The 102,299-nt window shown below is 43.3% G+C and overlaps 4 protein-coding genes and 2 long non-coding RNA genes across 8 annotated transcripts; 2 read left to right on the forward strand and 4 right to left on the reverse strand.

The window, feature by feature from the left end:
• Positions 1 to 10,616: 10,616 nt before the first annotated feature.
• On the reverse strand, positions 10,617 to 15,808 carry LOC124262322 (transmembrane protein 170A-like). The gene is made up of 3 exons (XM_046696812.1): positions 15,393 to 15,808; positions 11,907 to 12,077; positions 10,617 to 11,309 (listed from the first exon to the last, which is right to left on the reverse strand). Exons 1-3 carry the CDS (start codon positions 15,481 to 15,483, stop codon positions 11,179 to 11,181), a joined length of 393 nt encoding a protein of 130 aa, XP_046552768.1. The 5' UTR covers positions 15,484 to 15,808; the 3' UTR covers positions 10,617 to 11,178.
• A 220-nt stretch (positions 15,809 to 16,028) lies between these two features.
• LOC124262297 (craniofacial development protein 1-like) lies at positions 16,029 to 51,915 on the forward strand. 3 transcript variants are annotated; one of them, XM_046696787.1, is made up of 8 exons: positions 16,029 to 16,185; positions 22,087 to 22,222; positions 22,673 to 22,910; positions 23,809 to 23,924; positions 24,225 to 24,353; positions 31,779 to 31,863; positions 42,505 to 42,590; positions 50,945 to 51,915. In XM_046696787.1, exons 1-8 carry the CDS (start codon positions 16,131 to 16,133, stop codon positions 51,033 to 51,035), a joined length of 936 nt encoding a protein of 311 aa, XP_046552743.1. In that variant the 5' UTR covers positions 16,029 to 16,130; the 3' UTR covers positions 51,036 to 51,915. The 3 variants fall into 3 exon arrangements, with proteins under 3 accessions (XP_046552743.1, XP_046552750.1, XP_046552756.1); XM_046696794.1 differs by lacking the exons at positions 42,505 to 42,590; positions 50,945 to 51,915 and adding an exon at positions 33,338 to 33,451; XM_046696800.1 differs by lacking the exons at positions 16,029 to 16,185; positions 22,087 to 22,222; positions 22,673 to 22,910; positions 23,809 to 23,924; positions 24,225 to 24,353 and adding exons at positions 33,338 to 33,494; positions 34,027 to 34,365; positions 41,277 to 41,417 and having other exon boundaries at positions 31,786 to 31,863.
• Positions 51,916 to 53,503: 1,588 nt separating this feature from the next.
• LOC124263034 lies at positions 53,504 to 54,334 on the forward strand. The gene is made up of 3 exons (XR_006894754.1): positions 53,504 to 53,896; positions 53,956 to 54,014; positions 54,283 to 54,334. It is a non-coding gene; the product is annotated as an uncharacterized LOC124263034 (long non-coding RNA).
• Positions 54,335 to 56,030: 1,696 nt separating this feature from the next.
• LOC124261979 lies at positions 56,031 to 69,360 on the reverse strand. Its single transcript, XM_046696341.1, has 5 exons — positions 68,193 to 69,360; positions 67,606 to 67,765; positions 67,242 to 67,383; positions 66,852 to 67,066; positions 56,031 to 56,103 (listed from the first exon to the last, which is right to left on the reverse strand). The coding sequence occupies exons 1-5, from the start codon at positions 69,358 to 69,360 to the stop codon at positions 56,031 to 56,033; spliced, it is 1,758 nt and encodes a 585-aa protein (XP_046552297.1).
• A 10-nt stretch (positions 69,361 to 69,370) lies between these two features.
• On the reverse strand, positions 69,371 to 72,985 carry LOC124261983. Its single transcript, XM_046696358.1, has 3 exons — positions 72,953 to 72,985; positions 71,121 to 71,198; positions 69,371 to 69,952 (listed from the first exon to the last, which is right to left on the reverse strand). The coding sequence occupies exons 1-3, from the start codon at positions 72,983 to 72,985 to the stop codon at positions 69,371 to 69,373; spliced, it is 693 nt and encodes a 230-aa protein (XP_046552314.1).
• A 6,895-nt stretch (positions 72,986 to 79,880) lies between these two features.
• LOC124263042 lies at positions 79,881 to 82,456 on the reverse strand. The gene is made up of 3 exons (XR_006894759.1): positions 82,396 to 82,456; positions 81,982 to 82,071; positions 79,881 to 80,175 (listed from the first exon to the last, which is right to left on the reverse strand). It is a non-coding gene; the product is annotated as an uncharacterized LOC124263042 (long non-coding RNA).
• Between the last annotated feature and the right edge of the window lie 19,843 nt (positions 82,457 to 102,299).

Consider the following 102,299-nt stretch of genomic DNA (forward strand, 5'->3'; position numbering starts at 1 on the left):
TATTTTTTAGCAATGAATGGCAATGACACTAGTTATGTTCAAACAGACAAGTTTTGTCAAGCTGTGACTGAAAATGGACCATGCTCAAATGTTTATTTTAGACACACAGGTATCTTGTTGATCATACTGACAAACAGAAAAAATGTCAAACTAAATTTGATAATTGCTTTTGTGTAAATAAGACATTGATTCACTTGAGAGTATTGTACTTTACATGATTGTTACTATGGTTACAACTATTGGTGCTGACTATGCTGTATATATGTGACATGGTACACTGTTGTATACTGTAAAGAAAAGAAAATCCTTGAATGTTATGTATGAACTTGATGAATAGGTTACAGTATCTGTGAATCTTCCATTCTAAGGCTGGGAAGATGGAATTTCACTTAGGACCTCCAGATATCATAATGAGGACATATGATGGAAATTATAGTCTGAGTTTTCAACTTTCATTTGAATTTGAGTGTATAATGTCAGCTGTACCTGGAGACACAGTTTAAAGGTTTAAACATGAAGAGACTGCATGGTGCTCCAGTCGGAGCCCGACCTCACATGTTGGTATGTGATCATTTTCCCAGCAAGGGTTGGAATACGGGGGACAAAGGATACCTGTTCATTCATTTACAAGCATTCCTATTTTGTTCTTATGAACAGCACTTGGCACTTTACAAAACTAGTTGTTCAACTAAGAATGTCAGCATTTACTCATTTCTTCCTTTGACCATATACTAAGACCAGGGCCAGGGTGTATTGCCTGCTATATTTCACTCCTCTGAATATCATCTGACAATAAAAACAGGAAATACTGAGGAATGTGAGGAGGTCATGTGTGAAGTTCCCTTGCCCAGGATCTGTAAGCTGAGGAATGTGAGGGGGTCGTGTGTGAAGTTCCCTTGCCCAGGATCTGTAAGCTGAGGAATGTGAGGGGGTCCTGTGTGAAGTTCCTTTGTCCAGGATCTGTAAGCTGAGGAATGTGAGGAGGTCGTGTGTGAAGTTCCCTTGCCCAGGATCTGTAAGCTCAGGGCAAACGTAATGTCAACTGTGCCACAGGGAGACATTATCTGTGAATGATGTTGTAAATATTGTGGTAGTCTGTCTCACGTACAGTCCCTGAACCATATTATTTTCCCCAATGCTTAGCCCTCCCTGCCATGCTAAAGCCCTAAATGAATCAAGTCTAGATTTCCTCAGGTTCAGGGTCTGTTAACATCTGCAAGAAAACTAACTCACTTTGGGGGCCAGGCTACAAAGTAAACATATCTAACTGCCATGGTTGGCCGGATCAACATCCTCACCAGTGGTCTGGAATCTTGCCTCACATGTTAATCTGTCAACTCTTAATTAACAAGCACATGGGGTGACACAAGCTATAGTGGAAGCCTTGTGTACAGTTTTTGGTATTTAAAAGACAAATCAAGCAAAATCTTAAGGAAACTTTCCTCCTGAATGATAAAAAGTATTATTTCCATGACTGACTTGAGTGCACATATGGCAGGTCAACTGTGAACTCAACTGGTTGACTATTTCGCATACTTTTGTCACTACACCGATGCAGTTTTTACAATGTTTGTATACCACTCTTGAATAAAAATACCCAGAACATCCTCAAGCAGACAGATGCTGGTCTTTTCACCTCCATTGAACAGTTTTCTTATATAAAGGGGTTTGTCAATCTATATCCTCTCCTCATATTTTACAAAAGGAAACTTTTGAATTTGGAGACAAGTTCCAACTCCTAGATAATTTTGTTGGTGATCCAGATAGATCTTGCACCTTGACATCTAGCCTTCAAGTAACATTGTGGGTTGAAGTTGCCAAACATTTAGGCAGTAGGGGCTAAAATGGGCCACATGAGGTGATGACAGCACTCTGGTCAGACTCCATGGAGATGGGACAGGGCTTAACACAAGGGCCAATAAATGTGCCTGTCACATAAAACGTTATCTGATGGATGCCTGATGGGACTTCTCATTGATAATGACCCCAGCACGTGTAGCCCCAATGCAGATGTTATTAGTCCCTGAATCTCTGGTCTCAATGGGGTTTCTTTTCAATTTAAAGGGGTTTATTTGCTACTATCAAACTTCTATAGGTATTCAGGGACTAAACGTTAGTCTAATATTGTGGGTGTTGTATGCTAAGGAAACTCACTGGGTGATGTGTCATGAACGTAGTTTATTTTGTTTGCCTTTTGTGCTTACCGCTGGACAGTGCAATAACCAGGAGTTTGGGGGAACACCTAAAGACATACATGTAGCAGTAGTCAAGTATTTGATTTCATAGACAGAATCATAGGTTTACCAATTTATCTACCTGGGTTTACTCATTGACATGGCTAAAGGTTGCTAGAACTGAACACGCTGAAAGCAAAACCAAATTGTCTGTAATATTGTACTTAGCATGCACTGAAAGAATGCATGTTCCTGCACATATATTCATAATTCACCAACAATAATGTACCGGTAAACTATCACTTTCTACTCCAGCGCAGTATGGAGAAAGTCAGTTTCCAAACTGTTGAAAGGCATCAACATGTTTCTGCTAAAATTTCATAAGTACAAAGGATTTAATCATTAATGTAACTGTCAATTCTTCTTGCTATGATGTGTGTCTCTCTGTCACCTTTGCTGAACATAACAAGCAAGCATAATGATATATTAGTTAACAGCAAATCCAAGATGTAAAACTGCTTGTTAATATTTGGTCTCTTTCAGGTATCCTCAACAAAAAGACTTGTTGGGGACTTAATACATACTAAGATTGTCATTCCAGATATATTATTAATATTAAAGATGACTTACCAAAGATATTTCCTTTTTGTAAATAGTAACGTTTTCAGCAATGTTTTGACACAGGTAGTAGTCCTAGGAAGAGATTTCCATCATATCATGGACAGTATCTGAAGGGACAGTGTGCTCTTAATAGCTGATTTTACACACTTATTGGGGTGCCACTTTGTGCCAGACATACTGTGTAGCTGTTCCCTCACATAAGATTTGTATCATGTACAGTATTACAAACATGTACTTTTTATGATAAAATTAATATTTTATACTTATCCTGATTCATGCTTATTTGCTTTCTCATCCTCTCTTCTAAACGGTCAAGTGGAAACTTGAATCCCTTCAATTCCCTTGAAGCAGAACGTACAATCACTCACCCGGAATTACCTCCCTTCTCCCACCAAAACTGGCACGTGACCTCACCATGCCTTGCTTCTCACTCTCTCCGATATAAGCCCCACGCAGGTTTACAGGGAAACCCGTGTGTGAGAGGGGACGGTTGGGAGGGCTTCATCTCATGAGTCAGGATAAGTATAAAATATTAATTTTATCATGAAAATTACATATTTTTCCTTATCCTGACTCATGCTTATTTGCTTACTGAATCCGACGGAATCGGCGGGGGGATCAACCACCTAACGGGATTCCCTCAATTTCCCTGCATGATTGTATTCACGTCAGCGTTCGCTTGATATATATACCCCCTGGGAATTTTCTTCTTCTGTGGCTAACTTCAATATTTCTTGATGCTTGTCGGGGGACCACCTTATTATACATTTGTATTAGAAGTAAACTTCTTAAGTTTTGTGGATTTAGTATACTAGACGCCTGGTTGTCTAGATATCTGCAACGACCCAATATGTTACGGTAGAACTTCTCGAAACTGGAATCTCGACCATCGACCATAACTGAGTCTATGTATCACTCATGCACTGACTTATCTCGTAGTCAGGGGAACATGGACTCTCAGCCGGTGGCAATGAACAGTTGCCTGGCATCAACGAATCTGCGTGACAAGGGTGAGTTTCTTCAACGTCTGGCCGGTACAGTGAGTTGTTGCGCTACGACTAGAGGGCCGACACTGGTGTATCCCTGATACGTCTTCTGTGGAGATGTCTCTCAGGTAGTGATTAGCGAAGATAGTGTCTGACTTCCAAAAGCAGCCTTCCATTATAGATGATATAGAGCAGTTTCCATGTAGGGCAAGTGTCTAGGCCAATGCTCTAACTTCATGTGGGTTTGATGCTCTTGGAGGCTCTAACCCTGCTGCTTTATTGGCTCTTAGGATTACCGCTCTGATCCAGAAGGAGATCGTTGTACGGGATACTTCTACATTCGTAGCGGTTGATAGCGGGATGAATAGACGCTTGAACTTCCTTCTTCTAGTAGACGATTTCTGCAAGTAGATTCTCAGCGCTCTGACCAGGCATAAAGATAAATCTTGAGTGTCTTCTGGACCCAGGATGGTTGATAATGCCGGAACATAGAACTGACGATCCGGTTGGCCCGGTAGCTGGTTCTTGGCTATAAGTCCCATCTAAGGCCTAGACGGACTGCTTCCCTTCTTCCCGTGTCGAATCTCGTATGGCTGAAATCAAGGGTGTGTATTTCTGACATCCGAGCAGCAGTAGTCAAGGCGAGGAAGAATATCGTCTTTTGAGTTAATAACTCAAATGTCATCTGCGTCAGCGGTTCATATACATCACTGATGAGGTGCTGCAACACTATATTGTGGTCCCTTGCTGGTGCTCTGAACTTCTGTTGTTGATCTTCTAACTTGAAAGATCTCAGCAGGGCCACTAGTTCAGGCACCTCGGTCAACTTCACCCCTGTGTTCATGGTGATGACCGAGCTAATTGCCGCAAGTTATGTAGACAGTGTAGAGCCCTTCAGATGTCTAGTGGACCTCAGATGACACAAGTAGTCTACTTGTGGGTGTGTCGTCTTCCTGGCCGTGAACCCCTGTCGAACAGCATACTGGTCAAAACTTCTCCACTTGTCATCATACAGGTTACGTGTAGATCTTTGTAGAGCCAAGGTCAATGCCTTGGCTGCCCTAGTGGAGTATCCTCGATTCTTCAAGCAGTACGTGATATGCTCCATACGTGTAACTGGAACGCTTTTGGGTTGCCGTTACACTGCTTGGTGTGAGGATGGACGAGTAGGTTCGACCAATCTGGTAATCGTAGAACTTGTTCGCCGTGATGATCTATGAGGTCTGGGAACCATAGTCTTGCTGGCCAATAAGGCGCTACCAAAATCAGTTGTAGCACCCTCGTTTGGTTGATCTTGTGTAATACTTGTGGTAACAGGATCGGTGGAGGGAAGGCGTAAGCTTTCATTCCCTCCCAGGATATGGCTAAGGCGTTGACGGCCCATGCCAGCGGGACTGGCACTGGCGAGACGAACGTTGTCACCTGATGGTTGAAACACGTTGCAAACAGGTCGATGAGGGAACGGCCTAGTTGTGTTGTTTCCCACTGGAACGCTTCTGGATGTAACTTCCACTCTGTGGGAGACCGCCGTACTGGTCTGGATAGGGCGTCGGCTAGGACTTTCTTCGCCCCTGGGATGTGGCAAGCCCTCATCTTCAGGTTGATTTTGTCTGCGATGTCGAACAGCTGGAACGTCAGTTGAAGCAGTGGCGCTGATCTTGTGGACCCTTGCAGATTGATTTAAAAGGCCACCGTGGAGTTGTCCATGTGTATCATCAGGACCTCATCTTCTAACTGTGCCACCCAATATAAAACTGCTTCTATTACTGCTTTCAGTTCTAGCTGGTTGATGTGCAGACCCTTCTCTGTTTGTGACCACTGCCCTGCTGCAACCTCGTTGTTGAGATGTGCCCCCCAGCCTTGGAGGGACGCATCCACATAGAGATGAAGGTCGTAATTTGGCCCTCTCAAACAGGTTCCGCCACAAACATTCGATCTTACTGTACACCAAAGCAGGTACTGCTTTAGATGTTGTGGGATGACAAACTTCTGGACATCGTCTAGATGAGCTATCAGGAACCTCTGTAGCGGTCGAAGTTGCAATCTTCCTCTGTGTGTGAGAGCCTGCACCGACGTCAGTAGACCCAAGAGTCGCTGCCAGGTTCTTAAATCTAGTGTAGAGTTGAGGGCGTCTGGTATGCACGACTGGATGTTCTGCGATCGGTCGTCTGGTACCAGGATGCGGTTCTCTAACATCAGGAATCTGATGCCTAGGAACTCTAGATCTTGGGTCGGCTCCAGCTCCGACTTCTGAGGATTCACAAGCCAGCCCAACTGTGTCAGCAGGTTGATCGTAAACTGCAGCTGTAATCTGAGTTGATATGCATCTTGATGTGCCTGGATGCTGTCATCTAGGTAGAAGGCACTGCGTAGCCCCTTCTGATGGAGATAAGGGTATCAATCGTTTGGGTATCCGCGTAAATAACCACAGGGTCGACGCAATTCCAAAGGGCAGGACCTTCCACTGGTAGTGACGCCCTTCGAACAGGAATCGCAGGTACTTCCGTGATTCTGAGTGCATCGGGATATGTAGGTAGGCATCTTGCAGATCTATGCTGGCCATGAAGTCGTTGGGTCGAATAAGATGTCTCAGCTGAGGTAGATGTAGCATCAAAACTTCTCTTTGGAGTTCTTTTTGGGTACTAGGAAAATTGGAGAGGAATACCTGGGCGTGAGTCTGCATTGATCGACGACCTCTACCGCACCTTTCGTCAATAACATCTCGATAGTCTCAGTGAGCTTGTTTCGCTGTAGCTGCGGATACTTGAAGATCAACGGGTTGTTGGTCAACGCCCAAGTAGTATTACTTAGGCGACGAAAAGATCCCGAGTTGCCGCCACGTGTAGACGGGATCTTCTTCTCTTTGGACCTCTGTATACCTGAGAAGCAGGATCGTAGTTGACTGCGCTGAGTTGATTGACGCACCATGGTGTTCATTGTCTGGACCGACTTGATCAACATCAAGTCCTTGGATTCTTGAGATACTTCACGCGACAACTGCCTTATGCCGCCGTCAAACAGTGTAGGCGCTGCCCAAGGTTTCAGAGTAAAGGCTTGGTGTAGACATCTGGCCATGTAGAGGAACTCAGCAGCCCCTGACGATGTAGTAGTGTGATGCCCGCCGACATTGAGGCCAAGTGATCGGAGATAAACTCCTGATCCTTGCACTGTAACACTAGTGTAGACCGGATCATCCTTCTTCCGTCTTAGGATGCTTGAAAGCACACACCAGCACTTCGTTGATGGCTCTGGACCTTGCTAACCCGTAGAACGCCCTACGGGTTGTCGTATCAAGCTGCGCCAACTTCTTGTCTTCCACCTTGTAACTGCGAGTCTTCGAGTCTGAGACAAGGTAGAAATCTTCATCAGTGTCAAGTGGTGCATGTTATTATGCCGGAAACATCTAGTGCTGAACTGCGGAGTATGCTGCCCTTGTGTCTTCGAAGCCTTCGCAAAGGCTGTTGTTAGGTTGTCTGCCACCTGTGCAATGGGTTTCATCGGTGGTATGGTGATCGACTCGAAAGTCATCTTCCTTCATGCAGTACGTCTCTGCCGGATTGGAGTCTCTGGATGGAGACGATATCGGGAGACCATCAGCCACCCACGCCAGCACCTCTGCATCAGTGAAGACAAAGTCATCATCTTCTGTAGGTTGCTCCCGCTCAACTGCTAGGCTCTGACTAGAGATGCTAGTAAAGGACCGGTCTGCAATGTCTGCCATCATTTCGCCCTCTGCAGCGTTGTTCTCAGGAACCGTCTGCTTCTCCTCCCGCTCTAGCCTCATCTCCACAGCCTGAATCACCCTACGGGTGATGGTGTCAGCAAAATCTTCAACGTTGAGGACCTCTGCGTTCGTAATCGGACGCTGCTGCGGGTATGACTCCAACTGACTCGTCTGTCGATATCGCTGACGATGTAGCGTTCTCAAACGCCAACGGGTTCTCAGCTGACATCTGCTTCTGCTGCAACGGCTGCGGTAGACTGCCAACAGGAAGATGTAACATCTTCGACGATCTCACAGCATCACTGCCAGGGGTAGACTGCAACGATGACATTGGCGACGTTATACTTCTAATCTGCGCTGACAAGTTCTCAGCACTGGATATTCTCTGCGACGCTGCAGGGAAGACCTCCGGCTGCAACACTGGAGGTCCCAAAGGACTGGAACTATCTTCTTCAGCACCAGGCGCCCCAACATCTGTTGAAGATCGTTGCATAGGGTTATGCAACAACAACCTCAAAGATCTTGTAGAGTGGGAGATCTAGATGAATGCCTGGATGACATGGACTGCTTCCCTGAAGAGGCCGCCCTGTGTTTCTTATGCCGTCTCTGCCTGCGGGGACTTCCTTTTTCTTACAGTACGTGGGGTAGACTTCTCCCCTACTGGTGACGTCGCAGATCAGCACAGCTCTCAAGACGTAGTCGCAGCAATTCACAGCACTCAAGACTGTATCACCTTCTCACGCCGGCTGGTTGAATCTGACAACAGGTTGTATAACTTTAGTCTCAAATTTTTCAATCACATGTGAAAAATGTGTATAAGTCAGATAGTTGACAATTCAACAGATATATATATATATGAAGTCATAAATTCAATATATACACATGATTATACACAATAATCAAACATCAAGGCATATTCAAACCGTATACCAGCCAAGAAGAACACCCAGGGTGTAAATCAAGCGTTGAGACGTGATGGACTGTTGTTTACTTTGAAAAAACAGTCACCTGGAACGAAGTGAAATTGTGGATCAATTTGACAAAACGTACAAATTTTGTTATAAATATGATAAACAACATATTTAGAAACACATTCACGGCAGAATTTGTGCTATATATCCAAAATATTTGAAGTTATAAGCCGCGAAGTGACCGCACAACCGTCCGCTTGGGCGATAGAGGAGAGAGTGAGGAGCAAGGCATGGTGAGGACACGTGCCAGTTTTGGCGGGAGAAGGTAGGTAATTCAGGGTGAGAGGAATTGTATGTTCGCTTCAAGGGAATTGGAGGAATTCAAGTTTCCACTTGACCGTTTGGAAGAGAGGATGAGAAAGCAAATAAGCATGAGTCAGGATAAGGAAATTGTTTTATTTACATAGCCAATCATTCCTGCCACAGCACATATTTGTACTGAAAGTCATAGCATGTGACAAAGTTACTAATTGGAACAAAAAACATTGATCATAGTAATTATTTAGAGCTTGAAAATAATTATGTTGAAAAATACCTTTTTTTCATCAGCTCTAAAATGTATTTGTTAATATTAGCATGACCATTATTTACTACAGGCCCTTGTGTCTTTGCGAAGATTAAAGATTAAGAAAACAAATTTTTTTTAGATGACCCCCGACTCGAAATGCCTCACAATAAAATACATGTCACATGTCAGGGGGTCATCTCAAATGTTTTATATTTTTAAGATCTTTAATCCTCGCAAAGACACGAGGGCCTGTGTTATTTACTGGTAGTATTATTACCATCTATCATAAGATTGTCAAATATTCAGTTAAATATTTTTACCATCCCAACAGCAAATAACCCTGTGCAACCAAATCAGATTTTGTTCCAATTATTTGTTATTCACCTACAGATCATAACAATCTCAAATATTCAGTTCTGAAGACTTATCTTTCAAGACATTGTCTAGACTTGAGAGGTTTTTTGTCTGTTGGTAATAATGGATGTCCATATTTTGACACAGCATATCTTATTCTGTTGTTACAGCTTCCAGTCTCATGCATTGTTTATTATGTCATGTGATGTTATCTAAGTACATGAAATAAATACTGCCAAGTGAGATGCTTTTTGGTTAATTAGTTGTTTACATGTTACCCAATCCAAATAGTGTAAAATCTTTTACACAGATACAATACTTCACTGCATGAAAATCTGAGGACACCTAGACAGCATGTCATAGGGTGTTGTTATCTCTGGTATTCAAGAGAGAAGGGCTTACAGAGTGTGGCCAACAGATCCTTCCATGAGATGGCACCATAATCTTGTACCCAGGATCAGCAACAAACCTGGGCAGTGGAGTATCATGTGTGGTTGCAAATCTACCAGAGCCCCCATTTGTTGGCATTACCAAGCTAAGACATCCGAATGTAGCTGCCACACCATAAGAGACAGAAGATCCTGGGACATCGGTAAGACATCCGAATGTAGCTGCCACACCATAAGAGACAGAAGATCCTGGGACATAGGTAAGACATCCGAATGTAGCTGCCACACCATAAGAGACAGAAGATCCTGGGACATAGGTAAGACATCCGAATGTAGCTGCCACACCATAAGAAGCAGAAGATCCTGGGACATCGGTAAGACATCCGAAGGTAGCTGCCACACCATAAGAGACAGAAGATCCTGGGACATCGGTAAGACATCCGAATGTAGCTGCCACACCATAAGAGACAGAAGATCCTGGGACATCGGAAAGGCATCCGAATGTAGCTGCCACACCATAAGAGACAGAAGATCCTGGGACATCAGTAAGACATCCGAATGTAGCTGCCACACCATAAGAGACAGAAGATCCTGGGACATCGGTGACCATGTCCCTCATGCTGGGATGTGTCTGGCTCAATCTTTGATCCTTAGAGAGTCCGTGAGAGCATAGAACTGGCTCTGATCTTGTGGAGGTCTTGTTAATATACAATACTGCTAACTGTCACCTTTGTGTGGATCAAATGATCACTCTCCATTGTGTTATCACCAGGATCACTGCTAAACATTCCTGGTCACTGCCATGGAGTCTCCTATGTGTCAACCCCCATCCTTGATGATATGTTTGCATCCTTCACATGGAAGGAAACAAGAGTTATAAAATCACAACGCCTTTATTACAGATATTTATTCACTATACAAGCATCCATTCACTTCCACTTTCTACACTTGCATTCATCTGGAACAACAACTATGTGTACACTGTACAAGAACTTCACCTTCACCATCATCACTTCCCAATATATTATGAATTCTTCTCCATGCTAGTTCTGGAAATTTCTCCAGATACAACTGACGTGATTTGGACTAAAATGTTCATCTCATTAACCCATGTTTAAGAGACTACCTCTACCTTAGAGAGGAGTCACATGATCACATCCTAATGCCACACTGTCAAGATAAACAGGATAACCTGTTTACAACTCCAACAGTAGGCTTTAAGGTTCAGTCATTTGGAATATGGATGTCCAATTCACAACATTGTCAAGTGCACCTCCAGGTTTATCAGACACTGAGACATCACTTCACAATACTGAAGCAGGTGTTATCACATTACCTGCACTAGGATTAGTTTTCACTAAGCTGTTCTCCACGTCCAGGTGTGAACCAGTATCGCTATCCCTTCATTAAGCAGCACCCATGTGCATCAGATACACTCTGCTGTATGATGTTCACAATGTAGCCAGGATCCTTGTGAAGGATATAAACATGACAATGATAGTTTGACCCACTCCACACACAAGGGCATAGAATGGTGTTATGACAAAGTCTGAAGCTCGGAACACTCCTGCAATTACAGCACCTACAACAGAGAATAAAACAGAATTACAGACCTTCACTGTCTATTTGATCATTTACTCATGAATAAAACAGCAATACTGAATAGTGCTGAAACGAAAGTAACACTCAATCTATTGTGACCTGAATTATTTTAACCATTTTCACAGAAATATTGAAAGAAGAGGATGCCAATTTACCATGGTTCTGTCATGAATTTTCCAAAACATCTGAGATGATTAGATTACTTCCTCACAATGAAAATAAATACTTAGAACAATATAAAATTCTGAACATGATGAATCATAAGTAGAGAATGATAATTGGAAAGCATATTTAACTACTGGTCGGGTGACAACAACATTTCACCAATTCTGGATAAGTTTGTTATGATAATGACAACAACAATAATGGTAGAATGGGTATAAACCTACTCTGTTCAGTTGCAGTTCTTACTCTGAAACCTCAGTGTGTGTATCTCCTAATTATATAGTATCAAATTTTTCATTTTAGGTTTGTGTTATGAATAATTATCTGATTAAAACAGAACTTATCTAGAGAAGACATACATATGTTCATGATGATAACTTTGTTAACTGCATGAATGGTGTGTAAGACCTACTTGTGACGACACCGCCTGTTAGAGGAGATAAGACTCCCATTGCCACAATCACGACTGGAATCCACCGGCCTAGTTTGTGCTTCCTCAGTCTGCACACAGCAATGAGGGATGCTATGACATGGACCAACATGGAGGAGAACAGGGCCCACAAGAAGATTTGGTACCACATTTCTGAAACAATGGCGACTTCATCACAAAATGATATCAGGAACAAATTCTAGTTAAGTTAATGTTTGTTAAAACCATTTCATCTAATATAAAGGCATGAACAGAGGTAGACAATAGACAATGTTTCAGTTGAATAGAAAGTTTTGTTGTTAAAAGGCCAACAGTGTATATTTACACATATTACTCATTTTGTAATGGCTAAGGCCTTAGTGAAAGAGAAGTTAAAACATTTTTGCAAAAAGGTTAACTTACATACACAAACAAAATGCATACAAGTTTATTTGTTGGGTAATGAATAAGTTAATTCCTGATATTCTCTCTGTTTAATTAAGTTAATGAACAGCTTCACATGTTCAGCAAGATGATTGTTGCTCACTTTCACTGCAGTTCCAAAATACAATAGTATACTGCCCACATTTCAAACGTGTGTTAAAAGTTAAAAAGTTCAAATGTTTGGGGAGGAACACAAGTGTGTCATAATCACGCTAGGGGTAACCACAAATTGGCGTATTATACATCAGTTACACAATATGCCATTTACCCTAAATGATGTGTTGTCTACTATTTTCAATAGGACTAATTTCCCTCGAGGAGACATCGCCTCTATAGTAATTGATTATGTTGCTTCCCAAGTTCAAGTCAGTACAAGTAAATAAAACTACAACCTATGGATAGTAGACCATCTGTATCCATGGAGATTCTTACCCGATGGAAATGGCTAACTCGTATCTAAAATTCTCATTAGATTCACACCCATTTTGGAGCACTCATACCATTTTTGTCAGCCCTTACCCAAACTTGGATGAATCGTACCCAAATTTTAGATGATTCACACCCAAATTAGATGACCGATACTCGGGTACTTCAAGGCCTGAACCTGGATTCCATTAACCAGTACAGACCACATTAAATGACGAAAATATTGACTGTTCCTATAATAATTTATTAAGTACTGTGATAACACTTTATTCTCAGCACTATCCATTCACAAAAATACATTTATTCATTATACACATCAAACCTTCATTCATTTACCTAGAAAACATTTATCAATTTTGCATTTCAACATTCATATGTTTTCAATAATCCCTTTTTCAGGTTAGAGTCATCCATGTGCTTTGATATGAGGGGGTACGTCCAACATTTGGGTACGAGGCCACTGAAAGTATGGGCACAAATTTCTGTCGGTACAGGCTGTCCTGTTCTCAAAACTATTGTTTGTGGGAAACACTTAATACTTTTGTGTGAAATAGATGAATATATCCTTCATTACTCAGGGTTAGTAAAATAAAAACTTAAAATGATATTAAATGAGTGAGTGAGTGACTTTAGTTTTACGCTGCACTCAGCAATATTCCAGCTATATGGTGGCGGTCTGTAAATAATTGAGTCTGGGCCAGACAACCCAGTGATCAACAGCATGAGCATCGACCTGCGCAACTGGGAACCAATGGCATGTGTCAACCAAGCCAGCGAGCCTGACCACCCGATCCTGTTAGTCGCCTCTTACGACAAGCATGGGTTACTGAAGGTTCATTCTAACCCGGACCTTCACAGGTAAAATGATATTAAAGATACAAATTACGTTTTTGTCTTACATCATCGAAAACCCCTGACACCGGGATATATTTCACCTGGAGTATATGTCTTTTACCACAGTGGTGTACAATCATGATAACAACAGCTAGTATGCGATACTTCAGTATGGGAACCATATCCAAGTTTTCACTGCTTGACTTGAGGAACTAGATATAACTTGCACCAGGTTCATGTACTAAACATATTGCGTTCTGGGCCTCCTTTCACAAAGCACTAAGGTGATCGTAAGTCACTAAGGTAACCTTATTGCAATGTTAAAGAATGGGAGTTAAGGTTAACCTTAGTAAAGGTTACTTTGTGAAAGGAGCCCCAGGTCCCATCAAATTTTCTAAAGTTGAAACATAGATGCATTAACAAGCCAAAATGAAAATAAGCTCAGATATCTGATGACTGTGTCATGACTTTCACAAAAGTTAATGATGTATTGAAATAAGATGTAATAAGAATATGTGCACTTAGTGTAACCACCAGAGTTTGATGGTGAGAAGCCAAAGGGAGCATGACAAATTAGACATAACACAGGGATTAGTGATGTTGTATGGTACATAATGCTAAAAGGTACTGTGTGTGCAAAGTTGTTGTTGTTTGGGCAAGTGAGGTGAGGTGAGGTGAAATTGGGTTTTACGTCGTGCTTGAGAATATTTCGCTCATATGACGACGTGCATGCATGTGCATGTGTATGTGCGGCTGCTTGTACTAGCCCAGACTTAAGCTGGTTTTATAGTGCTAGCCCACTGAGATACCATGCCGCAGTGAAGCATGAATACCCCACTCAGACACATTATACTGACTCCGAGCCGACCAGCCCTTGTTGTACCCATTAATGCTGAGCGCCAAGCAGGGCCCAACAAGTACCATATTTTAACGTCTTTTTGGTATGACGCGGTCGGGGATCGAACCCGCGACCTTCCGCTCTCCGGGCGGACGCTCTAACCACTACACCACGGAGAGGCGGTCTTGGGCAAGTGAGGGTTAGCATGGTTAGTCAGACACAAATTTAATTTTTTTCACATACGCTTGGTGCATATAGACAAATCACTCACAATTATTAGGATGAATCTTTCAAAACAGCGTTGATGACATTATATCGGCAAAACTGTTGCCACTCTCCACATCCGGGTATTTTGTATGGGTTTTCAACGATGAGCCATACTTTTCGCTCCGCACTGCGAGGGCGTGTTGTGATCACGCGGCTTCCCATTTATATATTGCCTATCACTAGCAGACGACTGATCTTACTGAAATTTCGCTTGCTTTTATTTGTTCTGTAGGCAATTGAATTTGCATCTGAAGTGGTATTAACGATCTGGGGTAAATAATACTGATGTTTGTTTGCATTTTATATAACTTATCTTCTGAATTTCCATTGTCAATAAAACTTCTCACGACAGCGACTGGGCATCCGCCCTACCGATGAAACTGCTTGTGGATTCTGATCGCGCACTTACTCACCCGATATAGCGCGAGCAATGCAATCGTCGAAATCACCAGAACGTCGAATTCAGCTCGTCTTGGGATAACTTATAAATTTATACCCTGTCCTGCCGCTATCCAAGAACTGATATATAAATGTAAATGATGTTTGATCTTTTGTTTATATGCTTAACAAGGTTTTTTTACATGTTTTGTTTACATGTTTTACTGCAAAGTTACTCGTTGGTTCATTGCTGACCGTGAAACACCCCCAACGCAACATGAATACTGTAAACACACTCTCACCTCCAAAACTGTCCAGGTCGTTTGCAGAGAGCCACAAGACACTCAGAATTGAAACAAATTCGTCCGTTTGAAAATCTTTTGTAGCCGTCATCACAATATATTGATGCGTAACAACCGACAATAAAATGCACTTGGACAAAGTGGAATCAGCCTAAAAGACTACATTTTTCATCACTGACATTGCTGTTTCACAGTGTGTGGAGTGGCTATGTGACAGTCGACTTCCTTCTTCAAAGCCTGCGTAACACTGAGACATTCTCATGGCAAGTTTAGTTCAAGTAATTTCAATGAACACTTTACTCTGATGGATTATGGTCTCCATATTTCACAACAACGTCCACGGCGACGAAAAGCATGTAATCAATACAAACAAGAGACAGAGCTTTGAAGCCGGAAGTAAATAAAACCCGGACAAATGTACCTTTTTATGACAGCGGAACCGAAACGAACCAAGTCTCATAAAGGTCCGCAAACAAGATGTATGTTTCATGGAAAAATTAGTGACACTAAAACTCACAACCTTTTTGAGTGGCTTTGTTTAATTCAGACTTTTATGTGATAACTAGTCATAAATAATCATCAATAAAGAACACATTCTCAGAGACTTCATTCTAATATTCTTAAAACTGCGGCCGCATTGCGGGCACAAGGGAGATAACCCATCACCAAGCCCTCTTCCGCCATTGTACGGAGTGTTAGGGGGGAAATCGGATTAGAATTGTGGCTGACAGAGAAGAGATGTCAGACGAAGAAGATTACAGTTCCGACGACGATGTGGATTATGTACCGACAGGTACTTTACATATTGAACATAATCATTGTTAGTGTTGATTTTTTATGTGTCCCTGGGACCATACATAGATATGTGTCATTGCTATGGTCTCTGGTAGTGGTAGTTCTGCCATTTAGTAACCCAACCCACACCCATTGTATCGTATGGATGTAAGCAGAACGAAATTATAAACAACTTCATTTTATCTTAATGTAAATTAACGTCTCCATTGTGCTGCACTTTAGTAACTTATTTTCACCAGATCTTTTCGGTTGAATCAACATTTAGTAGCATGTTAATTTTACAGCATTTTGTGAGCATGGTTGAAGCAAAGTGTGGAAGGTATTAAAATAGCAAACAATATCAGGAAAGATTTCTCCCCATAACCCCGGAGTTTTTAAAATCATTCTCTGCCTAACAATATAGGCCTATGGCTTTTATAAAAAAAACTAACCCTAAACTTCATCCCCTCGAAATAATCCTAATAAATAGAATACATTTCAAGTGGAAGTTACAGGCGGAACTCTTACCCACTATGACTACAGAAACCTATTGTGTGAAGTACCACTGATGGTACTACCTGTAAGATTGGTACAAACGATGAGTGTCGTGCTCTCTTGTTTAATGCTTTCAGACATGTTACATAATGGCTCGCTCTGGTTGCGGCCATGTGGGAGACGACAGCGAGGCTCAGTGTATACTAAAACTTGGCATGCATTAATGTATAACATGGAATGTCAATTGACCGGAATATGGATTCTACATCTCCCTTTCTTTTTAAGTGATTTACAATATTGTAAGAATAATATAGAATCATACAGTAAGAGGGCTGTTAGAAAACTGACGATGAGATTTGCGATTATGCTTGAACATAATAGCAAACTTGGCACTTGTTGTTTGGCAAGTTTATCTGCAGAGTTCTGTTTTGACTAGCATACACTAGTGGCCATGATAGGGAAACCATGGACTGTTAATGTCTTTCTCGGTCACATTGCTTAAATTGTTTTTACAGTTATGTTTAGCACCAAGCACAATTTATGATAGGAACGACTGTAAACTTTAAAGTTCAAATCAAACTCTTCATTAACATAACTGGAGCGTTGAACACAGTCTTTGAACAGCTGTTGAACAGTGTCTGTTTCTGTTTAATATGCATATCTTGGGTTGGGTTGCACTATTCTTCCACTCCTCGTTTTTGTTAGAGTATGTTTTGTTGCAGCTGGGGATGTGTGGTCGGTGTGGGACTTTGGCGACGTCGTTGCTGGATATTTCACCGGTGGTGGTTTGATGGGTGATCTCACAGGTGGTGGTTTGCTGGGCGATTTCACTGGCGATGGTTTGGAAGGTGTTTGCTCCTCCAGCTGATGCTTTTGTTGTGGTTGCACTGGTTCTATCTGTTGTTTTTGTTGTGGAGATGTGTAGCATTGTCTCTTCTTGATATCTTCAGGCATTAGAAGTAGGTGTCTTCTGTTGCGCCGGTATGTTCTGCCATCCGATTCAACAATGTAGGACCTTCGTGTGTCATGCATGTCTTTTACAACTCCTAGTTTTCTGACTGTAATCTAACTTTGTCACCTGGAATGAGTTGTCCCAGTGGTTTTGCTGTTTTGTCGTATTGTTGTTTTTGATGTTGTCCGATGTTCAGCAGCCTGTTTCTGATTACTTGTGGATCCTTGAGAGAAGGTTCAAGTAGTGTTTTTGACATGGGGAGCTGTGTTTTAGTCCGTCTCGCCATCAGTCGTTGAGCCGAGGATCCCAAAATTGGATCTCTTGGTGTGTTGCGCTGATTCAGTATTGCTAGATATGGGTCTGTTCTGTCCATGTCACACTTCTCAAGAAGGCTTTTGGCTGATCTCACACTGGCGTTCTGCAAGTCCGTTGCTTTGTGGGTAATTAGGACTGCTGGTTTTGTGCTTGAACCCCAGGTTGATGCAAATTCAGAGAATTCTGTTGAGGTGTATTGTGGGCCATTGTCGAATATAGTGCATCTGGTATTCAAACGAAGCGAAATGGCTTTTCAGTTTCCTGAGTATCAGCGGTTGAAACTGTGGTGTCTAGTATGTTGATCTCGCACCATCCGGAGTAAAGCGTCAACTAACACAAGATGATTCTTTCCTTTCCATGTAAAACGGTCTGTTGCTACAGCTTGCCAGGGTCTCTCTGGAACACTGTGTTGTTTTAAGCGGCTCTTTCTGCTGGTGTGTTTTGCAGCTGTTGCAAATCTGGCACAGTGTGGTAAGTCTGTCTATATCATTGTTGATTTCTGGCCAATATAGGAACTCTCTAGCCTTCTTCTTGGATGCTTGGGCTGAGATGTGGCCTTTGTGTACTTGTTCCATGTATTCAGTCCTCAGACTTGGAGGTACCACAATCTTCTCAGCCTTTGTATATAATTCCTGAGTATTCAGCGAGCTCGTCCCTGAATGAGTGATATGGTTTGGCATCTGGGTGTACATCTTTTCTGTATTCTGGCCATCCGTGAGTATATGTAACGGCTCAGCAGTTGCATTAGTTGATCTTCGGCTGTTTCCGTTGCAGCTGCTCTGTTAAAAGCTGTTCTGTCATGGGCAGAACTGTCAATACCTCAAACTCTTCTTCATTGTTAGAGGTATCTTCTAAGTATGCTTCGTGAGAGTGTGTCGGCAATTATTAAGTCCTTCCCTCTCTTGTATACCAGATCAATGGAATACTGCTGTAGTTTTAGTAGCATCGTTGTAGCCTTGCTGGTGCTGCAAACAGTGGTTTCTTGCATATGGTAATGAGTGGTTGATGGTCTGTTTCAACTGTAACTCTTTTGCCATAAATGTAATCATGAAACTTCTCACAGGTGAAGAGGATTGCTAACAACTCCTCGATTTGAGCATAGTTTGTTTGTGATTTCGTCATGGATTTGGACGCATAGGCTATTGGATGTCCTTCCTGGATTATTGCTGCACCCAATCCACTCTTGGAGGCGTCACATGTTAGAGTGACAGGCTTTGTAACATCATAGAATTTCAGGGTAGCTGAGTTGCTGATTTCTTTCTTTATTGCTTCAGTTGCTGTCCTACATTTGGAGGACCACTCCCATGTAGTCTCTTTCTTTAAGAGCTCTCTCAGTGGTGCTGCCAACTCACTGAGATGGGGAATGAACTTTGCCAGGTAAGTAACCATTCCTAGGAATCTACGCAGTGATGGCAATCCCTCAGGTTCTGGCATATTGACAATTGCTCGGACCTTCTCAGGGTCAGGTCTGACACCTTCAGCTGTCAGTATGTGACCAACATAGCTCACTTCCTTTTCTTTGAAGTGGAACTTGTCCGGGTTCAGTTTCAGGCCTATTTCATCCGGCTTTGTTGAGTACTCTGATGGCGTTATTGTCACGCTGTTCTTCTGTTTCTCCCCAAACTAGTAGGTCATCCATTATACCTCACATGGTAGACCACTGAATAGACTGTCCATGTGTTTCTGAAACACTTCACTGGCTGATGTGATGCCAAACGGCATTCTTAGGTATCTATAACGTCCATATGGGGTATTGAGCGTCGTCAACATTGATGTTGCATGTGATAATGGAATCTGCCAGAATCCCGATGCATCTAGCTTGGTGAAGAATTTCGCCTTGGGCATTCTTGCTATGATTTCTTCTACTGTCCTCATGGGGTAGTGTTGTCGCTTCAAAGCCTTGTTGAGGTCAATTGGATCAATACAAATCCATTATTTTGTCTGTGTTTTTCTTCTTTGCTATCACCATAGGCGAGACCCAGTCCGTCGGTTCAGTCACTGGTGTGATCACTCCTTGTTCCACCATTGAGTCTAACTCCTGCTTGACTTTGTCCTGCATTGCCACAGGAATGCGCCTAGGTGCCCTGATCACAGGTACTATGTCGGGTCCAGCTCAGCACTGTATTCTACAGGTAAGTTCCCCAGTCTTCCGTCCGAAGAGAGTAGGGTATCCCTTCATAATCTGTGCCTTGGTCAGTGGTTCATAGTTTTGTGTGTTTTTCATTGTTAGTTCACACACACTGTATACATCCTCGTCGAAGGATAGTAGCTTAAAGCATTACACTGTCAAGTAGTCCTACTATAGGCTTGAGCTGTTGTTCTATGACATGAAAGGTTAGCAGCTCTTCTCTATCTTTGAATCTACACTTGATTTGGGTTCTTCCCTATGTTTTCAAGGAACTCCCTCCATTGCTGACCAATGTTACTATGTGTTGTTTGCTGATTTTCTCTTTGTCTCTCACCTTCTTGAACCAGGATAGTGGTAAGACATTACATTTGGCACCTGTGTCAACTTTAAGCCTTATTTCCTCATTGTTTGCAAGTAGGGTGGCATATGCTTCCAGTGGCGACTCCTCAATTCCATCCACCTCTAGGGAATCTATGAATAGAAAGCTGTCGGTATCACTATCAGAGTCTTCATAATATTCTTCATCAATGTCATGAACTGTTCGCTTTGCCTTTCTTTTTGTTTGCTTTTCATGTCTCCTGTCTCTGCTTCTTGGGTTTCCATTCTCATTATCACTGTGCGGAGCTTTACAAACACTTGCAAAGTGGTTCATTTTGTTACAGTTGTGACACTTCTTGCCACGTGCTGGAGCAGCGTCCAACTGGATGTGAGTATGTGCAGTTCCTGCATGGAAGGAGGAGATTTATGTTGTTTTCTTCTTTCATTTCTAGCACCGTGTATAGCATGTACCTCTGCTGTTGATTTGTTTGTGAGTTCTTGTAGGCCCTTTTCCATTGATTTCGTTGAGAGTGCATATGGTAACAGCTTTAGCTAAAGTTAAAGCAGTTTCTTTCAGCAAAGATTTCCTTAGATTGTCCGAATCTACACCACACACTATTCTGTCCCTGGTCATTTCATCCTTGAGAGCCAAAATTGCATGAATTTGACTTATTCACTAAATCTGTATAGAAAGTTTGGAAATGTTCACCTCTGCTCTGATTTCAGTGAAAAAAATCGAAAAGCGCCTCCAACGTAATGTTTGTCTGTGGCTTACACAGTTCGCTGAACTTATCTTTGAGGACTTGTAGGCTTGCCCCTTGATTCTGCCAACCCGTGCGTAAAAGACTTTTCCCTTTCGATTGCTTCCTTTCCTGCAATGTTCAAGAAGATATATGCCTGCGTTTTGTCATCCTTATCACCATGCGCGGCTTCCAGGAAAATGTCAAACTCCTGTTCAAACTGTCTCCAGTTCTCGGCAATGTCACCTTCAAATGAAAGCGGTTTTGGCGGTTGAATCCGTCCGCCATTGTAACTTCCCGAAGCCGCTGACCGGCTTTGAAATTTCAGTCACACTCACAGAATGTCCTAATCTTCATCCGTTGCGAAATGTCGCCTGATGAATCCTGGGAATATGATCCCGCTTCTGACACCATGTAAGATTGGTACAAACGATGAGTGTCGTGCTATCTTGTTTAATGCTTTCAGACATGTTACATAATGGCTCGCTCTGGTTGCGGCCATGTGGGAGACGACAGCGAGGCTCGGTGTATACTAAAACTTGGCATGCATTAATGTATAACATGGAATGTCAATTGACCGGAATATGGATTCTACACTACCATCGCAGCAAAGAACATCAGCTTATCTTGTATCGATCCACAAGGCGTTCGTAACATTACCTGATTACGACCAGTCATAAACATAGGAATGTTGTAGAACTACAAACGCTTTGTTGATAGGGGCCCATGTCTGTTGTCACAAGTAACATGGCCAACAGTCATAGCTCGTCAATATAAATATCATATGCTCATGTTCAATTCACACAAAAAACTTAAAATATGTTCCCTAATAAATAACCACACTCATGATGAAACAAGATGTTTATAAGAATTGTAGCTTGTAATGTGATACCAATATAATGTCAGTTGTGAGGATGGCACACGAAACAGATGTAGCCAGAGGTTACTGGATGCACCTGTTGTTGTTTACAGTGGGAGAGGAAGTGAGTGAGGAGGAAGGGTCAGGAGATGAGGAAGATCTTGATGCCCTAAATGAAGATGCGAAACAAGATGGCAAAGTTGGAGGAAGGAGAGAAAGATCAAAAAAGAAAAATGATCTAGCACCAAGGTGCAGTAAAAATTATCTACCACTATGTTGCATGTTTAGAACCTCCAGTAAAATATGCTCTGCAACATGTCGGTCAGTGCACAAAACAATGCATTCTATGATATTTCAAGTTACATCTTTGGCATTATTTGTCTGTAGCTAGCAGCTTGAGCAAGGCAGCTATATTATGAGGGCATGTCCCCTACAGCACCAACAGAACATCCCTTATGTCTGAACCCCCAAGGCACGGAGAGTTTATTAGCCTCATAGCATTTTTTTAACTCCATGTTACAGCCTGTCAGTAGTGAAGTATAGCAAGTACACTAACGTGATCATTTTATTTATGAAAGGACTGTACTGTTGTGAGAATCCCAAGGCTAACCATACAATTTTGTAATTTTGATCTTCAGATGGGTATATTCATGTGACATAATTAGGGGGTGTTTACCATGAGGGACTGCCTTTGTTTAGAAAGAGGCAAGGAGGCATCAAGCTGGATGGAGAGGAGGAGCCTGATGATCCCCCACATGGAGAGCCAGAGAGCTGGGATCTGATGCAGGAGATTGCCAAGGAGAAGGAAGCAAAGAAGGAAAAACAGGAGAAGAAGAGAGCAGACGACTTATGGTCAAGCTTCATGTCTGACATGAAAACGCCACCACCAAGAAAGACTTCCTCCACAGGACTTGGTGTCCTGGCTAGTATGGTCAAGGTGACTGTTTGCACCTCATGTTGATTACCATTGTGATATTTTAACACACAGATACTTGACCACATTTAGTGTACTTATATACAGAGAATGTTGTTTTGAGCAGTAAACTACATCATATAGCCGGAGTATTGCTGATTGCACTGTGTACCTAAAACAGTAGACCAATGTTAGGAGTAAATCTCTGCAGTCTTTACAGAACACAATGGTTGATGTTGTGATTAGAGATCTCTGTGACTATATAATCTCTTGTCTCTGCAAACATTAAAGAGTGATAAACTGCTCTTTGTCAAAATAGGACACTTTATTATGCTGTATTGAAGAAATGTTGAATGTCAATACTGCTGTAGGGATTGTCGGCCCATGCACTACAGATATGTATCCCAGATACGTTTCTGTATACAGAAACTTACAATAAACAAAGTCAAACTACAGAAACGTACCTGGTACCCTAAACGTTAGACGAGTCCATATTCCACAACCCAAAACCTTACCATATGTACTTGTTTAAGTTACTTCAACTGATTGCAAGTGGTATTGTGCATCGCGAAATATTCGTAACTGTATGTACTCAATTCTTATATAACTAATTCAAAGAAATCTAATACAACAGTATGACAGTTCTGATTAAGACAATGACACAATGCAGAATGGAATCGTCCACAAATCTGTTCAGCACATTACACATCTTCGTTTGTCTTTGTTGTGATACATTTATAGTCTTGACTGTTCAGTGTTAGGAATAGGGCACACGTGGGTCCCTAAACAGGCTGTCTCATATAAAGGGATTTGGTATCCTTTCCCTGTGATGTTTGATGCTGTAGCCATGTTTGTTGAAGCAGTGGGTAAAATAGTCCTAACAGTGAAATGGTGCACATATTTATTAGACACTATGTTTCAGCCAACCAACATCAACCCCAAACAGTCACCATCACAGGCAACACCTGAATCTGGGATCACAACATCAACAAAGATGACCATCACAAAGGTTTTTGATTTTGCTGGAGAGGAGGTCAAGTATGTAAAATGTGAATCAATGGAGTAAAATGTATTGCAGTGATAACCATGATAACAGGTTTATTGATGCACATTAAATGATTAATTATGCAGTTGAAGTTGTTGCAGTTAGAACTGCAAAGAGTATTCTGGACAAGGAGCACTCATCATACTTAGCAAACTGATAGTTACCACAGTTATAGTAAAGATATAATGTTTGCAGGTGTCACTGGTAGAATAACTTTTGAGTCAAAGTACAGGAATATTGATACATTACTTTTGCGTGACAAACCAAAAAGGGGACTGGTTGAACTTTCACAGAGTAACCAAAGAGGTTGATGTCACGTCAAGAGAGGCTCAGGAAGAAATAAAGAAACAAGAAAATTCATCTGCAGAAGCTAAGAGCAGTACACCAAGTACGTCGGAGAAGCCATCAGGGTTATCTGGCATGTGAGTACACCACTGACTACAGGAGGCTTGTCCACAGTATGTATCAGGAGAGTATTACAGAGTGTGTATTTAGTAGCCTTGGTATATGCTCAGGATACGGTTTCATCATTTTTCACTACCTGTAGCTGGTGCATCCAAGAGGATGCACCATGAAATAATATACCCGTGAAGATCCGGGTTAGAGCTGGTCTTCAGCAACCCACGTTTGTCGTAATAGATGACTATCGGGATCGTGTGGTCAGCTCGATTACTTGGTTGACACATGTCATCGTATCCAAAATGTGTAGATCAATGCCTACACTATAGATCACTTGACTGTCTGGTACAGCCTTTCACAGTATAGCTGGCATGTTGCTGAGTGCTGTGTTAAACAACAAACAGACAAACATCGACAAATGTCTACCATATCACTGTCACCAATAGCAGACGATTCCTTATCCACAGACATTCATGAGCAGCTTCACTTTCTCCTGAACAACTCTCCATACTGCATGTCTGGAGGAAGTGTTTGACAGATGGTTGCTTTGTACCTGACATTCAAAAATCACCCTTTTCACTTAGATCACAGTTGGCAAAATCAGCTTGTCCTACAAGTGACATATTACACAGTGACCACTGACATATCACAAGATCATGTACACAGAGTGTGGTCTAGTAACTGATTTGTGAGCATGAAGCAGTTTTGTTCACATTTGTTACTTCTGGTAATTGATTCACCCAATACACATAATATGAAAAGACTTATCTCTTATGGAAATTTTATACCAATAAACTGCTGCCATGCACTTGTGGAAAATGTTCCATGCACTGAGTGTAGCCTGATAATAAAAGTAACCTGCACTAGCAATATTTTATTTGTGCTGGTGCAGCCTGGATATAGCAGAATTGATCCCTGATGCAAGTTTGGACAGAGGAGAACCAAAGCTTATGAAACTTCTTATGGACATTATCGACATTTTTTGTTTATCTGACCAAAAGATTGTGTGTAGCTTTTTATGATTGCATCATGTTTTGTTGAAATCATTCAATTTTTCCTTATCCTGACTCATGCTAATTATGCTTGTCTCCTTCCTCTTGCAAATGATAGTGGAACACTTGAAATCCCTTGAAGTTCCCTTTAAAAAAGCGGACGTAAAATCACATACCCAAGAGTAGCGTCCCTTTCCTCCCTTTGGCGCCCAAATGGTCACATGATCGGACATATTTGTCACTCTCTCCTTCTTCGCCCTTGAGGACGGTTGTGAGAGCACCTGGGTCCTTATACAGCACATGTCCTTTTATATTTTCGGACCTTACATCAAAATTATTGCTGTATACAGTTTTTAGGATTATATTCTACATTACGGTTGGAAATTTGATTTAAATTTTCCGTTGTTTGACATGTGTTTTCTTCATGGTTACATTTGATGAAAACTTGTATTCGTTGTAGGTACCGAGTGTCTACGGCTGACCCTCATTTATTATGTCCTAATTGCACTGTTTCATGTTCTTTCAGCTCTCGCTGTAAGTCTTGTGTAAATTTAAATTCGGTTGAATTTAATAATTACGTTTTTTTCATCCATAGACGTGCTAAGGACTGGGTACGTAGGTATTCACAAGTCATGTCTAAATCAAGTGATTGCACTGATAACCGTGTGTTAACCACTGCTGCAGATATTCATAATTCTAGTGAATTGCTGAACGTTTCTCAGGAGCAGGTCGATGTACCAGGGGTGAACGCCGGAGGCCATGAGAGATCATCGTCTACTGAGCTGATCTCATCGCAGATGAAGAAGGCCAAATCTTCATCTTCGCAGAAGAAGAAGTCTACTACCATGAAGACTTCAGCTGAAGTCTAAGGTCAGCTCTACACAGAAGACGAGGTCTTTCTCAGCCGAGATTGTTCCTCCGGAAGAAGCAGATGTTTATGATGATCCACCCATCCTCATACCTGAAGTCACCATCGTCAGTAAGAAGACGAAACCTGCTTCTACAGCTACATCAGCATTGGTATCAGCGCAGACATTGACAGAAGACCTGCTATCAACGCAGACATCAGGTACCAGAGATAGCATCAGCGTCAACTCTTCAGCGAGTCCAGCGAGCCTTAGATGACGTCTCTTCAGTATCAAATGCATCATCCCTGCAGCAGTCTCTTCAGACAAAGCAGAACTTCAACCTGGGACTGTTTATGCAACAGTTTACAGACAGTTTACATCGATGATGTCGATGATGGAACGTCGATCGCTCAAGAGAAGGCTGTTATGAAGACCGCTACAACGTCTACTAGCCTGCGTGAAGGCTCTACAGTCTCCCCACCACATCTGGATGAAGAGGGAAGCCTGCGCGAAGGCTCACGGACACGACAATCTTCCCCATCTGAAGTAGACGCCCCAGAGAGTGCTGCTAAGAAGTCCTCGCAGGAAGGAATCGAGGCGTTCTCCCGAACCCTACAGACGTCGCAGATATGAGTCGTCATTTCCATCAGACTCTGACACCCATCAAGAGCCTGTGCGAAGACACTCCTACAGAGAGGAAGATACGTCCAGGAAACCCACCTTCGCAAAGGCCTAGAGAATTAACTCAAACCTCCAGGAAGGATTCAAGATCGCATCAGGATCGATCAGCTGCGCAAAGCTCATCTTACAGATCATCCTATAGAGACTCAAGTCGTCGTGCATCCATAGAGCGAGAGATGCCTAAATCAGAGGATGAAGGTGAAGGCATATTCTCTGATACTGAAGTTAACTCCTGGATCGCCAATGGCTTGGACTTACCTTCTAAGGACGCAGATGAGGCGTTTACCTACAAGATGTCCAACGATGATTTCGACACGCTCACCTTTCCACCGATCGACCCGATCTCTCAAGTACCAGCAACCTCTACTAACGTCAGCTGCAGCATAGCAGACCCCTCCGATGACAGTCGCCCTGCGCGAAGGAATATTAGCCATGCAAGCTCGCCCGGATGAAGGCCTGCACGAACGGTTACGTTCGCGAAGATCTTTACCGTCAGAAGTATCAGCAGTTAGAAACCTGGAGGATTCTACGAAAGCCAGCTTAGCATTAGCAGTCCACGATTTAGCCTCCACGCAGTTTCAGCGTCTCAGCAGGAAGGATTCTAACACAGAAGTAGATCCAGTCGTTCTCCAGGATTCTACAGACTGCGCAGATACAGATCTTCCAACTTGGACCTTCATCAACCTGCGCGCAGGCACTCATGGGGAGGATTATGATCAGAGTCAGCCATTCAACGATAGCAGATTTCCTCTTCATCATACGGAGCCCTTCATGGTACATCAGGGTTTGAGATTACAAGATCATCAGTGAATCCCGTAATAGATCTTCAAGATGGAAGATAAGAAGATAACGCGACTGGACACTACAACTAGATGTTGGCTATTTTGCATCAACGTGTAGCTGAAGGAAGAGACGCACACCTGAAGTAACGATGTCAGATAACATCCGATGAAACACTGAAGATGAATTTTCATCACATGCGCTTACACAATTTCAAGGGGACAGTTTGCAGCATTGTCACAGTGCCACAGCGAGACATCGGTTACGGTCAACTTTACAGAACATTTTTATAAGATGACGACTGCAGTAAAGATTATAAAGTTGAAGGATACAGTCACAACAGACAGGGAACAGTCTGCTTACATCGGTAGTACGCAGCGAAGTTTTCGCGCGCTTCCACTCAGCCATCAAGACACGTGTTCACTCGTGTAACTCCGGTTACGGACAAGGCCGAGTGTTGACAAAGAAATCAACAACTGCACAAGATTCTACGAGGATCATTTACCTGCAACACCGGTGACGTCACAGTCACGTGTCAGGAAGTCGTCTACAGTTGTAAACAACTCTTTCAACGTGGGAAAGGCTCCATTTACAGTCCAGTTAGCAGGGTACAGCATGGTTCGACTGTCTTCACGGGTCATAGAGGACTTCCCCTGTCAGCAGAGTTAATATTGGTTATCTGGGACTTGCAGCGACAAGCGTGAGACGGTTTCTGCTCGTGGCAGCTGGTCGGCTATAAATAGACTTCACATCGATGGCAGTCCCAGTACATCATACATTTTTGCTGATCTAGTGATGACGTATTATGCATCATCGCTGCACATTGTTTCGGATTCTGGTGACAACATCTTCATTACATATTACCAGAAGATTGATGAGACAAGCTTCAAGCCATGATTCCAGAATCGATCATCTCTCCGCTTCCATGATGGACATGGCAAGGGCTCCTAGATCCACGTACCTACATCGTAGGATATGATTGCAGAAGATGGCTAGTAATGTCCTAATCGGAGTTGGAACCAAAACAGGATCTTCAATTTCTGGGAATATGGCTCATCACACCACAGGATCACACGGTCGTCCCAGAGGATCGTTGGGTCAAGATACAACATATGATATCTCAAGCAATGCTCTCTCCGTTGACACTACGTGCATGGCAAAGCATGCTTGGTCTACTCACCTCAGCTCAAGACATGACTCGCAGAGGGAGACTACAGCTGCGCCCACTACAAATATTTGTGAACGCCCATCTCGACAGTCTGGATCCGCTGATACTACCGGACAGCCTGAAACCATAACTCCTATGGTGGACTCGGAAGTCGAATGTTTGCGGAGGAACCTTTTTGTCAGAGCCGGTTTGCAACACTCATCTCTACGTAGATGCATCGCTACAAGGTTGGGGTGCCCACTTCGACAACGAAGTGGCAGCAGGGAAGTGGTCGAGTCAGGATCAGAGTCATCAACTTGTTGGAGATGAAAGCAGTAATCAACGCTTTACAACACTGGTCCAGCGTACTAAAGAACACAAGACTCATGGTCCACACCGACAACTCCACAGTGGCATTCTACAAGGATCAACAAGATCAATCAGTCTGCTACAACTCAGCTTTCTCCTGTTCAGCATCGTCGACAACCTGAACATCTACATGAAGGCATGCCACATTCCAGGAGCAAAGAATGTCATAGCAGACGCCCTATCTCGTCCACTACAACCATCTCCGACGGAGTGGATGTTACACCCAGAAGCGTTCCGGTTCGTCATACAGACAATAGGATCTCCACTGGTAGACCTGTTTGCAACAAAGTTCAACAAGCAACTACCAACATTCGTCTCTCCGATTCCGGATCCTCAGGCATGGGCAACAGATGCTTTAAGCATCTCATGTGAAGGACTAAACGCTTATGCGTTTCCACCTCCAGCACTACTACCACAAGTAATACAGAAAATCAAGCAGACAACAACGCTGCAACTGATTTTGGTCGCGCGCCCTATTTGCCAGCGAGGGTATGGTTTCCCGTCCTCATACAAGAACTCGGAAGTCCAACCCAGAAACTACCAGAGTGGTCGAACCTGCTCGTCCATCCACACACCAAGCAAGCTCACAGGAATCCGGCATTGTTTCAGCTACACGCGTGGGGCGTATCAAAAGCTTTCCTGAAGACTAGAGGGTACTCCGCCAGAGCAGCAAAAGCAGTAGCACTAACTCTACGCAGATCAGCTCGCAACTTGTAAGACGACAAGTGGCAGAGATTTGAACAGTATGCACCAAGAAAAGGCTTTACAGCAGTAAAGCAACCCATCCTCAAGTGGCGGAATACCTGTGTCATCTGCGACAGCCGAGACACTTAAAAGGTTCAACAATCTCAACGTACTTGGCTGCTCTCAGCACAGTTATCACCATGAAGACGGGTGTCAAGCTGACCAAAGTACCATAGATACTGGCACTACATGCTCGTTCAAGTTGGAAGACCAACAAAAAAAATTCAAGGCTCCTGCCTGGGATCTCAGCATAGTTCTACAACATCTCACCATTGATGCCTACGAGCCTTTAGAACGGACATCCTTTGAACTACTGACTCAGAAAATGCTGTTTCTGATCACTCTAGTAACAGCAGAATGGATGTCAGAAATACATGCTCTGGACTTTGAACGAACATGATATGAATCATCACATCGTGACATCGTACATCTAGGACTGAGATGGGATTTTATTGTCAAGAAGCAACTGCCCAGCCAGCCTGACAGACAGTTCCACATCCCAGCACTATCTACAGTTCTTGGGCCACAGGATACACAGGATCTATCCTTATGCCCTGTCACAGCACTAAAAGTCTACCTACAAAGGACAAAGTAAGGAGACGAAAATTCAAGCGCCTATTCATCCCCTTATCCACTGAGACGCCCACGGAAGTCTCTCGGACAACGATGTCGATCTGGATGAGAGCCGTTATACTAAGGGCCTATAAAGCAGCAGGACTTGAGCCTCCACGAGCCTCCAATCCACATGAAGTCAGAGCCCTGGCGTCAACACTTGCTCTGCATGGAAACTGCTCGATTACAACTATAATGGAGGGCTGCTTTTGGAGCTCGAACACGGTGTTTGCCAACCACTACCTCAGAGACATTGCCACCGAAGACGTCTCAGGCATTCACCAGTTTGGGCCACTTGTTGTAGCACAACAACTAACGGTTCCACAAAGGCGCTGAGAAAATCTCACCCTTTTTATCACGTGACTTGTGAAAACCAACACTCTGGAGAGCAAATGGTAAAAGTCCATGCACACGTCTAGGACAGACTAGCATGAGTGATAGACCCTGTACTTGTATAGGACATACTTGTACATGAAGAAGAAGCGTGCATTAAGAGATGGAGTTGCAATAGGTAACTAATGGAATATTAGTATATCTAAAATCCACACGAAAATGCCAAGGGAAGTTTCCGAAGAAATCTGACAAGTTGTGGTCCCCCAATCTCATCAGAGAGAAGTTGAAAGAATCTTCAACAGTGCCGTCATATATTCCCAAGGGGGGTAGTACAGGACGTAAATCTACAACCAGTGAATCCAGAAAGTGGCTTGACCCACCACCGTTTCCGACGGATTCTGCAAGCATAATTAGCATGAGTCAGGATAAGGAAAAATATGTAATTTTCTGACTAAAATTGATACTTTATACTTATCCTGACTCATGAGGTTAGCCCTCCCAACCTCCCCTCTTATGGCACTCTTGATTTCCCTGTAAATCCAGGTGTCGGGCTTACATACGGAGAGAGTGACAAATATGGCCGATCATGTGACCATTTGGGCGCCAAAGGGAGGAAAGGGACGCTACTCTTGGGTGAGTGATTTTACGTCCGCTTTTTTAACTTCAAGGGATTTCAAGTGTTCCACTATCATTTGCAAGAGGAAGGAGACAAGCATAATTAGCATGAGTCAGGATAAGTATAAAATATCAATTTTAGTCAGAAATTACATGATTCTTTTGATTTTGTTAAACATCAACTTAAATGACGGCGATCTGTATTACTATTTGAAACTGGTAGGTGAAGGTGAGCTACTTCATGTATAGTGTATATAGATGAGACCATGTAGAAACAGGCTAGTCTGTGTAGCTGTGTGTGTAGATGGATTGGCTTTCTGTCAACAGTGGTGTGAAAAGGCCAGCTGCAGGGGCTGGGGGCCTGGGAGGGCTCCTCAACAAGATAGGCAAGAAGCCTAAGATGAGTGTGCTGGTGAGTATAGACAAACAGCTGTTGACCTCAGTGCATTCTGCTGGTTTAGATTGAATAAGTGTATCAACTTTGAGTTTGGAGATGCAGTTTTCAGAAGTCATATGTACCAGTCATAACTAGTGGTGTAATGATTCATCGATAGTATCGATGTTTGCATCGTCAACTAAGCGATACGTGTGCATCGATACAAAACACATTTAGGCAATATATCAGGATATTTATATCGCAAGGGTCTATGATACATCAATGTATCGCCACAAGAGACGATATATCCCGATACTAACATAAACTACCAAGAAACCTATTAAAAAAATAGAGAGAGAGAACGCCTACCAGATGGAATGTTAGCGACTGAGCTCATTTTGGTGCAAGGGAGGTAACTCTAAATTGAATATCAATCGTGATTTTCCGACTCGGTCCGTTTATTGACTCGGAGACATGCGCACAAAAAGCCCGGCCCGAAGATGACAGACGACACGATAGAAATAGTCGATCCACCGGCTATATTCAAAGCTCGAATTTGGTCGAGGTTTGGGTTTGCGGGTAAGAAATCTGAAGATGGAAAGATTACTACCGACAGAAAGCACGTTGTATGCAAGATCTGTAAGTCTCACCTGAAATACAGCGGAAATACAACAAATCTTCACTCTCATCTTGTTAGACACCATCCCGACGCTGTGAAAAGTTTAGAAATTCCAAATGTTCGTGCTAACGCATCGTGTAAATCAAAAGCAGGTACCATTCAATCAACATTAAAAACGTCCTTCTCAAGTGTGAATAAGAAACTTGATGTACCACAAACCACCAACATTATGGACGCAATTGCCAAGTTCATAATCAAAGATCTACGGCCGTATTCTGTTGTTGAAGATGAAGGTTTTCTTCATTTGATCAGAACTTTGGAACCAAAATATAAACTCCCCTGACGGCAACATTTCTCTGAAAATGTTGTGCCAGCTCTTTATGAGGACGTAGAAACAGCCCTTATCACACTGATGGATGGTGCCATGTTTGTTGGGATAACAACTGATGGCTGGATGTCGAGATCAAATGAATCATTTGTTACTTTCACAGTACATTTCCTTGATAAGGAATGGCAATTACACAATTCTGTCCTCCAAACACGAACAATGGCCAACAGTCACACAGGTGCAAATTTGGCCAAACTTGTCTACAATGTCCTAGAAGAATGGCACATTCCTCCCAACAAAGTCGCTGCTGTGACTACTGACAACGCTTCGAACATGGTAGTTATGGTGAGGGAAACAAATTTGACACACGTTAAGTGTTTTGCCCATACCCTCAATCTCGCCTCCCAGAAGGCTCTGAAAGTGTCTACAGCCAGCCGGGTCCTTGGCATTATCAGGCGGATAGTGAGTTACTTTCACAAAAGCCCGAAAGCCTTTGCTATTTTGAAAGAAAAGCAAGTACTTCTGAACCTTCCAAGACATAAATTGAAAAATGATGTTGCAAGGTGGAACAGTTCTTACGAAATGGTAGACAGATACCTTGAGCAACAGCCAGCGATTCAAGCACCACTCCTGATGAAGGATTTTAGGAAAACTGGTGATACACATCTACCAACGAGCCTCAATGAAGTAGACATGTCAATAGCCGAAGATATTGTGCAGGTATGTTCATTTAAAATTATTAAAAACTAGAACTTAATTTATCATTCATTCGTTTCTTAGTGTCTACTGTTTAGGTATGTTATCTGTAGATTCTTGATAAATCTGAACTGTAACTTTTCTGTGAATATTAATCTTCAAATTCCTGGATATCATGATAATGTTGAAAACATTTTACTTAAATATATTTGATCAATTTTAAAAGATTTGAATTTCATTAATTAAAACCTATACTATGAGTTTGATTGTTTATCAAAACAGAATCGGCTTAAAATCAAACAGTAGTCCAAAACATATAAAATCTGTTATCAAAAAGTAATGATAAATGAAAACAAATAAGAGCATTGCAAATTATCTTGAAAACATATCAGGGGTTATACATCTTATAATATGCTTTAGACCATCCACATACCAAGTATCTGCTCAAACGACCTAAACACTTCAAATATAATTATATCAGTATTACTTTAAATATAATTCATTCGTGTTTCATGCTAGCCAATTTTTATATTTTCTGAGTTTGTTATATTTTCAGGTGATGAAACCAATGAAGACTGCCACTACAGTGATGTGTGATGAGCAGCAACCAACTCTCTCTGTGGTCTATCCCTTGTACAGTAGTCTACTAAAGAGCACAGCACCAGCCAACTGTGATGATACAGATTCACGCACGATAAGGGAGATGAAGAGAGCCATGCACGAGGATCTTAACCATCGTTACCAAAGTGACGTAGATGTGTCCCTTCTCCACAACGCAGCTGCCATGGATCCCCGTTTCAAAGACTTGCCCTTCTTGAGTGATGTTCAGAGAATGACAGTATTCTCCAAGATAGCAGTTGAGGCTTCACATTTGGTGAATATTGCAGCCTGTGAGGTATGTTACTGTTTAACCTATGATGCAAGAAAATATGACAGTTAAGCATTATATGAAACAGATACATGTGACTTGTAAAGAGAAATAAGAATCAAGTTTGTATTAAGCAATAGGCTGTATTTTTCCTTATCCTGACTCATGCTCTTTTGCTTGTCCCCTTCCTCTTGCGAACATAGTGGAACACTTGTATCTCCTTAATTGAAGCTCCCTTCAATGTAAAATCACTAATTGGTACTCACCCAAGAGTTGCCTCCCCTGCCGCAAGCGCGGGAACAGGTGTCGCCACGCTCTGGCCTCATGCTTCACTCTCTCCTTCTTCGCCCAGTGAGCAGGATGTGAGAGCGCCTGTGTCTCCTTACACACTATATCCTTTGGTTTTCTTAGTTAGTTACCTCTTATAGTTTACTATAAAGGTATAGCTAGTATCCTTCATTAATTTGCATTGATAATTAATCGTTATTTCTACTGTTTATTCACGTGAGTTAAGTGATTGTTCAGCTAGTATTACGTTGATGAAAAACTGTACTATTTGTAGATTACGTTTTCGCTGCGGATCCATGTAGTATGCCCTAGTTGTACTTTCATGCCTTGTGCGTTTGATTCACGTTGCAGTTACTGCATTAATTTAACCAATTCTGCCTTTAATAAATACCATCTTTGCGTCTTGAGGCGTGTTGCAGATAGGTCACGCAAACTAGGTGTAGACATGGCCGATACATCCAGTTTCCCATCCAGTCAGCTGCTGTCGAAGCGATCCCCTCCCGTCTGGTGTTCTGCTTGAGACCCCATCGGAAGAGGGGCGTGGGATGCAGTCCGTCACCTCTAAGAAGCGACCGGCCTCCCCAGACATCCCGTCATCGCAGATAAAGTCCAAGAGGGCCTCAGCGTCTTCTCAACGCAGACTTCGTTTACCCCAGGGCAGCGTCATCCTCCAAAGGGAAATCTCACGAAGTCATCGAGAACTTTCTCAGCAGAGATCGTTCCAGCAGCAGAATTGGGCCTCTACGATGATCAACCAATCATCATACCCGACATATATACCACAAGAAGCGACCAGTGACAGCGACAGTGACTTCAGCAGAGATCACCATGCAGCCTGATGCCTCTACACTGATGTCAGGCGAGATCGCTGAGGGCCCCACCGCTATCAGCGCAGAGAGGGCACCATCTACTACGCGCGCAGATCATCCCAGGCGATCTAATGAAGCAGATCATGATCATGATGGAAGGCCACTACAGACTGGAGAAGCAGCCATCCCAGGGTCGAGCCTTGGCGAAGGCTCCAGCGTGAACAGCACCCCAGAGGCACCCCCAGTCAGCGTAGCAGCCACGGCGATGCGCCTTCGCGAAGGAAGTCACAGACCACCTCCACGAAGGACCCAGATGTACAGCCTTGAAGGCCTTCGGCGGCGGAAAAAGATCATCACCCTCTTCAGCGTCATACTCAGATCACGGAATCTGATCATCAGACCTCCGCGGGAAGCCTTGGCGAAGGTCATATCACCGTTCCCCAGGACGGACGCAGAGGAAGCTTAAGGCGTTCGCGAAGACACCTGAACCCAGATCGTCATCATCATCTAAAAGGACATCGAGGGACTACACAAAGAGCTTGCGAAGCTACCAGCGGTCCCCTCATAGGTCGCCAAGAAGATCAACCTATCGATGTAGATCACCAAGGCGATCGCCTCGCCGATCCTGCGCCCGATCTCCACGTACATCACCACGTCGATCACCTCACAGGTCTGCACATAAGCCTACAACTAGATCTCCACAAGCGTCAAAGCGATATAGAGATAGAGCCACACAGTCCTACATCAGAAGAGCAACAACCTCTCATTTATGATGATGGAATGGAAGATGATGGAGGAATTATTTTCTCAGATGCAGAGATAAGATATTGGATGGTCAATAATCTAGATCTCTCATCACCTTCCAAGAGTGGCAATTCGAGCAGACTTATCTGATGAAAGAAGGCGATGCAGATGCTATTACACTACCCCAATCGACCGATTAGCGGTACCACAGAACCTAGATACAGCATTCAACAAAGCCACGAAGGTTCAAACACCACATCTGCCAAACTTTCCGCGCCAAGAAGTTCTCCGCATAATATGGACCCTTCTTCAAAGCAAGACATCGATGAGAACTACAAGCTGATCTCCGATGCCAAGAACAAGTACTACAAGATTGATGATCGAAAATTGGTTCAGATAGAAACCATGGCGAGTATGTTCTTTGGTCTAAATAGATCTAGAACAATAAATGAGACACTTATCACCAGATTTAAGTAACCACGACCTCTGAAGATGATAGAATGATTTACTCGGCCCTACTGATGCAAAGAAGGACCAGCAGTTCTTAACAGATCATCTCCGTCTGTCTCAGCAGCACTGACCTTAGCTTCGTCGTCAAGGCCTCCTCGCTTCCTGCAACTGGGGTGAGAACTTTAAAGCTCCACTATATACAGCCCGTGGTCTTCCCCATCCATCTTTGGCGGAGGAATAGACAAAGTCTCCAAGGGAAGTCACCAAGGATTCCAGAGAAGTCCTGATGATTAAATCGATGGACAAGCTAGCCAGTGTCATTCGACAGACTTCACAAAGATACTCAGGGAGATCTAAATTCACGGGCCTACAAAGAGCAAGAGACAGGAAGATAGCCAGTTCAGGGGAAGAGATTCTTTTAAATAAGCCCATATGGCAACTATAGAGGAGGGTCAGGAAGAGGCAGGACACCCAGAGGTTCCCGCAACTATAAGCGCTGAAAGACAGGTTGGAGCGACTGGAGTCTTCCACCCCAGCCGTTCCAGTACAACCGTCACAAGTGGGTGGGCGTCTCCAACTACACTGGGAAAACTGGGGAATACTTCAAGACACCTATGTCTCCAACATTCTTCAGCGCTGTTTAAGTATCCCACTACAGGCCAAGCCTCCACTAACAGTCAACCCTCCCAAGTTCGAGGTACAGGCACAGCAACTACTAAAGTTAAGAGAGGCTGTTACATTACTCCTAACCAAGCAGGCCATAGAAGTAATAGATCAAGGAAACATCGAACCAGGTTTCTACTCCCCAGTTTTCCTAGTACCCAAGAAAAACTCCAAGGAGAAATACAGACTCATTTACAACATGAGCTTCTTCAACAAGACTTATCTCGCGCAGACCACCGAGGTTCCACATGATACATCTACGCGATTCACGGCACATGATTAGTCCCATGGACTACATGGGCAGTATAGATCTACAAGATGCCTATCTGCAGAATCCAGGAAATACCTACGGTTTACTCTAGGCGGGTTACATTACCAGTGGAAAGTACTCCCATTGAATAACATCAGCCCCATGGTTATTCACGAGGGATAGCGAAACCGATTGTCACCTATCTACATCGTCAAGGGGCTACGCGAGTCGCGTTCTTCCTCGACGACGGGATACAAGTAGATCAAGATCCACAGCATCTCAAACTACAGTTAAACTACATCATAAAGCTACTAACACAGCTGGGATGGTTAGTAAACTTACACAAGTCGGACCTAGTACCATCGCCAAGATCTGCAATTCCTAGGCATTCGATTTATCACCAATCTCAACCCGTATAGTAGGTACCAGAAGACCGTTGGCTCAAGATCCAACAGATCATTCCTCCAGCCCTACTCTCTCCGCTACCACTTGACAATGGCAGAGTTTACTAGGTCTTCTAACATCAGCCCAAGACTTGACAGTCATAGGCAGATTACAGTTCACGTTCCTTACAGGTCTTCATCAACACACATCTCGGCGACCTACAACCATTCAGTCTACTGGAACATCTCAGACCTCATCTACTATGGTGGACCAAGAAATCGAATGTCTGCGAAGGGATCTGTTTAGCAGAGCAGAATTCAAAACCCATCTATATGTAGGCGCGTCGCTCCAAGGTTAGGGAGCTCATCTCACCAACCAGGCGGCATCAGGGTTATGGAATCAGCTAGAAAGCAAGCTCCACATAAACTCATTAGAGATGAAAGCTGTAATCAACGCCATAAGACATTGGAGCAACATTCTACAGAATCGCACCTGATGATACATACCGACAACTTCGACAGTGGCGTTCTATGTGAACAGGCAAGGCTCAGCGAGATCGCCGAACCTTTTGACTTTAACCTTTCAACTGTTGAATTAATCCAAGATCTAAATCTACATGTCAAAGCATGCCACATTCCCGGAGCCAGGAATATACTAGCAGGCGCTCTCTCTCCATTACATCTACCGTCGCCGACAGAATGGATGCTCAATACAGAGATATTTGCACAGATAATCAAGCAAATAGGAGCACCGCTAGTAGATCTATTAAGCCACAAGATTCAACAATCAACTACCGACATTACGTGTCACCAGTTCCAGACCCACAAGCATGGGCAGCGGGCGGCTCTAAGCATATCATGGGAAGGCCTCAATGCGTGCGCGTTTCCGCCCCAGCAATAATACCTCAAGTATTACAGAAAATCAGCCAAACACAGAGCCTACAACTCATTTTGGTGCAGCCCTACTGGCAGGCCAGAGCGTGGTTTCCAGCTCTAATACAAAGAAATCGGTCAACCGGCACTAGAGCTACCCAAGCTCAAAGCTGTTAATACATCCACACACCAAACAGGTGCACAGAAACCCAGAAGTATTCAAACTTCACATTATGGACTGTATTAAAATGTGTTTAAACAAGAGGATATTCTACCAGGGCGGCAAAAAGCGGTCAGCTTTCCTTACGATACTCAGCGCGTAACATGCGGCGACAAGTGGCACAGTTTGAAAATTATGCAGCAAACAAGGGTTTTACAGCAAGAGATGCTACGCATCCTCAAGTGGCAGACTATTTGTGTTACTTACGGCAAAACAAACATTTAAAAGGCTCGACATTATCAACATATCTTGCAGCTTAGTTCTGTGATTTCTATGAGAGCGGGTGTTAAATTGACAAAACACCAGAGTTACTGGCCTTACTCGTGCTTTCGATTGGAGGACCAAAGCGGAAGTTCCATGCCCCAGCTTGGGATCTGAATGTAGTGCTACAACACCTCACAAGTGAGGATTATGAACCATTGGAATCGACAACCTTTGAATTTCTCTCACAGAAAACAATTTTCCTGTTATAAGCTAGCCACGGCAGCCAGAATATCTGAAATTCAGCTCTAGATTATGAGAGGATACAGTTTGATGACAATCAAAACACAGCACCTGGGATTAAGATGGGATTTCATCGCCAAAAATCAACTACCAGGACAACCAGACAGGTTATTTCCGTCCCTGCGCTATCCTCGATTCTCGGATCTCAAGATACATTGGACTTATCTCTATGCCCAGTCACGAGCTCTCAAAATCTATTTCGTCGTTCCAAAACAAAGGCGAAGATCGCTCAGAAGATTGTTCATCCCGTTATAAGCCTACTAATCAGACAGAAGTCTCGTACCACCATATCTATATGGATAAGAACTGTCATTCTCTGCGCCTACAAGGCAGCAGGACTGGACCCTCCAACAGCATCAAATCCACATGAAATCAGGGCATTGGCCTCCACCCTCGCCCTTCCACGGTAACTGTTCATTGAATACAATTATGGAAGGATGCTTCTGGAAATCTAACATGGTGTTTGCTAATCACTGTCTGAGAGATATCACCACCGAGGGCGTCTCTGGCATTCACCATTTCGGTCCTTTGGTCCTCGCTCAGCAACTGACAGTCCCTCGTGAAGCGTTAATATTCACCCCACACGAGATTATTATGTATATTATACATACATTATTTAGCTTATAACTCCACGGAGTTCTAGGGCTATGTATATATTTAGCTTAGGTTATTCAACCTTAAGCTCATACTGAGATTTTATGTTCAGTTGTACAGCTTTTCTATCAGAGTAGCTTGTTATATCTATAATTGGTATATCAGTCTATTAGTAATGTAATACCCCAGTTATGGTATATATAACCTATGGCTTATTATAAAGGAAATATCCTAAGTCAATGCCTTTATGAAGTTCCCAAGAAGTTATTACAGTATAAGTTATTTAAATCACTAATTATTAATCCAAAGTATTCTGTTTATGCCCACCACCACTCCGATTGGATTCTACAAACAAAAGAGCATGAGTCAGGATAAGGAAAATATGTAATTTTTGAGTAAAATTGATATTTTATACTTATCCTGACTCATGAGGTTACCCTCCCATCCTCCCCACATAACACTTTGGATTTCCCTGTAAATTCAAGTGTTGGGCTGCATAAAATCAGGAGAGAGTGAAGCATGAGGCCAGAGGGTGGCGACACCTGTTCCAGCTTAGCGGCAGGGGAGGCAACTCTTGGGTGAGTACCAATTAGTGATTTTACATTGAAGGGAGCTTCAATTAAGGAGATACAAGTGTTCCACTATGTTCGCAAGAGGAAGGGGACAAGCAAAAGAGCATGAGTCAGGATAAGTATAAAATATCAATTTTACTCAAAAAATTACATTTCTATATAACCTGGTAACTATTTCTCTTTACAAGTTACAAGTGACATTTGTTTCATTTCATGTTAATTTGTTCATATTTTCTTGTATCTGTAATCTGTAATAATTTCATCTAATGAATAATGATCAAGATTTTATTTTTTATTCATGAAATTCTTTGCAATAAGTATATGATGTAAATTTTAATGTCCATCCACCAGATGAGAAATACAAATTTTGTCTTAAATCAACTTAGTCTAATAGACTCAGTCATTACTATAGTCTGTGTTTAGTCTGATTACATCATGGGATTATGAATTTATGATTGTGATGATATGATGTTATGTTTTGAAACCTGATTGTATCTATTTATGAAATTATGTTTTCTTTCAGGTGTTGAGAAATCTGAATTTGTTAGATCAAGCAATGTTTATGTATTCTTGATTGAATTGTTTCAGGTGACTGTAAAGCAGGAGACAGATGATAAAACTGCAGCAGTACCAGCACTCCCTCTTCTCCCTGATCTTCCTCCTGTGGAATCTCCTCAACCTGAGTCACCTACCCAGACCGACTCTGACACATCACCCCCCAGAGCCAAGGTGATCAAACTAGAGCCTTCCGGATCTTCTGGATCGTCCAAGTGTGCCCAGGATGACTTGCTCGGGGATGTTTACATTATTGGTCAGGTGGATGTGCCTTCAAGGTCAAAGCTAGACATTGTCAATGAGGAAATAAACATGTATAGAAAATCTCCTTCTCTCCAACTTTCTTCCAACGCAATAAGTTGGTGGCAGGAAAATAATATCTACTATCCATATCTGTCAAAACTTGCTAGGAAATATCTGTGCATCCCAGGGACCTCGGTTCCATCAGAGAGAGTCTTCTCCACCTCCAGGGACATTGTGACTGCACAAAGAGCTTCACTGAAAGCTGCTCATGTTGACAGACTTGTGTTTTTGAAGAAAAATCTCAAGATGTAAATGGCGTCTCTTAATGGCATGTGTTTGACGAAGTCAGTTCACTTAAATAATAGTTCTTTTTATTTGAGACAATGCTAACATTGTGGACTTAACGAAGACATTCTTAGTGTGAATTAGTTAGATCTGTCTGCTGTAAAACTATTAACAGATAAAGTTTCAGCTATTTTATCTATCATATCTGTTCTGTTTTTAGAAATTGTAAAGTATCGGGATACGTATCGTATCGCCACCACTGTATCGTGATGATAATCGTCTCGCAGGTTTCTTGCCAATACTTTCATGATATATCGTCTCACCTCATTAAACTGGCATCGGGATATATCGTCTCGCCACTTAGGCCACAATACACAGCTCTAGTCATAACATACATCTACAAAAATCTACATCTCAGTTGCAACATTGTTGCTTCAGAGTGTTTAATTAATTTTCTTTGTTCTTATGTGGTGTGCATTATCAGTATTACCTTGATAATGCACAGATGTGGTAGAAACCTTTCTGTGGGGGGTCACGATGGGGATGAGTAACATCTCTCATTTATAAACATTGTATTGTGTATTATTGCTCCAATCTGATGAGAAAATATGAAAGTAGTGGGATTTTTTGGTGTGTAAGAAACAGATTACTGTACTCATGTCAGGCAGGTACTCTTTACCTTAGGAGCAAAACGTCAGTCACTTGTTTAATAATCTCTATGTCTATATTGCAGGAGAAGTCCAAGATGGACTGGAACACTTTCAAGAAGGATAAAGGAATTGAGGATGATCTACAGATCCACAATAGAGGGAAAGAGTCGTAAGTAATGTGTGGCTTGTCATTTAGGGAATTAGCAGCAGTGAGTTGTTGATATTTGCTGTGAACACATTAAAATAACATTTAAATTTTTTTGGGTAAAGGTCACTTGGTCCACTGCTACTGTAAAGCATTATGCAAGCCTCTTTGCATGATTGTTTCCCATCTTATAGCTCCCCTTTACCTTCCCTGTCCTTCCATTAGTACTCAGTTTAAATACTCACAAATGTGATATGTGAAGATCACTTTAAAATGCTATGTATGATACATGAATGAATACTGATTGACTGAAATCAAATTTCATTAAAAAAATATTCTGAAGGTCAACATGGTTATTGTAAGGTAAAAATCAAATTATCTGCTCAAGCTAATAGTAAGGTCAAGGTCGCTTCTTGTGAAATAACTACAAAATCCACATTTTTCCTTATCCTGACTCATGCTTATTGCTTGTCTCCCTTTCCTTCCGAATGCTAGTGGAACACTTGAATCCCCTTTAAAGCTCCCTTAAAAAAAGCGGACGTAAAATCACTTACCAGGAGTCACCTCCCTTGCCAGGTTTTGGCGGGAACGGCGCCACCCGTCTGCCATGCTCTTCACTCTCTCCTGATTCGCCTGAGTGGGCAGTTGTGAGAGCACCTGGTCCCCTATACGGCTTTATATCCTTTTATTATTTAGGCTTTTCTTCTAAATTAGCTGTATAAGGCTTTAGCTAACATTTACCTACAATATTGTATGGAATTAATTCTCAAATTTCTCTGTTTTTGTCACGTTTTTACGTGATTATTCACATTGTTTACAATTGATGAAACCTTGTTCTGATTGTAGGTATCATTTGTCTGCTGTTGATCCGCATAACCTATGTCCTAATTGCAAGCCTATATGTTTATCTGACACTCGTTGTCAGTTGTGTTTTCACCTGTCTGATATTGCAGTTTACAAATATGCATATTATCTGTCTAGACGTGCAAAGGACAGGTCCAGACGAGAATTACATGACATGTCTAAACCGGCTAAGTTTGCAGAGGACCGGCAGTTGGTGTCTGCGCAGATACACCATTCCAGTGGTCTACCGGGGTCGCCTACGGAGGAGGTTGCCGCCTTAGACAACGCTGGCTCGAGGAAGAGGTCATCTACATCTGAGACACCCTCTTCGCAGTCTAAGAAGACTAGGGCATCGTCTTCCGAGAGGAAGAAGGCAGCTACAGCTAAGACTTCGGCGAAGTCTCCACACGGGGCAACGCAGAAGACGAGGTCCTTTTCAGCTGAGATCGTCCCTCTGGAAGAAATAGATGTCTACGATGAGCCGCCCATCCTCATCCCTGAGATCACATCTAAGACGAAGACGTCTTCTACAATGACCATGCAGGACACCCTATCAACGCAGACGTTCGGCACGAAGGTTCTACGCCCTTCGTAAGAAGCCTGATCCATCTCAGATGCGTCGTCAGTACAACAGACAACGCAGACCTTCAACCCGGGCGCCTTTATGCAGCAATTTACCCAACAGATGTTGGATCTGATGGATCAACGGTTCGCACGCGAGAGAGCTGCGACGAAGACGACGTCTGCGACGAACCCGACATCTGCGACGAACCCGAGTGAAGGTCAACTGAGCAGCACACAACGTCCGTTGGGAACCAACGTCCTGCAGAGCATACAGGAAGATTCCAGCTCGACTACAGCGTTACTTACGACGTAATACCTGGCAGCCATACCAACATGGACTCTGCACCAACTACGTTTGACGGAAGGACCAGACGTTCGCCGAACCCACGCAGATCATCATCGACGTCAGATACGGACATTCGTCACGAACCTGCACCCAACGGTTCGTTACCAAGGAGAAGAGAATCAACAACCGTACGAAGGCATAGAGATTCATCACCATACTCCAACCCTCGACAAAGCCGTTCACCAACACGCAGGCGAAGGCACGCACGGTCATCTGTATCTCCACGCAGGTCCCAACGTAGGATGTCACGAACACATTCACGAACGTATGGTTCGCCACGAAGGTCACCACGCAGGTCGCCTTACACATCGCCACGCATGTCACCACACAGATCGTCTTACAGATCACCTTACAGATCTCCTCGTTCAGACGACAGTAGAAGACATCCATCTTCAGAGCAGGAAGATGACGGTGGAATTATATTTTCCGACTCGGAAATCAAGTCATGGATGGCCAACGGTTTGGAACTCGCATCACCCTCTAAGGAGACCAACGAAGCACTATCATACTTGATGATGAATGATGATATAGACTCACTCACGATGCCACCTATCGACCCAGTCTTAGACGTTCCAGACAACCTCAGCACAGCCTTCAAGAAGGCAGCTAAATACCAGACTCAGAGTATTCCGTCGTTCAACGCTAAGAAGTTCTCTCTACACCACATGGAACCCCTCATGAAGGCCCCAGAGATAGATGAGAATTATGAGATCATCAACGACACTCGGACTAAAGCTTACAAGATAGAAGATAAAAAACTGGCACAGTTAGACACAGTAACCAGACGAACCTTCTTCGGCCTAGCCAGGTCAAGAGCTGTCAACGAGACTCTCATCTCGAAGTTTAAGAATTCAACTTCAGAGGAAGATAGAATGATTTATTCAGCTCTACTTACACAGAAAAAGGATCATCAGTTCATGTCTGAACACCTATCATCCATTTCTGCAGGCTTAACATTATCAAGAAGGCAAGGACTATTATCTTCATGTACTTGGAGCGAGAAGTTTACCAAGACACTCTACAAAGCCCCTTGGTCAGCATCATCCATTTTTGCAGGAGAAATTGATGAAGTCGCCAAGGAAGTCGCTAAAGATTCCCGAGAAGTAATGATGATCAAGTCTATCGATACACTGGCCAGTGTAATACGTAAGACCTCCCAATGTTATTCCGGCAAATCGAAGTTTGCAGGCATCCAGAGAGCAAGGGATAAGAAATCAGGCAACGCTAAAGGAAATAAGGATTCTTTTCGTCGCCCATCCGCAGCTCCAAGAGGTCGGCCCTTTCGAGGCGCCAGAAGTTCCAGATGATGAAATACAGGTTCGGAACGACTGGAGTCTTCCACCCCCAGCCGTTCCAGTACAACCCTCACAAGTGGGTGGACGTCTGCAACTCTACTGGAAGAATTGGGGAATTCTTCAAGACGACTTCGTATCTCAGATTCTACGCACAGGTTACAGGATACAGCTACAAGCAGTACCACCAGTAACAATCAACCCTTTGGTTCACAACTACGCTGCAGACCAGAAGGGAAATCTACTAGAAGCCATCACATCTCTACTAGAGAAAGAGGCAATAGAAGAGATAAAACACTGCGTCACACAAGGTTTCTACTCCCCAATTTTTTCTGGTACAAAAGAAAAATTCAAAAGAAAAGTTCCGACTCATTTACAACATGAGGAAATTCAACAAGATTACCTCCTACCACCCGCAAAGTTCAAGATGATACATCTTCCACAGCTACGACAGCTCATACGTCCGCTAGACTGTCTCGCCAGCATAGATTTACAGGATGCATACTTACACATCCCGATCCATCAGGAATCAAGGAAATATCTACGATTCCTGTTCAACGGACGTCATTTCCAATGGAAGGTCCTGCCATTTGGAATATCGTCGGCCCCCTCGAGTGACAAAGCCCATCAATATATATCTACATCGTCGTGGTCTACGCAGTGCGTTCTACCTAGACGACGGGATTCAAGCTCAGCAAGATCCCAGTCAACTCAAACTGCAACTGAACTTCACCATCAGACTTCTCACTCAACTAGGATGGCTAGTAAATCTCCTCAAGTCGGAACTACAGCCTACTCAGGACTTGCAATTCCTAGGAATACGGCTTATAACAACGAAGAATCGCATTCTCGTTCCAGAGGATCGTTGGATCAAGATTCAACAAATGATCTCAAGTTCTACTCTCTCCGTTACCACTACGAGAATGGCAGAGCCTATTAGGTCTCCCCACGTCAGCTCAAGACATGACACGCAGAGGGAGACTACAACTGCGTCCACTGCAGAGATTTGTGAACGCCACTTACACAGTCTGGATCCTTCAAATACCAGACAGGCTAAAACCATATATCTACTATGGTGGACTCAGAAGTCGAATGTTTGCGACGGAAACTACTTAATAGAGCCGGAGTGCAACGTCCAACTCTACACAGACGCATCACTGCATGGTTGGGGAGCACACCTTGACAACGAAGTGGTTGCCGGGAAATGGTCGAAACAAGAAATGAATCTGCATATCAACATGCTAGAGATGAAAGCAGTAGTAAATGCCCTACTACATTGGTCCAAAGTACTAAGGAACGCAAAATTGATGATCCATACGGACAACTAAACAGTGGCGTTCTACATAAACAAACAAGGATCAACAAGATCTTGCAATCTTCTAGACCTCAGCTTTCAACTATTCAACATAATAGACAATCTCAACATTTATGTGAAAGCATGTCACATTCCGGGAGCCAGGAATGTACCGTATATGACCGTCTATAAGCCGACCCCATGGATAAGCCGACCCCCAAACTTGACCCTCAAAATCAGTGTCAAAATCATATCTCTCATGGATAGGCCGCCCCCCTGCGATGGGTCGCGGCCAACAGAGACCAGAGTACCCGGTAAGTATGTTCCATCAACGACGAGACACCATTACGAGAATATTACATAATAAAGATTACCGGTGTTTGTTTACCTTTTTTTAACGATCACTGCTTGCATCAACAACGAGACGCCATTTGGAAAGTGGATATACAGCATAAGTGTTGGTGAGAATATTACATAATAAAGATTACCGGTGTATTGTGGCAACATGTGTTTGTGTTCCTTTTTATATCCCGACGATCACTGCTTGCATCAACAACGAGACGCCATTTTGTGAAATCGGTGAGTATGGAAATGTGAACCCAAGAGAAAAAGTACCATCGGTAAATAAAAACTGAAGTCAACTTTTGTTTCAAAATATATTATTTAAGTGTCCATATTTCATCTATATATATATGACAATAAGAAAATAGTCCACTAACAATAAACACTTTCGACAAACTCATCCCACAGACAACTGGCAGTTACCAATAATTATAACTTTGGTCCACATTATTCAAAGAATTCACGGTCATATATATTGTGTCTACTCACGGATCGAAACGAAGTGTAGTTGACAGAAAATGCATAATATATTTTGCTTCTCTAAATATCATATTTATTGTAGCAACAAACTGGCTTGCTTATTTTACCCCATTCAACAATCACAAACTGATTACCGCCTCGTTCCATGTCACGTGCTTACCACGTTCATGATGGTCCGTATAACCTTAGTGTTGATTATATATTTTTTACATAAAAACTATTACACAATGCTAGGATATATTTCTTTGGGTTAAATAATAGTATTCAATCAATAGAATTCATCCCGTTATATTATTGTGCATGTTTGAACTTGTTCGCGGGGAAACGTGTGCACAGCTGATTGCTATTTCCGGCTTTGTGTAATACGAGACAAATACGCACGGTAATCTTAATTAATTTATAGAGCAAAAACTGTAACTAAAATTACACAATGCTAGGATATATTTCTTTGGGTTAAATGACGGTATTTTGTATTATATTTTACTGATGACTGCGTCAGGATTCGTCCCGTTATATTATTGTGCATGTTTGAACTTGTTCGCGGGGAAACGTGTGCACAGCTGATTGCTATTTCCGGCTTTGTGTACGAGACAAATACGCACGGTAATCTTAATCCCTGCAAATAAAACAATGCCCAGCAAAAACAACTTATAACTTAAATGGTAATTAATCTTGTCTAGTGATGTTTAATTGCAAATTTGACGTCTCTACTGACAAATTCGTCTTCTGTTGTTTGTTCACGCGAAGTGATACGATGTTGTTTTCTTACCCCTGGAAAAAAGTTTGACGAAAGTGTAACTCATGGATAAGACGACCCCCTTCTACAGACTGCTTTTTTTGGTCCTCAAAATTCGGCTTATAGACGGTCATATACGGTAATAGCAGATGCGCTATCTCGACCACATCAACCATCCCCAACAGAATGGATGTTACATCCACAAGCGTTCAGATGCATCATACAGACGATAGGATCTCCACTCGTAGACCTATTCGCCAACGAGATTCAACAATCAACTGGCAACATTCGTCTCTCCAATTCCCGATCTGCAAGCATGGGCGACAGACGCTCTAAGCATCCCATGGGAAGGGCTAAACGCGTACCAGCGTTCCCTCCGCCAGCGTTAATACCAGAGGTATTACAGAAAATCAGGCAGACAAACAATCTACAACTGATTTTGGTCGCCTTCTTTACTGGCCAGCAAGAACGTGGCTTCCCGTTCTTTTACAAGAAATCGGAAAACCAACAATACAACTTCCAGTTTGGTCGAACCTACTAATTCATCCTCACACCAAGCAAGTTCACAAGTATCCCAGATTGTCCCACCTACACGTATGGAACCTTTCACGAATTGCTTGTCGAAAAGAGGATACTCCGCCAGAGCAGCGAAAGCAGTTATACTAGCTTTACGCAGATCTACTCGTAACTTGTATGACGACAAGTGGCAAAGCTTTGAGAAATATGCATCGAGGAAAGGTTTCACTGCAGTGAAAGCAACACATCCTCAAGTGGCGGAATATCTTTGTCATCTCAGACAAATGAGGAAATTAAAAGGTTCGACATTATCTACATACCTAGCGGCTCTCAGCTCAGTTATCACTATGAAGACAGGCGTGAAACTGACGAAGGTGCCAGAGTTACTGGCCTTGCTACGCTCTTTTAAACTGGAAGACCAACAAATGAAATTTAAAGCGCCGGCTTGGGATCTCAACGTGGTATTCCGACATCTCACCAGTGATGTGTACGAACCACTAGAAAGAACTTCTTACGAATTTCTTACACAGAAAACGCTATTTCTGATCGCCTTGGCAACAGCGGCACATATGTCAGAAATACATGCGCTGGACTTTGAACGGTTACGTTTTGACACACGTCACAACAAGGTTCATCTAGGATTTAGGTGGGATTTCATAGCTAAGAATCAACTGCCAGGTCAACCGGACAGACAATTCCACATCCCAGCATTATCTACAATCCTTGGTCCACAGGATATACAAATATTATCCCTATGTCCAGTCAGAGCTGAAAATATATCTACAGAAGTCTAAAACCAGGAGACGAAAATTCAAACGCCTTTTCATCCCCATATCGTTGGAGACACCCACAGAGATCTCACGTACTACGATATCAGTTTGGATGAGAGCAATCATACTACGAGCCTACAAGGCAGCAGGACTTGAGCCTCCTCGAGCTTCCAATCCGCACGAAGTTAGAGTAAGGAATTATTTGTACATGGATAGGGTCACTACTCCACTTGATACGATCATCAAGAGTTGGAGTTATTTAAATCCACATGTACGGTTACAGAAGAAATGGTATATTGTGGTCCCCCCAAATTACCAAATTATTTCGACATATGGATCAACAGCAGCAGTGCCATTTAAAGTTCCCATGGGGGTATATAGGACGTAAATTCTTCACTAAGGAATCCAGAGGTGGCTTGACCCACCACCTATACCGTCGGATTCTACAAGCAATAAGCTGACTAAAATTGATATTTTATACTTATCCTGACTCATGAGGTAAGATCTCCCAACCTCCCCTCAAGGCACTCTGGATTTTCCAGTAAACCAGTGTGTCGGGTTATAATACGGAGAGAGTGAAGAGCATGGCAGACAGGTGGCGCCGTTCCCACCAAAACCTGGCAAGGGAGGTGACTCCTGGTAAGTGATTTTACGTCCGCTTTTTTGAAGGGAGCTTCAAAAAGGGATTCAAGTGTTCCACTAGCATTCGGAAGGAAAGAGAGACAAGCAATAAGCATGAGTCAGGATAAGTGTAAAATATCAATTTTAGTCAGAAAATTACATATTGGACCTTTTAAGGGTCATACATGACCTCTCCTACTGGACAAATGCTTCTTTGTGATATTTTGTGTTGTTTTGTTGGATGTTTGAGCTCCCTCTACTCGCAAGTTGTATAATGCTTAGTTAGGATGAGCTTTTGTACCTTTTGCAGCAGATGGAAACTGCACTCTTGTGTTTATCTGTCAAAGCTGGTTATAAAGTAAAACATAGATTTTCTGCAAACTGAGGACCTCTCAAGTAACCAGGCAGATTTTGTTTCTGGATAGTTTAGCTGGTGACTGATCTGTTGTTGAACAATAAGTCATTGCCAGACCTAAGCCGTAACTGAGTTGTAAAGTATTAATAGATTCCTTCAGTGAAAGTGTGAAAGTACAGAGTTTTAGTGACATGGGATACTTCTTCATCATATTTACAGATACCTAGAAAGGATGGCCTTTCTCAACCGTGCCGATGTCCGTCAGTTTGAAATAGAGAAATCTCTTCGTCTGAGTAAGAGCAAAAGGTGATGGCAGAGCTGAATGTTTGTGGGTACTGACACAATGAAATGTGTGAAATGATGACTGCTCACTCCCAACTTGTCTGGACCAGAATCAGAACCTGCTGAAGAAAACTCTCTGGATGGGAAGGACAATCTGCAGAATACCGGTTCCATAATGAGATCATGTCTCCTACAAATACAAGGATGGAGGACAGACATTGAAACCAGGATTTAGCTACAGTATTGTTTGTAAGTCTTCCTGGTATTGTTTGGTTTTCACGTACAAGTGACCTTGCATGGTTCATGCTACTCTGTATGGAGCTCAACCATCAGTGTAAGGACTTCTGAAATGTTTCATATGATTGGTCTTTTAAGAAAATTATTGTACAACATTTCACTCCATGTGGTTACAAATGATCAATATTTACTGTTTCTTCAGTCTTTGTGGATGATTTCAGCAACAGGGTGCAGGTCTACATGCTGGAAAGTTTCATTGATATTCCTGATTTGATGTTGTATGTCTGCCATGAAACAAGTAATGGGTTAGTTTGGAGTGAATGAAATAAAGGATGAATTGAACTTGTAATGACTGCATCCTCAGTGTTTCTGTATGGTCTTTGAAATGTCATCTAAAATGAGATGCCATGACGTCTTAATCATGTGTTTGTGAATAACACTTGAATGTAAGGCCACAGTGTCGCCACACTAAACTATTTATTAGATTTTCATCCATATTTAAACATTATTCATGCATCTGTATTAGCTCACCATCAGTTGAGTGATTCACATATAACATGAATGCTGGCAGAAAGGGGATGAAAATCTGATAGTTAATTTGTTTTGGCTCTCATTTTGTTTTAAATCTGTCCCAGGTCTAATGTGTGGAATAAAATCCAAAGTATTCAAAACTGTCTCTATTTCTTTGTGCTATGTATATACACCCACAACCAAAGAAACGCAAGACATAAAAATATATAGAGAAGAAGAAACAATATACCATCATTACCAGGAAAGAGAAGCACTCTCTCCCTATAGACAATCCTGAAATATAGGTGAAGGGAAAGAAGATAAGGTACAACGAGAATGCGAAACTTCTCGGCCTTATCCTGGACCCAATGCTGAGCTCAAAAACCCATATTGACCTCCTTGTGGATGCCTGTCACAAAAGGATAAACCTGATAAAAGTTATCTCATCTCAAGATGAAAACTACATCAATAGAAGCTCTACAGATTGAAGCAGATATTCCACCTCTGGATCTCTATGTTAAAGAATGTGTTGTGAAGAGGGAATGTGTTGTGAACTTCCTGGCCATTATTTTGGAAGGTCGCAGGTGGGACTTGGTGCCCCTATTTAATACAACCCACAGCATGAGGGAAGATCCACCTCAGTGGTTATGTACTAACACACATGGAGCATTGCAGCACTCTTCTTGACTTGGATGGTATCCATACAGGCTTACATCTGAAAACAAAATGTTCCACATTTGTCTGTTCCAACTGTTACAATGAGCTGTTGCAATGTGTGTGAGACGGTGTTACAGTATTGAGAGAATTTCCTGTATAATAGCTGCATGTAATCACTGCTTCTGTTAATGAGAATCGTATTGTAATGATCCTGTGGGTATCCTGTCATTCAAAGGGAAAACAAACCTCCCACCCCCACCCCCAAATTCAGTCTAAGATGTTGTTTGAACGTGACGTTGAAAGTCAGTTGTCCATATTGATCTGCAATACATTGAAATGTCCACCCAGCCTCGATATTGTCAATATGTGTGTACCTGTTGTCAGAGCTCAAGAGGGGCATGGCAGTTAATGACACTGAATGTTTGCAGCAGAATTTTCCCACACTCAAGTATACTTCTGTAAGTGTTTTGCTCATGCTACATATTATTTAGTAAATAGTGCACAGAACAAAAGGTGCATCCATCTTGAGTCAGAGATTATTACATAACACGTACTATGTTCCCCTAAGTGTGTGTAGTTCTTCATATATACTGCCCATCAAAAGTTTAGACTCACTAGTGTAAATGTAGCCACTTACTTCAGTCAACTGATCTGACTTAGATTTTACAAAATATTCCATACTGTTTAAAGGTACTGTTTACACATGAACTGATGTATTGTAAATCAAATTCGTAACGTAGAAAAGATTATTGTCATGAGTTCAATAAAATGATGAAAATTGGTGAATTCTTAACAAAACTTTACACCAAAACGCAGCTGTTCACATGCACTATATGTGCACAAATTTCCTTATGATTTAATATTAAATCTCAAAATATCAAGTGAATACCCCATAATGTTTGGGGTTTTTTCTGTTTACATTTTAGTGCAACAGACCTCCATCTAAATGTCTGAAAACCCTGAGGTGAAATGCTGGTAGCATATGTTCAGGACAATGTCATATGGGAATGCTTCAGGTTCAGCACATCTCCAGTCAGCAAACACAACAAACACATTAAGTAAACAAACAATGTTTATTAGCAAAGTTCATAGTTCACAAAACATTGACCAGTACCCATGGATAACACTGTAACCAACTTCAAACTGACCTTCATTTAATCAGTAACCCCAATGTTTTGTCTCCTAGCAAAAAACCCCAAGAATATGACATTTTTCATGTTATGTCAACTATGGTATTAACAGCTTATTGTGAAGCGGTTGGCATGACACCTTGTGTGAAAAGTAAGTTTATCAAATTTGCACATACTCCTAGGATTCCGAGCTAAGTGACCAATCCCACAACTGTTCATGCGTAGTTCTCAATATGGTTCTTTTCTTAGACTAATCCCCTCATTTAGTAGCAGGCAGACCTGTCTATATAAAGAAAGATAAAAAATAGTTACCAACACTTGTACAGCTACTCCACACTAGCCATCACTTGTACAGGTCCTGCAGACTTAACAAACACTCATATAGGTCATGTAGATTAGCCATCACTCATACAGGTCCTGCAGACTTAACAAACACTCATATAGGTCATGTAGATTAGCCATCACTCGTACAGGTCCTGCAGTCTTAACAAACACTCATATAGGTCATGTCCATCTCTCTGCAGAGGTTAACAAACACTCATATAGGTCATGTAGATTAGCCATCACTCGTACAGGTCCTGAAGACTTAACAAACACTCATATAGGTCATGTAGATTAGCCATCACTGCAGTCTTAACAAACACTCATATAGGTCTGTAGATTAGCCATCACTCATTACAGGTCCTGCAGTCTTAACAAACACTCATATAGGTCATGTAGATTAGCCATCTCTCAGTACAGGTCCTGCAGACTTAACAAACACTCATATAGGTCATGTAGATTAGCCATCTCTGTACAGGTCCTGCAGACTTAACAAACACTCAGATTAGCCATCTCTCATACAGGTCCTGCAGACTAACAAACACTCATATAGGTCATGTAGATTAGCCATCTCTCTCATACAGGTCCTGCAGACTTAACAAACACTCATATAGGTCATGTAGATTAGCTTATCACTCTGTCATATACAGGTCCTGATTAGCCATCTCTGCACAGGTCCTGCAGACTTAACAAACACTCATATAGGTCATGTAGATTAGCCATCACTTTCGTACAGGTCCTGCAGACTTATAACAAACACTCATATAGGTCATGTAGATTAGCCATCTCGTACAGGTCCTGCAGACTTAACAAACACTCATATAGGTCATGTAGATTAGCCATCTCTCGTACAGGTCCTGCAGATTAGCCATCTCTCGTACAGGTCCTGCAGACTTAACAAACACTCATATAGGTCTTGTAGATTAGCCATCACTCGTACAGGTCCTGCAGACTTAACAAACACTCATATAAGTCATGTAGATTAGCCATCTCTCATTACGGAGTCCTGCAGTCTTAACAAAACACTCCTATATAGGTCTTGTAGATTAGCCATCTCTGCATGCACAGGTCCTGCAGTCTTAACAAACACTCATATAGGTCTTGTAGATTAGCCATCTCTCTCATAGGTACCAGGTCCTGCAGTCTTAACAAACACTCATATAGGTCGTGTAGATTGGCCATCACTCATTACGGGTCCTGCAGTCTTAACAAAACACTCATATAAGTCATGTAGATTAGCCATCTCTGCATTATAGGTCCTGCAGACTTAATGAAACACTCATACATAGGTCTTGTAGATTGCAGCCATCTCTCGCATTGCAGGTCCGCTGCAGTCTTAACAAACACTCATAGGTCATGTAGATTAGCCATCACTGCGTTGCAGGTCCTGCAGTCTTAACAGGTCATAGGTCATGTAGCTTAGCCATCTCTCGTACAGGTCCTGCAGACTTAACAAACACTCATATAGGTCATGTAGATTAGCCATCTCTCGTACAGGTCCTGCAGACTTAACAAACACTCATATAGGTCATGTAGATTAGCCATCACTCGTACAGGTCCTGCAGACTTAACAAACACTCATATAGGTCATGTAGATTAGCCATCACTCGTACAGGTCCTGCAGTCTTAACAAACACTCATATAGGTCATGTAGATTAGCCATCTCTCGTACAGGTCCTGCAGACTTAACAAACACTCATATAGGTCATGTAGATTAGCCATCACTCGTACAGGTGCTGCAGACTTAACAAACACTCATATAGGTCATGTAGATTAGCCATCTCTCGTACAGGTCCTGCAGTCTTAACAAACACTCATATAGGTCATGTAGATTAGCCATCACTTTCGTTACAGGTCCTGCAGACTTAACAAACACTCATATAGGTCATGTAGATTAGCCATCACTCATTTGCAGGTCCTGCAGTCTTAACAAACACTCATATAGGTCATGTAGATTAGCCATCTCGTATCGTACAGGTCCTGCAGACTTAGCATCACTCATACAGGTCCTGCAGACTAGCTAACACTCGTACAGGTCCTGCAGACTAGCCATCACTCGTACAGATGCTGCAGACAAGCTAACACTCATACAGGTCCTGCAGACTAGCCATCACTCGTACAGGTCCTGCAGACTAGCCATCACTCGTACAGGTCCTGCAGACTAGCCATCACTCGTTCAGGTCCTGCAGACTAGCCATCACTCGTACAGGTCCTGCAGACAAGCCATCACTCGTACAGGTCCTGCAGACAAGCTACAACTTTTCAGGTCCTACAGACTGTATTTGTATAGCTGCATATATGTTGGCTTCTTGCTGGGATACACAAAGATTCTAGAAGATGCTGAAGGGAATTCTGGTCAAGTCAGAGCATTCCATCTATTTACTTCATGTCACTCCAAGAAACAGCATTTCAAGTCATACTCGTTTGAAAGAAGACCATCTGGCACTAAAGTAAGACCAGGAGAGCACCCCCACTCACCATATGTCACACAGTTCCTCTGGTGTGGGATGAAGTTGGGCAGACACTCTCACCCCAACATACCTCCACTCACCATATGTCACACAGTTCCTCCAGGTGGGATGAAGTTGGACAGACACTCTCAACCTGACTCACCCTGACCTCCACTCACCATATGTCACACAGTTCCTCTGGTGGGTTGGAGTTGACCTCGACTCACCATATGTCACACAGTTCCTCTGGTGGGATGGAGTTGACCAGACACTCACCTGACCTCCACTCACCATATGTCACACAGTTCCTCTGGTGGGATGGAGTTGGACAGACACCCTCAACCTGACCTCCACTCACCATATGTCACACAGTTCCTCTGGTGGGATGGAGTTGGACAGACACTCTCAACCTGACCTCCACTCACCATATGTCACACAGTTCCTCTGGTGGGATGGAGTTGGACAGACACTCTCAACCTGACCTCCACTCACCATATGTCACACAGTTCCTCTGGTGGGATGGAGTTGGACAGACACTCTCAACCTGACCTCCACTCACCATATGTCACACAGTTCCTCTGGTGGGATGGAGTTGGACAGACACTCTCACCCTGACCTCCACTCACCATATGTCACACAGTTCCTCTGGTGGGATGGAGTTGGGCAGACACTCTCAACCTGACCTCCACTCACCATATGTCACACAGTTCCTCTGGTGGGATGGAGTTGGACAGACACCCCATCAACTTCCTCTGACCTCCACTCACCATATGTCACACAGTTCCTCTGGTGGGATGGAGTTGGGCAGACACTCTCACCCTGACCTCCACTCACCATATGTCACACAGTTCCTCTGGTGGGATGGAGTTGGACTCACAGACACTCTCACCCTGACCTCCACTCACCATATGTCACACAGTTCCTCTGGTGGGATGGAGTTGGGCAGACACTCTCAACCTGACTCACTCACCATATGACCTCCACTCACCATATGTCACACAGTTCCTCTGGTGGGATGGAGTTGGGCAGACACTCTCAACCTGACCTCCACTCACCATATGTCACACAGTTCCTCTGGTGGGATGGAGTTGGGCAGACACTCTCAACCTGACCTCCACTCACCATATGTCACACAGTTCCTCTGGTGGGATGGAGTTGGACAGACACCCTCAACCTGACCTCCTGGTGGGACTCACCATCACCATGTCACACAGTTCCTCTGGTGGGATGGAGTTGGGCAGACACTCTCAACCTGACCTCCACTCACCATATGTCACACAGTTCCTCTGGTGGGATGGAGTTGGACAGACACTCTCACAACTCTGACCTCCTGACCATCCACTCACCATATGTCACACAGTTCCTCTGGTGGGATGGAGTTGGGCAGACACTCTCACCTCCACCACACAGTTCCTCTGGTGGGATGGAGTTGGGCAGACACTCTCAACCCTCCACTCACCATATGTCACACAGTTCCTCTGGTGGGATGGAGTTGGACAGACACCCTCACCCCTGACCTCCACTCACCATATGTCACACAGTTCCTCTGGTGGGATGGAGTTGGGCAGACACCCTCACCCTGACCTCCACTCACCATATGTCACACAGTTCCTCTGGTGGGATGGAGTTGGGCAGACATTCTCAACCTGACCTCCACTCACCATATGTCACACAGTTCCTCTGGTGGGATGGAGTTGGACAGACACTCTCAACCTGACCTCCACTCACCATATGTCACACAGTTCCTCTGGTGGGATGGAGTTGGACAGACACTCTCAACCTGACCTCCACTCACCATATGTCACACAGTTCCTCTGGTGGGATGGAGTTGGGCAGACACTCTCAACCTGACCTCCACTCACCATATGTCACACAGTTCCTCTGGTGGGATGGAGTTGGACAGACACTCTCAACCTGACCTCCACTCACCATATGTCACACAGTTCCTCTGGTGGGATGGAGTTGGGCAGACACTCTCAACCTGACCTCCACTCACCATATGTCACACAGTTCCTCTGGTGGGATGGAGTTGGGCAGACACCCTCAACCTGACCTCCACTCACCATATGTCACACAGTTCCTCTGGTGGGATGGAGTTGGGCAGACACCCTCAACCTGACCTCCACTCACCATATGTCACACAGTTCCTCTGGTGGGATGGAGTTGGACAGACACCCTCAACCTGACCTCCACTCACCATATGTCACACAGTTCCTCTGGTGGGATGGAGTTGGGCAGACACTCTCAACCCTGACCTCCACTCACCATATGTCACACAGTTCCTCTGGTGGGATGGAGTTGGAGTTGGACAGACACTCTCAACCTGACCTCCACTCACCACCATATGTCACACAGTTCCTCTGGTGGGATGGAGTTGGGCAGACACTCTCAACCTGACCTCCACTCACCATATGTCACACAGTTCCTCTGGTGGGATGGAGTTGGACAGACACTCTCACCCTGACCTCCACTCACCATATGTCACACAGTTCCTCTGGTGGGATGGAGTTGGGCAGACACTCTCAACCCTGACCTCCACTCACCATATGTCACACAGTTCCTCTGGTGGGATGGAGTTGGACAGACACACTCCTCACCCCTGACCTCCACTCACCATATGTCACACAGTTCCTCTGGTGGGATGAAGTTGGACAGACACTCTCAACCCTGACCTCCACTCACCATATGTCACACAGTTCCTCTGGTGGGATGGAGTTGGGCAGACACTCTCAACCTGACCTCCACTCACCATATGTCACACAGTTCCTCTGGTGGGATGGAGTTGGGCAGACACTCTCAACCTGACCTCCACTCACCATATGTCACACAGTTCCTCTGGTGGGATGGAGTTGGGCAGACATTCTCAACCTGACCTCCACTCACCATATGTCACACAGTTCCTCTGGTGGGATGGAGTTGGACAGACACTCTCAACCTGACCTCCACTCACCATATGTCACACAGTTCCTCTGGTGGGATGGAGTTGGACAGACACTCTCACCCTGACCTCCACTCACCATATGTCACACAGTTCCTCTGGTGGGATGGAGTTGGACAGACACTCTCAACCTGACCTCCACTCACCATATGTCACACAGTTCCTCTGGTGGGATGGAGTTGGACAGACACTTCTCAACCTGACCTCCACTCACCATATGTCACACAGTTCCTCTGGTGGGATGGAGTTGGGCAGACACTCTCAACCTGACCTCCACTCACCATATGTCACACAGTTCTCTGGTGGGATGGAGTTGGACAGACACTCTCAACCTGACCTCCACTCACCATATGTCACACAGTTCCTCTGGTGGGATGGAGTTGGGCAGACACTTCTCAACCTGACCTCCACTCACCATATGTCACACAGTTCCTCTGGTGGGATGGAGTTGGGCAGACACTCTCAACCTGACCTCGACTCACCATATGTCACACAGTTCCTCTGGTGGGATGGAGTTGGGCAGACTCTCTCAACCTGACCTCCACTCACCATATGTCACACAGTTCCTCTGGTGGGATGGAGTTGGACAGACATTCTCAACCTGACCTCCACTCACCATATGTCACACAGTTCCTCTGGTGGGATGGAGTTGGGCAGACACTCTCAACCTGACCTCCACTCACCATATGTCACACAGTTCCTCTCTGGTGGGATGGAGTTGGACAGACACTCTCAACCTGGTGGGATGGAGTTGGGCAGACTCACCATATATGTCACACAGTTCCTCTGGTGGGATGGAGTTGGACAGACACTCTCAACCTGACCTCCACTCACCATATGTCACACAGTTCCTCTGGTGGGATGGAGTTGGGCAGACACTCTCAACCCTGACCTCCACTCACCATATGTCACACAGTTCCTCTGGTGGGATGGAGTTGGACAGACACTCTCACCCTGACCTCCACTCACCATATGTCACACAGTTCCTCTGGTGGGATGGAGTTGGACAGACACTCCCAATCCCCTGACCTCCACTCACCATATGTCACACAGTTCCTCTGGTGGGATGGAGTTGGGCAGACACTCTCACCCTGACCTCCACTCACCATATGTCACACAGTTCCTCTGGTGGGATGGAGTTGGGCAGACACTCTCAACCTGACCTCCACTCACCATATGTCACACAGTTCCTCTGGTGGGATGGAGTTGGACAGACACTCTCAACCTGACCTCCACTCACCATATGTCACACAGTTCCTCTGGTGGGATGGAGTTGGACAGACACTCTCAACCTGACCTCCACTCACCACACAGTTCCTCTATGTCACACAGTTCCTCTGGTGGGATGGTGGGAGTTGGACAGACACTCTCAACCTGACCTCCACTCACCATATGTCACACAGTTCCTCTGGTGGGATGGAGTTGGGCAGACACTCTCAACCTGACCTCCACTCACCATATGTCACACAGTTCCTCTGGTGGGATGGAGTTGGACAGACACTCTCACCCTGACCTCCACTCACCATATGTCACACAGTTCCTCTGGTGGGATGGAGTTGGACAGACACTCTCACCCTGACCTCCACTCACCATATGTCACACAGTTCCTCTGGTGGGATGGAGTTGGGCAGACACTCTCAACCTGACCTCCACTCACCATATGTCACACAGTTCCTCTGGTGGGATGGAGTTGGGCAGACACTCTCAACCTGACCTCCACTCACCATATGTCACACAGTTCCTCTGGTGGGATGGAGTTGGACAGACACTCTCACCCTGACCTCCACTCACCATATGTCACACAGTTCCTCTGGTGGGATGGAGTTGGGCAGACACTTCTCAACCTGACCTCCACTCACCATATGTCACACAGTTCCTCTGGTGGGATGGAGTTGGGCAGACACTCTCAACCTGACCTCCACTCACCATATGTCACACAGTTCCTCTGGTGGGATGGAGTTGGACAGACACTCTCACCCCTGACCTCCACTCACCATATGTCACACAGTTCCTCTGGTGGGATGGAGTTGGACAGACACTCTCACCCTGACCTCCACTCACCATATGTCACACAGTTCCTCTGGTGGGATGGAGTTGGACAGACACTCTCAACCTGACCTCCACTCACCATATGTCACACAGTTCCTCTGGTGGGACAAAGCTGGACAGACACTCTCAACCCTGACCTCCACTCACCATATGTCACACAGTTCCTCTGGTGGGATGGAGTTGGATGGACACTCTCAACCTGACCTCGACTCACCATATGTCACACACAGTTCCTCTGGTGGGATGGAGTTGGACAGACACTCTCAACCCTGACCTCCACTCACCATATGTCACACAGTTCCTCTGGTGGGATGGAGTTGGGCAGACACTCTCAACCTGACCTCCACTCACCATATGTCACACAGTTCCTCTGGTGGGATGGAGTTGGGCAGACACTCTCAACCTGACCTCCACTCACCATATGTCACACAGTTCCTCTGGTGGGATGGAGTTGGGCAGACACTCTCAACCTGACCTCCACTCACCATATGTCACACAGTTCCTCTGGTGGGATGGAGTTGGACAGACACCCTCAACCCTGACCTCCACTCACCATATGTCACACAGTTCCTCTGGTGGGATGAAGTTGGACAGACACTCTCACCCTGACCTCCACTCACCATATGTCACACAGTTCCTCTGGTGGGATGGAGTTGGACAGACACTCTCAACCTGACCTCCACTCACCATATGTCACACAGTTCCTCTGGTGGGATGGAGTTGGACAGACACTCTCAACCTGACCTCCACTCACCATATGTCACACAGTTCCTCTGGTGGGATGGAGTTGGACAGACACTCTCAACCTGACCTCCACTCACCATATGTCACACAGTTCCTCTGGTGGGATGGAGTTGGACAGACACCCTCACCCTGACCTCCACTCACCATATGTCACACAGTTCCTCTGGTGGGATGGAGTTGGGCAGACACTCTCACCCTGACCTCCACTCACCATATGTCACACAGTTCCTCTGGTGGGATGGAGTTGGACAGACACCCTCAACCCTGACCTCCACTCACCATATGTCACACAGTTCCTCTGGTGGGATGGAGTTGGACAGACACTCTCACCCTGACCTCCACTCACCATATGTCACACAGTTCCTCTGGTGGGATGGAGTTGGACAGACACTCTCAACCTGACCTCCACTCACCATATGTCACACAGTTCCTCTGGTGGGATGGAGTTGGACAGACACTCTCAACCCTGACCTCCACTCACCATATGTCACACAGTTCCTCTGGTGGGATGGAGTTGGACAGACACTCTCAACCTGACCTCCACTCACCATATGTCACACAGTTCCTCTGGTGGGATGGAGTTGGGCAGACACCCTCACCCTGACCTCCACTCACCATATGTCACACAGTTCCTCTGGTGGGATGGAGTTGGGCAGACACTCTCAACCTGACCTCCACTCACCATATGTCACACAGTTCCTCTGGTGGGATGGAGTTGGGCAGACACTCAACCCTGACCTCCACTCACCATATGTCACACAGTTCCTCTGGTGGGATGGAGTTGGACAGACACTCTCAACCTGACCTCCACTCACCATATGTCACACAGTTCCTCTGGTGGGATGGAGTTGGACAGACACTCTCACCCTGACCTCCACTCACCATATGTCACACAGTTCCTCTGGTGGGATGGAGTTGGACAGACACTCTCAACCTGACCTCCACTCACCATATGTCACACAGTTCCTCTGGTGGGATGGAGTTGGGCAGACACTCTCAACCTGACCTCCACTCACCATATGTCACACAGTTCCTCTGGTGGGATGGAGTTGGACAGACACTCTCAACCTGACCTCCACTCACCATATGTCACACAGTTCCTCTGGTGGGATGGAGTTGGACAGACACTCTCAACCTGACCTCCACTCACCATATGTCACACAGTTCCTCTGGTGGGATGGAGTTGGACAGACACTCTCAACCTGACCTCCACTCACCATATGTCACACAGTTCCTCTGGTGGGATGGAAGTTGGACAGACACTCTCAACCCTGACCTCCACTCACCATATGTCACACAGTTCCTCTGGTGGGATGGAGTTGGACAGACACTCTCAACCTGACCTCCACTCACCATATGTCACACAGTTCCTCTGGTGGGATGGAGTTGGACAGACACTCTCACCCTGACCTCCACTCACCATATGTCACACAGTTCCTCTGGTGGGATGGAGTTGGACAGACACTCTCACCCCTGACCTCCACTCACCATATGTCACACAGTTCCTCTGGTGGGATGGAGTTGGGCAGACACTCTCAACCTGACCTCCACTCACCATATGTCACACAGTTCCTCTGGTGGGATGGAGTTGGACAGACACTCTCACCCCTGACCTCCACTCACCATATGTCACACAGTTCCTCTGGTGGGATGGAGTTGGACAGACACTCCTCACCCTGACCTCCACTCACCATATGTCACACAGTTCCTCTGGTGGGATGGAGTTGGACAGACACTCTCAACCTGACCTCCACTCACCATATGTCACACAGTTCCTCTGGTGGGATGGAGTTGGACAGACACTCTCACCCTGACCTCCACTCACCATATGTCACACAGTTCCTCTGGTGGGATGGAGTTGGACCTGGGTTCCTCTGGTGGGATGGAGTTGGGCAGACACTCCAACCTGACCTCCTCACCATATGTCACACAGTTCCTCTGGTGGGATGGAGTTGGACAGACACTCTCAACCCTGACCTCCACTCACCATATGTCACACAGTTCCTCTGGTGGGATGGAGTTGGACAGACACCCCTCACCCTGACCTCCACTCACCATATGTCACACAGTTCCTCTGGTGGGATGGAGTTGGACAGACACTCTCACCCTGACCTCCACTCACCATATGTCACACAGTTCCTCTGGTGGGATGGAGTTGGACAGACACCCTCACCCTGACCTCCACTCACCATATGTCACACAGTTCCTCTGGTGGGATGGAGTTGGACAGACACTCTCAACCTGACCTCCACTCACCATATGTCACACAGTTCCTCTGGTGGGATGGAGTTGGGCAGACACTCTCAACCTGACCTCCACTCACCATATGTCACACAGTTCCTCTGGTGGGATGGAGTTGGACAGACACTCTCAACCTGACCTCCACTCACCATATGTCACACAGTTCCTCTGGTGGGATGGAGTTGGGCAGACACTCTCAACCTGACCTCCACTCACCATATGTCACACAGTTCCTCTGGTGGGATGGAGTTGGACAGACACTCTCAACCTGACCTCCACTCACCATATGTCACACAGTTCCTCTGGTGGGATGGAGTTGGACAGACACTCTCAACCTGACCTCCACTCACCATATGTCACACAGTTCCTCTGGTGGGATGGAGTTGGACAGACACTCTCACCCTGACCTCCACTCACCATATGTCACACAGTTCCTCTGGTGGGATGGAGTTGGGCAGACACTCTCAACCCTGACCTCCACTCACCATATGTCACACAGTTCCTCTGGTGGGATGGAGTTGGACAGACACTCTCACCCCTGACCTCCACTCACCATATGTCACACAGTTCCTCTGGTGGGATGGAGTTGGGCAGACACTCTCAACCTGACCTCCACTCACCATATGTCACACAGTTCCTCTGGTGGGATGGAGTTGGGCAGACACTCTCACCCTGACCTCCACTCACCATATGTCACACAGTTCCTCTGGTGGGATGGAGTTGGGCAGACACTCTCAACCTGACCTCCACTCACCATATGTCACACAGTTCCTCTGGTGGGATGGAGTTGGACAGACACTCTCAACCTGACCTCCACTCACCATATGTCACACAGTTCCTCTGGTGGGATGGAGTTGGACAGACACTCTCAACCTGACCTCCACTCACCATATGTCACACAGTTCCTCTGGTGGGATGAAGTTGGACAGACACTCTCACCCTGACCTCCACTCACCATATGTCACACAGTTCCTCTGGTGGGATGGAGTTGGGCAGACACTCTCACCCTGACCTCCACTCACCATATGTCACACAGTTCCTCTGGTGGGATGGAGTTGGGCAGACACTCTCAACCTGACCTCCACTCACCATATGTCACACAGTTCCTCTGGTGGGATGGAGTTGGACAGACACTCCCACCCTGACCTCCACTCACCATATGTCACACAGTTCCTCTGGTGGGATGGAGTTGGACAGACACTCTCAACCTGACCTCCACTCACCATATGTATGTCACACAGTTCCTCTGGTGGGATGGAGTTGGACAGACACCCTCAACCTGACCTCCACTCACCATATGTCACACAGTTCCTCTGGTGGGATGAAGTTGGACAGACACTCTCACCCCGACCTCCACTCACCATATGTCACACAGTTCCTCTGGTGGGATGGAGTTGGGCAGACACTCTCAACCTGACCTCCACTCACCATATGTCACACAGTTCCTCTGGTGGGATGGAGTTGGACAGACACCCTCACCCCGACCTCCACTCACCATATGTCACACAGTTCCTCTGGTGGGATGAAGTTGGACAGACACTCTCACCCTGACCTCCACTCACCATATGTCACACAGTTCCTCTGGTGGGATGGAGTTGGACAGACACCCACATCCTGACCTCCACTCACCATATGTCACACAGTTCCTCTGGTGGGATGAAGTTGGACAGACACTCTCAACCTGACCTCCACTCACCATATGTCACACAGTTCCTCTGGTGGGATGGAGTTGGACAGACACCCACATCCCGACCTCCACTCACCATATCTCACACAGTTCCTCTGGTGGGATGAAGTTGGACAGACACTCTCACCCCGACCTCCACTCACCATATGTCACACAGTTCCTCTGGTGGGATGAAGTTGGACAGACACTCTCAACCTGACCTCCACTCACCATATGTCACACAGTTCCTCTGGTGGGATGGAGTTGGGCAGACACTCTCAACCTGACCTCCACTCACCATATGTCACACAGTTCCTCTGGTGGGATGGAGTTGGGCAGACACTCTCACCCTGACCTCCACTCACCATATGTCACACGGTTCCTCTGGTGGGATGGAGTTGGGCAGACACTCTCAACCTGACCTCCACTCACCATATGTCACACAGTTCCTCTGGTGGGATAAAGTTGGACAGACACTCTCAACCTGACCTCGACTCACTGTATGTCACACAGTTCCTCTGGTGTGATGGAGTTGGGCAGACACTCTCAACCTGACCTCGACTCACCATATGTCACACAGTTCTTCTGGTGTGATAAAGTTGGGCACACACTCTCAACCTGACCTCCACTCACCATATGTCACAGAGTTCCTCTGGTGGGATAAAGTTGGACAGACACTCTCAACCTGACCTCGACTCACTGTATGTCACACAGTTCCTCTGGTGTGATGGAGTTGGGCAGACACTCTCAACCTGACCTCGACTCACCATATGTCACACAGTTCTTCTGGTGTGATAAAGTTGGGCACACATTCTCAACCTGACCTCCACTCATCATATGTCACACAGTTCCTCTGGTGGGATGGAGTTGGACAGACACCCTCACCCTGACCTCCACTCACCATATGTCACATAATTTCTCCGATGGGATGAAGCTGGGCAGACATCGCCACTTTCCACACAGATCACACTGTACCCAAGTGGTGGATGTGTCCTCCTGTCTTGAGGGTGTGGCAGGTGGATCAAGCATCTCTGTGTGGACAGCAGGGCTTGGTTTCTTGCTGTTTTTAGATGACTTGTTCTGGCGGCGACTGTATGTTCTCACCAGGCTGGGGAGCTGTAGGGAATAGTCTCAAGTATCACAATTGTAATAGCTGCAGATGTAAATTCATTTCCACAGATGATTTTTAAATGTAGCATCTGACACTACCAAGCAACTACCACTACCACCTATCAACTCCCTGGACTCGTTAGGAGGCCCCAGCAAACAACCCAGTAAATAGCACTTGTACCTTCTTCCGCTTGAGGCTGTTCCTGGGTCGGAGGCGACTGGGCATGGGTTCTATGAGCTCCTCAACCAGCTGTCTGGCCGGGGCGTAGCGCCACTCTGGGTTCACCTCGCGGATGGCCTGAATGTCTTTCTCAAACTCCTCCCTGAAGTGAACAGTTGACACCACTGCTAGCAAACTGTTGAAAAGACGTACACAGAAAGATCATGCTTTACCGACTTAACTGATTTGTCAATAGTCTGACATCACGTCTCTCAACATGAAAGTGAAATCAACTGCCCTGTATGTGTCACACAAACTCCCAGAAATTCTTAGACATGTTTACACGTGGTTTTCTGACGATAATTCGTGAACATGGGAATCTTACTCATAGGGCTTCTTTTCCTCATTGCTCAGCTTCCTCCACTTGCAACCCAACATGCGTGAGATCTCGCGGTTGTCCAGTCTCGGGTGCTTTACTGCAATCTGCTGTCGGTGCTCAATGGAAAACCGGATGAAACCATTCTTAGGTCGCCGCGGCTCATCAACTGCAGTTTGAGACAAAGTATATTTTAGGTTTAGGTCTGGTTTATCAAAAAATAGGGGTAGGTGGTTCATGTTGATATATCACAATGGTTTTGCACACCACATAATTTGGTCACTGAAAATTACTTCAATTTTGTGTATGTTTGGTTCATTTTATGATAAATTTGGCATGAAGTATTACGTTACAAACAGTTAAATATCAACAAATGTCAACCTATTTTGTCTATAACAACAGCCACATGAATACAAATTTAGATGCCAATTTGTCTACATCCAGCACGTTTCTGTAAACATCTGGGGCATACTTAAGAATAACTAGAAGGCTTGGTGTACATGATGATCCTGACCACAATGTGGATGCCGTGTTGTATGTGTATACACTGTGTAGACCAGTGACCTTCAAACTAACTAAAATTCTAGGTCACCCACCTGCCCTCCGAACTTCCCTGACCCTCACATGTTTGCTGCTGTCTTTGGAATCGGAAGATGAGGAGACATGGTTGCTGCTGGTGGGACCCAGTGTTGGCAAGGACTTGACAGAACTGAGGGATCCATATGTTGATGCAGTTGTCTGCAACCTGTCCTCTGATGACGTCACGTGTCCCACAGACCCATCACTCTCTGCTGAATGAAGCTGGCGTGCTTCTGTTGACTCTTCCATCTCGTCGATATTATTGAAGATAATTGATATTGAAGGCAGAGTTAGACTTACATCTGGGTTACCTGAACATGCCTTTGTTGAACCGCAATTCAAACTGGTTGAAAGACTCTTTGGTAGAAATGTGCGATCTTCCTTTTGAAGATTCTGAGTGCCTAGGTTCCTTTTCCGAACACGAGTGAAGACACAATCCTCTTCTACAGACTGTTGAGGTGCCCCAACCAGTAGCTGCTGCGCTGTTTGTAAATGTACCTGAGAGTGTTCCCCATCAAGTGGCTGTATATGACCCTGTTGATGTTCCCTGCCAGTTGCCTGAAGATATTCATGTGGATGTTCCCCGCCAAATAAGTGCATCTGTTGTGGGTTATCCCTGCCAGCTGACTGCAGAGGTCCCTGCTGATATTGTTGTGGATGTTCCCCACCGGTTGTCTGTAGATATCCTTGTGGATGTTCCCCACCGGTTGTCTGTAGATATTCTTGTGGATGTTCCCCACCGGTTGTCTGTAGATATCCTTGTGGATGTTCCCCACCGGTTGTCTGTAGATATCCTTGTGGATGTTCCTCACTGGTTGTCTGTAGATATCCTTGTGGGTGTTCCCTGCCGACTGATTGCATATCTCCCCGTTCATGTTCCCCACCGGTTGTCTGTAGATATTCTTGTGGATGTTCCCCACCAGTTGTCTGTAGATATCCTTGTGGGTGTGCCCTGCTGACTGATTGCATATTTCCCCGTTCATGTTCCCCGGCAGTTGTCTGTAGATGTCCTTGTGGGTGTTCCCAGCTGACTGATTGCATATCTCCCCGTTCATGTTCCCCGGTAGTTGTCTGTAGATATCCTTGTGGGTGTTCCCTGCTGACTGATTGCATATCTCCCCGTTCATGTTCCCGGGTAGTTGTCTGTAGATATCCTTGTGGGTGTTCCCTGCTGACTGATTGCATATCTCCTCGTTCATGTTCCCCGGTAGTTCTCTGGTTCCCGGGTAGTTGTCTGTAGATATCCTTGTGGGTGTTCCCTGCTGACTGATTGCATATCTCCTCGTTCATGTTCCCCGGTAGTTCTCTGTAGATATCCTTGTGGGTGTTCCCTGCTGACTGATTGCATATCTCCCCGTTCATGTTCCCCGGTAGTTGTCTGTAGATATCCTTGTGGGTGTTCCCTGCCGACTGATTGCATATCTCCCCGTTCATGTTCCCCGGTAGTTGTCTGTAGATATCCTTGTGGGTGTTCCCTGGCGACTGATTGCATATCACCCCGTTCATGTTCCCCGGTAGTTGTCTGTAGATATCCTTGTGGATATCCACAAGTTGGGAAATGTTCCCTTGTCATGGTTTGTCCAAGACCCCACTGGAAATATGCTTCCGAAACTGCCACACAACCAGCATTGTCTGTTGTGAAGTTGGTGGTGCTGGTTGGCTGGTTGGCCCAGCTGCTGTAGATCGAGGGGATGGTGACAGAGCTGTACACAGAGGTGGTGCTGCTCCTGTTGATGGGAAGACTGCACCAGCCTCCTCGCATCCCCAGTGTGGAGACCTGCTTGCAGATAGAGGGGGATATTTTGGAGTGACCAATGAACTACTTGTGAGTGGAAAAGACCGAAAACTGTTAACTGAGGCCCCATGTCATTTGATCTGGGTACAGGTATATCAAATAATAATCAGATATACCAAAAGACTTAACCCTGCTTTGGACTGCCATTCATGAGAATTTCCCAGGTATATTTACCATAAGAAAACATATGATCCATGTACAACAATTTACTATGCCAAAATACTAAGGGATATTTTGTATTTAGGTGAAACTATACGAATATACACACCACCCTATAATGTCATGTGTTAGACAATTTTCCGTTCAATTGGGTTACTGGAGTTTTTGAGCTACACAATTTATATAATACCATGGACTTCAAATTCTACAAAATAACAAAAATTAAAATGGGATACTAATATTGATATATTCACCCACCTACTTTGCACTGTAGCCTTTTACATACAAAAGGGACAAAATAAAGACAAAATCTTCTTGACAAATATATCACTATTTGAAACACCTTTTTGGAATTATTTTGGACCAGATTTAGAATAATCTTTCTGGTTAATTCTCCTGTTATGGCCTCCCATTTCCTTTATATACTTTATATCCACACACTGTATATGCCGTGAGGGCAGCAGTGTGCTAGTTTAGACTATATTTAGACAGAGTTCCAGAATGTGCTAAAACACACCTCTGATGCAAGGATAAATGTCACAGAAAGTTATGCCTTTGCATAGACTTTTCTAGCATCTTTTTTTTGTGTATATATGGGGAGCCAACTATTTCTTCTCATTTCACATTACATCCCAAGTTACCAAAAGACAAGCATTGTGTGTGATGATCAGTTACTGCCAGGCCTAGTTGCAAGCAGGATTGATGTTACTGAGAGGTGAATATTACCACAATTGCCTATAATCACTGCTCTTGTATCATACTGTATCTGTATTGCCACTCTATTTTGTTCTGTCACAGTCATACCTATGTATTGATTTGTGAACTTAGTTAATTTAAGAAAACAATTACATCACAATTCTTTGTTGTTTGCTGGTTTCTCCACTAGTTGTTTTACGGATTTCCTCACATCTATTGTTGCATTATTGAGTTCAATATACAATTGTTACAAGACAACATTGTTTACTCTGGAGAAATATGAAAAAATTCTCACCACATTATATTTTGCCATATCAACATTTTCAAAATCCTGCAGAAACAGGTCACTGTAGAAGTCGTCAAAACAGCTGATCTGAAACATGAAGAGTACGAGTCACACTCTGGTCTGGTCAAGGTTAAATATTTTACGAAAATGAAAAAAAACCTAACAATGTATGTAAATAGTACATTACTGTGATAAGTATAAATAGACTATTTCAAATATCGCATTTCCGATGCCGATGTTAGGCTAAGTAATAAAATATATCCATGCGAGAAGTGGTTACGTTCAGATTTTCCAATGTCGTTTTTTACGATAATCACAGACGAAACTCGTACTTTAACTATAATAGCTCAGGGCAAAAGTGTACTTTATTGCACTATACAAGGGGGTAAAGCAAACTATATTTCTTAAGGATCAATATGTTACCATTAACCATAGCAAAGGAATTTAACCAAACCTTAATTTTAGTAACAATATAAATAAATTGATCCTCAGGGAATAATTAAATGGCAAATCTAAACGCAAAAACAACGAAAAACTGTAGTTTATTCATTGAAGCAAACACGTCAAAAAATAGTTGTTGTGCTGATAACTATGGTCATTACAATAGCAGCCATTTTCAAGATTGCAGCATACAATCCTCCAGACATCACATTAAAGTACTGTCGGAAATAAAAACAACCCTGTTTTTGGCTGTTACTCTGTATCCCAAAAATTTACACAATTGCAAATAGCATATGCGAAATAGCCCACTTCGGCCTAACTTGGTATTCAGTGGGATGCGTAATAAGATATCCAGAAAAGCATGCTTACTCGTAAAATCGGGCAAAACTTAGAAAAATTACGAATAGCTGCTCAAAACAATAGATCAGACTATATATGGCAATTAGGTCGCTCAGCCAGGTATGACGACGTCGACTCACCTAGCTTGAAATGCATGTGCTGCCTACAGACACAAGGGGTCATCTCAAAGACATTTTGTGCTTTTTCAAGTGTGTTGACTATGTCTCATCTATTGATCAACATCTAACGAGTCTTTCTTTCATATTGTTTATTTTGAGATATGTGAAAGAGTATGATACCTGATAACCATAGAAATGTCTCAAAATTATAGGTGGCATGACCACCCAATTGCTAAGACCGACAGGACTGGATATAATTTGTAAATTGTTATGAGTGTACCTCCCCATTATAATTGACCTTAAGGATGATCTTATCTTATATTCCCCAGGCGTCTAATACAGGAAATACAGAGAAGGATGTGTCTGTATAACTCTCCATTTTTTATGATGGAGCTGAGGCACATTGTTTCTTAAGTATGGAGCGTTATGAGGATATTACCCTACTTATATTATACTGTACGTGACTTGGTGAAACTGTCTTGATACATTTCCTACACCCCAACGCAGATATTCCCGAATTCTCGCGAAAACGTATATATTTTTACACATAATAATCGGTTAGATGCACCCCCTCATTAAGCGACTTACGCTGTTGTTGGTACCCGCTTAAAGTATACACTGCATATATCATGTGCTCAGATACAACTACTCTTCATTACTGTACTGTAGCAAATCTCCATTCATTCTCGGTGAATAAAAACATTACCGGTATACTGATGCCATAAATGTTATTCAGCGGAACCAACAAGCGATTATCTTCGGATAATAATTAAAATGAGTGAATTTCGGGGGACCAACTTGTGATCAGCGGATCCTTGTACTGCCATGAGGAAAACGCTGCACAGTGCCTCCTTGTGTCTGTTAAATGCTCTACAATGTTTAACACAACATGCTTGAGTATACACACCCTGACTCTAGTAGGTGAGTAAAGAAGTGACCTACCCATTCCTGTTTCCCCTCTTGGCCATGACCCATAGAGGATGCTAGAATGGAAACCAACACATATTAATGTAACAGACTCAACACTGTAGCTCACCTGAATATTTAGGGACTGTTCATAATTTATGGCTAGGGGTGGTGGTGATGATTTTTATAGAGAAGCATGTACAATGTGAATGAACCCCCCTAACATTTATGTGCAAAGTGACCCCCTTTCACGTCATGTACAAAGTCAGTGACCCCCCCACTCCTTTCCATATTTTTAAAGCATATTTTTTTAATATTTTTATGTACAAAATTGCTGACCCCCCAAGAAAATTGTGTACTAAATTGCTGACCCCTACCTCCCCAAAACAAAATGCGTGACCCCCTTAAAATCTTCATCACCCCCACCCCTAGCCATAAATCATTAACTGTCCTTTAGTCATCAGTTTAAAATGTCAGCAAAATGTCACTGAACACTAGTTGCCATCAGACTTCACATTCATATATATTCTGCAGAAATAATAAGAGAACACTAAGACTAAATGTTTAATGATTTGACCCAAACAAGATGTCAACATGAAGAAATACACAGTGAAAAAATGTCAAACTCCTCAATATTGCAATCTTAGATAACATCTCAGGTCCAAAATGTTACTCAAACTTCATCCAAAGTATTGCAAAACTATTATCAGCCCGTCTACTAACTAAGAACATCACAAATCTTAAATATGTCCAGCATTTTTAAATCGGACAGGAAGCTCTTGAACAAATTTAGCTTTATTCATTAGCAGGAACTAGTTCGTAATGTTTCAGCATCACTGGGCCTGTGGTTAGAGCTGCTGTGTTGAACCCGAGTTCTGGCCACATACACTAACACTTGTACCACACTTAGTTACATTTTGTGTTGACCCCTAGGGTTCTGACTATAGCATGGTGGCACCGAATGTCTCACTACAGCTGACTATAGCATGGTGGCACCGAATGTCTCACTACAGCTGACTATAGCATGGTGGCACCGAATGTCTCACTACAGCTGACTATAGCATGGTGGCACCGAATGTCTCAATACAGCTGACTATAGCATGGTGGCACCAAATGTCTCACTACAGCTGACTATAGCATGGTGGCACTGAATGTCTCACTACAGCTGACTATAGCATGGTGGCACCGAATGTCTCACTACAGCTGACTATAGCATGGTGGCACTGCATGTCTCACTACAGCTGACTATAGCATGGTGGCACCGAATGTCTCACTACAGCTGACTATAGCATGGTGGCACCGAATGTCTCACTACAGCTGACTATAGCATGGTGGCACTGAATGTCTCAATACAGCTGACTATAGCATGGTGGCACTGAATGTCTCACTACAGCTGACTATAGCATGGTGGCACCGAATGTCTCAATACAGCTGACTATAGCATGGTGGCACCGAATGCATGGTGGCACTGAATGTCTCACTACAGCTGACTATAGCATGGTGGCACTGAATGTCTCACTACAGCTGACTATAGCATGGTGGCACCGAATGTCTCACTACAGCTGACTATAGCATGGTGGCACCGAATGTCTCACTACAGCTACAGCTGACTATAGCATGGTGGCACCGTCTCAACAGCTGTCTCAACAGCTGACTACAGCTGACTATAGCATGGTGGCACCGAATGTCTCACTACAGCTGACTATAGCATGGTGGCACTATAGCGAATGTCTCACTACAGCTGACTATAGCATGGTGGCACCACTACAGCTGAATGTCTCACTACAGCTGACTATAGCATGGTGGCACTGCACCAGCTGAATGTCTCACTACAGCTGACTATAGCATGGTGGCACCGAATGTCTCACTACAGCTGACTATAGCATGGTGGCACCGAATGATGTCTCACTACAGCTGACTATAGCATGGTGGCACCGAATGTCTCACTACAGCTGACTATAGCATGGTGGCACCGAATGTCTCACTACAGCTGACTATAGCATGGTGGCACTGCATGTCTCACTACAGCTGACTATAGCATGGTGGCACTGAATGTCTCACTACAGCTGACTATAGCATGGTGGCACCGAATGTCTCACTACAGCTGACTATAGCATGGTGGCACCGAATGTCTCACTACAGCTGACTATAGCATGGTGGCACCGAATGTCTCACTACAGCTGACTATAGCATGGTGGCACCGAATGTCTCACTACAGCTGACTATAGCATGGTGGCACTGAATGTCTCACTACAGCTGACTATGGAATGGTAGCAGTAAATGTCTCACTACAGCTGACTATAGGATGGTTGCACTGAATGACTCATTACAGCTGACTATAGGATGGTGGCACCGAATGTCTCACTACAGCTGACTATAGCACGGTGGCACCGAATGTCTCACTACAGCGGACTATATGATGGTGGCACTGAATGATTCACTACAGCTGACTATAGGATGGTGGCACTGAATGTCTCACTACAGCTGACTATAGCATGGTGGCACTGAATGTCTCACTACAGCTGACTATGGAATGGTAGCAGTAAATGTGTCACTACAGCTGACTATAGGGTGGTGGCACTGAATGACTCACTACAGCTGACTATAGCATGGTGGCACTGAATGACTCACTACAGCTGACTATAGGATGGTGGCACTGAATGTCTCACTACAGCTGACTATAGCATGGTGGCACCGAATGACTCACTACACCTGACTATAGGCATGGTGGCACTGAATGACTCACTACAGCTGACTATGGAATGGTAGCACCGAATGTCTCACTACAGCTGACTATAGGATGGTGGCACTGAATGACTCACTACAGCTGACTATAGCATGGTGGCACTGAATGTCTCACTACAGCTGACTATAGCATGGTGGCACCGAATGTCTCACTACAGCTGACTATAGCATGGTGGCACTGAATGATCTCACTACAGCTGACTATAGGATGGTGGCACTGAATGTCTCACTACAGCTGACTATAGGATGGTGGCACTGAATGTCTCACTACAGCTGACTATGGGATGGTGGCACTGAATGTCTCACTACAGCTGACTATGGAATGGTGGCAGTGAATGTCTCACTACAGCTGACTATGGGATGGTGGCACTGAATGTCTCACTACAGCTGACTATGGAATGGTGGCAGTGAATGTCTCACTACAGCTGACTATAGGATGGTGGCACTGAATGTCTCACTACAGCTGACTATGGAATGGTAGCAGTGAATGTCTCACTACAGCTGACTATGGAATGGTGGCACTGAAATGTCTCACTACAGCTGACTATGGGATGGTGGCAGTGAATGTCTCACTACAGCTGACTATGAGCATGGTGGCACTGAATGTCTCACTACAGCTGACTATAGCATGGTGGCAGTGAATGTCTCACTACAGCTGACTATAGGATGGTGGCACTGAATGTCTCACTACAGCTGACTATAGGATGGTGGCACTGAATGTCTCACTACAGCTGACTATGGGATGGTGGCACTGAATGTCTCACTACAGCTGACTATAGGATGGTGCCACTGAATGTCTCACTACAGCTGACTATAGGATGTTGGCACTGAATCTTTCACTACAGCTGACTATGGGATGGTGGCACTGAATGTCTGACTACAGGGGACTATAGGATGGTGGCACTGAATCTTTCACTACAGCTGACTATGGGATGGTGGCACTGAATGTCTGACTACAGGGGACTATAGGATGGTGCCACTGAATCTCTCACTACAGCTGACTATAGGATGTTGGCACTGAATCTCTCACTACAGCTGACTATGGGATGGTGGCACTGAATGTCTGACTACAGGGGACTATAGGATGGTGGCACTGAATCTCTCACTACAGCTGACTATAGGATGTTGGCACTGAATCTCTCACTACAGCTGACTATGGGATGGTGGCACTGAATGTCTGACTACAGGGACTATAGGATGTTGGCACTGAATCTCTCACTACAGCTGACTATGGGATGGTGGCACTGAATGTCTGACTACAGGGGACTATAGGATGGTGCCACTGAATCTCTCACTACAGCTGACTATAGGATGGTGGCACTGAATCTCTCACTACAGCTGACTATGGGATGGTGGCACTGAATGTCTGACTACAGGGGACTATAGGATGGTGGCACTGAATGTCTCACTACAGCTGACTATGGGATGGTGGCACTGAATGTCTGACTACAGGGGACTATAGGATGGTGGCACTGAATGTCTCACTACAGCTGACTATAGCATGGTGGCACTGAATCTCTCACTACAGCTGACTATGGAATGGTAGCAGTAAATGTGTCACTACAGCTGACTAGAGGGTGGTGCCACTGAATGACTCACTACAGCTGACTATAGGATGGTGCCACTGAATGACTCACTACAGCTGACTATGGGATGGTGGCACTGAATGGCTCACTACAGCTGACTATAGGATGGTGCCAATGAATGACTCACTACACCTGACTATAAGATGGTGGCACTGAATGACTCACTACAGCTGACTATGGAATGGTAGCAGTAAATGTCTCACTACAGCTGACTATAGGATAGTGGCACAGAATGACTCATTACAGCTGACTATAGGATGGTGGCACTGAATGACTCACTACATTTTCGCTAAAGCATGATGGCACCGAATGTCTCACTACAGCGGACTATAGGATGGTGGCACTGAATGATTCACTACAGCGGACTATAGGATGGTGGCACTGAATGTCTCACTACAGCTGACTATAGGATGGTGGCACTGAATGTCTCACTACAGCTGACTATGGGATGGTGGCACTGAATGTCTCACTACAGCTGACTATGGAACGGTAGCAGTGAATGTCTCACTACAGCTGACTATGGGATGGTGGCACTGAATGTCTCACTGCAACTGACTATGGAATGGTCGCAGTGAATGTCTCACTACAGCTGACTATAGCATGGTGGCACTGAATATCTCACTACAACTGACTATGGAATGGTAGCAGTGAAGGTCTCACTACAGCTGACTATGGGATGGTGGCACTAAATGTCTCACTACAGCTGACTATGGGATGGTAGCAGTGAATATCTCACTACAGCTGACTATGAGATGGTGGCACTGAATGTCTCACTACAGCTGACTATGGAACGGTAGCAGTGAATGTCTCACTACAGCTGACTATAGGATGGTGCCACTGAATCTCTCACTACAGCTGACTATAGGATGTTGGCACTGAATCTCTCACTACAGTGACTATGGGATGGTGGCACTGAATGTCTGACTACAGCTGACTATAGGATGGTGCCACTGAATCTCTCACTACAGCTGACTATAGGATGTTGGCACTGAATCTTTCACTACAGCTGACTATGGGATGGTGGCACTGAATGTCTGACTACAGGGGACTATAGGATGGTGGCACTGAATCTTTCACTACAGCTGACTATGGGATGGTGGCACTGAATGTCTGACTACAGGGGACTATAGGATGGTGCCACTGAATCTCTCACTACAGCTGACTATAGGATGTTGGCACTGAATCTCTCACTACAGCTGACTATGGGATGGTGGCACTGAATGTCTGACTACAGGGACTATAGGATGGTGGCACTGAATCTCTCACTACAGCTGACTATAGGATGTTGGCACTGAATCTCTCACTACAGCTGACTATGGGATGGTGGCACTGAATGTCTGACTACAGGGGACTATAGGATGTTGGCACTGAATCTCTCACTACAGCTGACTATGGGATGGTGGCACTGAATGTCTGACTACAGGGGACTATAGGATGGTGCCACTGAATCTCTCACTACAGCTGACTATAGGATGTTGGCACTGAATCTCTCACTACAGCTGACTATGGGATGGTGGCACTGAATGTCTGACTACAGCTGACTATAGGATGGTGCCACTGAATCTCTCACTACAGCTGACTATAGGATGGTGGCACTGAATCTCTCACTACAGCTGACTATGGGATGGTGGCACTGAATGTCTGACTACAGGGGACTATGACTACAGGGGACTATAGGATGGTGGCACTGAATGTCTCACTACAGCTGACAGGTGGCACTGAATGTCCGACTACAGGGGACTATAGGATGGTGGCACTGAATGTCTGACTACAGGGGACTATAGGATGGTGCCACTGAATCTCTCACTACAGCTGACTATAGGATGTTGGCACTGAATCTCTCACTACAGCTGACTATGGGATGGTGGCACTGAATGTCTGACTACAGGGGACTATAGGATGGTGGCACTGAATGTCTCACTACAGCTGACTATGGGATGGTGGCACTGAATGTCTCACTACAGGGACTATAGGATGGTGGCACTGAATGTCTCACTACAGCTGACTATAGGATGTTGGCACTGAATCTCTCACTACAGCTGACTATGGGATGGTGGCACTGAATGTCTCACTACAGCTGACTATGGATGGTGGCTATGTCTGACTACAGGGTGCACTGAATGACTACAGCTAGGTGGTGCCACTGAATCTCTCACTACAGCTGACTACAGGATGTTGGCACTGAATCTCTCACTACAGCTGACTATGGGATGGTGGCACTGAATGTCTGACTACAGGGGACTATAGGATGGTGGCACTGAATCTCTCACTACAGCTGACTATAGGATGTTGGCACTGAATCTCTCACTACAGCTGACTATGGGATGGTGGCACTGAATGTCTGACTACAGGGGACTATAGGATGGTGGCACTGAATCTCTCACTACAGCTGACTATAGGATGTTGGCACTGAATCTCTCACTACAGCTGACTATGGGATGGTGGCACTGAATGTCTGACTACAGCTGACTAATGTCTGACTACAGGATGGTGCCACTGAATCTCTCATACAGCTGACTATAGGATGTTGGCACTGAATGGCACTGAATCTCTCACTACAGCTGACTATGGGATGTTGGCACTGAATCTCTCACTACAGCTGACTATGCACAAAAAGAAAATTGATTGATTTTCCAAGTTAACATGTTGAAGGAACATACATCATCTGTAGGGCAGTCTGTGATTCTTTAAAAAAACAGTTATTATTTTTGTAAAAAATACAGTCAAGTAAATGTATTCTTTGATGGCTGACTCAATGACAATCACTTTCCCTTTTCATATTTAGAATAGCTAACTTAAGATACTTTCAGTAGAGAATTATGAAATCAGCTGAGAAGTTAAATGTTTTACTCTTCAATATATTTGCAGCTTACCTTGCTGGCTCTTGTGGTTGTGGTCGGTGCCGGCTGGGTTGTCTCCACTCCAGCTCTGTGGGAGACAATACATAGGAAGTGCTTATCAATCCTTTAAATAAAGATCGCTTTCTCTTATTCAGCTCCAGTTTTATGTTTTCTTCCCACACGAAGCTTTTATCATTACTGAAATACTGTTCAAAGCAAACTTACTCATAACAGGTCCATCGTTAGAGAACTCTCTTCCGGTCAACATTTATTAATGTCATTAAAAAGTTAAAATTTAACAAAAGAAAGAAACCAGTGGCAAAACATATGCGTTTTGTAGCTTCCTCCCAGGATAGGCTTCACGTGGTTTTTTAAAAGGTCTTTTAGTTTTTGAGTTGTATGTCTGGTTTTGTTATTTTGTTGTTTAGACATTTTGTACTAATTTAAGATGTAAAAACCTTTACGTGAGACTATAAAAAAAATCCATTATTTTTTATATATCCACAAATATAATCATCCGTATAAATTAAAGTTTAAGCATATGGTATAGCTTCACTAGTTAATAAGTAAAATTTAAAGTCAGAACTTGGGGGACACGAAGATACATGACACATTGTTATTATTCTTTGATACTGTGTAGTATTCCTAATTCGGTGGGTCATAGGCTGCGTCAGTACAAACCAACCAACCCCCCAACCCCCGGTACCTAGAGCACATATAGCCACACCATATGGATCAGCCAAATTGCATCTATAGATGTTAACTGAAGTACGCCCATTTCCTCGTTTTGAGCCTCATAGTTTTAACAGGCCTCCGGGAACGCTCCTCCATTCCCCACAAAAAGCTTTGTCACATATCAGAAAATTAGCTAATATATTGATATCCTGAGTTATTTTGTCCTGCTAAATCTTCAGCTAGGTCTATCTTAACCTAATTCCGAAATCACTGATACAATGTTAATTTGGGTAGATCCACTTTTAACAGGTTGTCAATCAGTCCCTGGTCCCAGTGCATCCTAGCCACTCGTTCGGCTGTGTGTATGACCTTGACCGAAGGGCCTCAACCTATACAGATGTGTGACACGCCTACGTGACCTACATAGAGAGCACCATGTACAAATTATTGGATATGTGCGCACTGGGAGATGGCTTGTGGCAATAAAATACCCCATGCATTTAACTGAATATGTTTACCACCAAACTGAAACGATGTAAGGACCATACTGTAGTGAAATATTGTATCGATCGTTGTATTGATTATATGTTTTCGTTAACGCCATACATTTCAGGACGTCAGTCTTTACGAGGCGAGGCGGTTGCGTCAGACATTGAAAATGCTCGAATGATGTCTTGTGTTTAGCAAGAAATTGTCCTTAATAAGTGACATGTTCCGCAATTGTTCATGTAAATTGAGAAAACAACGGATGTTCTTAAATGCGCCCGAAAATCCATAACACGAAAATAATATAAGAACATGCACTGTTACTGTTTGCCAAGGGTTAGATCTACTGCAGACAGCTATAATTATATGGGCTGTACAAATTGCAACATTGATATACATTGATGTAGCTGGTCTGTTTGCCCTCTACAGTAACCCATAGTGGGCTTTACCTCTGTATATTTCTGAAAACAGGCCCGTAACGTTTTCGCGGAACACGCTGACCAAACTGCGCTGAATTAAGGGGTCGTCGTTAGCACGAAAACTTAATTACAGCTTTGTACCCCAGGTACGACACGTACCCGGCCAAAATGTGAAGACAGATTCTGATTACAGAAACCTAGGGTAAGGACAGCGACCCCTTCAGCCCAAATGCGGGCAGGAACACCTATCATAACCTATGGCAAAGCACGTGAAAGTGAAATGTGTCTACAGCAGATCTGCTACGTATACCTACCTGTGGCCCTATGTGGTTCCAAAGATCAGCACAGTTTCCATTTTGCCACTGTGCATCCATGACACTGTTTCCAAAGACTGTTATCTGGAACTGACCAAAAACTGAAATGGTACAGATAAACCATGCGCGGATCCAGAGGGGGGGTGCGGGGTGCCCCCCCCCCCCCAAGAGTGTTCCAAATGTACTACATGTTTTATGCCCAGGGTTCCGAGGATTGGGGTGCACCCCCCCAAACTAAAATCCTGTATCCGCCCCTGGATAAACATTAAAGATGATACTTAGTGGACTGACATGCTTGAATATCAAAAATGAGCTAGGTTGCGGGATCTGTATAAATAAACGACATATTCGAATCTAAAATATTATTTTAATCGACTGATGTATTTCTTGAACAAGAAAAGAAAATGTACACACCCTTTCCTTGTCCAGCAGCAAGGCATACAGCCTTCTTGTGCACTCCAGTTATGAAACTACGGAATGCTGGAGGTGGTCTACCCGGGTCAACAAGTGCGCGTGTTTGTCTGAGCTGTCATTGGTCACCAGCATAATGATTGACACTTTCGGACACACCAGGGCGTCATTATAACGCACAAACTGCTTACATTTTGAAACGATGTTGTTTCTGATTCTGATTGTTCATCTTGCACATTGTTTCAAACTACACACTCCAAACACAAGTACGAGAAAAACAAGTGTTCTAGTATTGTCACATTTGGTAAACACTACTATATTGAAAACAACTGTGGTGAACTATATTCATTAATAGAATCGAACATTCGCTACAGTAGGCTTCTCATGGGGTATACTGTTTAGTGTAAAATACATGTAACTAAAAACCTGTCGTAAAGGTGAAATGACTCCATTTCATGATGTGAAAGATTAACTAGATTATATTGATAATATAACTAAAGCCATGATTCAAACTTTACAGCAGATTGTAATCGTCCTAAATCTTGTAAACAAATCTTGGTATATGAAAAAAAATATGCTAAAACAAATGCTACCAAAAACGGAACTAGCAATATCAATTTCCGGGTACAGAGAGACTGCCGATCTTCAATTGCATAGAAATATTTTACAGCTTGTCTTCTATTCAAGTCTTTCTTGCTGAAAAAGTCGAAACAATAATGTCTGCATGCTGACTAAAGCCTCAAATGACTACCGACTTGAAGCAACCCGCAACCCGGGTCGTTTAACGTATCATATTTAGAAAAAGTTTATTCGGAAAATGCTTGTGATATGAAAATGATTGTGATATGCATATTTGACGCACTTTCCACATGCTATAACAAAATACCTTGAATATCAGGTGGTCAAAATAAATATGTTATTGTATATTCCATCTTAGTTGACAGCCAAACAACGTGCGTCTACATGGCTGAGACCGGGGTCAATTGTAACACTTTTTACTTAACTTCTTGTAGTTCGATCCCAGACGACCGCTCACAAAGTTAATCGGTACTAACTAGTACATTGGCTTCTTGGCTTTAAACCTCAGCGTCGTTTCAAGTTCACTATCATGTCTTTACAAAGTTATTACGTATCAAATGCAATGACTACAAGTGTTACAACTGACCCCTAGCACGGGGCAATTGTAACAGGTGGATGGGGCAATTGTAACAAAGAAGGTTCAAATGTAACAATTTGTTTATTTTCCAATAAAATCAAAATAAAATGTGGAAAGATGTTATCTTGATCAGTTGAGGTGGAAATGGATTAACAATAAACCTTTATCACCACCGACATTTCAAATGTTTTTCGTTTAAAATTCATGTATTGGTATGCCCAAAATATAATAAAAAGACTTACACCAAAAACTTTCACCCGAGGCTAAAGCTATCAACATTACACTGAAAATGTTCTACTATGATAAACCTAGTAAAGAACTAACATAAAACCTTCATCATAATTTGCTTTATTATCATAACACAAGGGAAAATTACATTGGGGCAATTGTAACACAGTGTTACAATTGCCCCGATGGCAGTAGCCATATTTCATGCCACGTCACACGTTAACAACCTTGGGCTTCTCAAATATTTCTACTTCCAAATATGTCGTAATATCTAAATTTTACACTTGAAAAGTTAATTTCATACCAAACACCATTTACTGCATTAAGAACGGTTTAATACGTTTTGTGAAAAATTTACTTACCTATGTGAAAAACGATTTTTCGTCAACTGTATCTCGCCATAAGCGAGCAGATGAAAAACGCCTGGATGAGTACCGCAGGAAAGTAAAGGGAAATAACTCTACTCACCTACACTATGCTTGAGCGAAAACTTTTAGAGTAATCGCCCTTGTTTCAATTAACCCGTGTTACAATGTGACCCCGGTCTCCCCTACTTGGTATGTATGTATGTGTGTGTGTGCGCGCGTGCGCGTATGTGTGCGTGTGTGTGTATACGGACAGACAATAGTGAGGTAATTATCCAGGAGACATAACACAGTGGAAAACAGAGGATGAACCAACAGTACCAGAGAAACACTGTCATATTAAAAAAAAATGGCCAGCAATGCTCACTTTAAAGGCTAATACCACCATCACATCACACTCGTTTTCAGTATAGCCTACGTTCTTGAAAAATGTTGGGATCGGGCTCGAACTGTGTGCGAACGGACTGGACGTATTGGCACCTGTTTACAGTCTGTCGGACTTGGGACAGAAGTAAAGGGTGCTCCAAAACGTTGAACATGTCCAACGTTCTACCCGTTCTAAAATGGGATGGAGTGACAATGTACTTGAATCGGATTGCCGTACAAACGAACGGAACTGCCGTACGGTACTTCAATCTTATTCGGGACGTGTGCGGACGCAGTGCAGTCGGGCATCAATTGCAATACGTTGCACACAGTTTCCACCACGAACATCCCGTTCGCAGACGGACCTAACTCGACCGCACGACGCGTCCTTGGCTGCTTTTCCGTGCAAGTGTGTTAAAAATCAAAATGATTTGTTCTGAAGACGTTCATACTACGTTTCTACACGGTTCTAATAGTTCGCAATGGGTTCTCATTACGTTCTACTCGTTGTTAGTAGGTCTATGTATACAGTTCTCTCGCAGTTCACACCACGTCAACACCGTGTGCAGTACGATATGACAAGGTGGGGGACTCTCGCAGTTCATACCACGTCAACACCGTGTGCAGTACGATATGACAAGGTGGGGGACTCTCGCAGTTCACACCACGTCAACACCGTGTGCAGTACGATATGACAAAGTGGGGGACTCTCGCAGTTCACACCACGTCAACACCGAGTGCAGTACGATATGACAAGGTGGGGGACTCTCGCAGTTCACACCACGTCAACACCGTGTGCAGTACGATATGACAAGGTGGGGACTCTCGCAGTTCACACCACGTCAACACCGTGTGCAGTACGATATGACAAGGTGGGGGACTCTCGCAGTTCACACCACGTCAACACCGAGTGCAGTACGATATGACAAGGTGGGGGACTCTCGCAGTTCACACCACGTCAACACCATGTGCAGTACGATATGACAAGGTGGGGGACTCTCGCAGTTCACACCACGTCAACACCGAGTGCAGTACGATATGACAAGGTGGGGGACTCTCGCAGTTCACACCACGTCAACACCGAGTGCAGTACGATATGACAAGGTTGGGGACTCTCGCAGTTCACACCACGTCAACACCGAGTGCAGTACGATATGACAAGGTGGGGACTCTCGCAGTTCACACCACGTCAACACCGTGTGCAGTACGATATGACAAGGTGGGGGATAAAACATGCGTGTTTAACAAGTTCGTCATTTGGGATAGAGATTAATTGCTACCTTCTGAAACATGAACAAGTTTGCAGCTGTCAACATGTTGAATGCTGGTTTCCTGAAATTTTTTAATGGAAGCAGAGCAAGAGTACAATGAGTTGGTAGAGCAAGAAAGTGGGAAAAGAATAAGAACTTGTTAGGTGAGGAACTGGCTTAAACTTCTGCACTTGTGGATCTTGGACTGGATTTCCCACCACCTGTTTTTCTTGGTCCCCCCTTCTTCTTGCTTGGAGGCATGGTGATGTCGATGTGTCCACCTTGAAACTGAGAACGGGAATAAGAACGTGCAAGAACGTGCTGGGTACTTATAGAAATCGGGCCAGGACGTGATTGGTATTACGATTGCACGAGTAGTGCGAACGGGAAGAACTGCCCGAAAACGAGTTGGTCGATTTAAGAAAGAGTTAAATCGGGATTATGACTGAAAAGAACGAGGTAGGTCTAATTCAGAACGGATAAAACTGACTAAGGCCGGGATTGAACTGCTTGAACGGGCAATTTCCCCCAGTCTACACGTAACACCAAATGTCTGGGGACGGGGAAAAGACTATAGGTAGACGTACTGAGAACTGTTTATGATCGAACAAGCAGTCTAGCATCGTATCTTTTACAGAAGTTACCCGTTCTTTCCCGTTCGCGCCTGTTTTACAATTATATCTTGGACGGGACAGGACGTACTAACAACTACTTTGGTGGGACTCAGGCTTTATCTTACATTTTCCACTCAAAATCAGAAGTCATCAAAATACCTCTGTTTATCGTCCTGGAATAAGACCGATACGCCTCGGGGAAAACAAGATGGAGAGTAATAGGTATACGCTTCACTCTGGTGCTTCGCAGCGTGGCGTTGCTCGTCTACTCAACGTCCAAGAAAACACCATTTGGCATTTATGGCGATGTATTCAGCAAAGCAATTAAGTTACAGGCCGTCCCCGTAGTGGCCGCCGACCAACAACCACCCCACGTATAGACCTATGGATTTGAACCACGCACCTCCGACACAGGTTCCAATCAGCGCGTACCATACCTGATATACCTGTGAGAACAGAACTCGACGTCGACGTCTGCATTACTGGTGGAGCAGACAACACTTGGGAGTGAGTGAAAAGTGAATGAAGCAAAAATGTTCTCTTTCCGAGGATTCAGGTTTCCTTGTTCACCGAGCTGACGACAGGACATCAAGTATACTCTGGTTCCTCTTAGGTTGTTTTCGAAATGTCTAATATAGAATTACTGAATTTAGTGCGTCATAGAGTAATTAACATATTGTCAACGCGTCGTATATGGTCGACTGTGGAATTAGCTCATAATTACGATGAAGTGTACGTACAATACTTTGACAAGACGAAGGAATACGTTGAGCTCAAACTTCTTTAGTTACATGACAAACAAATACACAAGACATAAATTCGGTGAGCGGAGTACCTGCTCAACCCCAGGGTGTTTCCTACGAGCGGCATTCTCCTGCTCGTGGTCGTCCCTACAGACAGTTGGAATACCGGACTCGTCCTCTTTCACAATGTATATGTGAGCATATATATACAGTTCTTGACAACAATGGACAGGCGACGACTCAACAATGGACAGATAAAAAAACAATAGCACTTCCTTGACCAGTTGATGTGATGGCAGACACGGCCAAGGGGGATGACCAATAAAGGTTATAAATGTCATATACAGTAATTAATTGCCTGACAAGTCAATGTACAATGAGGAAGTGATAAGGATTAGATTAGAATACAGATTAGCATCATATAAATAATTACACATGTCTCACATGTCTTGAGTACATAGTTTTAGTTTTTAAATATTTGGACAATGGCTGTCCTGAATTAGTCCCTATAACAACTTCCCTCTGCTCCGTAAAGCTTGGACCCCAAGCTTAAATAAATTGAGTCCAAACTGATAGGAGTGAAGCTATATAAATACCAACAGTGCGAATCAGTAAATAATCACTAAGGAATAATTCTTGATGTCGTTGAAATTCCGTGCAACAAATATATCTATGCAATTACGGTATAAGAGTGATCATCTTGCCAGCCTGACTCATCAGAAAAATAATCAAGTGATCGTTGCAATGTATCTTTCACATCCAGGTATATATTACTTTTGAAAATATCTTTGAAATCGGGAGGTGAGGCTCAGTACCAAATAATGACAATAATTAGCATCATAAAAAGTACACATTGTACATCTCAGCAAATATTTCGCATTAAGAAATTTGAAACCAGGAGCCTAACTTTACCGCGCGACTCAGACGGTACTTGTGGGTACAGTTACCCTTTTAAGTACGATGGGTGCTCTTCCCGTGTCTGTGACGGAGCTTGCCCATATAGTGTGGGTGCTATGCCCAATGAAAAAAAAATGAATCCTACTCTGGCTTCAAAACTCAAACATGCTGAATACTGCTTTGCTGTTAATGTCTTCATACTGGCACATAATACATGTATTCATATGTGGGTGGCTAGACCCAATAATATCCCTATTCTGACTCATTCTACAGAGGTAATTTGGAGCACATGGTTCACATGCAAAAATACATAATGGTATAGGCATAAGAGAGTAGTAATGTACTCGCTTGTGATTGAACATACCTGGTTGCACTTATCAACAATAACACATTGTATATCCTGAACAGAGTCCATTTAAGTACACACAAATGAGTCCTGATGAGTTCTGTTGTACACAATGTCCACCATGAAGATGTCCTTGAGGTACTTTCTGTATGAATACAGGATCTCCATATTGATGGCTGTGATCAGATCTCTGTGGGAGAGACACATGTACTTGCTTGGACTGTGGTATCTAGCTGTTTCACCCTTATCTTGTAGGTTGTCCATCAGGTGGTTGCTGTATGATGCTCCATTCAAGATGGCGGCGTTGAGGATCCATGTTGATCAAGACGTTTGCAATCTATTCAGGTAGACGTAGAACTTGGGGAATCATCCTTGATACACAATGTTAATGGTAGACACATAGAGAGGTTTCAGGATCGGGAGTAAGCTAAAAAAGTTACTCTACCCGGATCCTCCACCATATTGTCAACGCGTCGTATATGGTCGACTTGGGAATTAGCTCATAATTACGATGAAGTGTAGGTACAATACGTTGACAAGACGAAGGAAAACGTTGAGCTCAAACTTCTTTAGTTACATGACAAACAAATACACACCAGTAAATCTTTGGTTCACAATATTCAACACTCATCAAAAGTCCAGCGTTCCAGAAAATATTTTACGCCCACTTCCTATACTTGTACAGCCGCTTCCGACAATACATATTGACATTAAGGCACCCGGTAGGTCGGGATACACCTTATGCGTGAGTTTGGTTGTATCCCGTTTTAAAAAGTAGTGCAAGTATATTACGGAGTGCCATCCTGGGAGAGGGAATCCAGTTCTAAAACAGAAACAGTATCAGTTTATGGAATTCGAACCCACGATGAACGGTTGGGGTAACGTGCAATAGACACGATGAGGCCACCCATCAGTATTCACAACGGGAATATATGACGTTTTGTTGCATACTGAATAGTCTGTTCTTGTTCACTCATTAATATTTGAGCTGTAAATAATCGGGTGTGGACTAGTTGATAAAGCCTTCGTTTGTTCGATTCCTCAAATGGGTACAATGTGTGAAACCTATTTCTGGTGTCCCCCCGCCGTGATATTGAAGTAATGCAAAAAGCGGCGTAAAACTAATCTCGCTTATTCATTCGTGTAATCGTCTATGTGTCAACGTATCCTCATGAATGTTTGTTTGAAGTGAGTTATTCCGTCTCTCTCACTTGGGCAATCTGATATTCCGGATCCCTATGGTGCCATCCTGTGCGAGTTTCCGTCCGGCATAATGCAGTCAGTGAGATCTTGCATGGCGGCTGCTGAAGTATCTTCAGTTCAGAATGCTCAAGGAAGTCCCAAACTTGACACATACATGCAAGTATGTGTGAAACAAACATACACACACGATGTATTGTTAGAAATCTGTGTACAATGTGTTTGGGCTTTCAAATGTTAGGTAAAGCCACACAGAATAAATGCTGGCACAATACAACCACACATGGCCCCTACCACGCCACACAAAATATGATATTTGAACAGATCCACAGGCTGATTGCTTATCATAGAAAACAACACGCTGTTTATCGTGAGTGAGTTTAGTTTTACGCCGCTCTTTGCAACATTCCAGCAATATCACGGCGGGGGACACCAGTAATGGGCTTCACATATTGTACCCATTTGTGGTATGGAACCCGGGTCTTCGAGCGAACGCTATATACCACTATTCTACCCCACCGCCCACTGTTTATCGTCTGATAACATAGTGTCGGCGCCTTTGATCCTTCAGCTAAGCATCTTAGAAATAGTAATATTAAATGCCATCGTAAGTAATGCGCCACTGTTTACCAAACATTGATAATATAAGTTAAAACCTCCTTCAGTCCCCACACATGTAATTTGAACATATACGCGTTCCTTGTCATGTGTGATAGACACTGAATCGATTGAAGTGTCTGGGGTTTTTCATCAGCTGCTGTACAATCAATGCGAATCGCAGAACATCTGTTTTAACACGTAACCTCATCTGGTTCGCGAAGGAAACTCTGGGACCGACATCGGTTTCATCGGAAGTGCTAGTTAAATCATCATCATTATCATCCTCATCATCATCATCATCATCATCATCATCATCATCATCATCATCATTTGGTTTTTTCATGTTTTTATTCCCAGATTTTTATTTACGGACTTTATCTCAGCAGTACAGTATGGACAGCTTCATAGTACATAGGTACAGTATTCGTAGCTTCATAGAACATAGGTATAGTATAGGTAGCTTCATGGTCCATAAGTACAAAATAGGTAGCTTCATAGTACATAAGTACAGTGTAGGTAGCTTCATAGTACATAGTACAGTATAGGTAGCTTCATATTACATAAGTACAAAATAGGTAGCTTCATAGTACATAAGTACAGTATAGGTAGCTTCATATTGCATACTTACAGTATAGGTAGCTTCATAGTACATAGAACAGTATGGACAGCTTCATAGTACATACGTACAGTATAGGTAGCTTCATGATACATATTACAGTATAGGTAGCTTCATGGTACAAAAGTACAGTATAGGTAGCTTCATAGTACATAAGTACAGTATAGGTAGCTTCATAGTACATAGTACAGTATAGGTAGCTTCATGGTACATAGTACAGTATAGGTAGCTTCATGGTACATAAGTACAGTATAGGTAGCTTCATGGTACATAAGTACAGTATAGGTAGCTTCATGGTACATAAGTTACAGTATAGGTAGCTTCATGGTACATAAGTTACAGTATAGGTAGCTTCATAGTACATAACAGTACACATAGGGTACAGTATAGGTAGCTTCATAGTACATACGGTACAGTATAGGTAGCTTCATAGTACATAAGTACAGTATAGGTAGCTTCATGGTACATAAGTACAGTATAGGTAGCTTCATAGTACATAAGTACAGTATAGGTAGCTTCATGGTACATAAGTACAGTATAGGTAGCTTCATAGTACATAAGTACAGTATAGGTAGCTTCATGAGTACATAAGTACAGTATAGGTGGCTTCATGGTACATGGTAGTATAGGTAGCTTCATGGTACATAAAGTACAGTATAGGTAGCTTCATGGTACATAAATTACAGTATAGGTAGCTTCATGGTACATAAGTACACAGTATAGGTAGCTTCATGGTACATAAGTACAGTATAGGTAGCTTCATGGTACATAAGTACAGTATAGGTGGCTTCATGCATACTACAGTATAGGTACATATAGGTAGCTTCATGGTATATAGTTACAGTATAGGTAGCTTCATGGTACATAAATTACAGTATAGGTAGCTTCATGGTACATAGAAGTACAGTATAGGTAGCTTCATAGTACATAGTACATATAGTAGCTTCATGGTACATAGGTATAGGTAGCTTCATGGTACATAGAGTACAGTATAGGTAGGCTTCATGGTACATAAGTACAGTATAGGTAGCTTCATGGTACATAAGTGCAGTATGGGTAGCTTCATGGTACATAAGTACAGTATAGGTAGCTTCATGGTACATAAGTACAGTATAGGTAGCTTCATGGTACATAAGTACAGTATAGGTAGCTTCATGGTACATAAGTACAGTATAGGTAGCTTCATGGTACATAAGTACAGTATAGGTAGCTTCATAGTACATAAGTACAGTATAGGTAGCTTCATGGTTCATAACATAGGTACAGTATAGGTAGCTACAGTATAGGTATAGGTAGCTTCATGGTACATAACAGTATAGGTAGCTTCATGTACATATAGGTATAGCTTCATGGTACATAAGTACAGTATAGGTAGCTTCATAGTATATGCTTACATTAGGTAGCATATGGTACATAGTATATGGGTAGCTTCATAGTACATAAATACAGTATAGGTAGCTTCATGGTACATAAATTACAGTATAGGTGGCTTCATGGTACATGGTTACAGTATAGGTGGCTTCATGGTACATAAGTACAGTATAGGTGGCTTCATGGTACATAAGTTACAGTATAGGTGGCTTCATGGTACATAAGTACAGTATAGGTAGCTTCATGGTACATGGTACATATAGGTACAGTATAGGTAGCTTCATGGTACATAAAAGTACAGTATAGGTGGCTTCATGGTACATAAGTTCATGTACATGGGTATAGGTGGCTTCATGGTACATAAAATTACAGTATAGGTGGCTTCATGGTACATAGAATTACAGTATAGGTGGCTTCATGGTACATAGGTACAGTATAGGTGGCTTCATAATACATAAATTACAGGTATGGGTAGGTAGCTTCATGGTACATAAATTACAGTATAGGTGGCTTCATGGTACATAAGTACAGTATAGGTAGCTTCTTCATGGTACATAAGTACAGTATAGGTAGCTTCATAGTACATAATTACAGTATAGGTAGCTTCATAGGTACATAAATTGCAGTATAGGTAGCTTCATGGTACATAGAAGTACAGTATAGGTAGCTTCATGGTACATAAAGTACAGTATAGGTAGCTTCATAGTACATAAGTACAGTATAGGTAGCTTCATGGTACATAAGTTACAGTATAGGTAGCTTCATAGTACATAAGTACAGTATAGGTAGCTTCATGGTACATAAGTTACAGTATAGGTAGCTTCATAGTACATAGAGTACAGTATAGGTAGCTTCATAGTACATAAGTACAGTATAGGTAGCTTCATAGTACATGGTACAGTATAGGTAGCTTCATGGTACATAAGTACAGTATAGGTAGCTTCATGGTACATAAGTACAGTATAGGTAGCTTCATAGTACATAAGTACAGTATAGGTAGCTTCATAGTACATAAGTACAGTATAGGTAGCTTCATAGTACATAGGTACAGTATAGGTAGCTTCATAGTACATAAGTACAGTATAGGTAGCTTCATAGTACATAAGTACAGTATAGGTAGCTTCATAGTACATAGTACAGTATAGGTAGCTTCATGGTACATAAATTGCAATATGGGTGCTTAGGGTATTCATAGTACATAGTACAGTATGGGCAGCTTCATAGTACATAGGTACAGTATAAGTAGCTTCATAGTACGCAATTGCAGTGTTTCTTAGATCACATTGTCAAATATACTGTCCCAAAAAAGAAACGCATAGGTGTTTTGTATTTTCAAAAATCTATTATTTACCAGTTGTGTTCAAACAATCGTCAAAATATAGTATGACCAGAAATTATTGAGAATTTTAGGAATATGTTTAATTGGATTTCTTGTATAAACAACCTTGACCAGCTATCAAGTGTTTGGTTTCATTCAAAAGAGACAACTCCGTTAATCCTTTTTCACTAGTTTGTGAAGAGTTATCCCCCTTTGTCTACTTGCTAGCAGACGACATTTTCAGTGATCCTCAGTATGGATGATTTAGAGAAGAGGAAGTTGATTTTAGAGTATTATAACAAGGACATCATATCAGCTAAGTGATTTCAAGTAGAACAGGCATCCCTTTGTCCACTGTTTATCGTGTTCTGAAAAATATTGCAAATGGATATGGCATTGAGCACCAGGGAGGCACAGGTTAGGCCCAGAAAATTGACTGTCGGTGACAGGAGGCGGCTTGGTATTCTTGTTTCTAAACAGAAACGAAGGAGTTTAGAAAACTTAAGGCTGGATATGATTGATAGAGGAACTGTGGCTGTCTGTAAGGAGACAATTAGAACTGAGCTGCATGCAATGGGTTGGCAGAAAAGTCGAGGAATTCCATCACCGATCATGAAACCTGAACAAAAGGAGCGAAGGTTGAACTGGTGCTTACATCATAGAAATTGTAACTAGGACAATGTGATTTTCTCAGATGAAAGTTCTGTGTGGCTGTTTCCTTATACACTGAAATTCTGGACCAAACAAACTGAAAAACTTTTGTATCAACGCCCAAAGTACAGTCCGAAATTTAATTGTGGGGTGGCATATCTGTGTTAGGGGCAACGCCCCTCTGTGTATTTGAAGGGAATATGAACAGTGAGCGGTACACAGATATTCTCGAGGGACATTTACTTCCATCTGCTCACGTGTTCTATGGAAATTTTTAAACTCTTTAAATTCTCAATAATTTCTGGTTGTACTGTATGTAACAAAAGTGATGATAACATGATTTTACACAATTGCATAACTGAAAAATCGACTTTACCTGAAAATGTTGATTTTGCTGAAATTTCTTACACGAATTAAAAAGGCATCGCCACAACGCAACAGAAATCACCTTCCAGTTGAAATTGTGCAGCAAAGAGCATGCACTGTATGGCTATAAAAATCCAGATTTCTTTCGGAAATCGGCATTCGTTTTGAAGGAGTTTCAAGGTCAAATCACTACGCCACGTCTTGACGCTGCGACATGGAACTTCGTCATTGAAAGAATGCACGCTGGACATTACCGATTTTCTGTTGCCAGGCGTCTGAATGTTAGTCTGAGCACGACATCACTGTTTGCAGCTCGTTACAACCAAACAGGTATAACAAATGACCGTCCCCGTACATGCAGACCTCGAGTCACCACTGAAGTCCAAGATCGGTACATCCGGGTACTACATTTGCGTGATCATACTGCCACGGGTGGGAGGACAGCAGCAAGGGTGCCTGGACTTCGGAGGATATCCGGTCAAACTGTACGGAACAGGTTGAGAGAGATTGGACTGAGAAACAGGAGACCCGACATCGGGACCATGCTACGTGGTCACCATCGCGCTCAACGTCTCCGTTACCTAGAACCATCCACTTGACTGTATAGACATTTCCCTCTTCTAAACTGATGTAAAAAGTCATGCACTAAAGTCTGTTTGTGGACGAGTTATACATGTTAGAAAATACAACATTTTCGCAACAGATTTCTGGGTTATGCGTTTCTTTTTTGGAATAGTATATCATGCTGTTCGCAGATATGTAAAATGGTCAAACTAATCGTGTATATGAAGTGTTGCATGTTGCACAAGTCTGTTGATAAAAGTTTAATTATTGGCGAATAAAGTATGGAAGGAGGACCAGAAGCTGAATAATTTGGCATAATTTTGTTGCTTCATAATATTTAGTTATTTCTGCTATAATATATCTAATATTCAAAGTTTGCTTATTTCTGCTCTTTCTGTAATAGCTTCTTTTACCACCAAAATTACAGCATTCAGTGGATTATTGTGTTTGCCTTTGAATCCAAATAAAATATTCTCCAGTGAAAAATTAATTGTCCACAGAATGTACATAAGTGTGATTCAGATATTCCTTTCTTGTACAAAAAGCTATTTGTTGCCAAAATATATAGAGGATATTTCGTTAATGCTTTCAAATAACATGTATATTTCATCTCGTGGTCTGACAAAGTTGTGCCATTCGTGAACATATCAACCTTGTCAGACCACGAGATGAAATATACATGTTATTTGACAACATTAACAAAATATTCTATTTATTATATTTTGATCATTGTTTATAAATGATCTAGGCATCGATACATTCTCTTTAATCAGAAAATAGTTCCAGGCAAAAGCGATATTCTACTCAGTGAAATAACATGTTATTCTACTTAGTTAAAATACCATTTTTATTTTCACCAATATTTATAGTATTTCACCCTGAAGAATATAATAATATTCACTATTTTATATTGGAACCATCTCATATTCATACTCTCAGTACATCTATAAGACATCAGATTAATATTTTCTTGTTCTGATATATCAATTTTTCTATTCAAACACTTTTGACATTTTTCTTGTGCATCTGTACTGAATTCTGGTGAAAATAAAATCTGATAAAACATTTTACAACCCTTTTGTTTATTGATTATGTTGTATACATTAAATGAGAGAATAGGATCAAATATCCTTTATTGGTAATCATTAATCAAACTTCTTTTAATATATCTCACTGCTGTTGACTTGATCCCTTGATATAAGATAAAATTTGTTTCTAAGTTATGTTTCTACAAGTTTGTTAAAAGAATAAATTTCACCATTTTCATTAGACATATCCTTAATAAAACATATACCCTTTCCTATCCAGTGACTATATTCTACCAATTTGCCACCAAAAGAGATATTAGAGTTGTATCATAACGATTAAGTCTTTATGTCAGAAATATTTGTAATCTTATCATAGCATTTAACTGACTGACTGACTGAGTTTGGTTTTACGCCGCTTTTAGCAATATTCCAGCAACATCACGGCGGGGGACACCAAAAATGGGCTTCACACATTGTACCCATGTGGGGATTCGAACCCGGGTCTTCGGCGTGACGAGCCAACGCTTTAACCACTAGGCTACCCCACCGCCCCCATAGCATATAAATAGATACAAACCCCATGCCGATACAACATCCCTCCAAAACACATTTGTAATGTATGGCACTAGAGTAGTGTTCATATATAAATAATCAGCCAACCAAAGGGTATCTATTCCTGGGATGAAAGTTCCAGCATGTTTGACCCAATATGACTTACTATACAGTCTTTTTATCCATGATAGTCTTTGTGATAATATAGTTAATTTAACATCAGATACCTTAATTCCTCCATATTTAGGTGGTTGTGTCATAACACTTCTCTTAACCTTGTCTATCTTACCCCGCCATATGAAGTTAATACATTTCATCTTCTTCTTCTTCATCATCATCATCATCATCATCATCATCATCATCATCATCATCATCATCATCATCACCACCATCCACCACCAACACCATTACCATCGACTGTCTAGCCGCGGCCCATTCTTTTTTATGAACCCAAATCACTGACTCACTTAAAGTTATACAATTGAATAACGTTGTACCCAGTGTCAATGATGTAATAACACACTCGCCTTGTGACTTTCATCCAGTACATCCTGTATACCGTTCAGTTTCTAGTTTAAAGTTCATGTTCAGTTTCGTCCCTAAACCCAGAAGCCTGTGATCGATAATTTGAATCCCATCGATCACTAACACAATAGTAACAACGTTCAAGACCAACATCTTTTCAGGAAGACCCGCCACATGAACCTGATCCGCCACGACATGGCTGAAATAATGTTCAAGGTGGAATTTACGTCGTAACATTGGCGTTAACCCAAACTCGATCACTCATTTACATTCCTTGGTGTCAAATGTTGTACCCTCCCAATATTTCAATCTGCTCGTCTGCTCGGTTAGCATTCCAATGAAAATGTCCTCCATAGAAGGTGAAAATATGTTGCATTTGCAATCACGATGTTACATTTTACAAGTGTATGTTTTGTATATGATAAAAAGGTTCTTATTCGGCTGCTTTCATATACCGCACATCAATCCTGGACCCCATATGTCATCCCGCTTGCCTTTGGGGCTCAAAGTCTCGGGTTGATATGGCGTGCGATATGAAAACTGACATTTGTCAAATTCTAATGATCGTGCCAGCTTGTCTTCTCCAACATCAGGTTGATCACGACATGTTTATGTCCCTCTCAACTTTCACATGCGTCAAACAGGTGTAGCTAACTTGCAAGGCTGACGCCAATCTGGTCTGTGGAAATTTATTTTCCGCAACATGGAAACCAATCAAACGCTTGTGTATCGGTTGTGAATTCACCTTAAATGAATAATTCTAGGGTGATGTTATTACCATGCAAGGTTTACCTTTAATGAAACTATCAATATGAAGCTATCCAGTTGTTCTTGCAGATGAATCTCTTTGGTCATACCATACCTGCATTTGAAACAAGTAGAACTGACGCAACTACAGGTGATCAGCCTACCCTGAATTATAGATCAGTTTTATATAATCCGTAACGTGGCTTATATAGAAAGGAGAAAGGACTCAAATCTGTTGAGCCGGCCCGTCCCCGAGAACACGCAAGACTCGATCGCAGTAAGGTCGAAGCCAAGTGTACATATGCATAAAACGGTGAAATTACTTCCGACCTGATCTTTATATTTGCATATTTATCCGAAAATTACCCCAACGGATGCCGCTTTGATTCGTTGGCTGTTCTTGCCTATGCCCATTATAGGATGAGAAAGTACACATCAATCTCTGTTTTTCAGAAGAGGTAATGATCAAGATAACATAATATAAAACACTATAAGAGGCATAGCATGAAAGCGTCAAAGTTTTGTTTTATATTGAAAGAATTGTTTTAAACTGGAGACATTATTTGAAAACGCCGTGCGAAAAACTCCCGGACGTGTAGCATGGTCGGTTCTGATGCCTAGTGGTTAAAGCGCCCGCTCGCCACGCCGAAGACCCGGGTTCGATTCCCAACACGGGTACAATGTGTAAAAGCCATTTCTAGTGACCCGCGCAGTGATTTTGCGGGAATATTGTTAAGCGGAGTAAAACCATACACATACCCACTCACTCACTCTAATACCAGGCTATTAATCAAGTGCAGACATATAATGTCTACCTTTTGTTATTGTACCGTAATGTCGACTATAAACGCAGAAAGTGAAGACAAACTAAATTTGTATGAGTTTTTTTTATGAATTGACACCTTGTAATATTTTTCACATCGACACAGAAACACCGAACACTTTGAGTAATTTGGCTTCACTTTCCATTAACACCCCGTAAGCCCCCATTCCAACGCAGTTACAAATGGAGTCGCTAGTATTATCATTATTATGGAAATTATGTAAATTGATGAGACATGCATCCATCCCAAAATATGTTTATTCGGCATGCACCCATGCGACAAAAATTTCATCCTCCATCCATCCTCCAATGAAAAGTATTTATTTAAGCTATTACTGTCATTCATTGTTTTCTAACGATAGAATGTGTACACTAATTTACCCCCTCTGAATAAACGTTATGGGCTCTACCATTCCCAGACCACCTAATCCCGAACAATCACCCAGGCATAACATGCCTACATCACCTTATTAGTTCTAGGTGCCAAATGGGTAAAAATTAGGTGAAGTGAGAGGACACCGTCAGTACTACTCGCAACTGCGAGATTAGATATTTTGACAGTCATTATGTATTGAACCCTAGATGGGCCAGTGTCTCAGTGTTGCCCTGACAGAGACAAGCAAATGAGTGACACAAACAATGCAGCTACAGCTTGTTCAGCTTGACCTCAGCTACTCTACATATGCATGACCCGGGAGGTCAAATGGCACAAACGGCAGATCGGATTATCTTCATTAAATAGGGGTGCAGAGAATGTTATTAATGTTGCTTTCGTGCGAAGCATGCATATATAGATTCGTTACAGAACTTGTCCCGGAAAACAACACTTCTGAAAAAACAAAACAATCATGTCATGTTTTAATTAAATTGTTTATACAGTCATATGCTATCTTGTTTGGTTTGCTAACTTTACAACTTACAGACGTCAGTTACTTTCACAATCCGAGTCACTCTCTCTATCACTCTCTACACCCAGTTCAATTATCACTTTTTCTATTTCATGTTCAACTGCAACATTTCTGTCCCAGTAGTCGCTTTCCACATTTTCAATATGGGTACAGCAATCAGTCCAGTCGTTTACACCAATCACTTGACAAAGGTGCACCCCTTCACAATAATAAACCCAACCAGTTGTGACACGGTCACGCAATTCATTAGTATTCACTTGATCAGGTCAAGTTGAACAAGCTGCACATTTTGACCATCCATTCTTTCTTTCATGGATGGATGCATGGATGGATGCATAGTTTTCTTTCGAGGCTAAATGACAAACTTGAATAGCAGAAACTGGTAAACATGTTGGCTTGTCACGTCGGCCAAGGCTCGATTTCCTATCACTTGAAGTTTATTCTGCCCCAGGGATCTGGGACTCGAACCCCAAACATACGTCTCTCCTGCCCAAGGGGGTAACTCTGCACAACTAACTGCGACGCTTCATTGGTCCACCTGTGAAGTGAGTGAGTGAGTGAGTTTGGTGGCCTTTGGGTGTGTGACTGCGCGAGTCAGCCAGTCAGTCAGTCAGATAGATTTGGTGAGAGAGAATCCAGTGATCATAGTTAGTGAGCCAGTGAGTGAGACTGTGAGTCAGCCAGTCAGTCAGTCAGATAGATTTGGTGAGAGAGAATCCAGTGATCATAGTTAGTGAGCCAGTGAGTGAGACTGTGAGTCAGCCAGTCAGTCAGTCAGATAGATTTGGTGAGAGAGAATCCAGTGATCATAGTTAGTGAGCCAGTGAGTGAGACTGTGAGTCAGCCAGTCAGTCAGTCAGATAGATTTGGTGAGAGAGAATCCAGTGATCATAGTTTTGTTTGTTTTAGTTGTTGTTTTTTTATTCATTTCAGATAGGTATACAGAGACGGGGAGTACACAACTCCATGTTGGGACTGGTTACATATTGGCAACAGAGAGTTACAAATTTTCAAAGTAAGAGAATATAGTTACAAGTATACAAAGTCAGGGAGAGCACAACTCCAGCAGCAAAGTTCATGGGTTACAGGCATGTTCTAGCTAGTTATACATCGGCAATAAAATTACTAATTTCGAAGTATGAAAACATCGGTACATAAAGTCAGGGAGTGAACCACTCAAACAACAGAATCGATGGGTTACAGGCATGTTCTAACTAGTTATATATCAGCAACAAAGTTACTATTTTTGAAGTATGAAAACATAGGTACATAAAGTCAGGGAGTGAACCACTCAAGCAACAGACTCCATGAGTTACAGGCATGTTCTGGCTAGTTATACATCAGCAACACAGGTTAACTACTTTCGAAGTATGAAAATATAGGTACACAAAGTCAGGGAGTGCATCCCTCCAGCAACAGACTCTCTGGGTTACAGGCATGTAAGAGCTGGTTATACATCAGCAACAAATAGTTCAAATTTTCAAAGTGTGATAATATAGGTATACAAAATCAGGGAGTACACTACTCCAGTAGCAAACTCCATGGATAAGGCACTTGGAGCTGGTTATACCTTGGCAACAACAAGTTACAAGTTTTCAGAGTGTGAAAGTATAGGTACATAAGTCGGGGAGTACATGACTGCAGCGACAAGCTCATGGGTTACCTGCTTGTTGAGTAATAAATATTCTTGTCATTGTTGTTCTTCTTCTTCTTCTTCTTCTTCTTATTATTATTATAGGATATTTATATGATGTTAAAACCTGGTTATCGCTGACAGAAGCGTTATTAATTTCAGAGTTTAAAAGGATGAGTATAAAAAGACAGCGTGCAAACCTCTAGCAGTCAACTCATGGGTCGTAGGCATGTTGGAGCTGATTATTTATTGGCCCAGAGACTTGCAGATTTTCAAAGTTTGAAATAAAGCTATGAGGCCATTTTTGTGAAATTTGTTAAGCCTGTTGTTTTTCTTAGCTATGTATTTTTCGACAAATACAATATTCTGTATTATTTTCAGAAATCCTGACATTTGCAGCCGTCTGTTGTTTATACTTGAGATATATATGAATCGTTTCCCAGCGAGAATAATGTTGTTAATAAAATCATAGCCAGTGTTAAGTCCCAATAGGATTTTGAAATCTGAGAGTTCAATGTCAATGCTAAAGGTGTTGTTAATAAAAATCCTTAGTTCACTCCAGAACATCTGTACCTGTTCACACGATACGAAAACATGGATAATATCCTCTGGTTCTGATTTGCAAAATGTACAAATATTTTTGTCAATCAATTTCATCTTCAACAATTCTTTTTTAGTATATATAATCTTGTGGATGAATCTAAATTGAAAATCCAATAATTTAACATCCCGAGTACACTTTCTATAGTCTGCGCGAGTCAGCCAGTCAGTCAGTCAGATAGATTTGGTGAGAGAGAATCCAGTGATCATAGTTAGTGAGCCAGTGAGTGAGACTGTGAGTCAGCCAGTCAGTCAGTCAGATAGATGTGGTGAGAGAGAATCCAGTGATCATAGTTAGTGAGCCAGTGAGTGAGACTGTGAGTCAGCCAGTCAGTCAGTCAGATAGATTTGGTGAGAGAGAATCCAGTGATCATAGTTAGTGAGCCAGTGAGTGAGACTGTGAGTCAGCCAGTCAGTCAGTCAGATAGATTTGGTGAGAG

The sequence above is a fragment of the Haliotis rubra genome, unplaced genomic scaffold (genome assembly GCF_003918875.1).
Source record: "Haliotis rubra isolate DU_JTF1 unplaced genomic scaffold, ASM391887v1 Scf12, whole genome shotgun sequence".
Taxonomy (NCBI): domain Eukaryota; kingdom Metazoa; phylum Mollusca; class Gastropoda; order Lepetellida; family Haliotidae; genus Haliotis; species Haliotis rubra.

Excerpts from the sequence above, each read along its gene's own strand:
- LOC124262322 (XM_046696812.1), bottom strand. The coding sequence starts at position 15,483 with ATGACGGCTACAAAAGATTTTCAAACGGACGAATTTGTTTCAATTCTG. Across the intron at positions 12,078-15,392 it reads CGACCTGGACAGTTTTGGAG|AAATGTGGTACCAAATCTTC; the intron begins GTGAGAGTGTGT and ends CCATTGTTTCAG. Across the intron at positions 11,310-11,906 it reads AACAGGCGGTGTCGTCACAA|GTGCTGTAATTGCAGGAGTG; the intron begins GTAGGTCTTACA and ends TCTCTGTTGTAG.
- LOC124262297 (XM_046696787.1), top strand. The coding sequence starts at position 16,131 with ATGTCAGACGAAGAAGATTACAGTTCCGACGACGATGTGGATTATGTA. Across the intron at positions 31,864-42,504 it reads AGCCTAAGATGAGTGTGCTG|GAGAAGTCCAAGATGGACTG; the intron begins GTGAGTATAGAC and ends TCTATATTGCAG. Across the intron at positions 42,591-50,944 it reads CACAATAGAGGGAAAGAGTC|ATACCTAGAAAGGATGGCCT; the intron begins GTAAGTAATGTG and ends TCATATTTACAG.
- LOC124261979 (XM_046696341.1), bottom strand. The coding sequence starts at position 69,360 with ATGCAATCAGTCAGCAGGGAACACCCACAAGGATATCTACAGACAACT. Across the intron at positions 67,384-67,605 it reads GAGGAAAAGAAGCCCTATGA|GGAGGAGTTTGAGAAAGACA; the intron begins GTAAGATTCCCA and ends TGTTCACTTCAG. Across the intron at positions 56,104-66,851 it reads GAGAAATTATGTGACATATG|GACCTGTACGAGTGATGGCT; the intron begins GTGAGTGGAGGT and ends GCTTGTCTGCAG.
- LOC124261983 (XM_046696358.1), bottom strand. The coding sequence starts at position 72,985 with ATGGGTCATGGCCAAGAGGGGAAACAGGAATGG. Across the intron at positions 71,199-72,952 it reads AAGAGGGGAAACAGGAATGG|ATCAGCTGTTTTGACGACTT; the intron begins GTAGGTCACTTC and ends TTCATGTTTCAG. Across the intron at positions 69,953-71,120 it reads ATATGGCAAAATATAATGTG|GTCTCCACACTGGGGATGCG; the intron begins GTGAGAATTTTT and ends ATCTGCAAGCAG.